This window comes from Ranitomeya variabilis, chromosome 1 (assembly GCF_051348905.1).
Source record: "Ranitomeya variabilis isolate aRanVar5 chromosome 1, aRanVar5.hap1, whole genome shotgun sequence".
Lineage (NCBI taxonomy): Eukaryota > Metazoa > Chordata > Amphibia > Anura > Dendrobatidae > Ranitomeya > Ranitomeya variabilis.
This window is the reverse complement of record NC_135232.1, coordinates 761,324,164-761,468,342: the sequence shown is the minus strand read 5'-3', so window position 1 is coordinate 761,468,342 and position 144,179 is coordinate 761,324,164. Positions and strand designations below refer to the sequence as shown.

The window sequence follows — 144,179 nt, the reverse complement described above, 5'->3', positions numbered from 1 at the left end:
ATCTCCCACTGTTTGAATTTTTTTTTTTTTTTTCAGGGAGACTTTAGAAACTAAATAATAATAATAAAAAAGGCTTTCTATGGCCCACTGAGTGAGAGATGGCACACACAGGAGTCAGGAGTGGCACACAAGCCCTGAGGCCAATATTTTTCTCCCACTGATTGATGTAGTGATTTTATTTCAGGTAGATTTTAGAACCCAAATCAAGCAAAAAAATTAATAGGCTTTCTATGGCCCACTGAGTGAGAGATGGCACACACAGGAGTCAGGAGTGGCACACAAGCCCTGAGGCCAATATTTTTCTCCCACTGATTGATGTAGTGATTTTTTTTTCAGGTAGATTTTAGTACCCAAATCAAGCAAAAAAATTAATAGGCTTTCTACGGCCCACTGAGTGAGAGATGGCACACACAGGGATGGCACTCTAGCAGAAATGCCAATCTTAATCTCCCACAAAAAAAAAAACAAAACAGGGACTGTCCTACAATTACTATCTCCCTGCAGTAATCTCAGCCAGGTATGGCAGGCAGCAATAAGGAGTGGACTGATGCACAAATTAAATAAAAAGTGTGGACAAACAAAAAAGATAGCTGTGCAGAAAGGAAGGAACAAGAGGATTTGTGCTTTGAAAAAAGCAGTTGGTTTGCACAGCGTCGTACACACACAGGCACAGCAACGCAGCTATCAGGGTCAGGGAGCCTTCTAGGGCAGCCCAATGAGCGACAGCGCTGAGGAAAAAAAAATGTAGCTTCCACTGTCCATGCAAACAAAAGGTGGTGTTGGACAGTGGAAATCGCTACAGCACAAGCGGTTTGCAGCTTTATGTACCCTGCCTATCACTATCCCTGCTTCTGAAGAAGCGGCAGCAACCTCTCCCTACGCTCAGATCAGCAGCAGTAAGATGGCGGTCGGCGGGAACGCCCCTTTATAGCCCCTGTGACGCTGCAGAAAGCAAGCCAATCACTGCAATGCCCTTCTCTAAGATGGTGGGGACCAGGACCTATGTCATCACGCTGCCCACACTCTGCGTTCACCTTCATTGGCTGAGAAATGGCGTTTTTCGCGTCATTGAAACGCGACTTTGGCGCGAAAGTCGCGTACCGCATGGCCGACCCCGCACAGGGGTCGGATCGGGTTTCATGAAACCCAACTTTGCCAAAAGTCGGCGACTTTTGAAAATGAACGACCCGTTTCGCTCAACCCTACTAGTAGCATCTGTTCTTTGCAGGATATCATTCCAGAAGGTGGTGTTAATACCAATTTCAAGCTGATTCATTTGTCTTAACAGTCCTTCTGCTTCACATCGTACACAGCTTTTTTCTTCAAAGTCATCAGCAATCTGTTTAAGTACATCTTTAATCTTCTGATAGTCATGCTTAATGGCCTTAGTAGCGTCAGCTCTGCAGGACCAATGCGTTGTTGTGACATTTTTGAGAGTCAATGCTGTTGCTGAGTCAATATTTTTCAAAGTCTCAGTCAGGAGCTGATGCCGATGCGTTGAAACTGAAGAAGAAGAACAGCTTTTCAAGCAAGTAAAAAAAATGTACAGCACTCAAGCAGCTTTCTACAGCATTTTTAGCAACCAGATTTAAAGAGTGTGCTGTGCAAGGAGTCCAGGATGCAAGATTGTTCTTCTCTCTCACTTTGGCTTGCAGGCCGTTGTATTTGCCACTCATTGCAGACACATTGTCATAACTTTGACCTCGGCAATTTCCAAGGTCTAGGTCATGTCTCTTCAAAAATTCCAACAAGGCATTGAACATGTCTTGAGCGCCATGGCCTTTGTTTGCCATGAATGTTACAAAGACGTGTATTTTAAATGTTTTGGGATATTTATCCCTATATTGGTGGGAGGCCCCCGCTTGGTGGGTGGCCCAGGACCCGGGCCCCTTGGGCCCCCCTAAATCCGGGCCTGCCCAGGGGTCAAGCCTGGGGCTTCAGGGGCTTTGTGATACAAGGAATGGAAGGCTGGATTCTTCTGTGTCGGAAACCAGGTAGGAATGGGCAACTACTGGCAACCTGACAGGTCTGTAGTAGTGGTGCAACTCCATGGCTCTCTATCCTTTCACAAAGAGCTGCAGAACTTGTCCTGGATCATCACTGTCTCTCTCCAGCAATGGTCAACCACCTCCATGTTCTCCAATGGTTAGCTCCACCCTTCTTCCCCAGTCAATCCATCCTCTTCTCTGCTGTTGCTACTCCTCTCCCAGATTCCAGAGAGATGGGAATTCTTTGATTTCTAGTCCAAGGCAATGCAGCAAAAGAGGGATGCCTGTTACTGTGAAACACTATCTACACCAGTCTCTGAACACCATGCTCCCCGTACAGGTGTACACTTGTAGTGTAGTAGTAGTGCTGCCTCTTCCATATACATACCACAGTTTTGGTAAATGATCATACAATGGTCTGAGTGGAGGCATTTAGAGGTTTACTAGAGAGCAATGAAGTGAGCAGCCTCCAGCTTGTTTACTGTGCTAAGTGATGCATGAAGGACATAAGAATAACTATGACCAGCCACTGACAAAAGAAAGATGGCTGCCAACCTGTCTTAGGATTCACGGAGGGATAGGGCCTAGAGCAATATGCCTATTAGTAGTGAGTTCACCACCAAATAATAGTGACAGTCACAGGGACTTTAAGACTGTTGTGGCCAGATAACTACAGATAAGATGTGATATTTCTAATAACTAGTAATGCTGCCCATCAAGATGTAATTAAGGTGGGAAGACATGGGTGCGTGTAGATGGGACATTTACTGATGGATAAAAGAAAGCATGCCGCACATCCTATGCTGTGTATTTGTGAATCGACTGCAATGTCCAAGAAATAGCTGACTCGTCTCTAGCATAGAACCATTCAGGTATCCATGCTGGAGCTTGTCAACGTAACAGCAGCTTGACTGACAAACATTAGTTGTTTTTTGTGGGAATGCATTCTGACACATTTTGCAAAACCTTTAAAACTGTTATTGCCCATCTGCTTCCTTAGATAGAAAAAATATCTCGTGTGCTTCTCTGCCTGTTAATTTCCCGTTCACAGATAAGAGGGAAGGTATCTTTGGAGGAGAGCTGAATGCGTCATATACTGGTTTCCATAGAAACCATTTCATCCCTTACAATAGTTGGAGCTCAATGATGCTCAGTATAAGCATTGCGTGTGACATCAGACTTCTGGGTCTGGTACATATTTATCACCTTCGGTGTTCAAAGCGAATACCAATGTGTGCACAAAATCAACATCTTTTTTTTTTCCTTGAGATTAATATTCCTCACCTTATTATCAGGTTTAAGTAGTGATGAGCGCCATTGCTCCTAATTTGAGTTTGCCTATGGTGCACAGGTATGCACTGAATATCGCGGGTGCTCAAGTGACATGTTCAAGTCCCTATGGCCACATGTTTCACAGCTGTTAGCAAAACTCGAGTAACGGGCAATGGCGCTCCTCACTAATGATAAGTAATAAGTGATAACATCTCATCACCATTTATTACATATGAATAGGTTATCTACTTTAAAAACTGCCCTAGAGCTGAAGGTTGAGTTGTTACAGATCAGGTAGTGCATGGCTACATCTAAATCCATCGTTCCTACATTCTGCAGTAGAAAATGTGAAAAACAGAACAGATGCTTTGTTCTATATTTGTGTTCAACATGCATTTGGGTTTGAAACATATTTTTGGTGGGCAATGAAAGGTTCATTAGAGAGTTCATAATAGTAGTGCTGGGCTCTGTTCACATTGCAGTTGGAACATCCATACCTCAGGTGAGTAAAACTCAGAGGTATGTCCATACAAATGCATATATCTGCTAGTGACCATTGTAAAAAAAAGTATAGTATTAGTATATAATTTTTCCAGTAAAATATTTTACGGGAAACAGATTTCTCATTTTTATAAGGAGTAATAGGAGAAAAAGGGGCCGTACAAATTTCTAAACACAATTTCTTCTGAATACAATCAAGCTACATATGCGGTCAAAAACTAATGTTTGGGAGCATAGCAGGGCTTGGAAATGAAAGAGCTCGATTTGAGTTTTGGAGCTCAAATTTAGATGTAATAGATTGCAGACGCCATAGCTGTATGATGTGCCAAATATCAGTAACCCTCCAACAAACTGACCCCATTTTGGAAACTAAACCCCTCAAGTAATTCATCTTTGGGTTTGGCAATCATTTTTAATTCAAAGGTTCTTCAGATTTATAAGATTGGGCTTGAAAAATCTAAATTTGCTTTTTTCCTTTACCTTGGACTCAAATTTATCATTCTCTCAAGGAGTAATAGTGGAAAATGTACTCCACAACTTGTGCAATTTCTACCACACACAGCAGTAGTCCATATGTGATTGTAAACTACTCTTTGAGCACACGGCAGGTCGCAGAAGGGACTTTCACTGATGCCTGCTGGCACTCATTATTATACAGCTCTCCAACCCGTCGACAAACAAATTATTTACTGTTACTGCCATATATTTGAAATTTCCACTCATCAGTACAAAGCCTCTGGTGCCATTTTTCAGCACCTGGTTCCTATTTTTTTTGTGCACAGTTGAGTCACTTTGCCTTATTTCTATGTCGAATGAATGGTACTTTTACAAAAGAGCTTCAGCGGCATATCTTGAAACCCCAGCTTGCCTTAAAATTTTTGCCTAGGAGAGACCTTGCTGATACAGTAAAACTACCCTGTGTCTTTTTGCTATAATATTGCCATGGTGTATGACCCGAAACAGTCTTGGACAGCCTCACATTTGAAACAGAGTTTGTCTATTCCTCACATAGTTCTAGGCCTCCTATACAGCTGCTTCTGTTTCAGTTAATGACTGTGTATCAACCTACACATGAAAATGATAATTACTTGCTGGTAAATTGGATTTTCCAGACCCATGACAGCACCATGGAGGGAGAGGATCCACTTCCAAGGACAGAAAACCTACAGCTTTAAAAGGTGGAGCCTCTCTGTATACTTCAGTGGTTTACAGAGAATGTGAGGAACTCCGTTTGATTATCTTAGCATGCAGTACACTGTACATATACACTGTGTGCAGAATTATTAGGAAAGTTGTATTTTAGAGGATTATTTTTATTATTGATCAACAACTATGTTCTCAATCAACCCAAATGACTCATAAATATCAAAGCTTAATATTTTTGGAAGTTGGAGTGTTTTTTTTTTTTTTTAGATTTGGCTATCTTAGGAGGATATCTGTTTGTGCAGGTAACTATTACTGTGCAGAATTATTAGGCAAGTTAATAAAAACCAAATATATTCCCATCTCACTTGTTTATTTTCACCAGGTAAACCAATATAACTGCACAAAATTTAGAAATAAACATTTCTGACATACAAATACAAACCCCCAAAACATTAGTGACCAATATAGCCACCTTTCTTTATGATGACTCTCAACAGCCTTCCATCCATAGATTCTGTCAGTTGCTTGATCTGTTTACGATCAACATTGCGTGCAGCAGCCACCACAGCCTCCCAGACACTGTTCCGAGAGGTGTACTGTTTTCCCTCCCTGTAGATCTCACATTTTATGAGGGACCACAGGTTCTCTATGGGGTTCAGATCAGGTGAACAAGGGGGCCATGTCATTATTTTTCTTCTTTGAGACGTTTACTGGCCAGCCACGCTGTGGAGTAGTTGGAGGCATGTGATGGAGCATTGTCCTGCATGAAAATCATGTTTTTCTTGAACGACACCGACTTCTTCCTGTACCACTGCTTGAAGAAGTTGTCTTCCAGAAACTGGCAGTAGGTCTGAGAGTTGAGCTTCACTCCATCCTCAACCTGAAAAGGTCCCACAAGTTCATCTTTAATGATACCAGCCCATACCAGTACCCCACCTCCACCTTGCTGGCGTCTGAGTCGGAGTGGAGCTCTCTGCCCTTTACTGATCCAGCCTCTGGCCCATCCATCTGGCCCATCAACAGTCACTCTCATTTCATCAGTCCATAAAACCTTTGAAAAGTCAGTCTGAAGATATTTCTTGGCCCAGATGAAGTGGGCGAGGGGAAGGCCGCCCATGCATATCCATGATCTGGCTCAGCAAAACTTCCACACCCAGATTTCATTTTAACAAACGTATCTTTACTGTTATACATTTTTCCTTAATACAGCGGAACACAATAATAAACAACACAAAATATGCCTATCCACAGAAATAACGTGTAATACAAACTTTCCCTCACTGTCCCTATCCACACGTTACCAGTTCCTTTACTCCAGGAGGCTATCTTCCCACGTCGCAGGCCTGTCTGTCACTGCAGGGAGACGCTCCAGCCAAAGAGGAAAACAACAGGGAGTAAACAAAACTCTGTCTCTCAGGTCCAGACTGTAATCCCTGGGGGTTCAGCAGGTAAAGGTGGGGTGTTCGGCCTCTCAGCAGAGGACCCGCTTACAGTTCGTGGGTTCAGGATCTGTGGAGATGTCACCGCTGAGTGCTCTGCAGTGTGGGAGCTGGGAACAATCTGGAAGTCAGCTTTCAAGGGAGGGGAATCATCCAGGCAATCTCCTATGTTGCATATATGGGAGGACACCAGATCACACACTGATCTCTCTCTGCACAGACAGACTTCCCGGGCTTTTTCTTCCTCTCCTTCCTGATCACATGACACAGCAGGGGGGGAGTTTTGCAAATACAGTTTGTTTCCCTGTAATCACATTCGACATAGGTACAACTTCTGGCCACACGGGGGCAGTGTCTGTCACAGATTCTATGTCAATGATCACAGAACAGTCAGAGCCGGCCAGCTCATTACACACCCCCCCACTTGAAGGTTGGCAGTCCCTGTCAACGACTGACTCCAGGGCGGCGATGGCTGTGGAGGTTGTAGGACCCGGCTGTGAAGAGGGCCACACATATTGGTCTCTGTAGGACTGTCCCGGGGGCACTCCTGCGTTGGTCCTAGCTGTCCGCCTAACGGGTGCTAATCTCTCTCCCCGATCAGTCACTCCACTCTCCGCCCCAGTCGGTAAGTCAGTCGAGGAGGTAAGGGGTTCAGACGTGTCAGTCAGGCGAGCCGGGGTAGGTATGTCTTCTACCTCTACATCCCCGGTGTCGGTGTCTCCCACAGTATTAGTGATATCCATCTCTCTAGGTATCACAGGAGAGGAGTCAGGCTGAGAACGGCAGGGGCGCAACATGTTACGGTGCAGGGTGCGGAGGCTGCCGCTGTCTTCGCCTTGTACTTGATAGACGGGGCTATCAGGGTACGGGTGTCCAATTATTCGATAGACTTCGGTCTCCCACTTGGGCCGGAGTTTTCCTTGTGGTTTCTTTATACGAACTAGGACTAGTTGACCCACACTCAGTAGGTCTTCTTGTACTGGAAGTGGATCAGCGTGGACCCGGTCCTGGATCTGCTGTTCCACCAGCCGGTAGACAGTTTCCATCCTTTGACGGTGTGCTTGTAGCCAGGAAGGATAGGTACCACAGGTGTCTTCATCAGAGTTAGACAAGTGTAGCTCATGGATGCTTTTGCCTTGGCGGCCAAACAGGAGGGTGTAAGGCGTGTATCCGGTGACAGAATGGACTTGATTGTTATAGGCCCACAGCAGTTCTGGGAGGAATCGAGGCCAGTCGGGCTTTTTGTCTTCTGCTAAGGTTCGGATCAGTTGTAAGAGGGTCCGGTTGAAACGTTCACAGGCGCCATTCCCTTGTGGATGATATGGGGTGGTCCTGGACTTCTTGATTCCATACATCTGCTGAAGTTCTTCAATGACTCGCCCTTCGAAACACGCCCCCTGATCCGAGTGCAGCTGCTCCGGACACCCGTAGACTCGAACGAAGTTTTGACAGATGGCCTGTGCAGCTGATTCGGCAGTCTGATCTTTGGTAGCAACAGCGACGGCGAATTTCGTGAAGTGGTCCACCATCACCAGACAGTACTGGTAGCCACTATTCGCCGTTCCGATCAACAGATAGTCCACCATCAACAACTCGAGGGGCCTGGATGTGCTAATTGTCTGGACGGGTGCACGCTGCTCAGTAGACTTGTGGAGTTCACATGTACGACAGCTTAGGCAGACGTTTTCAACCAGCTTACGGAGTCCTGGGCAAAAAATGAATTGCTGGGTCCACCGGAGGGTCTTGTCTATGCCGAAGTGGTCGTTCCTTCTGTGGGCTTCAGCCACCATCTCATGGGCTAGCTGCACCGGGACGACAATCTGCAAACATTCTTCCAGCATATGGGATAAAAGGACCCTACGATACAAGACTCCATCCTTCACGACCAGCCGATCCCATTGGGCAAGTAGGGCAGAGGCCCTGGTTGATAGTCGGGCTCTTACTTCGGAGGGTGGTTTCTCTTGTGTCTTCACATACTGTTTCAGTAAGACGTGTTCAGGGTCTCGATCTTGAAGCTTGGCCCATTCTTGTTGGGACAGGGGGGACCCCACTACGGCTTCAATCCCGCCTACAGCATACTGGCGGCTATCTTCTATTTGTTTAGCTAGCCGGGCAAAGTTGGGCAGTTCATCTTCCTCCAACTCTTCATCCCGGTTCCCCACTGGCGGGGATGAGGTCACTCTGGAAAGGCTGTCAGCATTCTGATTCTCCTTCCCCGCTCTGTATTTAATTTTGTATTGGAATCTAGAGAGCCTTGCCATCCTGTGCTGTTCCATTGCCCCTAGTTTGGCATTTTCTAGGTGGGCAAGAGGATTGTTGTCTGTCACGACCAGCACCTCCGCCCCTGTCAGGTAGCCAGCAAATTTCTCTGTCATAGCCCAGGTCAGGGCCAGGAGTTCCAGGAGGAAAGAGCTGTAGTTGACGGGGTTCTTTTCGGTGTCACGGAGGGATCTACTGGCATAGGCTATTACGCGTTCCTTGTTATCTTGGACTTGGGAGAGGACCGCCCCGAGACCTTGAAGGCTGGCGTCGGTGTATAACTGGAACGGCAAGGTGTAGTCTGCAAATGCCAGAATAGGGGGTGATGTCAGAGCAGCTTGAAGCGCCCGGAAGGATTTTTCTTGGTCGGGCCCCCAGCTGATGCGTTGTCCTCTGGGACTGTTCGCGGTTCCTCGGAGGGTCTCATGCAGTGGTTCCGCAAGCTGGGCAAAGTTCTTGACAAATCGGCGGTAATAGCCCGCTAGCCCCAGGAAAGCCTGGACCTCTTTGATGGTAGTTGGTTGTGGCCACTCTCGGACAGCTGCTATCTTCTCTGGAGAGGGTTGGACACCTTCGGCCGAGATCCGGTGTCCCAGGTAATCGATCTCCTGCTGGAATAGACGGCACTTGCTGGGCTTCAACTTCAAGCCGTGTTTCTTCAAGCGCTGGAACACTTTGCCAAGCTTGTGAAGATGATCCTCGAAGGTGGCGGAGTATACCACGATGTCATCAAGGTATATCAGCGTGAATTCGAAGTTGAAATCTCCCAGACAGCGTTCCATCAGTCTCTGAAAGGTCCCTGGTGCGTTACTCAAGCCGAATGGCATCCGGTCAAACTCGTACAGGCCCATGGGAAGGATGAAGGCGGTCTTTTCTCTGTCCTTCTCACTCATGGGGACCTGCCAATATCCACTGGCCAAGTCTAGAGACGAAAAATATTTGGCCTTTTTCAGGGCGGTCAGTGACTCTTCGATCCGGGGGAGTGGATAGGAGTCCCGAATCGTGCAAGCGTTCAGCCGACGGTAGTCTACGCAAAACCTCAGGGATCCATCTTTCTTTTTGACTATCACCACGGGTGCAGCCCATGGGCTCTGGCTTTCCCGCACCACTCCGGCGTGTAGCATAGATTCTAAGAGGCTTTTCACCTCCTGGTATTGTTGAGGTGGTATTTGTCGGTACCTCTCGCGAATAGGGGCAGTATCGCCCGTGGGAATCTCGTGTTGGATACTGGTGGTGTATCCGAAGTCGGTGTCATGCTTTGCAAAGGAGTCTTGGTGTTCTCGCAGTAGTTTCTCCATTTGAGACACTTCCTGTTTGGTGTACTGGGACGGGTCCAGTTGTACTTTTTCCAGTAGTTTTCGCCCAATGTCTTCATCATCTGCTTGAACATTTATGGCTGAGACAGTTACCGTCCGGCCATCTTCTGTAGACGGGGTGAATTGTAAGGGTCCCATGGGGTTCACTTCTGTGGGTAGAGCATATACTCTGGCAAGTTGCGTGCCAGCCTCGAGAGCTACACCTACGTCTGCAGTGTTGTTTAGCCTGACAGGGACTCTTCCGTTCCTCACGACGGCTAGGGTGCGGGCGACTAGTGGGTTTAGCTTACCCCCACTTGGAGCCCTCGGTTCGATTAACACTTCAACTCCTTCAAGTTGTCGGTTGGTGTTAAGAGGCAGGGAAATGACTGTCTCTTTTTCAGCGGGCAAAGTAATCCGGGTACAGCGCGGCACTTTAATGGCTGCTAGGGGTAGTTGTTCCTTTTCCATCTGTTGAAGTCCAACGGTCCGGATTACGCGCTGGAACGCCAGACGAGTCGGTTTATGTTTGGTAACTTTCTGCCAGTACTTGGGCCCTTTTCTTGTCAACAGCATAAGATCCAGGTCTTTCAAGATATTCATTCCTATTATTACTGGGGTCTCGGAGCCGAAGCCTTCCTTGACAATGACGATTCCTCGTTTCCCTAGGTCTTGTCCACAGGCCTTCGTATCCATCCAGGCGACTCCGGTTACTGGAATGGGTAGGTTATTAGCCGCAATTATCTTAATGGTGGTATCTGGATCACAAGCAGTTCTTGGTTTGAGGTACTTTTCATAAAACTGTTCAGAGATCGTGGTCACCTGCGACCCAGTGTCCATCAATCCTTGCACCGCAACTCCCTCCAGAATAACTTCAAGTATAGGACTACTCGAGGCAAGAGTACTCCGTTGCTGGTTCTGTTTTTCTACACCCCGTTCTCTGTCCCCCCCTGCTGCTCGAACCTCAGCTGCAGGGGTGACTAGTTTAACGGCGGCCATTTTGGTGAGACCTGGCGTGGTGGCTCTGCTTGTGGATGTAGCCGATATTCTGTTCGTCGTGGTAACTGATGGTTTGTTCGTTGAGGACAACGATTCGCCCTGTGGCGAGGGTCACCACATGACCAACACGGTCCCGCGGGACAGCTAGGTCGTATCCGCTGATCTCTCTGTCGTTCTAGTGTTAACTGTGACACCTGTTGCTGTAAATCTGCTACCATCTGTTTCAGTTCCTTGGTGTCACTGTTGGGCTGTTTACTGTTTAATATGGATCTGCACGCAGTGCTCTGAGTCCCCACATCCATGACGGGTCCCCTAGAACGTTCTATGGCTTCCTGCTTGACTTCAGCGAAGGTGAGAGTCGGCGTCATCCGAATCAAGTCCTGTAGCGTACGGTTAAGATACTGGTCTCTCACCCCTATAACGAATTGGTCTCTCAGTACCAGGTCACGAGGAGCCATAGTAGCCAGTTGTTCCCCTTTTGCACAGACTTGTTCAAGGAGTACCTGAAGGGCATTTGCATATTGGGGAATGTCTTCACATTCAAGCTGTGTCCGTCTGAAGAACAAGTATCGCAGTGTTCCCTGGTACGTAGTAGGTCCATAGGTCTTTTCCAGCACCTGCACCAAATCTTCCAACACACGCTGCCCCCTGACCGTCTCCAGTCTGACTGTCGTCCATGCCTCCCCCTCTAGCGTCAGTACCGCCATTTCCGCCAAGGTCTTAGGGTCAGTATTATACATTTCTCCCAGTATCCGCACTTGTTCCGCCCACTCTAGTACGGGGTAGTTTCGCCCGCCAAATTTCCTGACCTGGTTTACAATGGACACCGGCGGCGGTTTCTGACTGTATACTGGGCCTGGGTGGGAATCCTGCTGGGCACAGATCCTGCCGACTACGCCAGATGAAGTGGGCGAGGGGAAGGCCGCCCATGCATATCCATGATCTGGCTCAGCAAAACTTCCACACCCAGATTCCATTTTAACAAACGTATCTTTACTGTTATACATTTTTCCTTAACACAGCGGAACACAATAATAAACAACACAAAATATGCCTATCCACAGAAATAACGTGTAATACAAACTTTCCCTCACTGTCCCTATCCACACGTTACCAGTTCCTTTACTCCAGGAGGCTATCTTCCCACGTCGCAGGCCTGTCTGTCACTGCAGGGAGACGCTCCAGCCAAAGAGGAAAACAACAGGGAGTAAACAAAACTCTGTCTCTCAGGTCCAGACTGTAATCCCTGGGGGTTCAGCAGGTAAAGGTGGGGTGTTCGGCCTCTCAGCAGAGGACCCGCTTACAGTTCGTGGGTTCAGGATCTGTGGAGATGTCACCGCTGAGTGCTCTGCAGTGTGGGAGCTGGGAACAATCTGGAAGTCAGCTTTCAAGGGAGGGGAATCATCCAGGCAATCTCCTATGTCGCATATATGGGAGGACACCAGATCACACACTGATCTCTCTCTGCACAGACAGACTTCCCGGGCTTTTTCTTCCTCTCCTTCCTGATCACATGACACAGCAGGGGGGGAGTTTTGCAAATACAGTTTGTTTCCCTGTAATCACATTCGACATAGGTACAACTTCTGGCCACACGGGGGCAGTGTCTGTCACAGATTCTATGTCAATGATCACAGAACAGTCAGAGCCGGCCAGCTCATTACACAGTCTTGACGTTTTATCTTATGTTTCTTGTTCAAAGGTGGTCGTTTTTCAGCCTTCCTTACCTTGGCCATGTCCCTGAGTATCGCACATCTTGTGCTTTTTGTTACTCCAGTAACATTGCAGCTCTGAAATATGGCAAAACTGATGGCAAATGGCATCTGGGCAGCTTCACGCTTGATTTTCCTCAATTCATGGGCAGTTATTTTGCGCCTTTTTTGCCCAACACGCTGCTTGCGACCCTGTTGGCTATTTGCCATGAAACGCTTGATTGTTCGGTGATCACGCTTCAAAAGTTTGGCAATTTCAAAACTGCTGCATCCCTCTGCAAGACATCTCACAATTTTGGACTTTTCAGAACCCGTCAAATCTCTCTTCTGACCCATTTTGCCAAAGGAAAGGAAGTTGCCTAATAATTAAGCACACCTTATGTAGGGTTTTGATGTCATTAGACAACACCCCCTCCTCATTACAGAGATGCACATCACTTGATTTACTTAATTGGTAGTTGGCTCTCAAGCCTGAACAGCTTACAGTAGGACAACATGTATAAAAAGTATCATGTGATCAAAATACAACTTGCCTAATAATTCTGCACACAGTGTATATTATATATATATATATATATATATATATATATATATATATATATATATATATAATATATAAAAAGACACATATGCATGTTTTTCTCAATATCTGACATGAAATCAGAATAAGCCTTTCCCCTTTTTAGGTCAATTAGGATTACTATAATTATTAACATTTGCCAAATATCAGAATAATGAGAGAGAGAATGTTTTAAGGCATTTTTATTACTTACTGCAAAGTCAAAAGTTTACATACACTAAGATTACTATGCCTTTAAACAATTCTGGACTGCCCATATGATGATGTAATGTGTTTGGAAGCTTCCAATAGGTCTTTTGACAGCATATCAGTTAATTAGAGACACAACTGTGGATGTATTTTAATGCACACCTGAAATACACTGCTTCTTTGTGCAGCATCATGGGAAATTCTGCACAGACAGACTTCCCGGGCTTTTTCTTCCTCTCCTTCCTGATCACATGACACAGCAGGGGGGGAGTTTTGCAAATACAGTTTGTTTCCCTGTAATCACATTCGACATAGGTACAACTTCTGGCCACACGGGGGCAGTGTCTGTCACAGATTCTATGTCAATGATCACAGAACAGTCAGAGCCGGCCAGCTCATTACACGCCCCCCCACTTGAAGGTTGGCAGTCCCTGTCAACGACTGACTCCAGGGCGGCGATGGCTGTGGAGGTTGTAGGACCCGGCTGTGAAGAGGGCCACACATATTGGTCTCTGTAGGACTGTCCCAGGGGCACTCCTGCGTTGGTCCTAGAATGTTTTAAGGCATTTTTATTACTTACTGCAAAGTCAAAAGTTTACATACACTAAGATTACTATGCCTTTAAACAATTCTGGACTGCCCATATGATGATGTAATGTGTTTGGAAGCTTCCAATAGGTCTTTTGACAGCATATCAGTTAATTAGAGACACAACTGTGGATGTATTTTAATGCACACCTGAAATACACTGCTTCTTTGTGCAGCATCATGGGAAATTCTAAATAAACTAGCCAAGATATCATGAAGAGACTTGTGGACTTGCATAAGTCTGGCTCATCCTTGGGTACAATGTCAAGATAAACGAAGGTGCCTCATTCATCTGTACAAACAATTATATGCAAGTACAAAAAAGATGGGAATGTCCTGCCATCATACCGCTCAGGAAGGAGACAGGTTCTGTGTCCCAGAGATGAGCGTGCTTTTGTCCGACTTGTCCATATTAACCTAAGGACAAAAGCAAAAGACCTTGTGAAGATGATGGTGGAAACTGGTAAGATTGTGTCAATATCCACAGTGAAACAAGTACTGTATCAACATGGGCTGAAAGGCCACTCTGCCAGGAAGAAGCCATTACTCCAAAAGAAACATAAAAAAAGTCAGATTAATGTTTGTAGATGCATGCAGTAACAAACACCTTAATTTTTGGAGACATGTCCTGTGGTCTAATGAATCTGAAATTTAACTTTTTGGGCATATTGACCATTGTTATGTTTGGAGGAAAAGGGGAGAAGCTTGGAAGCCTAAAAACACCATCTCAACTGTGAAACACGGGGGTGACAGCATCTTGTTGTGGGGTTGTTTGGCTGCAGGAGGGACTGGTGCACTTCACAAAATAGATGGCATCATGAGAAAAGAAGATTATGTGGCAATACTGAAGCAACATCTCAAGACAACAGCCAGGAAGTTAAAGCTTGGGTGGAAATGGGTCTTCCAAATGGACAATGACCCGAAGCATACAGCCAAAATGGTAGCAAAGTGGCTTAAGGATAACAAAGTTAATGTTTTGGAGTGGCCATCACAAAGCCATGATCTCAATCCTATTGAAAATTTATGGGCAAAGCTGAAAAGGCAGGTGCAAGTAAATGGTACACTGGTGTAACCAAACCTGGATTGGTTACACCAGTTTTATCAGGAGTAGTGATGAGCGAGTGTACTCGTTGCTCGGGTTTTCCCGAGCACGCTCGGGTGATCTCCGAGTATTTATTAGTGTTCGCAGATTAAGTTTTCATCGCCTCAGCTGAATGATTTACAGCTATTAGCCAGGCTGAGTACATGTGGGGGTTGCCTGGTTGCTAGGGAATCCTCACATGTAATCAAGCAGGCTAGTAGCTGTAAATCATTCAGCTGTGGTGATGAAAACTTAATCTCCGAACACTAAGAAATACTCAGAGATTAGCCGAGTGTGCTTGGGAAACCAGAGCAACGAGTACACTCGCTCATCAATAGTCAGGAGGAATAGGCCCAAATTCTGACCAACTATCATGAGAAGCTTGTGGAAGGATTTCCCAAACGTTTGACCCAAGCCATTCAGTTTAAGGGCAATGGTACAAAATACTGATGAAATGTAAGTAAACTTTTGACTTTGCAGTAAGTAATAAAAATGCCTTAAAACATTCTCTCATTATTCTGGCATTTGGCAAATATTAATAATTATGGTAATCCTAATTGACCTAAAATGGGAAAGGTTTATTCTGATTTCATGTCAGATATTGAGAAAAACATGCATATGTGTCTTTTTATATAGTGTATGTAAACTTCTAGTTTCATCTGTACATTTGGTATTTACCACCACTGCTTCCATATATATATATTTATAGTACCCCTTTTCTTCTCTTTTTTGCGCACCCTGTGAGTCAAACTTGTAACACACCACTACAGAAAAAAGGAAGAATATAAAGGGAGGGAAAAATAAAGGGTGCTGTTATGGGTCTGGAAACTCCAATTACTGGTAAGACAGCACCATGGAGAGATTACAGAGGAATCCGTCAGGAAGGCACCACCGCTTGCAGGACTTTCCTTCCAAAAGAAAGATCATTAGAACCCAAATCCAACCTAAAGTGCCTAAAAAAGGTGGAAATGAGAAAACCACATAGCTGTCCTGCAAATCTGCTTGAAAGAAACGTAAGTCTGTGTGCAAACAGTGCATTTTTTATGCGTTTTTGTGGCATTTTTTCAACTCGGAAATTGGCCAAAAATGCTATGGAATCCTTATGCAAGCTAATTCAATGACAATCCTGAAGTGTTGTGCACATGATCAGTAATTTTCCTTGAGTATTTTTTTCTGCAGCATGTCAATTTTTTTTGCATTTCTGCAGTGTTTCTGCACCCATTGATTTTAACTGAGTCAGTCAAATCCGCAGCAAAAATGCAGGTATAAAAATGTTTGTGGAATTGCTGCGGATTTGCTAAGTTTTTGTTTGCGTTTTGCCAGCTTCCTATGGTGTTTCTAGCACAGTCATCTGTGTGACAGCGTGGGATACACCAGTGCGATGGGTCTTGTCACGATATGGTATGAAATATCATAAGTTAGTTTTCTTGCTAGCATGCGGGGGCTAACCCCCCCCTCTCTCTGGTTCTCTTTCCTTCCCTGTGGTTCTAACTGTCTGTGTAGAAGAGCTTGCCTTGTGGGGGAGTTTTATTGACGGAAGGTATTTACGACGGTCATAGCTGCAAGGGAAATTTGTGTTAGCAGGAACTGTTAGAGAAACTTCTAGAATCATGAAAGTCTTTTGTTCCATTTTTGTAAGATATTACGCAAACCGTTTACGTTAAAAACACGAAAATAGATGTTCTTATTCTCTCTCGGTGGATCTATCAATGACTCTAATCACAGGCTTCTAACTCCATCGGGGAAAGAAGTAGGGATTGCTCTGTAAATAATAGGACATATTTGATCTCATAAGAAAGCTCGTGTTAATACAAGCTGAATGCTGGGTGTGATATGATTCTGATATGTACTGGAACGGAGTTATAAGCATTAGACCAATTTGTATTCAAAGTACTCAGACTGAAAGGTAGGAGGATCTGGAAAAGCCCGCCCTTTCTGTGATGTCACTAGCTGTAGGTCTTAAGTTTGTGGCCAGATCCCCAGCTCCTTCTTCTTGTCTTTTCCTGTGAGGCCTGAGCAGCACGACAAATGAGCTGGGATGTCTGGTTGCCTGCAATGCAATGATCTGAGAATATGTGAGTGTTATCTTTTCTTCATTTAATCCTTTTATTTTCATAATTACCTTGTACATATTTGCAATTGTCTCATTTGTAACATCTTTGTAAAATATTTTATAAACACTGCCTAAAAATCATTTATGGGGTATACTCTTTAATACTAGTTCGTTCTTCCTGCCCTAAACCGTACCCTGTCTCTGAAGGGAATTACGCTACTATTTTGGGGGTTAGCAGCCGAACCCGTTTAATTGGAGCTGGTGGCAGCGACCGTGTGCCGGCTTTTGGGGGTCCCTGTAGCGACTGCGGCTTGATAATTATTGTTCCTGCCTGAGTGGGAGTAGTTATCGCGTCGCTGCAGTGCGCCCAATAGCCAGTACATAGCAGGCAGCGTTTCTGGCGACTAATCACCCTAGGTGCAGTACCTAATCTGACCTGAGAGAAAGGGGGGCGCCAGAGAGCTGCAAGGTTTAAGTGGAACTGCAAGCGGGATATACACAAATCCCTGCAGTTCATGGTATACTGAAGAGCAGCGGGATACCTAAAATAAGCCCCTGCTGTAAACAAGAGGTCAATAGCCTCGTGTGTGTTTTTTTCATCACATTGTGGCAGTGGAGGGATAACTAGGATAAGCCCCCTGCACATGTGACAGCCGGCTGCTGGTCTAAAGTCACCCCGATCCGTGACATATTGTGGGCAGCGGCTAAGGGATCTTGACAGTCACGGTGTGAATCGTGACAAATTGGTGGCAGCGGTGGGATAACTAGGATAAGCCCCCTGCACATGTGACAGCCGGCTGCTGGTCTAAAGTCACCCCGATCCGTGACATATTGTGGGCAGCGGCTAAGGGATCTTGACAGTCACGGTGTGAATCGTGACAAATTGGTGGCAGCGGTGGGATATTAGAGCATTAGTGATTTGGTTTGAGCAATCATTCCTCTCACTAAAAACTTGCAGAAAGTTCTTGCGAGAACTCTGCGCAAATAAGTTTGGAGAACGAACTCAGTGTTTATTAGTTGTGAGACAATTGTGTACTGGTAATTATCCCTTCCCTTTTTCTTCGTTTTTCTATCCTATCTTTTATTTGGCAACCATGGTTGTGCTGGGAGAAACCTTTTATGAGCAGCAGACCAAAGACACCCTTGTGGCCTTGTGCAAGTCACAGCACATTGACTATGCAAACAAAAACAAAAGCCAACTGGTCGCAGTCCTGATGCAATGGGAAGCCGCTCTAGACCACTCACAGAGCCCAGAAGCCGCAGATGCCAGCACCAGCGAACATGGTGCTGCAGCAGAGGTCCAACCACTGAATGCTCGCCCCGTTAGCAATCCGGGCGAATTGGACCCCCACCTGCAGGCAGCCTTGAAAGAATTCCCCACTGACGACCATGAGGGACGTCGGCAGCTGATTCAGCAATACCGGCAGGAGGCTGAGGCCCGAGCCGAGCGAGAGGCCCAGCGAGAGGCCGAGAGAGCTGAGCGAGAGGCCCAGCGAGCCGAGCGAGAGGCCCAAGCGGAGCGGGAGTACCAGCTGCAGATGGCCCAACTGCAAATGCAGGGGTCGTCCCAGTCCAGCCGTGAGCCCAGCAGCGCTCAGACGCCAAAGCCCCGGCCCGACCACTTTCCTGTTATGGAAAAGGATGGGGACTTGGACACTTTTCTGCGGGCCTTTGAGAAAGCCTGCAGGCAGTACCAGCTGCCTACACAAGAATGGGCACGGTACCTGACACCAGGGCTGAGAGGAAAAGCTCTGGAAGCGTTTGCTGCACTCCCTCAAGAACAAGATGGTGACTATGAGGCCATCAAGCAGGCTCTGATAGCCAAGTACCAGCTTACACCCGAGGTGTACCGTAAAAAGTTCCGGACCCTCCAACGTGGCCCACACGACAGTTACAGTGATGTGGTGCATGGACTGGGGACCCACTTTGACCAGTGGACCCAAGGACTGTCAGTGACCACCTTTGTACAGCTGCGAGACCTGATGATCAAAGACCAGTTCTTCCGTCTTTGCCCAACTGAGGTGCGACAGTTTGTGATGGACAGAGAACCCAAAGACGTGACGAAAGCAGCGCAGATTGCCGATGCCTATGAGGCCAACCGTAGATCGGAAGTGCGGAAGCCAGTCACCACCAGCTGGAGAGGGGGTAAGCCTGCAGCCAACGCCAGTACCCCTGCCAGCCAACACACCAGAGGTCCTGTCCCCGTGGCCAACAGCACCAGACCTACCACCGAACGTCGCCAGTGTTACCACTGCAGGCAGACTGGACACCTCAGTCACCAATGTCCAGCCAAGCAGAAGAACCCCTCATCCCAGGCCCCAGGGCCTAATGCAGCTGTTCTTTTGGTGGGTGGTGTGGTTGGGAGGGTGTGTGACAACGTACAGCCCGTCACTGTGGGAGGTCGTGTTGCTACAGGCCTCAAGGACACCGGGGCTGAACGAACCCTCATCCGACCCGAACTGGCGGCCCCTGAAGAAATCATTCCGGGGAAAACCCTAACTGTCACTGGGATTGGGGGCATCAGCTGTCCCTTACCGATGGCCCGGGTTTTTATTGATTGGGGTGCTGGGAGCGGGGTGAAGGAAGTGGGGCTGTCTGATAATTTGCCCACTGATGTTTTGTTGGGGACTGATTTGGGGAGGTTGGTTGCATACTTCGTGGATGACCCTCCTCCCCAATCTACTAATGAGGGTAAAGTTAACCCTGATGATGATGATGATGATGATGATGGGAAATCGCACGTGTTACCTGACCATGCTTTATCTTGTAGTGATGCATCTGTTAACCATTTTTTCCCTAGGATTGATGGTGAAAATGTTGTACCTGTGCCAACTGTATCTGATAATAATGTTTCTGTGAAAGTTGATGTGTCCATAGGTACAGGAGTGCTCAGCCACGTCGCTCTGCGGAGTGAGACGGCTGAGGAACCCCTAGCAGGGGCAAGTGTCGGTGCTACAAGAAATGGGGAGATACATGGGAACCGTGAGCAAGGTGATGCCATGCAATTGACCAGTGCCACCGAGGAAGGTAACTGGCCCATAAGTAGCAATGCTCCTGAGGTAATGGGGGTGGATGGGGAGGTAGAGCCCATAGCAGCATCGGCTGTTGGGTCTGTAGAAATCCCCGGGGAGACAGCCTACGTAGCTGCTGTCACCCGCAGTCAGAGTGCCCGGAACGCAGATACCTGTCTGCCTTCCGGACCCTCCTCAGTCATCAGTGTGACTGAACCAGAGGTGGACCCAGTGCAGGTCCCAGAGGGCTCCCGTGGGGAAGGGACCCTGACATCGCTTTTGGCTTCCCCTAGCCAGGAGTTTCAGGCCGCTCTGCACACAGATGCGAGCCTAGAGAGTTTGAGACAACTCGCCGGGACGCGCTTCTCCGAGACTGATAAGGAGAAGGTGTTCTGGGAAGGAGGAAGGTTGTACCGGGAGACAGTACCCGGAGAATCACAAAAGGAGTGGTTGAGGGAAAGACAGCTGGTCGTCCCACAGCAATTCCGGGGTGAGTTGTTGCGGATTGCCCATGAGATCCCGCTAGCTGGACACTTGGGGATCAGCAAAACTAAGGCCCGGCTGTCTCAACACTTCTATTGGCCTAAGATGGGGACAGATGTGTCAAACTACTGCCGCTCCTGTGTCACCTGTCAAAGAGTGGGGAAGGCGGGGCCTGCTCTTAAGGCTCCCCTGATCCCTTTGCCAGTGATAGAGGAGCCTTTCCAGAGGATTGCGGTGGACATTGTGGGCCCGCTGGCCGTCTCCAGCAGCTCTGGAAAGCGATTTATTCTTACTGTGGTAGACTACGCTACCCGGTACCCAGAGGCAGTAGCTCTGTCGTCAACTAGGGCAGATAAGGTGGCGGATGCCCTGTTGGCCATCTTTTCACGGGTAGGATTTCCCAGGGAAATGCTTACTGATCGAGGGACCCAATTTATGTCTCACCTAATGGAGGCTCTCTGTAAGAAAATGCAGGTGAAGCACCTGGTATCGAGTGCGTATCACCCACAGACCAATGGCTTGTGTGAACGTTTCAATGGTACCCTCAAACAGATGCTACGCATGCTGGTTGAGACTCAAGGGCGCGACTGGGAGCGGTACCTCCCACACCTGCTATTCGCTTACCGAGAGGTTCCGCAGGCCTCGACGGGGTTCTCCCCCTTCGAGCTCCTATACGGCAGGCGAGTCCGGGGACCCCTTGGGTTGGTAAGAGAATCCTGGGAAGAGGAGCCGAACCCTTCTGAAGTGTCCATCGTGGAGTATGTCATGCGCTTCCGTGACAAGATGCAGACCTTGACGCAGTTGGTGCATGACAACATGACGCAGGCTCAGGCTGATCAGAAGCACTGGTACGACCAAAACGCCCGGGAGCGGACCTACCACGTGGGTCAAAAGGTGTGGGTGCTGGTTCCTGTACCAACGGATAAGCTTCAGGCAGCCTGGGAGGGCCCGTATGTCGTCCACCAACAGCTCAACCCGGTCACCTACGTGGTCACGCTTGACCACGCTCGGGGTAGGCGAAAGGCCTTTCACGTCAACATGATGAAGGCTCATCACGAACGTGAACCTTTCGTCCTACCGGTCTGCAGCTTACCCGAAGACGGGGAGGAAGACACCCTCCTGGACATGCTGGCCCAAGCCAAGGCCCGTGGGTCCATTGAGGACGTGGAGGTGAGCGCCTCGCTAGATGAACCACAGCGGTTGCAGTTGCAAACCACACTGGAACCCTTCCGGGTCGTGTTCTCCAACCGGCCTGGAAGGACTGAGTTAGCCATCCACGAGGTGGACACCGGGAATCACGCCCCACTACGGCGAACACCCTATCGAATCTCTGACCAGGTGCAGCAGATTATGCGCCAGGAGATCGATGAGATGTTACAGCTGGGGGTGATTCGACGGTCAAAGAGCGCGTGGGCCTCACCTGTAGTTCTCGTGCCAAAGAAGGACCGGACCACCCGGTTCTGCGTGGACTACAGGGGGCTCAACGCCATTACAGCCTCTGACGCGCACCCAATGCCGCGCATCGAGGAACTGCTTGAGAAGTTAGCTGGCGCAGAATACCTGACAATAATGGATCTGAGTCGCGGATACTGGCAGATTCCCCTGAGCCCCGAGGCGCAGGAGAAGTCCGCCTTTATCACACCCTTTGGACTGTACGAGTCCACGGTCATGCCCTTCGGCATGAAGAATGCCCCTGCCACTTTCCAGCGGATGGTCAATCTCCTGCTTCAGGGACTGGAGAAGTACGCTGTGGCGTACTTAGATGACATTGCCATCTTCAGTCCCTCCTGGGATGAACACCTGCAGCATCTCGAAGAGGTGCTCGGGCGAATTCACCGAGCAGGACTGACTATCAAGCCGGGAAAGTGCCAGATGGGCATGAGGGAGGTTCACTACCTGGGGCACCGGGTAGGTGGAAACACCCTAAAACCGGAGCCTGACAAAGTGGGCATGATCGTGAACTGGCCCACTCCCAGGAACAAGAAACAGGTGATGTCCTTCCTGGGCACTGCAGGGTACTATAGGCGCTTCGTGCAGCACTATAGTAGCCTGGCAAAACCTTTGACGGACCTCACCAGGAAGAAGCTACCCCACATCGTCAACTGGACAGATGGCTGTGAGGGGGCCTTCCAGGCGTTGAAAACCGCACTGTGCAACGCCCCTGTGTTGAAAGCAGTCGACAGCAGTCGACCATTCTTGGTACAGACTGACGCCAGCGAGTTTGGCCTTGGTGCTGTGCTCAGCCAGGTGGACTCGGAGGACCAAGAGCACCCCGTGTTGTACCTGAGCCGGAAACTTTTGCCGAGGGAAGTGGCCTACTCCACCATTGAGAAGGAGTGCCTGGCCATAGTCTGGGCCCTGCAGCGCTTGCAGCCCTACTTGTACGGGCGCACCTTCACTGTGGTGACCGACCACGACCCTCTGCGCTGGCTAAGCACCATGTGTGGAACCAATGGCAGGTTGCTACGCTGGAGCCTTGCCCTTCAGCAATTTGACTTCACCATTAAACACAAAGCGGGCAAAGAGCATGGTAATGCAGATGGACTCTCCCGCCAGGGTGAACCCACGGAGGTGCGCATGGAGGCATACCGAGAGGTCCTGCCGCCGTAGCGCACGCCAAAAGGGGGAGGTGTCACGATATGGTATGAAATATCATAAGTTAGTTTTCTTGCTAGCATGCGGGGGCTAAACCCCCCCTCTCTCTGGTTCTCTTTCCTTCCCTGTGGTTCTAACTGTCTGTGTAGAAGAGCTTGCCTTGTGGGGGAGTTTTATTGACGGAAGGTATTTACGACGGTCATAGCTGCAAGGGAAATTTGTGTTAGCAGGAACTGTTAGAGAAACTTCTAGAATCATGAAAGTCTTTTGTTCCATTTTTGTAAGATATTACGCAAACCGTTTACGTTAAAAACACGAAAATAGATGTTCTTATTCTCTCTCGGTGGATCTATCAATGACTCTAATCACAGGCTTCTAACTCCATCGGGGAAAGAAGTAGGGATTGCTCTGTAAATAATAGGACATATTTGATCTCATAAGAAAGCTCGTGTTAATACAAGCTGAATGCTGGGTGTGATATGATTCTGATATGTACTGGAACGGAGTTATAAGCATTAGACCAATTTGTATTCAAAGTACTCAGACTGAAAGGTAGGAGGATCTGGAAAAGCCCGCCCTTTCTGTGATGTCACTAGCTGTAGGTCTTAAGTTTGTGGCCAGATCCCCAGCTCCTTCTTCTTGTCTTTTCCTGTGAGGCCTGAGCAGCACGACAAATGAGCTGGGATGTCTGGTTGCCTGCAATGCAATGATCTGAGAATATGTGAGTGTTATCTTTTCTTCATTTAATCCTTTTATTTTCATAATTACCTTGTACATATTTGCAATTGTCTCATTTGTAACATCTTTGTAAAATATTTTATAAACACTGCCTAAAAATCATTTATGGGGTATACTCTTTAATACTAGTTCGTTCTTCCTGCCCTAAACCGTACCCTGTCTATGAAGGGAATTACGCTACTATTTTGGGGGTTAGCAGCCGAACCCGTTTAATCGGCGCTGGTGGCAGCTTACCGTGTGCCGGCTGTTGGGGGGTCACTGTAGCGACTGCGGCTTGATAATTATTGTTCCTGCCTGAGTGGCAGTAGTTATCGCGTTGCTGTAGTGCGCCCAATAGCCAGTACATAGCAGGCAGCCTTTCTGGCGACTAATTACCCCAGGTGCAGTACCTAATCTGACCTGAGAGTAAGGGGGGCGCCAGAGAGCTGCAAGTGTTAAGTGGAACTGTAAGCGGGATAGACACAAATCCCTGCAGTTCATGGTATATTGAAGAGCAGTGGGATACCTAAAATAAGCCCCTGCTGTAAACAAGAGGTCAATAGCCTCGTGTGTGTTTTTTTCATCACATTGTGGCAGTGGAGGGATAACTAGGATAAGCCCCCCTGCACATGTGATAGCCGTCTGCTGGTCTAAAGTCACCCCAATCCGTGACATATTGTGGGCAGCGGCTAAGGGATCTTGACAGTCACGGTGTGAATCGTGACAGGTCTTATCAGCGGTAATGCTACCGCCGGTAAGACTGTCAGTCAGAGCGCTGAGGGATCATGCTGTCAGATGTCAGCGTGACCCCGCAGCTGTAACTGTGGCCTGTGGTAAGGCTACCACCAGTAAGACCATTGGTCAGAGCGCTGCGGCGTCATGCTGCCAGAAGTCAGCATGTGACTGTGACCCACGGTAACCTACTGCAGACTGTTAGTCAGAGCGCTGCGGGGTAACGCTGTCAGATGTCAGCCTGACCCCACAGTTGTGACTTTCACTTGCAGGTCAGCAGGTGTGGGCTGATGAGACTACTGCTCCCATCAAGCAATGTCTGTTGTCACTGATAACAGTGTTGTAGCTGTTTGCATTCTGACCCAATGTCAGATATGCCAGATCACCAGTGAGGCCAAATCAGGAGGTTACGCCCTTCATTGACAAGCGCGCTTGAAGAAAAAGGAAACCGCACACGGATTGTGAGCAAGTCACTTTATCTGATATACTCAAACACAAGGCAATATTTTATACCATTTACAACAAATGTAACTCAATGTAACTCATGTAGCCCCCACCGTTACCCAGGGTCAAACTTTATTTCCCATGTACCCAGAACATGTTGTTGCTGACTATTGAAAACATACAGTATATGATAAATATAGTATCCTTGAAGAGGAGACTATCAGACTGCTTGCACGACTAAACACATTCTAGCAATTAAAGGCAAAATGCAAATTAAAGGCAAAACATTAACCCTTCTATATCAATTTCCCTCTTTTGTAAATGGTATAACCTCTGCCACAGGGTCAGCTGATGTCCACAAAGGAGCTACAGTTTCATGAGTCTAGTACCCATAAGGGGGCTTTCTACCTGCTTCCCCCATCCACCCTCAGTGTGGACATTCACTTCCCCCATCAGCAGTGGTCAACCAGGGTCTATGATACACTACGAAAGGTTCAGGCTTAGACTTTTTTTTCCCTTATACATACACTATTCAATAGCTTATGTAATGCATATATTAGCGCTTTTACAGTTACATAAAGCAATAAACAAAACAATAATATTTGCATGCAAGTCTGTAAAATACCAAAAAATCCATCCCTCTAGGCCACTAAACCAATTGGCTGGATTTAAAAAGAAGTCTCTGTATTGTATTAGTCTCATTAAGAACCTCAAGGAACCTAACCTAGAAAATCTGAGTCCAAGTCTCATTGTGAATGCAGTGTGGTGTTAATACCTTCCTTGCCTCCAGGGGTAAGGCTAAGTACAGCATAGTCCTTGCATATACTGGGCTGTGTGTACAGATCCAACAGTCTTTTGGTTTTTGTCCTTCCACGTCCTTTATAGAAGAGCATGATGTTGAATAAGTGTGTTGTCCCTGTCAACATTTAAAAGTTTATCCAGTGTCTCTGTAGAGTGCAATAATCCTGCCACTGCCAGCAAGGTGATTAGAAGATCAGTCATTCTGCTAGTGAAAAGATCTTTTTGCAGTGACTGGCATGGATCCAGGTGGGCTTTCCCTCATTACACTGAGGTGAATGTCGTCAGCTGGACTTTAAAACAGGCCGTCAAACCGTGGATCTAGGCTCCTTCTCACGTGTTTGTGTATGACCACCCAATCACCTGGATTCAGCTGATTCACATCTGCACTGCCATTAGGATCTGGAATGGATGAAAACACATGTTTATGCACCACGTTAAGTCTTTTCTGCAAGGCCTGGACAAAGGCTGTCATAGCACTGTATTGCATTTGTAGCACCTGTGGGAAGTACAGACCAGTCTTTGGCGCACTACCAAATAGTACTTCAAAAGGGGACAAGCCTGTCTTTCTATTTGGAGTGTGTCTGGAGTGTGTCTGACTGAAAAGAGAGCAAGAGGCAAGCACTCTACCCAGCTCTTTCCTTAGTCTGCCATGGCCTTTTGAATTTTCAGTTTAAGTGTCCCATTTAGTCTTCCCACTTTCCCACTACTGTACTTTGTGGTCTATATGGTATATGAAATGCTTGCTGTATTCCCAGGGCCTGCATAACTTCCCTCATTATTTCTCATTATTTCTCATTAAGTGTATACCCCTATCGCTTTCTATGGTTTCTGGGACACCACACCTGCATATCAGTTCTTTCATCTGTTTGTCTGCAGTCGTTTTACCGGATAGGTTTCCGGCCAACCAGAGAAGAGATCTACACATACTTGGACATTTTCATACACTCCTACCTTGGGTAGCTGTATGTAGTCAATCTGCAGTCTCTGAAATGGGTAGAGAGGCCTGGGTGTCGATTTCTTAGGGACTTTTACTGTTTTACCTGGGTTGTGCTGTGCACAGATGAGGCATGACTGCACAAGTTTTGCGGCTGCGTAACTTAAACCAGGAGCGATCCAGAAGGCTTTTACCATGGCACACATGTGTCTTTTTGAGGTGTGAGTGGGGCTATGTGTTGCTTGCGCCGTGACTGGGAACAGGGACCTTGGTAGGTACAATTTATCCTTATTCTCCCATACTCCATTTGAGTTCAGCTCAGTTCCCATTCTCTCCCAGTGTTCCTTCTCTGTTTGAGCAGCTGGAGGGATTATAGGACATCTAGTCTCAGTGCGGCTGGAATACGCTGACTCCCCGCCACCACCCTCTGCTCCCTAGGCCGCCTTGCTGCTACTTTAGCAGCCTCATCTGCCCTTCTGTTGCCCTCTACCTCCATGGAGTCACCTTTTGTGTGTGCTTTCACCTTGATTATGCCAACCTGGACTGGTAACATCAATGCCACCATTAATTGTTTCACCAGCTCTGCATTTTTAATGGGCTTACCGGCTGATGTAAGAAACGCTCTGATTCTCCAGAGACAGCAGGTGCAGCTAATGGGAAAGGTAGTCTCATCTGCTGGTGCCTGTGCTCATAGTTACCCCCTTACTGACATCGGGCGTAATACTACGCCCATGTCGGTATCCATCCTGTTATGACCCCAATGGCAGAGGGTCTCAGAAATAATTACTAAGTCTGCAAACACAAAAAAACAGCTCATAGGGCAGTGGTAACTGAGCTGACCATATATCTAATCCTAGCACCACAAATAGCAGCAGCCGGGGAACGTGCCTACGTTGGTTCTAGACATCTCGCGGCAGCCAGACAACTAACTAACCCTAGAAGAGAAAAGAAAGACCTTTCTTGCCTCCAGAGAAAAGACCCCAAAAGTTGGATACAAGCCCCCAACAAATAATAACGGTGAGGTAAGAGGAAAAGACAAACGTAAGAATGAGCTAGGTATTTAGCAAAGAGAGGCCCACTAGCTAATAGCAGAATATAGTAAGATGACTTATATGGTCAGCAAAAAACCCTATCAAAATATCCACGCTGGATATTCAAGAACCCCCGAACCGTCTAACGGCCCGGGGGGAGAACACCAGCCCCCTAGAGCTTCCAGCAAGGTCAGGAATCCCATATAGTACAAGCTGGACAAAAATGAGAGCAAGCGAATAACCAAAAAACAAAGAAGCAGGACTTAGCTTAATTTTGCACGAACCCGGACCAGCAGACAGGAGCAAACAGAAAGGATCTGATTACAACAATGCCAGGCACAGGACTAAGGATCCAGGAAGCTTATATAGCAACTCCCCTGGACTAACGACCCAGGTGGGTGCCAAACTGAGGAAAGACAATCCCAGAGTCATATCACTAGTAACCACAAGAGGGAGCCAAAAAGTCTAATTCACAACAGTACCCCCCCCCTTAAGGAGGGGTCACCGAACCCTCACCAAGACCACCAGGGCGATCAGGATGAGCAGCGTGAAAGGCACGAACTAAATCGGCCGCATGCACATCAGAGGCAACCACCCAGGAATTATCCTCCTGACCATAGCCCTTCCACTTGACCAGATACTGAAGCCTCCGTCTGGAGAGACGAGAATCCAAGATCTTCTCCACCACGTACTCCAACTCGCCCTCAACCAACACCGGAGCAGGAGGCTCAACAGAAGGAACCACAGGTACAACGTACCGCCGCAACAAAGACCTATGGAACACGTTGTGAATGGCAAACGACACCGGAAGATCCAAGCGAAAGGACACAGGATTAAGGATTTCCAATATCTTGTAAGGACCGATGAAGCGAGGCTTAAATTTAGGAGAGGAGACCTTCATCGGAACAAATCGAGAAGACAGCCATACCAAATCCCCAACACGAAGTCGGGGACTGTTATGACCCCAATGGCGAGGGTCTCAGAGGAACAAGTAAGTCTGCGAAGTACAAAAATCCAGCTCATAGGGCAGTGGTAACTGGGTTGACCATATATCTACTCCTAACGCCAACACTAGAAGTAGCCGGGGAACATGCCTACGTTGGTCGCTAGATGTCTCGCGCCAGCCGGAGGACTAACTACCCCTAGAAGAGGAAAACAAAGACCTCTCTTGCCTCCAGAGAATAGACCCCAAAAGTTGGATACAAGCCCCCCACAAATAATAACGGTGAGGTAAGAGGAAATGACAAACACAGAGATGAACTAGGTTTAGCAAAGAGAGGCCCACTTACTAATAGCAGAATGTAGTAAGATAACTTATATGGTCAACAAAAACCCTATCAAAAATCCACACTGGAAATTCAAGAACCCCCGAACCGTCTAACGGCCCGGGGGGAGAACTCCAGCCTCCCCAGAGCTTCCAGCAAGGTCAGGATACAGATTATGCACAAGCTGGACAAAAATGCAAACAAAAACAAATAGCAAAAAGCAAGAAAGCAGACTTAGCTTAATCTAGCAGGAACCAGGATCAGTAGACAAGAGCACAACAGATTAGCTCTGATTACAACGTTGCCAGGCATTGAACTGAAGGTCCAGGGAGCTTATGTAGCAACACCCCTGACCTAACGACCCAGGTGAGCATACAAGGGATGGCAGACATTCCCAGAGTCAAATCACTAGTAACCACTAGAGGGAGCCAAAAATATAAATTCACAACAGTACCCCCCCCTTAGTGAGGGGTCACCGAACCCTCACCAAGACCACCAGGGCGATCAGGATGAGCGGTGTGAAAGGCACGAACCAAATCGGCCGCATGCACATCAGAGGCGACCACCCAGGAATTATCCTCCTGACCATAGCCCTTCCACTTGACCAGGTACTGAAGCCTCCGCCTGGAGAGACGAGAATCTAAGATCTTCTCCACCACGTACTCCAACTCGCCCTCAACCAACACCGGAGCAGGAGGCTCAGCAGAAGGGACCACAGGCACAACGTACCGCCGCAACAAGGACCTATGAAATACGTTGTGAATGGCAAACGACACCGGAAGATCCAGGCGAAAGGATACAGGATTAAGGATTTCCAATATCTTGTAAGGACCAATGAAGCGAGGCTTAAATTTGGGAGAGGAGACCTTCATAGGAACAAATCGAGAAGACAGCCATACCAAATCCCCAACGCGAAGTCGGGGACCCACACCGCGGCGGCGGTTGGCAAAACGCTGAGCCTTCTCCTGTGACAACTTCAAGTTGTCCACCACATGACTCCAGATCCGCTGCAACCTATCCACCACAGAATCCACCCCAGGACAGTCAGAAGGCTCCACATGTCCCGAGGAAAAACGAGGATGGAAACCAGAGTTGCAGAAAAATGGCGAAACCAAGGTGGCGGAACTAGCCCGATTATTAAGGGCAAATTCAGCCAACGGCAAGAAGGTCACCCAATCATCCTGATCAGAAGAGACAAAACACCTCAAATAAGCCTCCAGAGTCTGATTAGTTCGCTCCGTTTGTCCGTTAGTCTGGGGATGAAAAGCGGACGAAAACGACAAATCAATGCCCATCCTACCACAAAAGGATCGCCAGAACCTGGAAACAAACTGGGATCCTCTGTCCGACACAATATTCTCAGGAATGCCGTGCAAACGAACCACGTTCTGGAAGAACACAGGAACCAGATCAGAAGAGGAGGGCAGCTTAGGCAAAGGAACCAAATGGACCATCTTGGAGAAACGATCACATATCACCCAGATGACAGACATGCCCTGAGACACCGGAAGATCAGAAATGAAATCCATAGAGATGTGTGTCCAAGGTCTCTTCGGGACAGGCAAGGGCAAGAGCAACCCGCTGGCACGAGAACAGCAAGGCTTAGCTCGAGCACAAGTTCCACAGGACTGCACAAATGACCGCACATCCCTTGACAAGGAAGGCCACCAAAAGGACCTGGCCACCAGATCTCTGGTGCCAAAAATTCCCGGGTGCCCTGCCAACACTGAGGAATGAACCTCGGAAATGACTCTGCTGGTCCATTTAGCAGGCACAAACAATCTGTCAGATGGACAAGAGTCAGGCCTACCAGCCTGAAATCTCTGCAACACACGCCGCAGATCAGGAGAAATAGCTGACAAGATAACTCCTTCCTTAAGAATACCCACAGGTTCAGCGACTCCAGGAGCATCAGGCACAAAGCTCCTAGACAGAGCATCGGCCTTCACATTCTTAGAACCTGGTAAATACGAGACCACAAAGTCAAAACGGGAGAAAAACAATGACCAGCGGGCCTGTCTAGGATTCAGGCGTTTAGCAGACTCGAGATACATCAGATTTTTGTGATCAGTCAAGACCACCACACGATGCTTAGCACCCTCGAGCCAATGACGCCACTCCTCAAATGCCCACTTCATGGCCAACAACTCCCGATTGCCCACATCATAATTTCGCTCTGCCGGCGAAAACTTCCCGGAGAAAAAGGCACAAGGTCTCATAGTAGAGCAACCAGGGCCTCTCTGCGACAAAACGGCCCCTGCCCCAATCTCCGAAGCATCCACCTCCACCTGAAAGGGAAGTGAGGTGTCAGGTTGGCACAAAACAGGCGCCGAAGTAAACCGGCGTTTCAACTCCTGGAAAGCCTCCACGGCAGCAGGAGCCCAGTTAGCTACATCAGAGCCTTTCTTGGTCATATCCGTCAATGGTTTAACAACGCTAGAAAAATTTGCGATAAAACGACGGTAGAAGTTAGCAAAACCCAAGAACTTCTGAAGACTCTTAACTGACGAGGGTTGAGTCCAATGATGAATAGCTCGGACCTTGACTGGGTCCATCTCCACAGCAGAAGGGGAAAAAATGAACCCCAAAAAGGGAACCCTCTGTACACCAAAGAGACACTTTGAGCCTTTAACAAACAAAGAATTTTCACGCAAAATCTTAAAAACCATCCTGACCTGCTCCACATGCGAGTCCCAATCATCAGAAAAAAACAGAATATCATCCAGATAAACTATCAAAAATTTATCCAGATACTTCCGGAAAATGTCATGCATGAAGGACTGAAAAACTGAAGGTGCATTAGAGAGCCCAAATGGCATCACCAAGTACTCAAAATGACCTTCGGGCGTATTGAATGCGGTTTTCCATTCATCGCCTTGCTTAATGCGCACAAGGTTGTACGCACCACGAAGGTCTATCTTGGTGAACCACTTGGCACCTTTAATCCGGGCAAACAAGTCTAACAACAGCGGCAAAGGATACTGAAATTTGACAGTGATCTTGTTTAAAAGCCGATAGTCAATACAAGGCCTCAAAGATCCGTCCTTTTTGGCCACAAAAAAGAATCCCGCACCAAGAGGGGAAGAAGAAGGACGGATATGCCCCTTCTCAAGAGACTCCTTGATATATGAACGCATCGCGGTATGTTCAGGTACCGACAAATTAAACAGTCTCCCCTTAGGAAACTTACTGCCAGGAATCAAATCTATTGCACAGTCACATTCCCTATGAGGAGGCAGTGCACTGGACTTAGACTCGCTGAAGACATCCTGATAATCAGACAAATACGCCGGAACTTCCGAAGGCGTAGAAGAAGCAATAGACAAGGGCAGGGAATCTCCATGAATTCCATGGCAGCCCCAACTTGACACCGACATTGCCTTCCAGTCCAAGACTGGATTATGGGTCTGTAACCATGGCAAACCCAAAACAACCAAATCATGCATCTTATGCAGAACAAGAAAACGTATCACCTCCCGATGTTCGGGAGTCATGCACATGGTAACCTGTGTCCAAAACTGCGGTTTATTTTTTGCCAAAGGCGTAGCATCAATACCCCTAAGAGGGATAGGATTTTCTAATGGCTCCAGAACAAAACCGCAGCGCTTGGCAAATGACAGATCCATCAGACTCAGGGCAGCACCTGAGTCTACAAACGCCATGACAGGATACGATGACAGTGAGCAAATCAAAGTTACAGATAGAATAAATTTAGGTTGCAAATTACCAATGGCGACAGGACTAACAACCCTAGTAAGACGTTTAGAGCATGCTGAGATAACATGTGTAGAATCACCACAGTAGTAACACAAGCCATTCTGGCGTCTATGAATTTTCCGCTCATTTCTAGTCAGGATTCTATCACATTGCATTAAATCAGGTGCCTGTTCAGACAACACCATGAGGGAATTTGCGGTTTTGCGCTCCCGCAACCGCCGGTCGATTTGAATTGCCAGGGCCATGGAATCATTCAGACCTGTGGGAATGGGAAAACCCACCATCACATTCTTAATGGCTTCAGAAAGGCCATTTCTGAAATTTGCAGCCAATGCACACTCGTTCCACTGGGTCAGCACGGACCATTTCCGAAATTTTTGGCAATACACTTCAGCCTCGTCCTGGCCCTGAGACATAGCCAGCAAGGCTTTTTCTGCCTGAATCTCAAGATTGGGTTCCTCATAAAGCAAACCGAGCGCCAGAAAAAACGCATCAATATCAGCCAATGCCGGATCTCCTGGCGCCAGCGAGAAGGCCCAATCCTGAGGGTCGCCCCGTAAAAAAGAAATAACAATTTTCACTTGCTGAGCGGAGTCTCCAGATGAACAGGGTCTCAGGGACAAAAACAATTTACAATTATTCCTGAAATTTCTAAATTTAAATCGGTCTCCGGAAAACAGTTCAGGAATCGGTATCTTAGGTTCTGACATAGGATTTCTGATAACATAATCTTGTATGCCCTGCACACGAGCAGTAAGCTGGTCCACACCTGTAATCAAGGTCTGGACATTCATGTCTGCAGCAAACACAAGCCACTCAGAGGTAAAGGGGAAAAGAAAAAAAAAAATGAGAAAGAGAAAAAAAAAAACTCAGAATTTTCTTTCTTATAATCCCGCTTCTGCAATGCATTTAACATTTAATACAGGCCTGGCAAACTGTTATGACCCCAATGGCGAGGGTCTCAGAGGAACAAGTAAGTCTGCGAAGTACAAAAATCCAGCTCATAGGGCAGTGGTAACTGGGTTGACCATATATCTACTCCTAACGCCAACACTAGAAGTAGCCGGGGAACATGCCTACATTGGTCGCTAGATGTCTCGCGCCAGCCGGAGGACTAACTACCCCTAGAAGAGGAAAACAAAGACCTCTCTTGCCTCCAGAGAATAGACCCCAAAAGTTGGATACAAGCCCCCCACAAATAATAACGGTGAGGTAAGAGGAAATGACAAACACAGAGATGAACTAGGTTTAGCAAAGAGAGGCCCACTTACTAATAGCAGAATGTAGTAAGATAACTTATATGGTCAACAAAAACCCTATCAAAAATCCACACTGGAAATTCAAGAACCCCCGAACCGTCTAACGGCCCGGGGGGAGAACTCCAGCCTCCCCAGAGCTTCCAGCAAGGTCAGGATACAGATTATGCACAAGCTGGACAAAAATGCAAACAAAAACAAATAGCAAAAAGCAAGAAAGCAGACTTAGCTTAATCTAGCAGGAACCAGGATCAGTAGACAAGAGCACAACAGATTAGCTCTGATTACAACGTTGCCAGGCATTGAACTGAAGGTCCAGTGAGCTTATATAGCAACAACCCTGACCTAACGACCCAGGTGAGCATACAAGGGATGGCAGACATTCCCAGAGTCAAATCACTAGTAACCACTAGAGGGAGCCAAAAAGGTAAATTCACAACAGGGGACCCACACCGCGGCGGCGGTTGGCAAAACGCTGAGCCTTCTCCTGTGACAACTTTAAGTTGTCCACCACATGATTCCAGATCTGCTGCAACCTATCCACCACAGAATCTACCCCAGGACAGTCAGAAGGCTCCACATGTCCCGAGAAAAAACGAGGGTGGAAACCAGAGTTGCAGAAAAATGGCGAAACCAAAGTAGCGGAACTAGCCCGATTATTAAGGGCAAACTCAGCCAACGGCAAGAAGGTCACCCAATCATCCTGATCTGCCGAAACAAAACACCTCAAATAAGCCTCCAGAGTCTGATTAGTTCGCTCCGTTTGTACATTAGTCTGAGGATGAAAGGCAGACGAAAACGACAAATCAATGCCCATCCTAGCACAAAAGGATCGCCAGAACCTGGAAACAAACTGGGATCCTCTGTCAGACACAATATTCTCAGGAATGCCATGTAAACGAACCACATTCTGAAAGAACACAGGAACCAGATCGGAAGAGGAAGGCAGCTTAGGCAAAGGCACCAAATGGACCATTTTAGAAAAGCGATCACACACCACCCAGATGACAGACATGCCCTGAGACACCGGGAGATCTGAAATGAAATCCATGGAAATGTGTGTCCAAGGCCTCTTCGGGACAGGCAAGGGCAAGAGCAACCCGCTGGCACGAGAACAGCAAGGCTTAGCTCGAGCACAAGTCCCACAGGACTGCACAAATGACCGCACATCCCGTGACAAGGAAGGCCACCAAAAGGACCTAGCCACCAGATCTCTGGTGCCAAAAATTCCCGGATGCCCTGCCAACACCGAGGAATGAACCTCGGAAATGACTCTGCTGGTCCACTTATCAGGAACAAACAGTCTGTCAGGTGGACAAGAGTCAGGTCTACCAGCCTGAAATCTCTGCAACACACGTTGCAAATCGGGAGAAATGGCCGACAAGATAACTCCCTCTTTAAGAATACCAACTGGTTCTGCGACTCCAGGAGAGTCAGGCACAAAGCTCCTTGAAAGAGCATCAGCCTTCACATTCTTTGAACCTGGTAAATACGAGACCACAAAGTCAAAACGGGAGAAAAACAATGACCAGCGGGCCTGTCTAGGATTCAGGCGTTTAGCAGACTCGAGATACATCAAATTTTTGTGATCAGTCAAGACCACCACATGATGCTTAGCACCCTTGAGCCAATGACGCCACTCCTCAAATGCCCACTTCATGGCCAGCAACTCCCGATTGCCAACATCATAATTCCGCTCAGCAGGCGAAAACTTCCTAGAGAAGAAAGCACATGGTCTCATTACCGAGCAACCAGGGCCTCTCTGCGACAAAACGGCCCCTGCCCCAATCTCAGAAGCATCCACTTCGACCTGAAAGGGAAGTGAGACATCAGGCTGGCACAAAACAGGCGCCGAAGTAAACCGGCGCTTCAACTCTTGGAACGCCTCCACGGCTGCAGGAGCCCAGTTAGCAACATCAGAACCTTTCTTGGTCATATCCGTCAAAGGTTTAACAACGCTAGAAAAATTAGCGATAAAACGACGGTAGAAGTTAGCAAAACCCAAGAACTTCTGAAGACTCTTAACTGATGTGGGTTGAGTCCAATCATGAATAGCTCGGACCTTGACTGGGTCCATCTCCACAGCAGAAGGGGAAAAAATAAACCCCAAAAAGGGAACCTTCTGTACTCCAAAGAGACACTTTGAGCCCTTAACAAACAAAGCATTCTCACGCAAAACCTGAAACACCATCCTGACCTGCTCCACATGTGAGTCCCAATCTTCAGAGAAAACCAGAATATCATCCAGATAAACAATCATAAATTTATCCAGATACTTCCAGAAAATATCATGCATAAAGGACTGAAACACTGAGGGAGCATTAGAGAGCCCAAAAGGCATCCCCAAGTACTCAAAATGACCTTCGGGCGTATTAAATGCTGTCTTCCATTCATCTCCTTGCTTAATGCGCACAAGGTTGTACGCACCACGAAGATCTATCTTGGTGAACCACTTGGCACCTTTAATCCGGGCAAACAAGTCCGACAACAGAGGCAAAGGATACTGAAATTTAACAGTGATTTTATTCAGAAGCCGATAATCAATACAAGGTCTCAAAGATCCATCCTTCTTGGCCACAAAAAAGAATCCCGCACCAAGAGGGGAAGAGGATGGACGGATATGCCCCTTCTCCAGAGACTCCTTGATATACGAACGCATTGCGGCATGCTCTGGTACAGACAGATTAAATAGTCTTCCCTTAGGAAATTTACTACCTGGAATCAAATTTATGGCGCAGTCACAGTCCCTATGAGGAGGCAGAGCACTGGACCTGGACTCGCTGAATACATCCTGATAATCAGACAAATACTCAGGAACTTCCGAAGGAGTAGAGGAAGCAATAGACACTGGCGGGGAATCAGCATGAATTCCCTGACAGCCCCAACTTGACACAGACATTGCCTTCCAATCCAAGACTGGATTGTGGGTCTGTAACCATGGCAGACCCAAAACGACCAAATCATGCATTTTATGCAGAACAAGAAAACGAATCACCTCCCGATGTTCAGGAGTCATGCACATGGTTACCTGCGTCCAAAACTGCGGTTTATTTTCCGCCAATGGCGTAGCATCAATACCTCTAAGAGGAATAGGATTTACCAACGGTTCAAGAACAAAACCACATCGCTTGGCAAATGACAGATCCATAAGACTCAGGGCAGCACCTGAATCCACAAACGCCATAACAGGGTAAGAAGACAATGAGCAAATTAAAGTCACAGACAAAATAAATTTAGGTTGCAAATTACCAATGGCGACAGGACTAACAACCCTTGTAAGGCGTTTAGAGCATGCTGATATAACATGTGTAGAATCACCACAGTAAAAACACAACCCATTCTGACGTCTATGATTTTTCCGCTCATTTCTAGTCTGAATTCTATCACATTGCATTAAATCAGGTGTTTGTTCAGACAACACCACCAGAGGATTAGCGGTTTTGCGCTCCCGCAAACGCCGGTCAATTTGAATAGCCAGCGCCATGGAATCATTCAGACTTGTAGGAATGGGGAAACCCACCATCACATTCTTAATGGCTTCAGAAAGGCCATTTCTGAAATTTGCGGCCAGAGCACACTCATTCCACTGAGTAAGCACGGACCATTTCCGAAATTTTTGGCAATATACTTCAGCTTCATCCTGGCCCTGAGAAATAGCCAGCAAGGCTTTTTCTGCCTGAACTTCAAGATTGGGTTCCTCGTAAAGCAATCCGAGCGCCAGAAAAAACGCATCAATATTTGCCAATGCCGGATCTCCTGGCGCTAGCAAGAAAGCCCAATCCTGAGGGTCGCCCCGTAAAAAAGAGATAACAATTTTAACTTGCTGAGCTGAATCTCCAGATGAACGGGGTCTCAGAGATAGAAACAATTTACAATTATTCCTGAAATTCTTAAACTTAAATCGGTCTCCAGAAAACAGTTCAGGAATAGGTATTTTAGGTTCAGACATTGGACTACTGGTAACAAAATCTTGTATGCCCTGCACACGAGCAGCAAGCTGGTCTACACTTGTAATCAAGGTATGGACATTCATGTCTGCAGCAAAGCACAAGCCACTCAGAGGTAAAGGGGAGGAAGAGAGGAAAAAAAAAAAAAAAAAACTCAGAATTTCCTTTCTTATAATCCCACTTCAGCAATGCATAAACATTCAATGTTGGCCTGGCATACTGTTATGACCCCAATGGCAGAGGGTCTCAGAAATAATTACTAAGTCTGCAAACACAAAAAAAACAGCTCATAGGGCAGTGGTAACTGAGCTGACCATATATCTAATCCTAGCACCACAAATAGCAGCAGCCGGGGAACGTGCCTACGTTGGTTCTAGACGTCTCGCGCCAGCCGGAGAACTAACTAACCCTAGAAGGGAAAAGAAAGACCTTTCTTGCCTCCAGAGAAAAGACCCCAAAAGTTGGATACAAGCCCCCAACAAATAATAACGGTGAGGTAAGAGGAAAAGACAAACGTAAGAATGAGCTAGGTATTTAGCAAAGAGAGGCCCACTAGCTAATAGCAGAATATAGTAAGATGACTTATATGGTCAGCAAAAAACCCTATCAAAATATCCACGCTGGATATTCAAGAACCCCCGAACCGTCTAACGGCCCGGGGGGAGAACACCAGCCCCCTAGAGCTTCCAGCAAGGTCAGGAATCCCATATAGTACAAGCTGGACAAAAATGAGAGCAAGCGAATAACCAAAAAACAAAGAAGCAGGACTTAGCTTAATTTTGCACGAACCCGGACCAGCAGACAGGAGCAAACAGAAAGGATCTGATTACAACAATGCCAGGCACAGGACTAAGGATCCAGGAAGCTTATATAGCAACTCCCCTGGACTAACGACCCAGGTGGGTGCCAAACTGAGGAAAGACAATCCCAGAGTCATATCACTAGTAATCACAAGAGGGAGCCAAAAAGTCTAATTCACAACACCATCCCTTTGATATGGGCTCCGGCGGTGAGCTAACATCTCTCCAGGGACATGTCAGCTGTTTTGAACAGCTGATGTGTACCCACAATAGCCGCGGGTGGAATCACGATCCACCCGCGGCTATTAACTAGTTAAATGCCCCTGTCAAATGCTGACAGCAGCATTTAAATGGTGTTTCCAGCCATCGGGCCGGAAATACGCACACCAGTGACCTGCGTCACGTGATCGCAGGTCACCGGTGTGTCAGCATGACAACCCGAGGTCTCCTGGAGACCTTTATGGTTGTCACTGCCAGATTGCTGTGAGCGCAACCCAGTGGTCGCTGCTGATAGCAACTCAGCAATCCTACTACATAGAGGCGATCTGACCATTGCTTCTATGTAGCAGAGCTGATTGAGTTGTGCCAGCTTCTAGTCTCTTATGGAGACTATTGAAGCATGGCAAAAGTTAAAAAAAGTGTTTAAAAATATAAAAAAAAATATATATATATAAATGTTCAAATCACCCCCCTTTCGCCCCATTCAAAATAAAACAATAAAAATAAAATCAAACCTACACAAATTTGATATAGCCGCATTCAGAATCACCTGATCTATCAATAAAAAAAGGATTAACCTGATCGCTAAACGGCATAGCGAGAAAAAAGTCAAAACGCCAAAATTACGTTTTTTTGGCCGCCGCAACATTGCATTAAAATGCAAACACAGGAGCTCAAAAGATCATATTGGCATCAAAATGGTATCATTTAAAACATCAGCTCCGCACACAAAAATAAGCCCTCACGTAACCCGATATCACGGAAAATGGCGCAATTTTTTTTTTTTTTTTAGCAAAGTTTGGAATTTTTTTTCACCATTTAGATAAAAAAAGAACCTAGACATGTTTGGTGTCTATGAACTTGTAATGACAGGGAGAATCATAATGGCAGGTCAGTTTTAGCATTTAGAGAACTTAAAACACCGAATAATATCCCTAACAGGGTCATGAAGGAAACCATATTAAAAAATACTGAAAAGACACCTTCACACTAAGACCAAAAAAGTCCCTGGACGAAGCATTTCAGTGTGAAATGCACGTCGGGTGTGGTGGGTCCCCGGGTTCTTCCTCCTGGTAACTATATTTATACTGAATTTCTTTGCAGTATCCATATATGGCTTAGCTTACTTTATAGTTTGTATGGGTGCGCTGTGGAGATTTGTATAGACATATATATGTTATGATCTACACTAGTATTTACTTTACTTTGTTATATGCTCCATATGCATTTTTTGCACCTTACTTATATTCATGTTATACTAAGCTGGTGTGATGCAGTGACCCCTGTAACAGGTAGGGGGCGCTGCATGGTCTCTCCAGTATACGCACGGAGGCATATTGAGGCCATGGATATGCATGGATGTGGTAGTGAGACAGTGTCCGGCATTATGGTTAATAGGAGGTATGTGTCACAGGGATGGATGCTCCCTGCGATGCAACCCTGTGTATCTTGTCATTAGAGCACGTAAGCACTGAAGATGTCATTTAGTGCACCTGGGTCCGGGTTGCGGGTAGCTATGAGAGATGGGAGGGTCTGGCTACCCACATACCTCACCACTGGGTGAGGGCACTCACTGTACCTTTTTCCCTGCAGGAGTATGAGGACCTGCAGTGATGTCATGATCACGTGATCAGCCAATGTGATGTACCTCACCTATGGGGTGTGGTTACAAGGTACATAATGTGACCAGGGTGTGGGTCACGTGGCCCCTGTGTATGTTCCTGTGTTGGAAGACCTGGGAGGAGGCTTCCTGGAAAGCACATGCTGGTGTTGGGAGGTCCTGGGAGCAGGACCGGATCCCTGAGCAGCGCACAGCTACTGTGTGGGGAAGCTACGGTCCTCTGGAGGGTCTGGACTGACTAAGATATGCCGCCCAGGCAAGTTGGTGATCCCCGTGAGGCAGCTTACCCGGAAAAGACGACTGACAAGGAGTCAGCAGGTGGAGCAGGAGCTCCCGTAAGGTACCTCCATAAACTGTTGGTGCTTGCATCATGAACTGTGTGGTAACCCACGGCAACTGGTCAGTGAGGTCCAGCGTGTTTAGTTACCACAGACTAAGGATCTGAAACTTGATGTGATGTCCTGGTTCAGTGTGTGTAAATGGACTGCTCATGATATGGTTTATGAGGCTTAATAAACCGTATGGACTGCTTTGTTTGAAGAAACCGTGCCCGTGTGTGTCATATCGCTGCCAAGCGAGTGTCCCCCAATACACTCAGTAAGAGCAATCTTACACTGGATACTATCCTTCTGTTACTGCTGTATATACCTGCCCTGTTTTTATGTTTTTGTATGTTTGTCTTAATAAAAATTACATATCTTCATTACTTTTTTGGTCTTAGTGTGAAGGTGTCTTTTCGGTATTTTTTCATTTAGAGAACTTAGCAAAAAAGCCAAACAAAAAACAAGTGTGGGATTGCACTTTTTTTGCAATTTCACCGCACTTGGAATTTGTTTCCCGACACAGCGGTGGACACCGCGATATCAGCCTTCTACAAGGCTGCATGCAGGCTTTCTTTCTCGTCACAGGAATTAGCGTTGTTCTCTGGACATCATTGACAGCGTATATAGCCACTTGCACCCATCTTCTATCCCAATATATGTTACTGACGAAGGTCCTTTGTGTGACCGAAACGTTTTTCTTGGTTTCTTGGGATACAAAAAATTATCCATTTTCTTCTCACCACAAAGTTAAGTGCTGGGTTTTGTATTTACTTGATATAACGGTTTGGGAACCTACCCATGCACCCTCTTAGGTTGTGCATCACCACATGACAAAAAAAGGTGACATCAACCCCACAAATATGAACCCCGTTTGCCACCACTACAGGGCAAGTGGGAAGAGCGAGGCTAAGCGCCAGATTTGGCGCATCTTATAGATGCCCTTTTTTCTGGGGCGGATGAGAGCTGATGTTTTTAGTCTGGGAGGGGCCAATATCCATGGCTCCTTCCTAGGCTATTAATATCAGCCCGCAACTGTCTGCCTAGCGTTTGCTGGTTAGATTTTATAGTGGGACCTTATGTCAATTTTTCTCTGGGGTACCCCTGTAAACTAGCCAGTAAAGGCTAAACAAACAGATATTAATAGCCTGGGAACCTTTATGGCTATTGGCTCCTTCCCAGAATATTAAGATCAGCCCTCAGCAGTAGGCTTTCCTATTGCTGGTTATTAAAATGACACAGGAACCCACGCAATTTTTTTTTTCCATTTTTCTTTTTTAAAAATAACACTTGCTGTCTGGTTACAGCCTATGCATGTTCATTCTGTTAACGCTCCTACATAGGCTGATGACAATGTGTGTGTGTTTGTGTTTACTGATCGGCTTAGTAATGAGGGTGTCGAGCTGACACCTTTTTATTACTAAACCTAGGGCTAGGTGTCAATGACAGCTGCTGACACCAAGCCTTATTCCCATTACCCTGATGCCACTGTATCAGCATGAAAAAGGTGGTGTTGAACCGAGAAATTACATCACAAAACTTTTTTTAAAATATCTTTATTTAGCTAAAAAAAAGTCTGCATTGCTGTACAAAAACGCATATAAAAAGGAGGCAAAAACGCAGCAAACGCGCGTTTTTTGCCGCAGCGTTTTTCCTACCAAGAGATGCAGAAACCTTGCAGAAATTTCTGCAAGCAAATACTCAACGTGTGCACATAGCCTTAGCCTTCTCTGCCCTAGATATTGATACAGTCCTGGTGGAGTGTGCTTTTAAATTTGCAGATCCCCCAATGTTTATGCCAGTGAAATCCCCGTTTTGACCCATCTGGCTTCTCCTGAAGCCCTGAAAGAGAATAGAAAGGGAGGTAAATTTATGGAACCTCCTCGTTGATTCTATGTATTGTATAAGGCACCTCCCAACATCTAGGGGGTGATATTCCCTTTCCTTCTGAATCAATACTATAGAAGAAAGAATCCTGCACTGCTGCAACACCTGAGCCCAAATATCTACTGTGTGTCATTACCACGTCAAATACACCGCCCTTTCGGATTCACGGGTGCCAAACCCTGTAAAGAATTGCATTAATCCATATACTGAAGAGAAAATAGGGTGGCACTCACCGTTTCTAAAATCCAATCTTTAATGTGACGATGTAAAACATCTTCAGTGGGGGGGTGTAGAACGGGAGTGCGAAACGGCTGTCGTTCGATTTTTTTCTTACCATTCTACACCCCCCCCCCCCGCTGAAGATGTTTTAAATCGTCACAATAAAGATTGGATTTTAGAAACGGTGAGTGCCACCCTTTTTTCTCTTCAGTATATGGATTCCTTTTCCTTCTCATTCTTGGGGTTATTGCTGAATTCTGTTAGTACTATTTCTTGGGACCTATGGAATACTGAGGCAACATTTGGTAAAAAGGCTAGGTCAAGCCTAAGTATGACTATCTGCAAAGAACCTTATAAAAAGTTTGTTTACTGATAGAGCCTGCAATTCTCCTTTCCTGCCAGCTGATGTAATGGCTACTAAATGGGCAGTCTTAATGGTTAGTGTTCTAACTGAATATTCTGATAAAGGTTCAAATCGGGTTTGTTGAGTAAGTATTTCAGGACTATCTTGAAATCCCACAGGAGAAATTGTGGTTGAGGCAGTGCACTAGCCCGACTCACTCCTTTAACAAATCTGATTATAAGAGGATGATCTGCTATTTTATGATTGAGGAGAACTCACAGTGCAGAAATCTAGACTTTAAGGGTATTTAACTTAAAACACTTCTCTAGCCCCTTTTGTAGTAATTCCAGAATGACTGACCAAGAAACAGTGTTATTTTTTTAAAACATCTAACCATGAGAAATGTAGGAATTTCCTCCAATCTCTAGCATAAATATTAGTAGTGATCTTTTTCCTAGAGTTCATTAGAGTAGAAATTTGGTTTTCTGACAATCCCCTGGCCCTTAACAGTTGCCACTTAAACACTATTCCAGCAGATGTAGGTTCTTCACACTGGAATGCAACACTGGTCCTTGAGAAACCTACAACCTATGTATACAGTGCATAGTATACAGTGCATAGTACAATCCTGCTTTATAGCCCCATAAAATATCCTATCTCCCAAGCGCCCCAACGAGCATTTCATCCCTTCGTTCGCCTCCTAACGAAGGGACGACACGCGCATTGGGGCGCTTGGGGAAGACCACACGCAGCAGACCACCCCTAATGTAAGTGCTATGTCAGTAACTTTTATTTAATTATGGCCTCAGGAGGATACAGCTGGTACCGGAGATAGGATATTTTATGGGGCTATAAAGCAGGATTGTACTATGCACTGTATACTTAGGATGTAGGTTGGGCTTATGGTGATATAACTCCCCATTATGGTTAAGTAGTGACCTTAATTCTTTATGTGGAATTATTTTGTATCATTTATGCATGAACTTTGATGAGTCTATTTAATAAAGGTTGTACATTTTAATTATGGCACATTATACTGGATTTTCTCTTGTGTGTCTATGAATATTTTGCATGTCTGGAGTTTTCTGTTAACCCTTTTCTATGTTGCCCTGTTTGTTGGGTTGGTGTACTGCGGTGCAAAGTAGTCATTTCTTAAATACACTTCAAACTGAGGAAAGAGCAACTTGAAAATGCTTTGCTGTTTTCTTATAGCCTTTTCCTGCTTTTTGGGCTTCCACCATTTTTATTTTCAGAATGCTAGGCAGTTGTTTAGAAGAACCTACGGCTGCAGTTTTTTGACACAATGTCTTTCCTAACGATGATAGTGAAGTCATAACCCTAAAAGGCTAATTAACCCCTTAGTGACAGAGCCAATTTGGTACTTAATGACCAAGTACATTTTTACAATTTTGACCACTGTCCATTTTTGAGGTTATAACTCTGGAACACTTTAACGGATCCCACTGATTCTGAGAATGTTTTTTAATGACATATTGTACTTTATGTTAGTGGTAACATTTCATCGATATTACTTAAGTTTATTTATGAAAAAAATGGAAATATGACGAAAAATGTTAAAATTTTGCAATTTTCAAACTTTGAATTTTTATGCCCTTAAATCAGAGAGATATTTCACAAAAAATTGTTAATAAGTAACATTTCCCACATGTCAACTTTACATCAGCACAATTTTGGAAACTAAATTTTTTTTTGTTAGGAACTTATAAGCGTTAAAAGTTGACCAGCGATTTCTCATTTTGACAACAAAATTTACAAAACCATTTTTTTAGGGACCATCTCACATTTAAAGTCACTTTGAGGGTTGTACATGACAGAAAATACCCAAAAGTGACACCATTCTAAAAACTGCACCCCTCAAGGTGCTCAAAACCACATTCAAGAAGTTTATGAACCCCTTTACGTGCTTCACAGGAACTGAAACAATGTGGAAGGAAAAAATTTACATTTAACTTTTTTTTTACAAACATTTTACTTCAGAACCATTTTTTTTTATATTCACAAGTGTAAAAAGAGAAAATGAACCACAAAATTTGTTGTGCAATTTGTCCTGAGTATGCCGATACCCCATATGTGGGGGTAAACCACTGTTTGGGCGCACAGCAGAGCTTGGAAGAGAAGGAGTTCCGTTTTACTTTTTCAATGCAGAATTGGCAGGAATTGAGATGGGACGCCATGTCGTGTTTGGAGAACCCCTGATGTGCCTAAACAGTGGAAACCCCCCACAAGTGACACCATTTTGGAAACTAAACCCATTAAGGAACTTATCTAGATGTGTGGTGTGCACTTTGAAACCCCAAGTGTTTCACAGAAATTTATAATGTAGAGCCGTGAAAATTAATAATCATTTTTTTTCCTCAAAAATTGTTTTTTTAGCCCGCAATTTTTTATTTTCACAAGGGTAACAGGAGAAATTGAACACCAAAATTTGTTGTCCAGTTTGTCCTGAGTACACTGATACCCCAGATGAGGGGGGGACCACTGTTTGGGCACACATCGGGGCTCAGAAGGGAAGTAGTGACGTTTTAAAATGCAGACTTTGATGGAATGGTCTGAGGGCGTCATGTTGCATTTGCAGAGCCCCTGATGTACCCAAACAGTAGAAACCCCCTACAAGTGACCCAAGTTTGGTAACTAGACCCCCCAAAGGAGCTTATCTAGATGTGTGGTGAGCACTATGAACCCCCAAGTGCTTCACAGAAATTTATAACTTAGAGCCATGAAAATAAAAAATCATATTTTTTCCGCAAAAATGATCTTTTCACCCCCAAATTTTTACTTTCACAAGGGTAACAGGAGAAATTGGACACCCAAAATGTATTGTGTAATTTATCCTGAGTACACTGATACCCCATATGTTGGGGAGGACCGCTGTTTGGGCGCATGGCAGGGCGGAAGGGAAGTAGTGACGTTTTAAAATGCAAGAAAAAATGCAATGTTCCAGCTCAATAAAATATAAACAGTTTATTGGAAAAAAAAATTTAAGTTAAAATGCAAATTGCAAAAGAAATTATACAAAAAGTGCTCCTAATAAATCAGCATAGCCCCAGTGGGTAAAGCATCGCGTTTCGACCGTACCGCGGTCTTTGTCAAAGCTTAACTACCCAGAATACAAAGAAAATATATAAAGGAACCTAAGACCAATCAAATTAAAGAACATAATCACATGATCGAAGGTCCTATTCATGAAAAGAGTATATAACAGAAAAAAAAATGTACAAAAACAAATAAGAAAAGGGAAAAACCATAATGCACAAACAAAGAAATTAATTAAGAAATGACAAAATCTTAAAATAAATCAATAATGAAACATGATTTCGCTTCTTTTGTTGAGGCCGTCTGGAAACCTGGTTCCAAGATTGAATATCCAGTAAGCCTCTCTGGTAAGCAGAGTCCTGCCGATGTCACCACCGCGAGAAGGTTTTCTGATTTTTTCTATACCTGTAATTTTCAAAGAACTAATATTACGTGCATGATGTTCAATAAAATGTTTGGACAAAGAAGAAATGCTGCGGGTATTATTACTGATATTATGAATATCGTATAAATGCTCAGAGATACGAGTTTTTAATTTACGGGTAGTGCACCCCACATAAGATTTGCGGCATATAACACAATCTATTTTATACACAACATATCGAGTGTTACAATTGATATATTGTTGAATATTAAAAGTTAAAGTATTATTATGATTGGTAAATGTTTTTGTGATAATCATTTGTTTGCTTGTGGAACAATTGGTAGTGCCACATTTGTAATTGCCTTTGCAATCAAGCCAGGTACCCATTTTATTATCAGTAGATATAAACAGGTGAAAGAATGTTGCCTAATGAGGGTGCCCTTCGTGCACCAATATTACATCCACCTTGTAAAATCTTGGCTAGGACTGGATCTTCGTATAAAAGGGGAATGTACTTGTTAATAATGTTTTTGATGTCCTGAAATTGTGGACTATATTGAAGATACACAAATGGTCTGTTAGAAAATTGGTTAGTCCGTTCAATATTGTTATTATTGTTTGAAAAAATTAAATCATGTTGTTTTTTATTCTGTACAATATGGTGCGCTCTATTTAACATCCAATTGGGATATCCTCTTTTATGAAATTTATTTCTAGAATTGACCAAGTCATTTTTTAGTTCATTACTGTTATTACAAATGCGTTTGAGCATTATAAATTCCCCCACAGGAATAGATTTCACTGTGTGCCTAGGATGACTACTATGAGCATGTAAAATAGAGTTACCTGATGCTGGTTTGAAATATGTTTTAGTAAAGATATATTGGTTAGGAATGCCCATTAATTGCAAATCTAAAAATGAAATATTAGTTTTGTCATGAACATAAGTAAACTTGATATTATAATCATTACTATTAATGTAACTAACAAAGGAATGTATGGCAGATACATCGCCGTCCCATATAATCAATGTATCGTCGATGTATCTGCCATACCAAAAAATGTGAGAAGAAAACTGATTATCAGATGTGAACAAAAAATCATATTCCCACTTGGCCATAACTAAATTTGCAAGAGACCGTGAAAACTTGGCACCCATTGCCACACCAGTGTATTGCAAATAATAATCACCATCAAAGGAAAAAAAATTATGAGTCAAAAGAAAAGAGGTAACCTGTAAAATATTATTAACAAGATCCTGGGAATATGTACTGAACCGATCTAAGTGAAACTGTAAAGCCATTAAAGCAACATTGTGGGGTATACAAGTATATAAAGAAATCACATCACAGCTCAGCCAGCTGAAATTCGATGACCATTTTTTACATGTAAGGCTAGTTTCACACTAGTGTTTACCTGATCTGCGGTGGGCTGCGGACTTCCTCCGTGAACCCCCGTGCCCTGCCGCACCTCCGCCACTAGCTCCGCCTACTTCTGCATGTGGCCTGCGTACCTATATTTGACATTAGATACGCAGGTCCTGCCGCAGTATGCGGATGGTGCCGCATGCGGCGTTTTGACGCTGCAGATAAAAAAAAAAATGCTACAGGCTGCGTCCTACGCTGGTAGCTGCAGCGTCAAAACGCCGCATGCGGCAGCCTCCGCATACAGCCGCACGACCTGCGTACCTAATGTTAAATATAGGTACACAGGCCGCATGCCGGCCGCATGCAGAAGTAGGCGGAGCTAGCGGCGGAGGGCGGGGCTTCACGGAGGAAGTCCACAGCCCTCCGCAGCTGCTCCATACGCAAGTGTGAAACCGGCCTAAGAATACCCAGCACATCCTTAGTGTCTTTGATATAACCAGGAATTCTGAGAACAAGTGGTTGCAATAATGAGTCTAACCACTGACCCATACACAGTTCACATTATGCATTTCATAATGCAAACACGTCGCAAGAAATTTTTTCTCAAATAGATACTGACAATGTTTTGAACCTATCATCCAAGGTTTTTTCCCAAGAACAGTTGGAAGTGCTTTCTTATGGACTAAATTTTGTTCCAGATAGGGATTTTAATTTATTTTCTACGATCTTGGACATCAATAAGTTTGTGCGTAATTTAACTATCAAAAAACATTTCTGGAACAATAATGTCTCTTCTGAACGTAGTCATAATGTGAACTGTGTCAATGAATTTCATACACTAAATTTTCAGGAGCAAGTTTCCCTTGTGACTTTACAAGAACTACGAGAGGTTAATGTAACTCCAGATAATCTGGTTAATCAATCTGACAGTTTCAAGGCCAAGAATCCGTTCTTTTATCCCATACGTACGAGGCCTGAATGTATGAATAGATTCCAGGAAACTATAGAACGGGAACTTAAGAATTTAAAACATGAGAACCATATTTCCCATAGAACGGGTAAGCTTCCCTATAAGAACAGGAAAGCTATCCAAGTCATTAAAAGCATGATGGATATTACAATCAAGATGAGTGATAAAGGTGGATTAATTGTTGTCATGGACTCCACGGATTATAGGGAGGGTATTTTGCAATTATTATCTGATTCATCTACCTACAAAAAACTCAGTACGGATCCTACTGTTGCATTTAAAGCCGATATGGACAATATGATCAAAGATGGAGTAGCCTTGAGCGCAGTTACAGACAAACAAGCAGAATTTTTGGAGGTATCTCATCCCATTATGCCCATATTACATGGGTTACCCAAAACTCACAAGAGCCAAGATTTTCCACCTATGAGACCCATAGTTTCCAGTATTGGTTCTTTAAACGAACGTATGGGTCAGTGGTTAGACTCATAATTGCAACCACTTGTTCTCAGAATTCCTGGTTATATCAAAGACACTAAGGATGTGCTGGGTATTCTTACATGTAAAAGATGGTCATCGAATTTCAGCTGGCTGAGCTGTGATGTGATTTCTTTATATACTTGTATACCCCACAATGTTGCTTTAATGGCTTTACAGTTTCACTTAGATCGGTTCAGTACATATTCCCAGGATCTTGTTAATAATATTTTACAGGATACCTCTTTTCTTTTGACTCATAATTTTTTTTCCTTTGATGGTGATTATTATTTGCAATACACTGGTGTGGCAATGGGTGCCAAGTTTTCACGGTCTCTTGCAAATTTAGTTATGGCCAAGTGGGAATATGATTTTTTGTTCACATCTGATAATCAGTTTTCTTCTCACATTTTTTGGTATGGCAGATACATCGACGATACATTGATTATATGGGACGGCGATGTATCTGCCATACATTCCTTTGTTGGTTACATTAATAGTAATGATTATAATATCAAGTTTACTTATGTTCATGACAAAACTAATATTTCATTTTTAGATTTGCAATTAATGGGCATTCCTAACCAATATATCTCTACTAAAACATATTTCAAACCAGCATCAGGTAACTCTATTTTACATGCTCATAGTAGTCATCCTAGGCACACAGTGAAATCTATTCCTGTGGGGGAATTTATAAGGCTCAAACGCATTTGTAATAACAATAATGAACTCAAAAATGACTTGGTCAATTCTAGAAATAAATTTCATAAAAGAGGATATCCCAATTGGATGTTAAATAGAGCGCACCATATTGTACAGAATAAAAAACAACATGATTTAATTTTTTCAAACAATAATAACAATATTGAACGGACTAACCAATTTTCTAACAGACCATTTGTGTGTCTTCAATATAGTCCACAATTTCAGGACATCAAAAACATTATTAACAAGTACATTCCCCTTTTATACGAAGATCCAGTCCTAGCCAAGATTTTACAAGGTGGATGTAATATTGGTGCACGAAGGGCACCCTCATTAGGCAACATTCTTTCACCTGTTTATATCTACTGATAAGAAAATGGGTACCTGGCTTGATTGCAAAGGCAATTACAAATGTGGCACTACCAATTGTTCCACAAGCAAACCAATGATTATCACAAAAACATTTACCAATCATAATAATACTTTAACTTTTAATATTCAACAATATATCAATTGTAACACTCGATATGTTGTGTATAAAATAGATTGTGTTATGTGCCGCAAATCTTATGTGGGGTGCACTACCCGTAAATTAAAAACTCGTATCTCTGAGCATTTATACGATATTCATAATATCAGTAATAATACCCGCAGCATTTCTTCTTTGTCCAAACATTTTATTGAACATCATGCATGTAATATTAGTTCTTTGAAAATTACAGGTATAGAAAAAATCAGAAAACCTTCTCGCGGCGGTGACATCGGCAGGACTCTGCTTACCAGAGAGGCTTACTGGATATTCAATCTTGGAACCAGGTTTCCAGACAGCCTCAACAAAAGAAACAAAATCATGTTTCATTATTGATTTATTTTAATATTTTGTCATTTCTTAATTAATTTCTTTGTTTATGCATTATGGTTTTTCCCTTTTCTTTGTTTTTGTACATTTTGTTTTTCTGTTATATACTCTTTTCATGAATAGGACCTTCGATCATGTGATTATGTTCTTTAATTTGATTGGTCTTAGGTTCCTTTACATATTTTCTTTGTATTCTGGGTAGTTAGGCTTTGACAAAGACCGCGGTACGGTCGAAACGCGTTGCTTTACCCACTGGGGCTATGGTGATGTATTAGGAGCACTTTTTGTATAATTTCTTTTGCAATTTGCATTTTAACTTAAATTTTTTTTTTCCAATAAACTGTTTATATTTTATTGAGCTGGAACATAGAAAAAATGCAATCTTCCAAAGTCTTGTCAGGATCTGGTTCCGTGCTCTCTACAAAAACGGTGAGCTGGCTTTGTTTTTTCTTTCACGTTTTAAAATGCAGTCTATGATGGAATGGTCTGCGGGCGTCATGTTGTATTTGCAGAGCCCCGATGTACCTAAACAGTATAAACCCCCACAAGTGACCCCATTTTGGAAACTAGACCCCCCAAGGAACTTATCTAGATGTGTAGTGAGCATTTTGAATGCCCAAGTGCTTCACAGAAGTTTAGTGCAGAGCTGTGAAAATAAAAATGATTTTTTAGCCCAAATTTTTTTTACTTTCGCAAGGGTAACAGGAGAAACTGGACCGCAAAAGGTGTTGTCCAATTTGTCCTGAGTACGCTGATGCCCCATATGTGGGGGAAAAGCACTGTTTGGGCGCATGGCAGAGCTCAGAAGGGAGGGAGCACCATTTGACTTTTTGAGCGCAAAATTGGCTGGAATCAATGGTGGAGCCATGTCGCGTTTGGAGACCCCCTGATGTACACAACCAGTGGAAACCCTCAATTCTAACTCAAACCCTAACCCCAACACACCCCTAACCCTAATCCCAACCCAATCCATAATCCTAATCACAACCCTAACCTCAACATACCCCTAATCCCAGTCCTAACCATAACCCTAATCACAACTCTAACCCCAACACACCCCTAACCCTAATCCCAACCCTAACCATAACCCTAATCAAAACCCTAAGCCCAACACACCCCTAACCCTTATCTTAACCCTAGCTCTAACCTCAAACCTAACCCTAATCCCAACCCTAACCTCAAAGCTAACCCTAATCCCAACCCTAACCCTAACCTCAAACCTAACCCTAATCCCAACCCTAATCCCAATACACCCCGAACCCTAATCCCAACCCAAACCATAACCCTAATCCCAAACCTAACCCTAATCCCAAACCTAACCCTAATGCCAGCCCTAACCCTAATCCCAACCCTAATCTCAACCCTAACCCTAATCTCAAACCTAATCCTAATCCAAACCCTAACCCTAATCCCAACTCTAACCCTAACTTTAGCCCCAACCCTAGCCTTAACCCTAACTTTAGCTCCAACCCTAACCCTAACTTTAGCCCCAACCCTAACCCTAACTTTAGTCAAAGTCACTTTAGCCCAACTGTAACCCTAATTGGAAAATCGAAATAAATATATTTTTTTAATTTTATTATTTTTCCTAGCTAAGGGGGTGATAAAGGGGGGGATTATTTACTATTTTTTTTTATTTTGATCACTGTGATAGGGTCTATCATAATGACCAAAATGAAACAAGAGGAGAAATCTCCCTCTAGCTGCCGGCCAGCAGATCACAGAGGGGGGGGCCTGTGAGGGGAAGCAGGAGGACTCAGGGACACCGGGAGACACTGGTAAGTATCAGGGACCCTATTTCTCTGTCCTCTGATGTGCGATCACATCAAAGGACAGAGACATTGAATGGCACATCGCACTTTTTTTTTTGCGGTCGCCGGTTAATACCTGCGATCGCAAAACAGTGGTCGGTAAAAAATGACCCGGATCATGTTCTTTGGGGTCTTGGCTACCGCCGGCAGCCGAGACCCCAATATCTGCTGGGTGCCGGCTCGCGGGCGCACTGTGCATGCGCCTGCCATTTTCTTACCGGAAGAAGATGGCGGCGCCCATGGGAGGGAATCACGAGGGCCCAGGAGCACCGGGAGGTACCGGGGGGATCAGGGACCCTATTTCTCTGTCCTCTGATGTGCGATCACATCGGAGGACAGAGAAATTAAATGGCAAATCTCATTTTTTTTGCGGTCGCCAGTAAATGGTTAATTGCAGACGATCGCAACGAATCATGTTCTCTGGGGTCTCGGCTACCCCTGGCAACCGAGACCCCAGAGAAAATCCGACTGGGGGGCGCTATACACTTTTTCCACAGCACCGTTAATTAACGGCGCTGTGGTTTAAGTACCCTTAACTACCGCTGTATCGGCGGTCGTTAAGGGGTTAAAGGCTGAAACCTTGGTCAAAGTTATCTGAGCGCGCAAGTCTGCAGGGGGTGACCACAGACCATTTCTCTGTTTTCATCCTTTTTGCCTGTTGTTTTGGCCAATTTTGCATTTTGTCCTTGCACTCACGCCTAGAGGAACTGTACAGTAGCATGAGGCGGTGTCCACAAACCACAGAAGTTGGTCAGATAGTGCAGCTCATCCACGATGGCACATGAATGCGAGCTGTGGCAAGAAGGTTAGCTTTGTCAGGCTGCACAGTGTCCAGAGCATGGAGCAGATACTAGAAGACAGGACAGTACACCAGGAGACATGGAGTTCAGTATAGAGAGTGGCAGGACTTTATGTCCCTCTATCTAGCACTTAGGCACTTTATCCCCCCATACAAGCAAGTCCCCTGATGACTTAGCTTGGAAGAAACGCGTTGGGACGATCCGTAAGGGAGAGTGCAGGGCATGTTTAATGCAGGGGTAGATGTGGACTGCCCTTGTAAGGGCGGGAGTTCTGGGGATAGTTTATTGTTAGGCCACGTTCACACTTTGCGGCCTGCTCTGCGGGTTAATCCCGCGGCGGAATTGATAAATCTGCAGGGCAAAACCGCTGCGGTTATCCCTGCAGATTTATCGCGGTTTGTTCCGCGGTTTCCGCTGCGGGTTTCCGCCTATACTATTGATGCTGCATATGCAGCAATATGCAGCATCAATAGTAATGTAAAAAATAATAAAAATTGGTTATACTCACCCTCCGATGTCCGGATCTCCTCGGTGCTGCAGGCGGCTGTGCCGACAAGGACCTTCGTGACGTCACGGTCATGTGACCGCGGCGTCATCACGGTCATGTGACCGCGACGTCACCATAGGTCCTGCTCGCACAGCAACTGAGACCGGACGCCGCGGGCAGCGCTGAGAGGTGAGTATAGCATAATTTTTTATTTTAATTATTTTTTTTACACCAAAATATGGTTCCCAGGGCCTGGAGGAGAGTCTCCTCTCCTCCACCCCGGGTACCATCTGCACATTATCCACTTAACTTCCCGCAACGTGGGCACAGCCCCATGCGGAAAGTGAGTGGATCAATGCATTTCTATGGGTGCAGAATCGCTGCGATTCTGCACCAAGAAGTGACATGCTCCTTCTTTTTTTCTGCAGAAAAGCCGCGCGGCTTTTTCCGCGGAAATCCGCAGCGTGGGCACAGCGGGTTTTGTTTTCCATAGGGTAACATTGTACTTTACCCTGCATGGAAAACTGCTGCGGATCCGCAGTGTCAAATCCGCTGCGGATTCACGGCAAAACCCGCAAAGTGTGAACGTAGCCTTAGCCTTATAGGAATTGACAGGGTATTGTCATCCCCACGCACTATCCTATGGATTATCCTCTGGCCTAGGAGTATCCATTCCTCCCGTGACTGCTTCTTGGAATTGGTGAAACTGCTACTTTTTCATGCTCTATATTAATTCTTATTGATTGCATATTTTGTGTCATGTGATTTTTTCTGACATTTATGTGATAATTATCTATTTATGCAACCAAGGGTATAGGAACTTTTCCTGCTACCTGTATGAGTGATCTGCATGTGCAGTTAATGCACATCATATCTGGTTTATAGTGATTTCGCTAGAGCCACTGCAAAGGAAATCTTTGAATCCTAAAGGGGTTTATGTCTCTATATTTATGGTGTTATACGGTTGAGACCTTACCCCTGATATTATTTCACTTTGGGTGACTTTGTGTTTTGACACTCTTTTAATTGTTTATATATATTAAAAGTTATGTTTTATATTTCCACTTGTGCTGTATTATATATATTGTTTGGTGGGATCATTTAACCATTTGTAGTTGTACTACAGGAATTGCTTTTTTCATGGCCATAGAAGGGCATCAATCCAGTAGCAGAACCACTACCTCCTCCTTTATGTAAGGAGGAAGAGGAGGAACGATGCGAGAGCCCTGTAAAATGACCTTGAGCCGGCCACTAACATCCATGTGTCTGCTCAAACTGCCAGAAGCAGACTCCATGAGGGTGGTATGAGGGTCTGACGTCCACAAGCAAGTATGGGCTTACAGCCCAACACCTTGCAGCAGGGGCAGACATACCGCTGATGCAGCCAATGCAGTTGTACCAGGGCACGGAGGTGCAGGGGGGCCCATGCAAGGTGGCTAACACTGAGGGCAATCTGGCCTGCTTCTCGGAGCCCGAGGCTCCGGGAGCCCTTGGCCAGGTTGACCTCATGTGCTGCGGGCAGGGAGAAAATGACAGCAGAGTGGAGCTATAGTGATCCATCCTCTGCTACCTGCCTGACACAGGAGCACATGGATGGATGAATTCAGCAAGCAGCAGCGCGCACCTGTGTGCAGGGCCGTATTTAGAGTTTCTGCTGCCCTAGGCACTTTTAGTGCTACCTCCCCCTTTGGTGAGTATGACACTATTGGCAGTGACTTTTGGCAAGAATTGCTGATGTGAAAGTAGCCTTTTGCAGGAGATCGGGCAGTTTTTCTGCATCTGCTGCGTAACAGATCACTTACAGCAACACTGCGTTCGGCCTCATTCATTCCCTATAGGATTTGCGGCACTTGCCATGATCTGGCAAATGCGGTACCATACCTCCCAACTTTTGAAGAAGGGAAGGAGGTATAAAGTTTGCGGCGCGCGTAGTGCGCCGTGGCAAATTTTAGGCCACGCCTCTGACCACACCCATTTCACAACTAGTCACACCCATATCCACGTCCCAACCATAGCCATTTAGCACTGCTGATCACACTGTTTTATACAATAATTATAAACAAAAAAAAATATGGCCACACAGTGCTCCATACTGTATAATGGCCACACATGATGCTCCATACTGTATAATGGCCACACATGATGCTCAATACTGTATAACGGCCACCACACATGATGCTCCATACTGTATAATGGCCACACACAGTTCTCCATACTGTATAATGGCCACACATGATGCTAAATACTGTATAATGGCCACACATGATGCTCCATAGTGTATAATGGCCACACATGATGCTCCATAATGTATAATGGCCACACAGTGCTCCATACTGTATAATGGCCACACACAGTCCTCCATACTGTATAATGATCCCACATGATGCTCAATACTGTATAACGGCCACACATGATGCTCCATACTGCATAACGGCCACACATGATGCTCCATACTGTATAACGGCCACACATGATGCTCAATACTGTATAATGGCCACACACAGTTCTCCATACTGTATAATGATCCCACATGATGCTTAAAACTGTATAATGACCCCCCCTCCTGTATGCATGGCTCATCTCCCTCCCATCCCATATGCATGGCTCATATCCCCCCCTCCTGTATGCATGGCTCATATTCCCCCTCCTGTATGCATGGCTCATATTCCCTGTTGTGATTCGGTTCGTGGGCTCCCCCGGTGGTCTCTTGTGGTACTGGTGTCCTGCAAGCTTTGCCTTCTCAGTTCACCTGTTCCTATCAGGATGTGGGAGTATCCTATTTAACCTTGCTCCTCAGTCATTCTAATGCTGGCCATCAATGTATCCAGAGTGATTCTGTTGCATGTTCCTGCTCCCAGTTTTCTGCTCAGCTAAGTTGGACACTTTAGTCCTTAAGTCTATTTTTGTATGTTTTGTCCAGTTTGCACTTATGTGAATCTCTGCAGCTGGAAGCTCTTGTTGGGCTGAAATTACCACTCCAGTGGCATGAGTTGTCACATGAGTTAAGGTAATTTCAGGATGGTGTTTTGAAGGGTTTTGCAGCTGACCACGAAGTCCTCTGTTGTATCTTTCTGCTATTTAGTTAGCGGGCCTCTCTGTGCTAAATCTGCTTTCATACTACGTGTGTCTTTTCATCTGCTCTCACCGTTATTATATGTGGGGGGCTGCTATCTCCTGTGGGGACATTCTCTGGAGGCAAGCCAGGACTGTGTTTTCTTCTACCAGGGGTAGTTAGTTCTCCGGCTGTCGCGCGGCATCTAGAGACAACGCAGGAATGCCCCCTGGCTACTTCTAGTGTGGTGTGTAGGTTTAGCATCGCGGTCAGCTCTAGTTTCCATCACCCGAGAGCTTGTCCGTTTATTCTATGCTTCTGATGTTTCCTTGCCATTGGAAACCATAACAATTCCCCCCCTGTATGCATGACTCATATTCCCCCCCCTGTATGCATGGCTCATATCCCCCCCATAAAAATGGCTCATATTCCCCCTCCTGTATGCATGGCTCATATTCCCCCCTGTATGCATGGCTCATATTCCCCCCCTGTACGCATGGCTCATATTCCCCCCTGTATGCATGGCTCATATTCCCCCCCCGTATGCATGGCTCATATTCCCCCCCCGTATGCATGGCTCATATTCCCCCCTATATGCATGGCTCATAATCCCCCCCTGTATGCATGGCTCATATTCCCCCTCCTGTATGCATGGCTCATATTCCCCCTCCTGTATGCATGGCTCATATTCCCCCCATGTATGCATGGCTCATATTCCCTCCTCTATGCATGGCTCATATTCCCCCCCCCCCCGTATGCATGGCTCATATTCCCCCCCTGTATGCATGGCTCATATTCCCTCCTCTATGCATGGCTCATATTCCCCCCCTGTACGCATGGCTCATATTCCCCCCTGTATGCATGGCTCATCTTCCCCCCCCCTGTATGCATGGCTCATCTCTCCACCCCCCCCCCGCATGGCGTGGCTTACTGTCCTCCTTCATCCCCCCTCCCCCGTCCCTCATACTCACCTGTCCCACCTGTTGGCCGCGCCAACATCCCTCTGGCTCTGTCCCGACTCCCGGCGCAGCACCTTCTTCCTGCGTGAGCGGTCACGTGGTACTGCTCATTAAGGTCATGAATATGCGCATATTCATGACCTTAATGAGCGGTACCACGTGACCGCTCATTCAGGAAGAGCTGCGTGCAATGCAGACGCCGAGACCAGGCATCGCTGGAGCAGGGTGAGTATCGTCTTCAAGGAGGGTTGGGTGGGAAGCGGGTGGAGCTGGCGGCCGGGAGGGGGGCGCGGGGGGCGGCCGGTCAGGAGGTGACCCAGGACTTATTAAAAAACAAACAAACCTTGCTCAGGTGCCGCCCCTGCATTGTCCCCACCCTAGGCACGTGCCCTCAAGTGCCTAGTGGCAAATACGGCCCTGCCTGTGTGAGATAAAGATGCTGCAGGGGAATGGACGGAGAGGTGAATGGTGGTGTATGTTTTTTTTTTAAACAATACATTGGGTAGAGGTCCAGGACAATCAGGGGTGGTGGGGGAGAAGAGAACAATGATGTGAATGTTGGAGAGGGCAATGATGGAGGTGGTGGAGAAGGCAATGATGGAGGTGTGGGAGAGGACAATTATGGAGGGGGGGGGAGAGGACTATGATGGAGGTGGGGGAGAGAACAATGATGGGATGCGGGGGAGAGGACAATGATGGAGGTGGGGGAGAGGGTCATGATGGAGGTGGGGGAGAGGGCAATGATGGGATATAGGAGAGAAGACAATGAGAGATGTGGGGGAGAGGACAATGATGGGATGCGGGGGAGAGAACAATGAGGGGGTGGGTGATTGGGATGGGAGGAAGGGGGTAATTATAATGGACTTATGAACAGAGGGAGGAGAAGGAGGATGTTAGATATGGATTTAAAATGAATTGGGTGGTGAAAAGGGTGTTAGCATGCTCCCCCATCTCACAATCCATTGTGATGCTCTCAGGGACTTAAAATTTATTGGGTAGTGGGAGAGGAGAGGATAAGGTGCATAGGACACTTTATAATGAATTGAAAGATGGGAAGGGGCACTATCAGGGACTTGTAATGAATTGGGAGGTGGCTGAGGATGCTCAGTGCCTGATGTTTTCTCTGTAACCCAAATTTATTATGATGCTATCAAGTACTCATAATGAAGTGGGGGCACAAGACAGGGACTATGGCTACGTGCACACGTTCAGAATTTGCAGGAGAAAATTGTGCTGTAAATCCTAATGTGATGTGTTAGCAGGAAGAACGCTGTGTAAAATTCATTTTTTTCCCACTTTTTTGCCATTCTTTTGCTATGTATTTCCCCCCACTTACTAGTATGGGTAAAATACGCTGCAAGAATTGACATTATACAAATTTTAATCTTCAAATTTAAATCTGCAAGGAAAAAATAAGCAACACAAGCACACTGCACACGAATACAGGAATGTAGCCTTATATATGTATAACACAGTCCCTTAGTATATAGTGTACTCACTTATTATGTATAGAAGAGTCCCTTAGTATATATTGTACTCACTTATTATGTATAATGCTGTCCTTAATTACATAGTTTCCTGTTATTACATTTACCTATCTATTTCCCAGCTAAACTGGAGATTGCCTTGTTGCGGCTTCTGGGCATGTGTGAGGGAGCCCCAGGGCCCTAGTCGTGGCTGAGATTAACATGTCTTCCTTGCCCTGGTCTCCCATCACATGCAGATAACGTCCCATGATCAATGTACTTGCCTCTCTATCCTTTGCACCATCAAGGCCTTCTCTCCGTTGCCTAAGGTCCCCTCCGGTCGTTGTCGTACAAACAGAGACACAGTCCAGTTGCAACTTTAAACATAAATCTTTACTTCCTTCTTTGCACAGCACATCCTTAACAGACACAGCATTTGTATAGGGTTTCCTACAGCTCACACTTTCCCTGCACTCTTCCCTCAGTACGTCCCTGGGTCGTACCGCTTCTTGCGGTAGCATAGCATCCTCCCTGCCCAGATTCACTGCGCTTGGGGGTTCTCTCGTCCGTTTGTCACCGAATCTGAGGGCGTCAGCCCATGCGATGTGTAACGCCGGTGGGTTTATACATTTATACTTCGGCGTTACTCTGCATGTCTCTGCTTTAACCCTTTCTCCTCTCCCCCTAATATGCAGGGATACTGTTGTCTGTTACCTGTATGGATGCTGCTCAGTTCCCTGTGCCGCTGCGTAGCTGTACATGTGCTGCAATGTCTTTGCTTGCTGCATGACCACCCGCATGTGCGGTCCCTGGCTGCCGCTGTGGAAGCTATCTGCGGGTTGAGAGGTCCTCTGCAGCTGATGCATGACTTTCCACGTGTGTTCAGGCTAGCAGTCGCTGCCAGGTGCCCAAAGCCTCAGTTCCTGTGCTGTCTGTGCTGTAATGGTTTCTGTTTGTGCTTAGGGTGCGCGCGGCCACACCTACCCTGCTTTTATTAGGGTTTGAGTGTGCACCTGTGTTGCTCCCTCAGCCTATTGCTGAGGGGCAGCTCCTACATAAACTCCCTCTTTCCTGTTGGGCGTGGCCAGAGCATTGCAATGTGTTTCTGTGTCTTGCCTTGTGAGTTAGGTATCCCGCTCCCGTTCTGTCTGCAGTCTTTTCTGGGAGAGTGGATACCTGTCTTCCGCCTGTTCTGGGGGCAGAGTACCCAGATCCCGCCTACTCTGGGGGCAGAATACCCAGATCCGTTTGTATCTTGTTTTTTCTGCCTGTTCTGGGGGCAGAGTACCCAGACCCGCCTATCCTGGATGCTGCATATCCAGTCCGTTTGTGTTTTCCGCCTGTTCTGGGGGCAGAGTACCCAGATTCGCCTGTCCTGGAAGCTGCATATCCAGTATCTGATCCTGTCTGAACTGTGTCCTTTGTGTTATGTTCCTGACGTCATTTTGTGTCTGACACCCCGTACCCAGTGACTGTACTTCTGGGGCTCATCTTTAAAGATGGAGTCAGGAGTTCTTGCTGAGCTCTTAATATGCTGTGCTCAGCCTGCTATGCAGTGCTAACCCCGTCTGGCCCAGGTCCAGTACGGCGGTGCTTGCACCATCACGCCTGAGTTCCTTCCTAGGTCCGATGCCCGGAGCCTGACGGCCGTAGCTAGGAACCTGATGACCACTGCTACCTGGTCCTGTGCCATCTGAGTCCCAGCCTGTGTCCGATGCCCCGCCTATGTCCTGATGTCCCTCCTGTGTCCGATGTCCTGATGCCCTGGGCTGCCACGCTAGTGTCCCAGATGATGACCTGGGCTGCCACACCAGTGTCCAGATGTCTATCTTGTGTCTGATGAAATAATTTATAATTGGCACACTCCAGAAATGTGGTGCAAAGGGGAATATTTAATGTACATTCAGTAGTCACAAACGTTTTGGTCCGCGTGGACCTTCATCAGTGTGCTAGATGTATAGCTGAGGTGATGTGAACCATATAGTGGGCCCCAAAAAAGTTAGCTTGCATCAACTGGAGAATGTTGAGGAGAACACTAAATGATGTGGCAGTCCAGCCGTTGAAGGAGAAAGCTCGCAAAGGCGGGTGCAGCTACGCGGTATCCACCGCAAGTAGACTGTGCCCTGTCTACTTGCGGTGGATACTGCGTAGCTGCACCAGTCCTTTGCGCGCTTTCTCCTTCAACGGCTGGACTGCCACATCATTTAGTGTTCTCCTCAACACTCTCCACTTGATGCAAGCTAACTTTTTTGGGGCCCACTATATGGTTCACATCACCTCAGCTATACATCTAGCACACTGATGAATGTCCACGCGGACCGAAACGTTTGTGACTACTGTATGTACATTAAATATTCCCCTTTGCATCACATTTCTGGAGTGTGTCAATTATAAATTATTTCACGTATCAAGGATTGGGAACCTATATTTGTGCTCCTCCCTAGCAGGCTGTGCTGAAACATTTACTATACTATCTGGTGTCTGATGACCTGATGTCCTGCTTATGTCCTGATGTCCTCCCTGTGTCTGATGTCCTGGGCTGCCACGCCAGTGTCCCAGCCGATGACCTGGGCTGCCGCGCCAGTGTCCCAGATGTCTATCCAGTGTCCGATGACCTGATGTCCTGCTTGTGTCCTGATGTCCAACCTGTGTCCTGATGTCCTGCCTGTGTCCGATGTCCTGATGTCCAGCCTGTATTCGATGTCCTGATATCTTGCCTGTGACCCGATGTTCTACCGGTTCTCCGGGGTCCATCCTGTGATGACGTCCTTCCGGAATCGGTGTCTGATGTTCTCCTGCTGAGCCTGTGCTACGCCTGAGGCCTCAGAGAGGCCGTCCTAGCATGCCCGTGCCAGATGACCCTGGACTACATCAACCCGTGATGACTCCTGCCATCATCTGACGTCTGTCCAAGGTGTCCTACCTGTGTCCTGATGTCCTGCCTGTGTCCTGATGTCCTGCTTGTGCCTGATGTGCTGCCAGTGTCCTGATGTCTAGCCTGTGACCCGATGTTCCACCGGTTCCCCGGGGTCCACCCAGTGACGACGTCCTTCCGGGATCGGTGTCTGATGTTCTCCTGCTGAGCCTGTGCTGCGCCTGAGAGAGAGGCCATCCTAGTATGCCCGTGCCAGATAACCCGCGACTGCATCAACCCGTGATGTCCTCCTGCCTTCGTCTATTATCCTGAGACATGTACCCTTCCTAGACGTGTGGAATCGGGATCCTGACATTATTATGTTTTGTTATATACTGTGCTTTCATTTAAGTAAACTTTGTTTCTTCATACCTGAAGTTGTGCGGTGTAATCTAGTTCTGCATATCGACATCTAGTTCACATGCTCAGCTGCCACAGACCATGCTCGCTGCCCTTCCCTAGTCTGGGTAGGTCCAGGTTACTCTATGTGGTCCAGTGGGTCCACATTGCGTTCCTTCTTGGGACGCTCACCCACGTCGTCATGGTCAGGCCAGATCCTCAGACACATTGTGACACCATATGCAGGTGCAGTGGGCCCTCGGTTACTTCTGATGCAGGACAATGCCAGACCTCACGTGGCTGAAGTGTATCAGCAGTTCCTGTCTGATGAATGATGATGCATTGATGCTATGGACTGGCCTGTCCATTCCCCAGACCTGAATCCAATCGAGCACATCTGGGACATCATGTCTTGTTCTACCCACCAACATATTTAGACAACCATGTATAATTTCCCTTATGCTTCACTTATACTTGCTACTTTATGTTGATATATCACAAAATCCCAATCACACACATTTAAGTTTGTGGGTGTAACGTGAAAGAAATGTGGAAAAGTTCACAGGGTATGAATATTTTTCCAAGGCACTGCATATATATACAGTCATGGTTGAAAGTGCTGGCACCTTTGTTCCAGAAAATGAGGTATATCTCCCAGAAAATTATTTCAATTACACGTTTGTTGTACACGTTTATTTCCTTTGTGTGTGTTGGAACAACACAAGAAAATGAGAAAAAAAACAAATTGGACATAATTTCTTAAAAAAACAAACAAAAATGGTCCAGACAAATTGTTGCCACCCTCAACTTATTATATGGTTGTGCACCCTTTGGAATAAATAACTGCAGTCAATGGCTTCCTATCACCATCAACAATCTTCTTACACCTCTGAACTGGAATTCTGGACCATTCTTCTTTTGCAAACTGCTCTCATATTTGAAAGGTGCCTTCTCCCAACAGCAATTTTAAGATCTCTCCAAAGGTGTTCAATGAGATTTAGGACTCATTGCTGGCCACCTCAGAACTCATCAGGGCTTTGTTTCCATCCATTTCTGGGTGCTTCTTGAAATATATTATCTACTAGATGGCAGCCCGATTCTAAAGAATCGGGAGTCTAGAATCCATATATACTTTATTTATTCAAATGTAAGAATAATACAATTAATAAATAATAGTAAGAAAGAACAAAAAATGGCTGCACTCACCAGCTCTTGACAATTCTTGACAGTACGGCACATTTCTGATTGGTCGCTCGCGGCAGGCGGCAACCAATCAGAAAAGTGCCGCGCACCACGAAGGCATATATCTTTGTCCACCCTGAGCGGGTGTAGGACGCTGGTGACGTCACTTATCTCCGGACATTATCTCCGGACAAAGCCACGGAAGTTGGCACAAATTGCCGGAAGTAGTATTCTAGGCAATTATATATTAGATTTTAATGTTATCAGTGTTTACCTTTGAACGTTTATATTGTATTGTCCTGTCACCAGCCATGTGTACGATTATCGGCCGAAAGCCTCTCTGGAACCAATAATCACCCCATGTAAATGTATCTTTATAAGTTAAAGATTCAGAATACTATGACTTTTATCATATCCTGAACAGTCAAGTTTTTTATGAACCGTTAAGGTTTTCTGGTTGAAGTAAAAAAAACTCTGAGTGTTTACAGTTTGAAACCATAAAATGTTGAAAAATTATGTCATTCTTGAGTATATCACTCAATGGTGCTCATAAACGTGTCAAATTTGATCTATAATATACTTTAATATACGTTACTTTAATCTTTAATATACTTAAGAACAGGGCCCCAGACATCACACAGGGGGTCTGAAACACCGCACAGTGGTCCAAAATATCGCTGTGCTCTGCCTGGGGCCCCATATGCTGCCTGGGGCCCCTGTGCTCTGCCTGGGGCCCCATATGCTGCCTGGGGCCCCTGTGCTCTGCCTGGGGCCCCATGTTCTGCCTGGGGCCCCTGTGCTCTGCCTGGGTCCCCTGTGCTCTGCCTGGGGCCCCTGTGCTCTGCCTGGGGCCCCATATGCTGCCTGGGGCCCCTGTGCTCTGCCTGGGGCCCCATAGGCTGCCTGGGGCCCCTGTGCTCTACCTGGGACCACTGTGCTCTGCCTGGGGCCCCATATGCTGCCTGGGGCCCCTGTGCTCTGCCTGGGGCCCCTGTGCTCTGCCTGGGGCCCCATGTTCTGCCTGGGGCCACTGTGCTCTGCCTGGGGCCCCATAGGCTGCCTGGGGCCCCTGTGCTCTGCCTGGGGCCCCATATGCTGCCTGGGGCCCCTGTGCTCTGCCTGGGGCCACTGTGCTCTGCCTGGGGCCCCATATGCTGCCTGGGGCCCCTGTGCTCTGCCTGGGGCCCCATATGCTGCCTGGGGCCCCTGTGCTCTGCCTGGGGCCCCTGTGCTCTGCCTGGGGCCCCATGTTCTGCCTGGGGCCCTTGTGCTCTGCCTGGGGCCACTGTGCTCTGCCTGGGGCCCCATGTTCTCCCTGGGGCCACTGTGCTCTGCCTGGGGCCCCATAAGCTGCCTGGGGCCCCTGTGCTCTGCCTGGGACCACTGTGCTCTGCCTGGGGCCCCATATGCTGCCTGGGGCCCCTGTGCTCTGCCTGGGGCCACTGTGCTCTGCCTGGGGCCCCATATGCTGCCTGGGGCCACTGTGCTCTGCCTGGGGCCCCATATGCTGCCTGGGGCCCCTGTGCTCTGCCTGGGGCCCCATATGCTGCCTGGGGCCACTGTGCTCTGCCTGGGGCCCCATGTTCTGCCTGGGGCCCCTGTGCTCTGCCTGGGGCCACTGTGCTCTGCCTGGGGCCCCATATGCTGCCTGGGGCCCCTGTGCTCTGCCTGGGGCCCCATATGCTGCCTGGGGCCCCTGTGCTCTGCCTGCGGCCCCTGTGCTCTGCCTGGGGCCCCATGTTCTGCCTGGGGCCCCTGTGCTCTGCCTGGGGCCACTGTGCTCTGCCTGGGGCAGCATATGCTGCCTGGGGCCCCTGTGCTCTGCCTGGGGCCCCATATGCTGCCTGGGGCCACTGTGCTCTGCCTGGGGCCCCATAGGCTGCCTGGGGCACCTGTGCTCTGCCTGGGACCACTGTGCTCTGCCTGGGGCCCCATATGCTGCCTGGGGCCCCTGTGCTCTGCCTGGGGCCACTGTGCTCTGCCTGGGGCCCCATATGCTGCCTGGGGCCCCTGTGCTCTGCCTGGGGCCCCATATGCTGCCTGGGGCCCCTGTGCTCTGCCTGGGGCCCCTGTGCTCTGCCTGGGGCCACTGTGCTCTGCCTGGGGCAGCATATGCTGCCTGGGGCCCCTGTGCTCTGCCTGGGGCCCCATATGCTGCCTGGGGCCACTGTGCTCTGCCTGGGGCCCCATAGGCTGCCTGGGGCACCTGTGCTCTGCCTGGGACCACTGTGCTCTGCCTGGGGCCCCATATGCTGCCTGGGGCCCCTGTGCTCTGCCTGGGGCCACTGTGCTCTGCCTGGGGCCCCATATGCTGCCTGGGGCCCCTGTGCTCTGCCTGGGTGTAGGACACTGGTGACGTCACTTATCTCCGGACATTAGCTCCGGACATTAGCTCCGGACATTAGCTCCGGACATTAGCTCCGGACAAAGCCACGGAAGTTGGCACAAATTGCAGGAAGTAGTATTCTAGGCAATTATATATTAGATGGGCATTTCCTGAAGGAAATACATGGTGCTTGAACAGCGCTACCAGCTTTACAGCAGCACTTTTCACACACGGGACTGGGGGGCGCGCTTACTTTTGCACCCGGGGCCGGGGGCGCGCTTACTTTTGCACCCGGGGGCGCACTTACTTTTGCACCCGGAGGCGCACTTACTTTTGCACCCGGGGGCGCACTTACTTTTGCACCCGGGGGCGCACTTACTTTTGCACCCGGGGGCGCACTTACTTTTGCACCCGGGGGCGCACTTACTTTTGCACCCGGGGGCGCACTTACTTTTGCACCCGGGGGCGCACTTACTTTTGCACCCGGGGGCGCACTTACTTTTGGGGCCGCACTTACTTTTGGTGGGCGGGGCTCCTCGGCCTCCGATTTGGTTGGTGGGGCCCCTCGTCCTCCGATTTGGTGGGCGGGGACCCTCGGCCTCCGATTTGGTGGGCGGGGACCGGCCTCCGATTTGGTGGGCAGGGACCCTCGGCCTCCGATTTGGTGGGCGGGGACCCTCGACCTCCGATTTGGTGGGCGGGGACCCTCGGCCTCCGCTTTGGTGGGCGGGGCTCCTCGGCCTCCGATTTGGTGGGCGGGGTCCCTCTGCCTCCGATTTGGTGGGCGGGGACCCTCGGCCTCCGATTTGGTTGGCAGGGACCCTCGGCCTCCGATTTGGTGGGCGGGGACCCTCGGCCTCCGATTTGGTGGGCGGGGCCACTCGGCCTCCGATTTGGTTGGCGGGGCCCCTCGGCCTCCGATTTGGTGGGCAGGGACCCTCGGCCTCCGATTTGGTGGGCGGGGCCCCTCGGCCTCCGATTTGGTTGGTGGGGCCCCTCGGCCTCCGATTTGGTGGGCGGGGACCCTCGGCCTCCGATTTGGTGGGCGGGGACCCTCGGCCTCCGATTTGGTGGGCGGGGACCCTCGGCCTCTGATTTGGTGGGCGGGGACCCTCGGCCTCCGATTTGGTGGGTGGGGACCCTCGGCCTCCGATTTGGTGGGCGGGGCCCCTCGGCCTCCGATGTGGTGGGCGGGGCCCCTCGGCCTCCGCTTTGGTGGGCGGGGACGCTCGGCCTTCGATTTGGTGGGCGGGGCTCCTCGGCCTCCGATTTGGTGGGCGGGGCCCCTCGGCCTCCGATGTGGTGGTCGGGGCCCCTCGGCCTCCGCTTTGGTAGGCGGGGCCGGGCCCCTCGGCCACCGCTTTGGTGGGCGGGGCCGCTCGGCCTTCGATTTGGTGGGCGGGGCTCCTCGGCCTCCGATTTGGTTGGCGGGGCCCCTCGGCCTCCGATTTGGTTGGCGGGGTCCCTCGGCCTCCGATTTGGTGTGTGCTCTGCCTGGGGCCACTGTGCTCTGCCTGGGGCCCCATATGCTGCCTGGGGCCCCTGTGCTCTGCCTGGGGCCCCTGTGCTCTGCCTGGGGCCCCATTTTCTGCCTGGGGCCCCTGTGCTCTGCCTGGGGCCACTGTGCTCTGCCTGGGTGTAGGACACTGGTGACGTCACTTATCTCCGGACATTAGCTCCGGACATTAGCTCCGGACATTAGCTCCGGACAAAGCCACGGAAGTTGGCACAAATTGCAGGAAGTAGTATTCTAGGCAATTATATATTAGATATTTTCATGACACTGGGCATTACATTGTGACCCAAAATCCTTTGGTTATCTTCAGATTTTATCATGCTTTGCACACAGCAAGGCACCTGTCATGCTGTGACTGTTCATGATTCAAGAAAGGGGCCATGAACCATCCCTAGGATTGGGGCCCTAAATATCCCTGCTCCCAAAGGTGACTTTCATACATGTAACTTGCAGTCGTTTGCCACAGACAAGGATCTTGATGAAGAAAATCTTGGTTTATTTCCAGCGCGACAAAAGTTTTTTTTGTGTTGGACAACATGAAGTGACGGCATGAAGTGATGAAGCTTCTTGTGTGACACAAGGTCGTCAGCAAGCTTCACACGAGTTGAGACATGGTTGTCTTGCTTCTGCAGAGCTAGTACCATCTCAACCTTTTCTGTGACTGGAACCTCATTGTTTAAAAGCCAGACCCACCATAATCTCACTGAGGTACCACAGGTGTCTGTTGAAAGTTTTTATTGCTGCCTCAACAACAGGCGCGTTGATTCCTTTGTATGCTAAGAGTTCTTGCAGTGTTGTCAAGTCATTTTGCAGCGATTTAGCTGGGATCTGACAGAGGGACCAAGCCTTCAAGTATAAGCGGACAGTAAAAGTGAAAAATTGGCAAAGATTTTTTATCTCTAAAACATATATATGTAAACACATATATAAAAATTTGCGCTGATTATAACCACTGTAATAAAGGATGGTAATAGTTAACACCAGAGAAGTGATGGAATAATCAGTATGGGATGACTGCTGGAGAAGCCACCTGATTAAATGTGAATACAAGTGGTTAATCCCATATGATTCTGCAATTATTGCTGGGCAAATGGAACCCTATATGACAGTCCACGAAAATTAAAGTCATACAGTGCTTACCCCAGTCCAGAAATCATAGAGATGGATAATCCGCACTGGTAGAAATTAAAGTAAAAAGAATGGTTCAAGTAGTATCAAATAGCTGCCCCGGCCGGTGGCAGCAAAGCCCTCCAAGGCTTGCAGCGTGCGAGATCCAAACAGACGAGCGTCTCGCAGTGTGCGAGCGGTGAGAGCGCCGCGTCTGAAGGACCTGCGTGACGTAGTGAGTAACGTGATGGCACACGTGACTGGAGGGGAAGTACGGACAGCGGTAAGGACCATAAACCGACGCGTTTCGGAGACGTCTGTCTCCTTCCTCAGGGATCCCTGAGGACGCGTTTCGGAGACGTCTGTCTCCTGCAAGATGCTCGTCTGCGCTTCCCATGCTGTCTGAAGTGGGAGCGCTCAGCTGTGATTGGAGGTATAAACTTCACCTCCAATCACTGGTGTCAGCTGATGGGACTACTGAACCCATCATCCGACACCTGCTAACGCTAATTACAGTGACAGCAGGAGCGGCGGATGGGAGTTTTTATCTGCCGCTGCTGCGCTATAAATAAATTGAATTAAAAAAAAACGGCATGGGTTCCCCCCTGTTTTTGATAACCAGCCAGACAAAACTCACAGCCGGGGGCTGCAACCCCCAGCTGTCCGCAAGGCTAGTTATCAAGAACAGAGCAGTCCTCACACTTTTTAAAAAAATTATTTAAATAATTTAAAAAAACAGTGTGGGGTCCCCCCATTTTTGTCAACCAGCTCGCAGCTGGGGGCTGGTATTCTCAGGTTGGTAAGGGGCCATTGACATAGGCCACCCCAGCCTAAAAAGAGCAGCCCACAGCTGCCCAGAAAAGGCGCATCTATTAGATGCGCCAATTCTGGCACTTTGCCTGGCTCTTCCCACTTGCCCTGTAGCGATGGCAAGCGGGGAAATGAGGGGTTAATGTCACCTTCCTATTGAAAGGTGACATTAAGTCAGCTTAGTAATGGAGAGGCATCAATAGGACACCTATCCATTACTAATCCTATAGTAATTAAAGGGTTAAATAAACACACACATGCAGAATAAAGTATTTTAATGAAATAAAACACCACACAGTTTAGCCATCTTTTTATTGTTCTGCCATTCCAAAGCAAAGCCATCGATCATCTGTAATAAAAATAAAAAACCAAGAGTATACTTCCTGATCGTCGTAGTCCAATATATCAAGTGTCCCACGCAGTATCTGGGGGAGATAAAGCTTACAACCGGGAGTGCTGCTAATGCGACCGCTCCCGGCTGTAAGCGACTGGGGAATGGATGAGACGGAGTGGGCGCAGGCTAAGTAATGAGCGGTGACGTCACCGAGCCTGAGCTCCCTCACAGCCTGATCTGAGGTAACATGCCAGGGAAGAGGTTACCGATAGTGATGAACGAACATACTCGTTACTTGAGATTTCTCGAGCATGCTCGGGGGTCCTCCGAGTATTTTTTAGTGCTCGGAGATTTAGTTTTTCTTGCCGTAGCTGAATGATTTACATCTGTTAGCCAGCATAAGTACATGTGGGGGTTGCCTGGTTGCTAGGGATTCCCCACATGTACTTATGCTGGCTAACAGATGTAAATCATTCAGCTACGGCAAGAAAAACTAAATCTCCGAGCACTAAAAAATACTCGGAGGACCCCCGAGCATTCTCGAGTAACGAGTATATTCGCTCATCACTAGTTACTGCAGGTAATGTATCTATTCTATTCATTTTATCAATCTATCTATTCATTCTATCAATCTATCCATTCTATCAATCTATTCATCAATCTATTTCAAAATTTTCGCGAATTTTTTTTTTTTCACAAATAAACACGTCATATCAAAGCAATGTTACCACTATCATAAAGTACAATATGTCACGAGAAAATAGTCTCAGAATCAGTGGGATCCGTTGAAGCGTTCCAGAGTTATGACCTCATAAAGTGATAGTGGTCAGAATTGTAAAAATTGGCTTGGTCAGGAAGGTGCAAACAGGCTTAGGCTTTGGGGTGAAACAACAACCACAAGACGGATTTCATCACCAAGGTATCATATTAATCAGTATAACGGCACCAACCTCACAATCCTGCTGACAGGTTCCCTTTAATAGCCTGTAAAGGCTGAGCAGATATTAATAGCCTGGGAAGCTCCATGGACATTACCCTTTCCCAGGCTATAAACACCAGCCCTCAGCTTGTTAAGAATACTATGGGGGACCCTATGCCTTTTTTTCTTTTATTCTATCTTTAGTGTATGCTGACAGTTTGGGTGTGACGTTACCGTACTCGGCTGATGAAATATCAGGTTTCCTATGAGGGCGAGTATAAATCCCTCAGCACTCGCACGTCCGTGTGATTTTTCTCGCACCCGGTGACTAGCATTGGTGAGTCTCGGCCGTATGAGGAAAACTCCCGGATGAGCGCGGCCTCACGGACTGTGGCGAGTGCAGAGCGCGGTTTCCTCACATCACACTCGCCGACTTTAGACGCTGATGTGAGAGCAGCCTGATACAGATACTGTAGTCTACGTTCACATTAGCGTTCGGCGCCGCAGCGTCGCCGCATGCGTCATGCACCCCTATATTTAACATGGGGGCGCATGGACATGCGTTGTGCTGCGTTTTGCGACACATGGCCGCAAGCGTTGGGCGCAGAGAACGCAACAAGTTGCATTTTTTTTGCGTCCAACTTTCGGCCAAAAAGGACGCATGCGTCGCAAAACGCAGCGTTTTAGCGTGCGTTTCGTTGCGGTTTTGTTTGCGTTGCGTCGCCGACGCTGCGGCACACAACGCAAATGTGAACGTAGCCTTACACAGAGGATCACTGCAGTCACCATGCGGCCCGAGCACTGGGAGAACCCTCTGCGCACACAGTGCATCGTGCAGCACTACCGTGACAGCACTGTACTCTGCCACGTCCTCCTAAGGAACCCCCCTCGGTATAACTGCCGCGCGCTCGCGCACGTATCCCCGGGCATGCGCAGTGCCCTCACATCGCGCGTTCACGGCCCCGCCTCTTGCGCTCATCGCGGATAGAAGAGGCGGCTGATGCTGCGCCCGGAGCCCGCGGGTGAGAGGTCATGTGACTGGGAAGGAGGGTGGAGGGGACCCGGAATTGCTCACCCTGTGCCTAGCATTGCACGGTGAGCCAGGTGCCGCAGTTTGGTGCCCGTGTGCACGGGAGAGCTGTGGGGCCTTGCTGTGCCCGTGAGTGGCGGAAGGTGCTGCTTCGCCCTCACCGGTGTGGCAGCCATACAGCCTTCTCGGTGTCTGTCAGAGCGGGGCCACCGCTAGGCCCCTGAGGGCTGTGTATGGGGGCACTGTAGGCTGCAGGACGTCCTATGGCGCCACCCTACGGCAAGCAGCTGGCAGCGAGTCCTCCCCTGTATGTGCACCCTCGGCTCTGCTGAGCGTGCATGTGCTCTAGGGGACGGTGGGAGGAACCCGGGCCAGACCCCTATAAACACGAGCAAGCAGGAGGGCTGCCACTTATCGGTGGGCTCTGCACAGAAATGCCACGTATGGATTAACCCCCCTGAGTCTGGCTGATAGACACATCCATGGCTGAAGTCTGCCCTGGGTCTCTGACACCGCTGATATATTTCCCCCAGTTAGGAATAATGTGGACTAGAAGGTCTGAAGATGCACCAAAAGGATTGTCAGACTCTAAGCCCTGTAACTGGAGCCCAGTGAATCCTATGGACTTTCCGTCCGATGTCCGTGTACTGACTGTGATGTACTGACTGTGATGTGATGTACTGACCGTGATGTACGGACCGTGATGTACGGACCGTGATGTACGGACCGTGATGTACGGACCGTGATGTACGGACCGTGATGTACGGACCGTGATGTACGGACCGTGATGTACGGACCGTGATGTACGGACCGTGATGTACGGACCGTGATGTACGGACCGTGATGTACGGACCGTGATGTACGGACCGGCTGCGGATCTCCTGACCCCGGCAGCCTCTGTTACACATATGCTTGTGAATCTGAATATACAAGGCGTTCAGGAGACCCCCGGCCAAGTGAGTTTGTAAAATACATTACATATAGGGCTGTCATAGTTGGGTCTGGAGACCACGCCATCCATCACGGGCTGTATACACTTTAAACCCCAAACTATTAATATGTGCATGTAGTTTTATGTAAATGAAGTATATTGGAAGCCTCTGTCACTCCAGCTCTATTCCCTGCTCAGTGTTTCGCAGTTAGCTGGGTGTACATGGGCTGGCTTCATTGGCGCACTGCTCGTACCCAGGGAAGCAGTAGAGACATAAGACTCAGCCAGGCGTTACTGCTCCACAACCTAAGTGAAAAACTGCTTCAAATACTGAGTTTCCTGTTAAGTGTTCCTTGTATGAAGAACCTGAAAAACATGCATGTAGTTGCGTTTTCATGCACAATCTGTGTCTTTTTTCACACTTGCGTCGGTACGCGGCCGTCGCTAAGCACCGACAGACTTTGTGCAAATTTGGTACAACGTGGGCAGTGGATGCAGTTTTTCAACGCATCCGCTGCCCATTGTAAAGTCCCGGGGAGGAGGGGGCGGAGTTCCGGCCATGCATGCGCAGTAGAAAATGGCGGATCCGATGTACGAAAAAAAGTTACATTGAACTTTTTTTCGTGACGACGGTCCACCAAAACACGACGCATCCAGTGCAGGACGGATGCGACGTATGGCCATATGTCGCGATCTGTCGGCAATACAAGTCTATGGGAAAAAACGGATCCTGCGGGCACATTTGCAGGATGCATTTTTTTTCCCAAAACGACGCATTGCGACAGATCTAAAACGACGCAAGTGTGAAAGATGCCTGAGGGCTTGTTCACACTGTGCTTTTTTTGCTGTGGATTTGTAAAACCCGCAGGGCAAAACGGCGGTGGTTTTCCCTGCGGTTTTTTGTGCGTTTTCTACTGCGGATTCCACTGCGGGTTTCCAACTGCACTTTCCTATTGGTGCAGGTGGAAAACCGCTGCGGATTCCGCAGAAAGAATTGACATGCTATTTCTTTTTTTCCGCAGAAAATCAGCACGGATTTTCAAGCGGAAAAACGCAAAGTGGGCACAGCGGTTTTTGTTTTCCATAGGGTAACATTGTACTGTACCCTGCATGGAAAACTGCTGCGGATCCGCAGCAAAAACCGCAAAGTGTGAACATAGCCTTAGTGTTCTCTGCAGTATGTGTATTATACATTAGCTTTATGGCATGTACACTTTCTGCAGCCCATATGTTAGTGCTGGCACAGTAAATTCACACTAAGTATGGTTTCACACTTGCATTTGCTGGTCTGCGTATGGCTGCGTACATCCTCCGTTAAGCAAAAAGTTGCGTTCCCATGCGGTTGGCGAGCACGTCAAAACGCCGCATACGGACGCGTCCGCATACAAGGCATATCCGTGCGTCAATGTTAAAGATAGGTACGCAGGCAAACGCAGGACGTAGGCGGAGCTTAACGGAGGATGTACGCAGACCAGCCAAACACAAGTGTTAAACCAGCCTTAGCTCTGTAGTATATACATACACGGCTCTGCCCCCACAACATTTATCTTACATCTTGCTTCCAGCCTCAACTAGAAAATGCGTACATTAAAGGGAACCTGTCACCCCCCTCAGGCGTTTGTAACTAAAAGAGCCACAATGTGCAGCACTAATGCTGCATTCTGACAAGGTGGCTCTTTTAGTTATGCTCCCTGCACACGCTGAAATAAACACTTATAAAATGGGCCCCCTCAATACTGTGAAATCGTCCCGGGGCGGGTCTTTCCCCCCTAATCGGAGCACAGCCGTCACTCTGGGCGCTGCCTCCTCTTGCTTCATCAGCGTCCCTGGCGCCTGCGCTGTAAGTTCAAAGGGCAGCGCAGCTGCGCATGCCCGGAAAAAAATACAGCACAGGCGCCGGGAACGCTAATGAAGCAAGAGGAGGCAGCGCCCAGAGTGACGGCTGTGCTCTGATTAGGGGGGAAAGACCCGCCCCAGGGACAATATCACGGTATGACGGGGCACATTTTACAAGTGTTTATTTCAGCGTGTGCAGGCGTTAGTAACTAAAAAGCCACCTTGTCAGAATGCAGCATTAGTGCTGCACAAGGTGGCTCTTTTAGTTACAAACTCCTGAGGGGGATGACAGGTTCCCTTTAAATACAGCCGAAAGTGATCTACAACAAAGCAGACATGGCCCCATCCGTGCTTACACCTGAATCAATTTTTGCAAGGGCTCAAATTAAAAGCCCCAATGGATTCACTGAATGTAGAGTCAAACATGATGTGAATTTTGTCTTTTCAGTAAGGCTACGTTCACATTTGCGTTGTTGTGTGTTGCGTCGTCGACGCATCGGCGACGCAACGCACAATGCATGCAAAACGCATTGTTCTGTGACGCATGCGTCCTTTTTTTGCATGATTTTGGACGCAAAAAAAATGCAACTTGCTGCGTCCTCTGCGCCCTGACGCGTGCGCCCAAAAAGACGCATGCGTCACAAAATGCAACACAACGCATGTCCATGCGCCCCCATGTTAAATATAGGGGCGCATGACGCATGCGGCGACGCTGCAGCGCACAACGCAAATGTGAACGTAGCCTAATGGAGGGGTGCTGTGTCCGCCCTCTTGAGCACAGCAAGCTTCCCTTGGCCTATAAGGGTATGTTCCCACGATTAGTTTGAGTTTTTGATGCTGCAGAATTTATGCACCCATTCCACACTTTAGTTTACTTAAGATTTTTCTTTGTATTTTTGCATGCCTTTTGGTCTCAAAGTTGGTTGAAACACAGGCAACAGAGCAAACCGGAAACTGGCCAAAGCAGAGTTCAACAGTTACAGCTCATACCCATCACCATTAAACCCCCCCCAAAAAAAAACATTGGTCTGCAAAAGTGGGATAAGGGTCATGTGATTTTTTTCATTTGAGTACAATGCGATTTTTGTCACCCAGCATACGAATGACATCCGATTGCAATGCGATCATTAACATAGAAAATTGCTCTGTCCTTTACTTACAGTTTTCCAAATATTCTTCGAGATATATATATATATTTATTAGTCCCATGATCCGAAAAGGAGGGGTTTAAAATAGGCAGCGCTTTAGCACTTCAATTATTACTGCTGACAAAAATTACCTAACAAGGTATGAAGTGACACATTAGTGAATAAAAGTAAAAATATCTTTATTGACATATTATTTTAAAAATTACAAATCTTTAAAAGACAGGATGATGGAAGAAATAGGACCTCCAAAACAGAAACAGGGGGTGACCCACAAACCCAGATGGCAATGTGTTTTTTATATATAAATATGCATGTATCTAATGTTGCTGAACTTAAATTAGTATCCCTATAAGGCCGGCGTCACACTAGCGAGTTTTACGGACGTAAGAGCGCAGAAAATACGTCTGTAAAACTCGCCAAACAAATGGCACAATTATTCTCAATGGGGCTGCTCCTATTAGCCGTATATTACGGTTCAGTATTATACGGCTTTCTACGGCCGTAGAAAATCGCAGCATGCTGCGTTTGTCAGCGTATTGCACAAATAATACGCCAATGAAAGTCTATGGGGGCGAGAAAGATACGGATTCCACACGGACCAGCAGTGTGACTTGCGAGAAATACGCAGCGGTGTTATTGAAAAGCCGGTAATTCAATTGCCGGCTTTTCATTTCCCCTGCCTAAACCCGACATGATATGAGACATGGTTTACATACAGTAAACCATCTCATATCCCCATTTGTTTTGCATATTCCACACTACTAATGTTAGTAGTGTGTATGTGCAAAATTTGGGCGCTATAGCTGCTAAAATAAAGGGTTAAATCGCGGAAAAAATTGGCGTGGGCTCCCGCGCAATTTTCTCCGCCAGAGTGGTAAAGCCAGTGACTGAGGGCAGATATTAATAGCCAGGAGAGGGTCCATGGTTATTGGCCCCCCCTGGCTACAAACATCTGCCCCCAGCCACCCCAGAAAAGGCACATCTGGAAGATGCGCCTATTCTGCCACTTGGCCACTCTCTTCCCACTCCCGTGTAGCGGTGGGCTATGGGGTAATGAAGGGTTAATGTCACCTTGCTTTTGTAAGGTGACATTAAGCCAGATTAATAATGGAGAGGCGTCAGTTATGTCACCTATCCATTATTAATCCAATTGTCTGAAAGGGTTAAAAAACACACACATTATTAAAAAGTATTTTAACGAAATAAACACACAGGTTGTTTTAGTATTTTATTGTTCTCTCAATCCATCCGGAACACCCTCGCGTGGCAAAATAATAAACCCACAATATACATACCCTCTCTGATGAACTGTCAGGTCCCACGAGGTAATCCATCTGAAGGGGTTAATTATTTTACAGGCAGGAGCTGCGCTAAAGCACTCGCTCGTGTCTGTAATCCCCGGGTGCTGAAAGGAAAGCAGAGTGATCTGTATTACATTGAGTTGCGGTGAGGCGCCCTCTGGTGGATGTTCTCATGAACTGGAGCCTTGGAAAAGTTCCCACGCTCGAGTTCATATGAGTTCATCCACCAGAGGGCGCCTCACCGCAACTCAATGTAATACAGATCACTCTGCTTTCCTTTCAGCACCCGGGGATTACAGACACGAGCGAGTGCTTTAGCGCAGCTCCTGCCTGTAAAATAATTAACCCCTTCAGATGGATTACCTCGTGGGACCTGACAGTTCCTCAGAGGGTATGTATATTGTGGGTTTATTATTTTGCCAAGCGAGGGTGTTCCGGATGGATTGAGAGAACAATAAAATACTAAAACAACCTGTGTGTTTATTTCATTAAAATACTTTTTAATAATGTGTGTGTTTTTTAACCCTTTCAAACAATTGGATTAATAATGGATAGGTGTCATAATTGACGCCTCTCCATTATTAATCTGGCTTAATGTCACCTTACAATAGCAAGGTGACATTAACCCTTCATTACCCCATATCCCACCGCTACACAGGAGTGGGAAGAGAGTGGCCAAGTGCCAGAATAGGCACATCTTCCAGATGTGCCTTTTCTGGGGTGGCTGGGGGCAGATGTTTGTAGCCAGGGGGGGCCAATAACCATGGACCCTCTCTAGGCTATTAACCCCTTCACCCCCGGAGCTTTTTCCGTTTTTCCATTTTCGTTTTTCGCTACCCTCCTTCCCAGAGCCATAACTTTTTTATTTTTCCGTCAATTTGGCCATGTGAGGGCTTATTTTTTGCGGGACGAGTTGTACTTTTGAACGACATCATTGGTTTTAGCATGTCGTGTACTAGAAAACGGGAAAAAAATTCCAAGTGCAGTGAAATTGCAAAAAAAGTGCAATCCCACACTTGTTTTTTGCTTGCCTATTTTGCTAGGTTCACTAAATGCTAAAACTGACCTGCCATTATGATTCTCCAGGTCACTACGAGTTTATAGACACCTAACATGACTAGGTTATTTTTCACCTAAGTGGTGAAAAAAAATTCCAAACTTTGCAAAAAACAAAACAAAACAAAATTGCGCCATTTTCCGATACTCGTAGCGTCTCCATTTTTCGTGATCTGGGGTCAGGTGAGGGCTTATTTTTTGCGTGCCGAGCTGGCGTTTTTAATGATAGCATTTTGGTGTAGATACGTTCTTTTGATCGCCCGTTATTGCATTTTAATGCAATGTCGTGGCGACCAAAAAAACGTAAATCTGGCGTTTCAAATTTTTTTCTCATTACGCCATTTAGCGATCAGGTTAATGCTTTTTTTTTATTGATAGATCGGGCGATTCTGAACGCGGCGATACCAAATATGTGTAGGTTGGGTTTTTTTTTTATTGATTTATTTTGATTGGGGCGAAAGGGGGGTGATTTAAACTTTTATATTTTTTTTATTTTTTTCACATTTTTAAAAACTTTTTTTTTTTACTTTTGCCATGCTTCAATAGCCTCCATGGGAGGCTAGAAGCAGGCACAGCCCGATCGGCTCTGCTATGCAGCAGTGATCATAAGATCGCTGCTACACAGCAGATTTGCAGGTGTGCTGTGAGCGCCGACCACAGGGTGGCGCTCACAGCCACCGGCAATCAGTAACCATAGAGGTCTCAAGGACCTCTGTGGTTACCTTCCTGACACATCGCCGACCCCCGATCATGTGACGGGGGTCGGCGATGCGCTCATATCCGGCCGCACGGCCGGATGCGGTAGTTAAATGCCGCTGTCTGCGCTTGACAGCGGCATTTAACTAGTTAATAGCGGCGGGTGATCGCGATTTCACCCGCCGCTATTGCGCGCACATGTCAGCTGTAAAAAACAGCTGACATGTCGCGACTTTGATGTGCGCTCACCGCCGGAGCGCACATCAAAGCGGGGGTCCTGACATGTGACGTACTATACCGTCACATGTCGGGAAGGGGTTAATATCTGCCCTCAGTCACTGGCTTTACCACTCTGGCGGAGAAAATTGCGCGGGAGCCCACGCCAATTTTTTCCGCGATTTAACCCTTTATTTTACAAGCTACAGCGCCCAAATTTTGCACATACACACTACTAACAGTAGTGTGGAATATGCAAAAAAAAAGGGGGATATGACATGGTTTACTGTATGTAAACCATGTCTCATATCATGTCGGGTTTTTGTGAAGGAGAAATGAAAAGCCGGCAATTGAATTACCGGCTTTTCACAGATATCGCGCTGAATTAAATATAAATACAGAATATATATGTGTCTCAATGATACATATATATATATATATATATATATATATATATATATATATATATATATATATATATATATATATATATATATATATATATATATATATATATATATATATATATATATTTTCCCGAACATTTGAGCACATAAATCCATTCGATGTCGGTTTTGCAAGCCTGCGAGAAAATATCGCAGTACGGATGCCATACGAACTACATACGGAGGATGCCATGCGCAAAATACGCTGACACACCCTGCCTACGGATGACATACGGACCACTATTTTGGGAACATTTCTCCGTATTACGTCCGTAAAAAACGGACCGTATTGTCTTACGCTGAGTGTGACGCCGGCCTAAGAAGCAGGAAAGAGAAGACTGACAATGTGGATGGACGGCAAACGTCTCTTTGGAAGAACCGCATGGCAGTCTTATATCTGATTGAAGGGTATAACTAAAAATAGGCAATCAGAGGTATAAATATATACATGGCAATGCCCTCACATCAAAAATGGCTTTGGTGATAGTGTTGATAGATTCTATAATGGCACAAAGGTGGAAATAATAATTTCTGCTAAGCAGGAGAGAGACAGTAAAGTACTGTAGTTAAAGAGATGGCCACTAGATGGCAGTGTGATACCACGGAAGGAAACTTAAATTCCTAAGGCAGACTGCACATGAAAAAGACCGAAAAACATTGATCACAAAGCCATGAGGTATTTACCTGAAGATGAGTGGGGACGGGTGGAGATGAACGTGGGAAGGCTGTCTCTCTCCTGCTTAGCAGCAATTATTATTTCCACCTTTGTGCCATTATAGAATCTATCAACACTATCACCAAAGCCATTTTTGATGTGAGGGCATTGCCATGTATATATTTATACCTCTGATTGCCTATTTTTAGTTATACCCTTCAATCAGATATAAGACTGCCATGCGATTCTTCCAAAGAGACGTTTGCCGTCCATCCACATTGTCAGTCTTCTCTTTCCTGCTTCCTATAGGGATACTAATTTAAGTTCAGCAACATTAGATACATGTATATTTATATATAAAAAACACATTGCCATCTGGGTTTGTGGGTCACCCCCTGTTTCTGTTTTGGAGGTCCTATTTCTTCCATCATCCTGTCTTTTAAAGATTTGTAATTTTTAAAATAATATGTCAATAAAGATATTTTTACTTTTATTCACTAATGTGTCACTTCATACCTTGTTAGGTAATTTTTGTCAGCATATATATATTTATATATGAAATTGGATATATAGATAGATACAGAAAGATGGATATAAATGTGAAAGTACTTTGTGTGTGTAGTTTACTGTACATGTTATTTATTACTAAAAAAAAAAAAGACATATGGTCCCCCTATAATTAATAACCAGCAACGGCTAGGCAGACAGCTACGGCTCATATTAATAGCATAGGAAAGGGCCAAGGATATTGGCCCCCTCCCTAACTAAAAATATCATCTCTCAGCCGCCCCAGAAATGGCACATCCATAAGATGCGCCAATTCTTCCACCTAGCCTCGCTCTTCCCACTTGCCCTGGTGTGGTAGCAAGTGGTGTGATTAAGCCAAGAGGTTATTAACTGAGATGCGACTATAAGATGCCCCCATTACTAATTCTGTAGTCAAATTGACAAAAAAAAAGTTACATCCAGAATAAAGTCCATTTGAAATGACGCAGACTCCATTTAATGAACCTAAATGTACCAAAAACGCGTATACTCGCCTCACCGCCCAGTCCACTGAAGCCAATGTCCCATGTTAAAGAATTAAAACAATAAACAACCATATTCCTCACCTGCCCGTTGAGAAGATAGATGTCTCTCCATTATTAACCTCATGGTCCAAGTGCCGTGCGGGGCTTTTTTTTAATCACACCTATTGACTTGCATTGCACAGCCTGATTTAAAGGGAACTTGTCACCCCCAAAATCGAAGGTGAACTAAGCCCACCGGCATCAGGGGCTTATCTACAGCATTCTGTAATGCTGTAGATAAGCCCCCGATGTAACCTGAAAGATGAGAAAAATAGGTTAGATCATACTCGCCCAGGGGCGTTCCCGCTGTGGTCCGGTCCGATGGGTGTCGCGGTACGATCTGAGGCCTCCCATCTTCTTATGATGACGTCCTTTTCTTGTCTTCACGCTCCGGCGCAGGTGTACTTTATCTGTTCTGTTGAGGGCAGAGCAAAGTACTGCAGTGCGCAGGCGTCGGGAAAGGTCAGAGAGTCCCGGCGCCTGCACACTGTAGTACTTTGCTCTGGCCTCAACAGACGCTATGGGTATCGGAAAATTGCATGATTTTTTTAATTATTTATTTTTTTTTAGCAGATTTTGGAATTTTTTTCCATAATGACCTGGAGAATCATACTGGCAGGTCAGTTTTAACATTTAGTGAACGTAGCAAAAAGCCAAACAAAAAACAAGTGTGGGATTGCACTTTTTTTGCAGTTTCATCGCACTTGGAATTGTTTTCCTGTTTTCTGTTGCACGAAATGGTAAAACCAATGATATTGTCCAGCAAAAAATTAGCCCTTACATGGCCATATTGACAGAAAAATAAAAAAGTTATGACTCTGGAAAGAAGGGGAGAGAAAAACAAAAAAACGAAAAAAGCTCCGGGGGTTAAGGGGTAAAGTAGCATAAAAAAAAAAGCACAGTGGGCCTGAGACTTCTGTTAATCCCATCCACTTTTGCTTGTACTGTAAAATGCAGCGTTTTGGATTCAGCGAAAATGCGCTGCGACCAGAACTCTAGTAACACTGATCGTACACACTATTTAGCAGGGTTTTTTTCCATTCTAAAAAGTTTGTCTTTATAGTTCAAATAATCTGGTAAATAATGATTTGTATGACCTCATTTACTCCTGGCTGTTCTATCATTCCATCCCCAGCGTTTTGTTTACATTGCCTGCAGACATCTCTGCCTGTATATGAAAAAAACGCAGCATGTTCATTAATTTTGTGGATTTTTTGCGGATTTCCCACTATATTTTTGCATTGGGAACCTCTGGAAAAAGATTCATGCGGATTTCTTGCAGGAAGTGTCTGGTTTTGTTCAGGAAATTTCTGTAAGGAATCCTGACGTGTGCACATAACCTTAGGGTATGTGCACAGAAAATTCCACAGTCAAATCCGCAACGTGTGCATAGAGCCTTAGGGTACTGTCACACTTTGATCGCTACGACGGTACGATCCGTGACGTTCCAGCGATATCCATATGATATCGCTGTGTCTGACACGCAGCAGCGATCAGGGATCCTGCTGAGAATCGTACGTCGTAGCAGATCGTATGGAACTTTCTTTCGTCGCTTGATCACCCGCTGACATCGCTGGATCGTTGTGTGTGACAGCGATCCAGCGATGTGTTCGCTTGTAACCAGGGTAAACATCGGGTTACTAAGCGCAGGGCCGCGCTTAGTAACCCGATGTTTACCGTGGTTACCAGCGTAAAAGTAAAAAAAAACAAACAGTACATACTCACATTCCGGTGTCTGTCCTCCGGCGTCTCAGCTTCTCTGCACTGTGAGCGCCGGCTAGCCAGAAAGCGAGCACAGCGGTGACGTCTGACGTCACCGCTCTGCTTTCCGGCTATGGTGCTTACACAGTGGAGAGAAGCAGAACGCCGGGGGACAGACACCGGAATGTAAGTATGTACTGTTTGTTTTTTTTACGTTTACGCTGGTAACCAGGGTAAACATCGGGTTACTAAGCGCGGCCCTGCGCTTAGTAACCCGATGTTTACCCTGGTTACCCGGGGACTTCGGCATCGCTCCAGCGCCGTGATTGCAACGTGTGACCGCAGTCTACGACGCTGGAGCGATACTCATACGACGCTGCGACGTCACGGATCGTGCCGTCGTAGCGTCCAAAGTGTGACTGTGTGACAGTACCCTTATGGAAAAACAGGAAGTCTCTTTTCCCTGCATGAGTCATGAGTTACTGCAAAAGTCAATAGCTGGGGGAGGGAGCAGCTGGGTCAGGAGTTGAAGTGAGGAATGATAAATACAGGGAAATGAAACTTCCTAATTCTACATAGAATAGAGAAGAATTAGCTGGGTAGAAAGGCAAAATGCACAATTGTAAGTACACAGTGCTGTATAATATGATGGTTGCGATATATTAAGATAAAAGCTTTGATTGGAGTGTTTCTTTCAGTGGTAAATAGTGGCATAAAAAATGCACTTGTGGAAACTTGCATTTTTTACCCACATGTACATGTCTATGTTCAGGGATCAGTACCAGTTCCCTGTGCAAATGTTAGATGTGCCATCTGTAAGTTCCTGGACAGGTCATAAAAAATTGGCACTTTTTTCCCCACTATTTAACCCCTTTGTGACATGTGCTGTATATGTACAGTGTCATGTCTCTCTCCCTTTGATGTGGACTCCGGTACTGAACCCACATCTTTCCAGGCACATGTCAGCTGTTTTGAACAGCTGACGTGTGCCCCTAACAGCTGCAGGTGAAATTGCGATTTCACTAGCAGCTGTTATCCTGTTAAATGCCGCTGTCAATCTCTGACAGCGGCATTTAATGTGATTGCGCCGGAAGCGCGTCACTAATCCCGCCCATCAGTGACCCAGTCGCATAGCTGGTCACCGATGTGTTGACATGACAGCCAGAGGTCTCCAGCAGACCTCTATGGTTGTCATAGCCAAATTGCTATGAGTGCCGCCTTGTGGTCAGCGCTTATAGCAAGTGAGCATTTCTACTGCACACAGGCGATCTGATCATTGCCTGTGTGTACCAGAGGTGATCGGATTATCGCAGCTTCTAGTCTTCCATGGAAACTATTGAGGCAAGTAAAAAGTAAAAGAAAAAAAATTTCAAGTCACCCCCAATTCGCCCCATTCAAAATAAAACAAAAAAAATACATATTTGGTATTGCTGCATTCAGAATCGCCTGATCTATCAAGCTATAAAAAGAATTAATCGGATCGATAAACGACGTACCGAAAAAGTCAAAACGGCAGAATTAAGTTTTTTGGTCTCCGCAACATTGCATTAACATGCAAATATTGGCAATCAAAAGATCATATCCACACCAAAATCATATAATTAAAAACATCAGCTCAGCATGCAAAAAATATGCCCCCACCCAATCACGAAAAATGGGGACACTATGGGCTCAGAAAATGACTGAATTTATTTTTTTAATACATTTTTTTTTTCACCATTTAAATAAAAAATAACCTAGACATGTTGGTGTCTATGAACTCGTAATGACCTGGAAAATCGTAATGGCAGGTCAATTTTAGCATTTAGTGAACACTGTAAAAAACAAACAAACTGGAATTGCACTTTTTTGCAATTTCAGCACACTTGGAATTTATTTTCCGTTTTTGAGTACATGTCATGGTAAAACCAGTGGTGGTGTTCAAAAGTACAACTCATCCCGCAAAAAACGAGCCCTCACATGGCCATATTGACGGAAAAATAAAAAAGTTATTAGTGATGAGCGAATATACTCGTTACTCGAGATTTGACCTCGGGTGACCTCCGAGTATTTGTAAGTGCTCGGAGATTTAGTTTTTCTTGCCGCAGCTGAATGATTTACATCTGTTAGCCAGCATAAGTACATGTGGGGGTTGCCTGGTTGCTAGGGAATCCCCACATGTAATCAAGCTGGCTAACAGATGTAAATCATTCAGCTGCAGCTCTGAAAAATAAATCTCTGAGTACTTACAAATACTCGGAGGACACCCGAGCGTGCTCGGGAAATCTCGAGTAATGAGTATATTCGCTCATCACTAATAGTTATGGATCTGGAAAGAAAGAGCGAAAAACATCGGTGACCCGCGATCACGTGATGGGGTCACCGATGGGCTGGATTTCCCAAAGATTGGCAGCGGCATTTAACAGGTTAACAGCTGCAGGTGGATTGCGATTCCACCCACGGCTGTTAGAGGCACATGTCAGCAGTTCAAAACAGCTGAAATGTGCCGGGAAAGATGTGGGCTCAGCGCCGGATCCCACATCAAAAGGAGGGATTAATTTATTTTATATTTTGATTGGACTTTTATCAATGCAGCAATACCATGTATTTTTTAATAATATAGATGCATCTCTATTACAAAGCCGCGGGCTTGATGTCACCTGACGATACAAAGGTGACATCAACCCCACTAATATGAACCCCACTTGCCACCGCTACAGGGCAAGTGGGAAGAGCCGGGCAAAGCGCCTTTTCTGGGCATCTGCGGGCTGACATTTTTCAGTTGGGGGGCCTATATCAATGGCCCCTTACCAGCCTGAGAATACCAGCCCCAGCTGTGAGCTTTAGCAAGGCTGGTTGTCAAAAATGGGAGGGGACCCCATGCCCTTTTTTATTATTATTATTATTATTATTATTATTATTATTATTATTATATTTTAAAAAACAGCATGGGGACCCCTCTATTCTTGATAACCAGCGTTGCTGAAGCTGACAGCTGAGGGTTGCAGTCCCCTGCTGTGAGTTTTGCATGGTTGGTTATAGAAAATAGGGGTAACCCACGCTGGGTTTTTCATTCATTTATTTAGTTATATCTCAGGCGGCAGGTTAGGAATACCCCCATCCTCCGCTCCTGCTGTCACTTTTCTTAGTGGCAGCAAGTGTAGGTTGATGGGAGTAATAGTCCCAAAAGCCCCCACCTGCTCATCATTCTTCTCTGCTGGCGCTGATCGCTGGCAGAGCAGGGGAGAATGATGAGAGCCATCTTCAGCACCTGCCGCCAAGTAACATCGCATACTGTAGCGCTTCTTCCCCGGTGCCGACGTGTGTCACACAGATGACATCAATATGTGTTCTCCGTGTGCGGGACGTTTTGCAGCCCGTGCTGATGGTAAAAAGCAGACAGGTCTACATGTGGGGCACATGGTCCATGGAAACACTGACGTGCACAGACCCATTCAATTGAATGGTTTTACGTGTATACGTGTCTCCGGTACGTGTGAAAGCTGTAACCGCACGTACCGGAGACAGATGTGTGAAAAAGGCCTAAAAAAGTAAGTTTTGTAAATTTCCTTGAAAAAATGAAAAATTGCTGCTACAGTTTTAAACCTTCTAGCATCCTAACAAAATAAAAGGATATTTTAAAAATGGTGCTGATGTAAAGCAATCATGAGCGAAATGTTATTTAATGACTATTTTATTCAGTGTGACTGTCTGGACTAAAGGGATAATCATTCAAAGTTTGAAAATTGCTAATTTTTAGAATTATTTTACACATTTCTGATATTTTTATAAATGCACTTTATTGACAAATTTACTATTCACGTACAGTACAATGTGTCACGAAAAAACAGTCTCAAAATCAAAGACAACTGTTAAAGCGTTCTGGAGTTATTACCGTATAAAGTGACACTGGTCAGATTAAAAAAAATTTGGCCCGATCACTAAGGAGTTAATCTAATGCCTGTCTATGGGGAAATTGTGCACACAAAACTGTACTTGCAAGAGAAATTGACATGCTGCGGATTTGAGAAGCTCACCGCAGGTGACTTTACATAGCGTAAAAGCACAGTGGGCAGGAGGAGATTTCTGTATCTCCCATCCACTTTGTTGGTTCGTTAAAATGCTGTGTTTTAGTATCAGCAAAAATATGCATAGTCACAAACACGATAAAAGCTCAGGTTCTGTCAGTGAAAAACAATTGTGTATCAGCAATTCACCTTTGACTAATATTGTTCAGAGTGCTTTCCGATTAAAAAAAATCGGATAGCATTCGTCTGATGTATATGCTGGTGTCAGCATTTACAGCGTTACCAGTGAAATGAATTATCCCTACATTATTGATTGGTGGGTGTCAGCCCCACGGGGGATAAATGGAGCGGTGTTTGAGCGTGAGCACTCCATTCTGCTGAGGATAAAAGTTTCCCATTTTGCTGATGAGGACGCAGGCAGATAACTGTTCAGCACTGACAATCAGGGTATGTGCACACGTCAGGATTTCTTGCAGAAATTTCCTGAAGAAAACCTGAAATTTTCTGCAAGAAATCCGCATATTTTTTTTTTGCGTTTTTTCCCCGTTTTTTTCAGCATTTTGCAAGAGTAATTAGCTTGCAGAATGCTAAAGTTTTCCAAGCGATCTGTAGCATCGCTTGGAAAACTGATTGACAGGTTGGTCACACTTGTCAAACATAGTGTTTGACAAGTGTGACCAACTTTTTACTATAGATGCAGCCTATGCAGCATCAATAGTAAAAGATAGAATGTTTAAAAATAATAAAAAAATGGTTATACTCACCTGCAGACAGCCGATCTCCTCAGCGGCTTCGGTTCCTATAGATGGTGTGTGTGTGCAGGACCTTCGATGACGTCGCGGTCACGTGACCGCGACGTCATCGCAGGTCCTTCACACACACACCATCTATAGGAACGGAAGCGGCAGCATGCACCGATGAGAGGCGGGAAGACTCCGGGGGCCATCGAAGGTGAGTATATGACTATTTTTTAATTTAATTCTTTTTTTTTTACCAATTATATGGTGCCCAGTCCGTGGAGGAGAGTCTCCTCTCCTCCACCCTGGGTACCAACCGCACATGATCTGCTTACTTCCCGCATGGTGGGCACAGCCCCATGCGGAAAGTAAGCAGATCAATGCATTCCTAGGTGTGCGGAATCCCCGCAATTCCGCAAATTTAATGAACATGTTGCTTTTTTATCCGCGATGCGATTTTTTTCGCGGAAAAAAAATGCAACATTTGCACAAGAAATGCGGAATACAATGAAAATAATGGGAGGCATATGTAAGCGGTTTTGCGTTTTTTTCGCGTTTTTATAGCGAAAAAACGCAAAAAAACCTGCGAAAAATACTGAACGTGTGCACATGGCCTCACATTGCAGTGCATGGACTGTCTGGCCGCTCTCCTGGCCTCTCCATTGAAATGCATGCAGTCATTCTCGAGACAGGAGAGTCTGGCTGGTCTGAGCATTGCAATGTGATCGTTATCTGTATTATATGGTCTCTGACTTCCCTCTCACTGTGGGTCTCTGTGATTAGACCCCCACCGATTGATAAGTTACTTGTGAATCACAACTGCAGGTGACTGTCTAGAGAGCTAGCCTTATACACTAATGCTCACCATTATTGGCACCCCTTAATTTTTTTCATAGACTCCACAATATCTTTAGAAATACAGTATTTTTCGGACTATAAGACGCACCGGACCATAAGACGCGCCCCAAATTTTCGGGTGGAAAATACCAGAAAAAAGATTTTTATAAGATGAGGGTATGTCTTTCTGTCCGAATTTAAGGTATCTTACCTGAGAGCTGGCGGTGGTACAGCGGGGTCACAGAAGTCAGGGACCCTTCCTCAGTAAGCCGGCGGTGGTTAAAAGTGGGGCAATGCTGTAGTCCCGGGGTGCGATAATTCGTGTCGGCGGTGAGGCAGAGCTAGAGCAGGATCCCATCCTCAGGATGCCAGCGGCGGCAGAAGTGGGGCAATGCTGCAGTCCCGGGGTGCGATGGTTCGTGTCGGCGGTGAGGCAGAGCTAGAGCAGGATCCCATTCTCAGGATGCCGGTGGCAGCAGAAGTGGGGCAATGCTGCAGTCCCGGGGTGCGATGATTCGTGTCGGCGGTGAGGCAGAGCTAGAGCAGGATCCCATCCTCAGGATGCCGGCGGCGGCAGAAGTGGGGCAATGCTGCAGTCCTGGGGTGCGATGGTTCGTGTCGGCGGTGAGGCAGAGCTAGAGCAGGATCCCATACTCAGGATGCCGGTGGCACCAGAAGTGGGGCAATGCTGCAGTCTCGGGGTGCGATCCTGTGGATCATGGAGCAAGGTCTCTTCTTCAGGATAGCAGTGGCAGAAATGTGGTGACACTGCGGCCCAGTGTCCATGGTGTGCAGAGCCGAGTGCATCACCGGTGGTTTCCTTACGGCCATCTTCCTGAAGCCGTGGGCTGCTGGAGGCCGCGCGTGCACAGATTGAGATCTTGGTGGCCATTTTCCTGAAGCCGAGTGCCGCCGAGATTTTAATCTGTGCACGCGTGGCATCTGGTGGCCATTTTCCTGAAGCCTCTGGCGGCCCACGGCTTCAGGAAGATGGCCGCAGGGAAACCGGTGATGCACTCTGCTCACCTTGGACATCGGGCCGCAGCACCGCCACATTTCTGCCGCTGGCATCCTGAAGAAGCCCCCCCATTTTCCTCCCAAATTTTTTTTGGGGAAAGTGCGTCTTATAGTCCGAAATATATGGTAAATAGAAATGTACCAAAGTTATATCCTCAGAATTATTCAATTAGTAGTCCAAAGTTTGTTGCTCAAGTACTAAAAGCACAACGTATAAATAAGCTCCATGCAAAGATTAGCCTGTCTGCTTGTACTTTTGTAAGGCAGAATTCTGGTGCACACACATGTGAATCTGATTTAAAGGGAACTTGTCATCTGATTTATGGTTCCTGAACCATGGGCAGGTGGAGTCAGAGGCTGGCTACTAATGCACCTTGGGCTACTTTCACACTAGCGTCGTACGACGCAATGCGTCGTGCCGACGTACCGACGCATGCTGTGAAAAAAAAAAAAAAAAGCACAACGAGGCAGCGGATGCAGTTTTACAACGCATCTGCTGCCCCATTGTAATGTCCGGGGAGGAGGGGGCGGAGTTCCGGCAGCGCATGCGCGGTCGGAAATGGCGGACACGACGCACAAAAAAAGTTACATGTAACGTTTTTTTGTGCCGACGGTCTGCCTAAACACGACGCATCTGTCGCATGTGGCCATACGTCGCTAATGTAAGCCTATGGAGAAAAAACGCATCCTGCGGGCAACTTTGCAGGATGCGGTTTTTTTCTCAAAAATGACGCATTGCGACGTGCGCCGTACGACGCTAGTCTGAAAGCACCCTTCGTGTTCTGCTGTAACAATAGAGCATATGCACATAGAGCAATCCTATTGTTTATACCGTCAGGCTTTACTGTAACTTGGGGCTATTCACACAGCTCTTTTCTGATACTGTATTTAAACTGACTTGAAACGGTACAAATTCCAGAAATTAACATAATTAACAAGAAAGGAATGAATGTTGTATGTACTCTACTACGCCATGGCATGTAACGGTGCCGCCGGCCCCATGTAGAGCCAGTGTCAGTCAGTGCCGGGGTCGCGGCTACAGCTGCCACACTGTATACTCAGAGCAATGACTGAACCAGGACCGCCCCTGTTACTGAAGCTGAATGCTGGCGGGGGGAATAAGGATCATTTTCTCCCCACTGCATGCAGACACTGGGCACCATAATAACGCTGTTAACCTGCAGATTAACCCCATATCTACAGGTTAACAGCATTATCTCTGACAGGCTCCCTTTAACATGCCCATTGTGCCCAGTGTACACCTGGCATGATCAGTGACAAATCAGTCACTGGTTGAACACATCTTTGATGACACAAAGCATTATTTGTCATCAGCACATCCCCTCCTATACAATTGTTATGGAAACTCGGGGAGGAATATGCCCATGAATGATCATTTGTACAAAGCTGCCCAGGATTCTTGAAATCTGTAGATGCGAATAAATGAACACACACTGACTTACTATATCGTCAGTCTCTTCTGATTACAGGCAATTTATTTGCGTGTTTGTAATTTTTTGTGATAAAGAGAACCTGTCACCTGATTCATGCTCCCAAACCATTGGTAGAATGAAGCAGACAATGGCCGTGTGATTGCACCCGTGGATATTTTCCTCTGAAATTTTAGAAAAAAACAAATTTAAAGGGAATCTGTCATGTGAAAAAAAAAAAGCGATTAACCTGCAGATACAGTGTTAATGTGCAGATTAATAGTGTTCTGAAGGTGCACTGAGATCCCCGCTGCTGGAAGGAAATGAGCTCTATTTCTCACCGCAGCCTTCGGCTTCCAGTCATAGGGGTGGTGCTGGTGTGGTATTAGTGACCGCTCAGTAAGCACCACAAGTCCTGGATGCAGGTCCTGGGCAGTTTCTCCACAGCCAGATCCCTTTGACTTGTGCTCACAAATAGCGAGAGCCCTTACACTCAAGGGGAGAATCTGCTGGGAACTGCCTCAGACTAGTCATCCAAGACACATGGTCCCTGGCCGGCTTTTCAAGGTAAAATGTACACAGCCACAATACCACAAGCAGTGTTTGATTTGTGCTGCCAGTGGTGGAGAAAACATGAATCAGAGGACAGGCTTAGGTTACGTGGCCACGATCAGGAATAGTGACATTTTTTACTCTTATTTTCACTGCGTCCAAAAAGCTGCTCTCTAATTGTCGCACTTGTTTGTCAGTAGATGCGGATTTACTGCATGCACTGACATTCTATTCTTCAGAATGCGCAGAAATTGACATGTTGCGGCTCGGAGACCCGCACCGCGGGTGAGTTTACGCAGTGTTAAGTAGAAGCGCTGTGGATGGGATTTCCATAAATGCCATCCACTGTGCTTGTAATGTAGAAGGCAGCGTCCTGGACACAGCAAAATTATACTGCGTCCAAAATGCTTCTATTCCTCAGCATGAGCACACAGCCTAATGAATGTATTTCTAATTGTAATTGATAGAGATGGATTCGTACTGCATAAAACTAGCACATTCTGTGACTAATATTCCCTATATAGCTCAGTACCATACATGGTATTAAGGCTGGTGTGGCCACTAGGGGGCAACAGTAACTAAGGTTAGATGTGTTCTGCTGCAGCGCTTCCTGGAGATGTGTGAATGATGTGACGTTAGGAGCAGGGCACACTGATTTGCTGATTTATATACTGAACATTTATCTTAGAGAAAATATTTTTTCAGCTGCTTATATGTAGTGTAAATTTCTAGAAGTCACAAACAAATTGTGGTGCCCTTGTGTCCTTATTTTTATGCCAAGGATATTATATAGAATACCATAGCATGGCAATGAATAAGAGTGTAGAGCTTGAATTTGTGAAGAACAAACTAAAATTGGCCACATTTTAATTTTTACAGCAAAGTGCATGGGCCTGAGCTGCGGCACTACTAAAGGTAAGGTGCTGTGCCAGGTAGTGTATTGCTCGCTGAGCGGATTCCCTGAGGTGCCTGGCGTTATGGCCTGTCCTGAACATAGTCCATTTCAGCAGTTCTTCCCTTTCAATTAAACTTCTGCCAACAGCGCAGCAGCCATTCAGTGAGCTCAGCAACTCTGCCAGTGTTAACAGAACTCCTCAGAGCTGCCCAACTCACTAGTTGCTTTAACCACTTCAAGACCAGGCACATTTTGACATTTTGGGGGTTTTCATAGATGTGGTTTAAAGAGCTGTAAAAAAAAAAACTCGTTCAGATATTCAAATCATTTTTGGATCTTTTTTTTGTGATACGTGGGCCTAATTTTTGTTTATACTGTTGTGTTTCCCCCCTCTGATATCTGACAACAGCTATAGGAAATTAAAGGAAACTTTTGTCTTTTATTCAATATTTTTTCTTTATGACCTCAAAAGACAACTAAAATACATTATTTAAAATCTGTTTCCCCACTTTTGTAACACAATTATATATTGTACATGTTTTTGTAACAACGATTGAATTTTCCATGCTTTGTGTCCCACATAATCTCATAGATCATCTTGTGGGAGCATTTCAACATTCTTTATATATACAGGGGTTGGACAAAATAATGGAAACATCAACAAACGTTAGCTTAATATGGTGTAGTTCCACCTTTTGCGGCGATTACAGCCTCAATTCACCGAGGTATGGATTCATACAAGGTGTGAATTGTTTCTAAAGGAATTTTAGCCCATTCTGCAGTTAAAACACCCTCCAGTTCTTTGAGCGACGATGGCGTCGGAAATCGACGTCTAACTTGAATCTCTAAAATCGACCATAAATGCTCAATAATGTTGAGGTCTGGGGATTGTGGGGGCCAGATGAGATGCTCAACTTCATTAGAATGTTCCTCGTGCCATGCTATAACGATTCTAGCTGTATGAATTGGTGCATTATCATCCTGAAAGATGGCGTTCCCCTCCAGGAACAGTGTTTGAACCATTGGATGCAATTGGTCACCCAAAATGCCTAAATAATCTCTGCTGTTAATTCTTCCATGAAGGGATATCATTAGTCCGGCGGATCTCCATGAAATAGCACCCCAAATCATCACAGAACCTCCACCATGATTTATGGTTGGGAGAAGGCAGTCTGGATGGAATGTTTCTTTCGGCTGTCTCCAAACGTACACTCGGCCGGAGGTCGGAAATAGGGTAAACGATGATTCGTCTGAGAATATCACATGTTTCCACTGCTCGAGGGACCAATTCTGGAGGTTTCTACACCACTCTAAACGCTTGGAAACATTTGTTATTGAGAGCAGCAATTTTCTAATTGCAGCTCTTCCGTGGAATCCAGATTTGTGCAGCTCTCGACGAACAGTTTTCGTGGAAACTGGGTTCTGTAGGTGTTCATTGAGCTCAGCAGTGATTTTCGGAGCCATGGTCTTGCGATCCTCTCTCACAATTCGCTTTAGAGTCCGATGGTCTCTCTGTCAACTTTGACTTTCGGCCGGACCTGTGCTTTGCTGCGGACGTTTTTCCTTCTCTTTCAAACGCAGTCATTACTTTGGAGACAATACCTCTTGACACGCCAAGCATTCAGGCACTTTCTGTTACACTAGCGCCTGCCATACCAGCACCAACAATTTGGCCTCTTTGAAAATCCGAGGGGTCTGCCATTGGTATCAGGTTCTCATCAGTGTTCTTACAGTTATGCAAAACAAACAGTTAATTTACATACACATATCACATAACACAAATAATCAACTGCAAAACATTACCATATGTCACGGTTTGCATGTTTATTACATGTTAGAAGATTATGATGCCAAAACGTTAGGTGTTTCCATTATTTTGTCCAACCCCTGTATATATTTTTTTTGTCTGATTTCCCATCTAACCATTTCCTTGGGGGTAGGTATATTGGCATCAGCTACAGGGGAAAATCGGCCTTCTTAAAAAAGGGGATAAAATTAAGCACACCAGTAGCGCTTCAGAAACTGTGAATCCTGCAGCGGATACAAATACAGTGCCACCCTTCTGTATTAGTAGCTATAAACAGGTATATATATAAAAATAATCCGCGCTGGGTTCTCCAGTTTTGTGACCACTAAATACCTCCAAAAAACAATAAATATTTGCACCTTTTATATGACTTTAAAAAACTATTAAAAAATAAGTTTGTGCTGTGTTTTAAAATAGCTCCACCGTGGAGCACGACATTACCATAAGGAAATTCTGAGCGAGATAATAAATTGATTTTTTTACCTGGTGCGGTATAGTCGATAATGTCCACAGTTCCCTTTAGTCGGTCTTTGTAAAAGTCCAAATGTGGAAAAATGCGGCTTCGGTGGAGTTTTTTTTCCTCTTTTGCTTTCACGTGAGCGGGCTCCAGGCAGTGCCCCGGCCGGCGGCAAACAGCCCTATGCTCGCTCACTGCTAGTAGCGACTATGCGCTGTTGTGCAGCTCTCGGTTCTCTGCCTCTGCAGGACCTTGCGTGACGTCACTGTCATGTGATTGCTCACGTGACTTGCTACAGATATCTGTAGCAAGTCACGTGAGCAATCACATGACCGTGACGTCACGCAAGGTCCTGCACTGTAGCAAGTCACGTGAGCCGTGAGCAATCACATGACAGTGACGTCACGCAAGGTCCTGCAGAGGCAGAGAACCGAGAGCTGCACAACAGCGCATAGTCGCTACTAGCAGTGAGCGAGCATAGGGCTGTTTGCCGCCGGCCGGGGCACTGCCTGGAGCCCGCTCACGTGAAAGCAAAAGAGGAAAAAAAACCACCGAAGCCGCATTTTTCCACATTTGGACTTTTACAAAGACCGACTAAAGGGAACTGTGGACATTATCGACTATACCGCACCAGGTAAAAAAATAAATTTATTATCTCGCTCAGAATTTCCTTATGGTAATGTCGTGCTCCACGGTGGAGCTATTTTAAAACACAGCACAAACTTATTTTTTAATAGTTTTTTAAAGTCATATAAAAGGTGCAAATATTTACTGTTTTTTGGAGGTATTTAGTGGTCACAAAACTGGAGAACCCAGCGCGGATAATTTTTATATATATACCCGAAAATCGGCCTTCTGTCTGGCTGCATAGCAGAGCTGACTGGGTTTCCTAGACCCCTGCCGCTCCTGCGGCGATCACATGACCATAGTTTCTTTTAAGTAACGAGTCTTCTGCCTTTTCTATTGGGAGTGCAGCTATGTCTTACAGCTGATATACTAGGCAGTGATGTTTTAGAATGTCACTGCGGTGTAGAACTCGAACTGTCCTGCCATTTACAGCCTGTGGGCGCTCCAGAAGTAGGTAATGAACGTAACCGCAGTTCTTATGCCTTCCTCATTCTTGGAGAGGGAATCTACCACTCCAGACCCCTTTAATAAGCAAGGCAAAATCGGCAGTTTGCAGGAGCGCAGAGGAGTAGCTGCAGCGGGTTATTTTATCAACTTCACTTGGCATGTGAGTTGGGTCAGCAGAGCCATTAATAATTATGATGAAGGGAACTGACGTACAAAATATGGACAGTTATTATGCACTGCTGTAGGATTGCCATCAATGAATGCCAAAATTAAGATCAATTTCACACAAAAAAATGTTTTATACACTGCTCAAAAAAATAAAGGGAACACTAAAATACCACATCTTAGATATCATTGAATGAATTATTTCAGTTGTAAATCTTTATTCATTACATAGTGGAATGTGTTGAGAACAATAAAACCTAAAAATGATCAATGTAAATTAAAATGAATATCCCATGGAGGTCTGGATTTGGAATGATACTCAAAATCAAAGTGGAAAATCAAAAAAGTCAAAATTACAGGCTGATAAAACTTCAGTGGAAATGCCTCAAGACAAGGAAATGATGCTCAGTAGTGTATGTGGTCTCCACGTGCCTGTATGACCTCCCTACAATGCCTGGGCATGCTCCTTATGAGGCGGCGGATGGTCTCCTGAGGGATCTCCTCCCAGACCTGGACTAAAGCATCACTAACTCCTGGACAGTCTGTGGTGCAACGTGACGTTGGTGGATGGTGCGAGACATTATGTGCAAGATGTGTTCAATCGGATTCAGGTCTGTACGGTGTTGGGCTGTGAGCACCACCCCCATCTGTAGACATCGTGCACTCAGACAATCCTCATGGAGTCGGTTTCTAACCATTTGTGCAGACACATGCACATTTGTGGCCTGCTGGAGGTCTTTTTGCAGGGCTCTGCCAGTGCTCCTCCTGTTCCTACTTCCACAAAGGCTGAGGTAGCGGTCCTGCTGCTGGGTTGTTACCCTCCTACGGCCCCCTCCACATCTCCTGGTGTACTGGCCTGTCTCCTGGTAGCGCCTCCAGCCTCTGGACACTACGCTGACACACAGTAAACCTTTTTTGCCACAGCTCACATGTATGTGCCATCCTGGATGAGCTGCACTACCTGAGCAACTTGTGTGGGTTGTAGAGTCCGTCTCATGCTACCACGAGTGTGAAAGCACAACCATCATTCAAAAGTGATCAGCCAGAAAGTATTGGTACTGAGATGTGGTCTGTGGTCCCCACCTGCAGAACCACACCTTTATTGAGTGTGTCTTGTTAATTGCCAATAATTTCCATCTGTTGTCTATTCCATTTGCACAACAGCATGTGAAATTGATTGTCAAACAGTGTTTCTTCCTAAGTGGACAGTTTCACAGAAGTTTGATTTACTTGGAGTTATATTCTGTTTAAGTGTTCCCTTTATTTTTTTGAGCAGTGTACTTGCTTTGCACAACTGTGTAGGTCAGGGGTCTCAAACTCATCCAAGTAAATGGATGACAGACAGAAAAGCATTGAGTATGATGAGCAGCTCATGAACCATATACATGAATACCGTATATACTCGAGTATAAGCTAACCCGAGTATAAGCCGACCCCCCCCTAATTTTGCCACAAAAAACTGGGAAAACTTATTGACTCGAGTATAAGCCTAGGGTGGGAAATGCAGCAGCTACCGGTTAATGTCAAAAATAAAAATAGATACCAATAAAAGTAAAATTAATGGAGACATCAGTAGGTTGTGTTTTTGAATATCCATATTGAATCAGGAGCCCCATATAATGCTCCATACAGTTCATGATGGGCCCCATAAGATGCTCTATATTAAAATATACCCCATATAATGCTGCACAAAGGTTAATAATGGCCCCATAAGATGCTCCATAGAAACATTTGCCCCATACAATGCTGCATAAAGGTTGATGGCCCCATAAGATGCTCCACACATTGTGGCCCCATGAGATGCTCCATACATTATGGCCCCATGAGATGCTCCACACATTATGGCCCCATGAGATGCTCCACACATTATGGCCCCATGAGATGCTCCACACATTATGGCCCCATGAGATGCTCCACACATTATGGCCCCATGAGATGCTCCACACATTATGGCCCCATGAGATGCTCCACACATTATGGCCCCATGAGATGCTCCACACATTATGGCCCCATACGATGCTCCATACATTGTGGCCCCATGAGATGCTCCATACATTGTGGCCCCATGAGATGCTCCACACATTAGGGGCCCCATGAGATGCTCCACACATTAGGGGCCCCATGAGATGCTCCACACATTAGGGGCCCCATGAGATGCTCCACACATTAGGGGCCCCATGAGATGCTCCACACATTATGCCCCATGAGATGCTCCATACTTTATGGCCCCATGAGATGCTCCACACATTAGGGGCCCCATGAGATGCTCCACACATTAGGGGCCCCATGAGATGCTCCACACATTAGGGGCCCCATGAGATGCTCCACACATTAGGGGCCCCATGAGATGCTCCACACATTATGCCCCATAAGATGCTCCATACATTTGCCCCATTTGCTGTTGCTGCAATTAAAATAAAAAAATCACATACTCACCTCTCTTCGCTCAGGCCCCTGGCACTTGCGATAGTCACCTTCCACGTTCCATCGCTGCGCGCTTCTCTGTCTTCCATCCTCTGCACTGACTGTTCAGGCAGAGGGCGGCGCACACACTAATCGCGTCATCGTGCCCTCTGACCTGTACAGTCACAGCCAGAGGACGGAAGACAGAGCAGCGCGCAGCGGTGGAACGAGGAAGGTGACTATCGCGCAATGCTCCCCCTCCCCTGATATACTCACCTGCTCCCGGCGCGGTCCCCTAGTAGCGTCTCACTGTCAGATGGTCTCCGGGAGCAGGCGGCATCTTCCTGTGTTCAGCGGTCACGTACTGCTCATTACAGTAATGAATATGCGTGCATATTCATTACTGTAATGAGCGGTACCACGTGACCGCTGAACACAGGAAGAGCTGCCCGGAGACCATCGGACATGCAGGGACAGCGCCAGGAGCAGGTAAGTATGTCACAGCCGCCGCTCCCTCACCTGCCGACCCCACACTGACACTGACTCGAGTATAAGCCGAGAGGGTCACTTTCAGCCCAAAAAAAGTGGGCTGAAAATCTCGGCTTATACTCGAGTATATACGGTACATATATTCCGACCTGCAACATACTTGGTTTAATTAATAATCCCTGTTCCAAATATAAGAAGAAAGGTTGGAAGTAGTGATGAGCGAATATACTCGTTACTCGAGATTTCTGGAGCACGCTCGGGTGACCTCCGAGTATTTTTTAGTGTTCGGAGATTTAGTTTTCCTTGCAGCAGCTGAATGATTTACATTTGTTAGCCAGCATAAGTACATGTGGGGGTTGCCTGGTTGCTAGGGAATCCCCACATGTACTTATGCTGGCTAACAGATGTAAATCATTCTGCTGCGGTGCTGAAAACTAAATCTCTGAGTACTTACAAGTACTCGGAGGACCCCCGAGCATGCTCGGGAAATCTCGAGTACCGAGAATATTCGCTCATCACTAGTTGGAAGGATGCAATCCATATTTTATTGTATAATGCTATGTGCCCATGTTGCGGATTCGTGTGCTGATTTTTCTGCACCGTTTTTGCAAAATCCGCATGTAAAACACACTTTGTTTTTCCTGCAGATTTCCTGCGGTTTTTGTGTGGATTCCACCTTCGGTTTTACACCTGCTTATTCCTAATGAAGAGCAGGTGTAAAACGCTGCAGAATCCGCACAAAGTATTGACATACTGCGGAAAATACAACGCAGCGATTCCCTGGGTATTTTCTGCACCATGGACACAGCGGATTTGGTTTTCCATAGGTTTACATGGTACTGTAAACCGCATGGAAAACTGCTGCGGATCTGCAGTGGCCAATCCGCTGCGGATCCGCAGCTAAATCCGCAACTTGTGCACATAGCCTAAAAAGAAAATGAAAAATGGTTACATAGTGAGAGGAGAAACGGACGAGACAAGGAAGAAGTGGGAAAATGAGGTGGTGGATGCTTTTTTTTTTTTTTTTTCCTTTTTTTTTTTCATACTTAATATATAATATAGGCTGAACTGGATGGACAAATGTCTTTTTTCGGCCTTACTAACTATGTTACTTTATTTAGATTTTGTTTTGTTTTTTCTAAATGTTTGTGCCCCAGCTGGCTTCATGTAGTAATATTGTTTTACAATTGGCCCTATTTTGTAACTAAGTATAAATCCTTTAATAATGTCCCCCACAAGGATGCCATCTGTGTGCTGTACTCGTTTTTCACTTCTTAATAGACATGTATTGGCCTTGTTTTCTGTGCTGTCGGAAAAACGGACATGTGCATAGCAGCATTGGTTGTAACAGATACGTGTGTTCGTGTAGGAAAAAATACCACAGGTACTGGAAATACGGCCGTGTGAAGGACCATGTTCACACGCTCAGTATTTGGTCAGTATTTTCCCTCAGTATGTGGGTGACAAATGCAGAAGTGGTGACGTGTTTCTGTTATACTTTCCTCTGATTGGTCGGGTATGTGCCCACAATCAGGAACTGCTGCATGTATTTATGCAGCGTCAAACCCACAGCGTCCAGCTGTGACAGCGTAGATGGGATTTCTAGAAATCCCTTGTCCACTACGTGTGTATGTGCACCTGCGGGTCACCCGTGGACACTAACATGTGGCACATCTCTCAGGGGCGCAGCATGCCAATCTCTTACAGAGACTCCAGTCTCCACAACAGAAATGTAATCAATAGAATATATTAAACTCTGTAAATCCACACGGTTCAGTGACCACATGCGGCTTTACCTGCTGCGTTCAATAGACTGCAGAGTTTTAGGTGCATAAAACATGCTCTGCTACTTCTGGATCGTGGGCACGTACCCTTCCACTCCTGATTTTGACTTCCAAATACTGAACGTGTGAACGTGGCCTTAGATTCTGGAACACCTACTTCCCGGACAGTGTTCTCCACTTGGGTGGCTGTTGTGGAGGAGTTTTTCTTCGCCATGGAAAGGATTTTGCCATCATCCACCACTGTTGTCTTTCGTGCATGTCCAGGCCTTTTTGAGCTCCCAGGACAGATTTATTGAAAAAGCCCACCATGAAAAGCTGCTGTGAAAGAAGCCTGATATTGCAATCATAGTTTTTTCCTACTTCCTTCTGAGGTCCATTGACCATAGTGCAACTTTATAACCAACATCTAATTGGAAACATTTATTTATTTTGATATTTAGAGAAATTCTTTCTTCAATGGAAATGAGTGTGTGCATAATTATCATTGACAAAACATACCTGACTGGCTTTTTTGCCAACTTGTGCATTAGACGTTAGCACACTTAGCTCAGTGTGAGGGCAGCATTCCTTTGTGATGTGACCTGTTTTTAATTTGCTTGTATTGGGCACGTGTATGGCTGGCAGGCTGGGTGTCATCAAGTACCGGCAGGTCATATAAACAAAGCCTCAAATTCCACTCTTAAGTAATGGCAGGCCGCCTCTACTATGCCTCTGTCCTGTGTGTTCCTCAATAGAATGCACCAGGTCACCATTGATATTAATGAATCTAATACATGATTACATCTGCTCGATAAAATGGACTGCAGAAAATGGCTAAAGTGTGTGTGGATATAGAGCTTGCATGATAATTCGGTTATATATAATAGTTTAGTTATAGCTCATTAGGAGGCATGTTAAGAAAAAAGAAAAAAAAAAAAAGACATTTTCTGCAATGGTAAAAAAACAAAATGTTTAAAAATAACAGCCATTAGTCAATATTGCTATGGATACAGATTATAAGTCTAGAAAAAAACACTGAGGCTGATCTATCCGTGTTTGATGTTTTCACACCAGTGTCACACAGCTCTGCCAGGAATTAGGGTATGTGCACACGTATAATGGTCCACTGCGGATTTTTCCTCAGCGGATTTGATAAATCTGCAGGGCAAAAACGCTGCGTTTTTGCTGCAGATTTATTGCGGATTTACCACGGTTTTTCTGCGGATTTCACTGCAGTTTTACAACTGCGGTTTTCTATAGGAGCAGCTGTAAAACCGCTGCAGAATCCGCAGAAAGAAGTGACATGCTGCGGAATGTAAACTACTGCGTTTCTGCGCGGTTTTTTTCGCAGCATGGACACAGCGTTTTTTGTTTCCCGTAGGTTTACATTGTAATGTAAACTCATGGGAAACTGCTGCGGAACCGATGCGGATCCGCAGCGTTTTCCGCATCATGTGCACATACCCCTAGAGTAGGCAGGTCGGGGGTTGGCTATGCCTGCCATCAAATTCATGGATAGTGTGGGCGTTTCTTGCACCAGTAATGTTACTCCAGTCCCTGCAGTATGGTTTCTGGCGAGGCTCATGGAGGTGCACGCCACTGATAGATGCGCCAAATTAATAAGCGATGTGCACATCCTAATGAATTCAGCACCTCTTATTCCTGCATGCTCCTCATTAAGACTGGTGTGCAAAACAACAGTTGTAAAGAATCCGAGCCTGTGTTGTCAGATCTGTATTGGGAATCATTCAGACATCCATGAATCATGTACATGTTCTGTCCAGACGATCGCAGCTTCAAATCCCTTATTGGGACTATTAAATACAGTAAAAATAGTTTAAAAAAAAAAAAAAAAAAAAAAAAAGTCACATTACACCCCCCCCTTGCTCTAAAATAAGACCATTAAATAAATAAAAAAAGTCAAAACGCCAGAATTACATTTTTTTTGCCACCTAACATTGCAATGAAATGTAATAAGAGGTAATCAAAACATATCTGCCTCAAGATGCTATCTGTAAGATCATCTGCTCATGGTACAATAAGGAAGCGTTCACACAGCCCCATATCTCGAAGAAAGAAAACGTTATGGGTCTCTGTAACAAAATAATGTGGCTTTTGTCGCCATTTTTTGTCCACATTTTTTTTTACGCCACAAATAATAATAAAAATACTACACATGTTTGGTACCAGCGTACTCTTATCCTGGAGAATCGTATTGCCGGGTCAGTTTTACCATATAATGAACGTGGAAAAAAAATAAAAGCAAAAACCGTTGTGAAATTGCACTTTTTTTTGCAATTTCAATTCACTTGGAATTTTTTTAACCACTTTTCTGTGCATCACATGCTATAATGAATGGTGTCATTCAAATGTACAACTCGTCCCGCAAAAAACAATCCCTCCTACATAGCTGTGGGGACGGAAAAATAAAGTTATGGCTCTTGGAAGAGCAGGAGGAAAAGATGGAAAATGGCCACGCCGTGAAGGGGTTAAAGGGAATCTGTCCCCAGGATTGTGCTACGCTATCTGAGAGCATCATAATGTAGGAGCGTAGACCCTGACTCCAGCGATGTATCACTTACTTTACTGGATGTTGCAGTTTTGATTAAAAATGTTTTTATCTGTTAGGCCTCTTTCACATTTCCGTCGGGAGTGTCACGTCCTAATGCGTCGACGTGACATTCTGATGGATGTTAGAAAATATTGGTAAAACGTATGCAACGTTTCCAGTATTTTGACGGAGGCGTCTCCAGAATTTGCATAGTAGAGAAGTAGGATTTTCTATGAGAGAGAGACTTTTCCCCGGGTTGGAATGTGCTTCCAGGCATGCTCAGATGTAAAAACTGCATCCGTCACTGGATTCCTGCGTTTCAGTGTGTGCAGGATCCAGTGTCCATAGGCTCCCATTCTGTGGAACGACGTATGCCGCAGGAGGCGTCAGGGGACGTTTTTCCACTGCAGACAAAAAACGTTTCGTGGAACGTTTTTTGGGAAAAGACGGGCCGTCAAATTCCGCAGGATCCAGTGCACGACGGATGAAACGTGTGGCCATCCGTTGCGATACGTTGCTAATACAAGTCTATGAGAAAATGCAGGATCCTGCAAATTTTTTTTTGCAGGATCCTGTTTTCTCAAAAAGTGACGTATCTCGACGGGACTACAAAGACGGAATTGTGAAAGAGGCCTTACAGATCAACCAGTTCCCTGAGTGCTGAGCTCTGTGTAACCCTGCCCACACCACTGATTGGCTACAAGCTGCCAATCGGCATTGGGGGCATGATTGGACTAAATGACAGCAGGTTTACTACTTCTGCTGAAAACAGTGATTTTATATAAATTACACTAAGCAGCCCAGTAAGTAATGCAGTGAGGTCCAGAAATATTTGGACAGTGACAAGTTTTGTCATTTTAGACATTTACCAAAACATATTCAAGATAGTTATATAATCAATATGGGCTTATGGTGCAGACTCGCAGCTTTAATTTCATAAAATCCTAGAATGGTAGAGTTGGAAGGGACCTCCTGGGTCACCTGGTCCAACCCCCTGCTCAAAGCAGGATTCACTAAATCATCCCAGACAGATGTCTGTCCAGCATCTGAAGACTTCCATTGAAGGAGAACTCACCACCTCTCATGGATGCCTGTTCCACTCATTGATCACTTTAACAGTCAAAATGTTTTTTCTAATATCTAATCTGTGTCTCCTCCCATTCAGTTTCATCCCATTGCTTCTAGTATTTCCTTGTGCAAATGAGAATAAAGATGATCCTTCTACAATTGACAGCCCTTGAGATATTTGTAGACAGCTATTAAGTCTCCTCTCAGTCTTCTTTTTTGCAAGCTAAACATTCCCAAATCCTGTAACTGTTCCTCATAGGACATGGTTTGCTGACCGGTCACCATTCTGGTCGCTCTTCTCTGAACTTGCTCCAGTTGATGCATTTTTTAAAATGTGGTGCCCATAACTGGACACAGTATTCCAGATGAGGTCTGACCAAAGAGGAGTAGAAGGCAATAATGACTTCACGTGATCTAGACTGTATGCTTCTGTTAATACATCCCAGATTTGCATTTGCCTTTTTTGCTGCTGCATCACACTGTTGACTCATGTTCAGTCAGTGATCTATTAGTATACACAAGTATTTTTCGTATGTGCTGTTGCTTAGCCCTATTCCTCCCATTCTGTAATTGAGGGTATTCACATCCTAATTGGACTAAGGGTTTAGGAATTGCAGCTCTTTAATGTGACAGCCTCTTTTTAACCACTTAACGACCACCGATGCTTAATAAAACGTTGGCTATTAAGGGGCCTTATTTCCCCATTGCCGTTTTAAAATGGCGAGCGGCCCCCAGAGTCTGAAAATCTCTGGGGACCCTGAAGAACATGATCAGACCCAGATTTTCCGGTCCCCGATCACGTGATTACCGTTAATTCAGTGAAAGAAAAACAAAACTGCCCACTGTTACAATGATTTCTTTTTCTTCTGACATGATATACATTTCAGAGGAGAGAGAAATGATGTCCCTCTACCCCCACCACCACCCCGGTCCCTAAGCCATCCCCTGGTCCCTCCTGCTCCGTCTCCCAGCCCTCCGTGTCATCTTCATGGGAAAAAAAAACTGGAGGTAGCCAGCAACAATAGGGAATTTTTCCTGTTTGTTCCTTTTTTCCACTGTGATAGACCCATCACAGTGACAAAAAGAAAAAAAAAATAGGATTTGTCAGTAAGGCAAGAATGGCCCTTTTTTTTCCTTATTTTATTCCCACTGTACCACTGAGTATTCTGCATTGTTCCTAAATCCTCCACACTGTTCTAGAGGTATGGGCCTGTCTATTTGTGGCTAATGTTTTTGGGCTTTTTAGAGGGGGGCATTGCTCACAGGGTAGTAATACAAACCAGCCTGCAGACATCCCCCCCTTTCCCAGAGTCCTGTGATCTGTGCCCTTTTGTGAAGCTCTTAATATAAGCACTGAAGAAAAGGGCCCGTATTTCTGGAACTGTATGGTGGATTTTAAAGAAGAGAAAAAGCATAATACTCAGGATTGGCAGGAATAAAAATTAAATGAAACAAACTGGGCACTTTTGAATTAGTGAAAGGTCAGCTCTAACATTAGTATTAATATTTGAAATATTGAAAAGTACATACTCCTCCTTGGCTAAAAATACTCCTTAAAATGCTAAGAGGAGCATTGCCGTACAGTACTGTAAAATATGTACTTCTCGCTGCCTTATAGAAGCCACAAATACTGCTCTACTGTGTGAGGCTCAGGTGTTGTACAGACTCTGCTCTTTATTCGGCCTGGCTTGCATCATTGCACTGCTCTACTTATTGATTGTCTTTTGGCAAGCAAAACAATGAATTCCGAGGATGAACCTGTTTGGAATTTAGCACCTCGCCCACATAATAGCTGGCACTGAAGTACTTGTATAACATTCCTTGCTCTAGATATAGTAGCCCCTAGATGTCAGTAAATGGGATCAACCATGGGCACAGGGTTTTATCATAAATGTTTGATTTTTGCATGCTTTATCTTGCTAGCTTCTGAAATAGACTTGTAAGCTGCAAATTCCTCTGATAATAGCGATTTGTCCGCTGCTGATTGGGCAAAAACTGCTTTGTAATAACTTCTTCCATCCTTTGTCTACATTTCTGCCTTCATTGGAAGCAGATCCAGCAATGTCCTGCTGCCTTATTTGTCATTCCTAGGTTCTGTAGTCCAGCGAGTTTCTATACATAACCTAAAACAGTTTATGGGACACACAGCGAAGATAACAGATAATCATTTTTGTTTCTGTGCAAAAATAATTAGCATTGTAGAAATGCCCAAGTATTACTGGGTCCAAGTATTACTGCTTTTAAACAAGTTACCTATAAAATCCGAATTTTAAGGTTTTAATTAGATGATATTCTCTTCATAAAAATACATTTGTGAATGACCCACTTACCAAATAAAGTCAAAAAGATAACTAATAGAACACCAGATTCTGATTTTTAGCAAATCTTACCCGTATGCTGCAGAATAAAATCTGCACTGCAAATTGGCTGAAGCGTAGATTAACGCTGTTTTGCACACGTTCTGGATTTTTTTTGCGGTTTTTTTCGCTATAAAACCGCGAAAAAAGCGCTCACAGGCCCCTGGGCACCATATCACTTAAAAAAAAAAAAAAAAAGAATTAAAATAAAAAATAGTGATATTCTCCCCTTCCGATGGCCCCCGGAGTCCTCCCGCCTCTCAGCGGTGCATGCGGCGGCTTCCGTTACCAGGGATGCATTGCGCAAAGGACCTGGGGTGACGTCGCGGTCACGTGACCGCGATGTCATCCCAGGTCCTTCGCACAAAGCATCCCTGGAACGGAAGCCGCTGCATGCACCGCTGAGGAGATCGGGGGCCCGTCGGAAGGTGAGAATAACCATTTTTTTAATTTTTATTATTTTTTGCATAGGCAGCATCAATAGTAAAAAGTTGGTCATACTTGTCAAACACCATGTTAGACAAGTGTGACCAGCCTGTCAATCAGTTTTCTAAGCGATGCTACAGATTGCTTGGAAAACGCTAGCATTCTGCAAGCTAATTACGCTTGTAAAACGCTAGTGTTTAGCGGGAAAACGCATGCCAATTCCGCATGCAATATACCCGCAGCAGGAGTTGCAGAATTACCGCGGAAATTTCCAGTGAAAAAAACACCCAGCGACTGATCCGGCGAAAAACGGATGAAACTGACATGTGAAATGATGAATCCGGCCTCCGAATACATTTTTCCAAGCACTCTCCATACAATCATGCACAATTTCTGTTTCGGGGGTGTCTCTTTCTCTCGTTCTCGTTAACTAAAAAAAACGGACAAAGCAAAAAAAAAAAAAACTATCAGTTTTTCACAATTTGCAACGGATCCGTTTTTTTTTTTTTTTTAACATATTTGCCGTTTCCTACCTGATGTGTGAAAGTAGCCTAAGACTAGTGGTCTCAAATTGTCAGCCATTCACTTATGTTGGATTAAAGAAGCTCTCATCAAAATTTTTATGTTAATATATTTCAATCATATACATTTATATATATTTTTGGCTGCACACAAAAGGCCTTTTTTCTCTCAAATATTGTTGTCAAATGTGTCTAAATCTCTGTTAGGCCTGTCCCACACGTCCAGATAATTCCGGTACCGGAAAAATCGGTACCGGAGTTATCCGTGTCCGTGAGCTCTCGTAGGCCATCCGTGTGGCACACGTGCGGCACACATGCGGCAGCCGTGTGCCGCCCGGGTACCACACGGATCGTGCAGGAGAGACAGCGCTGCAGTAAGCGCTGTCCCCCCTGTGTGGTGCTGAAGGCTGCATTCATCTCTTCTCCCCCGCAGCGTTCGCTGGAGAGAAGAGATGAAAGACCAATTTTTGTCTAATTTTTTGTTAAAAATAAACTTTGCTGGTGTCCTCCCATCCCCAGTGCGCCGCCCGGCCCCTTGCAGATGCTGAGAAATACTCACCTAGTTCCCGCGATGTCTCCTCTCCGTGCCGCAGCTTCTTCCTGTATGAGCGGTCACGTGGTGCCGCTCATTACAGTTGATGAATATGCGGCTCCACCCCTATGGGAGGTGGAGCCGCATATTCATCACTGTAATGGGCGGCACCACGTGACCGCTCATACAGGAGAAGCAGCGGCGCAGAGCGGAGACATCGCGGGAACTAGGTGAGTATTTCTCAGCATCTGCAAGGGGCCGGGCGGCGCACTGGGGATGGGAGGACACCGCAAAGTTTATTTTTAACAAAAAATTAGACAAAAATTGGTCTTTCATCTCCTCTCTCCAGCGAACGCTGCGGGGGAGAAGAGATGAATTAAGCCTTCAGCACCACGCTGGGGGGACAGCGCTTTCTGTAAGCACTGTCTCCAGCACGGCACACGGACAACATCCATGTGCGGTACGTGTTTTACACGGACCCATTGACTTTAATGGGTCCGTGTAATCCGTGCGCTCCCACGAACACTGACATGTCTCCGTGTTTTCCAAACGGACACACGGTCCGCGAAAACACGCTGACATGTGCAGAGACACATTGATTTTAATGTGTCTACGTGAGTCAGTGTCTCCGGTACGTGAGGAAACTGTCACCTCACGTACCGGAGCCAATGACGTGTGAAACCGGCCTTAGTGAGCCCTTCTCTTTTGCCGAGAGAATCCATCCACCCGACAGGTTTTGCATATCCAGATGGTGATTAGACAGCATGATTATTACACACGGTGTGCCTTCGTAGGGGAAACTAAGTCAGTATCTTGTGTGACCACCATTTGCCTCACGCACTGCAGCACGTCTCCTTTGCGTAGAGTTGATGAGGTTGGTGATTGTGGCTTGTGGAATGTTGGTCCACTTCTTCAATGGCTGTGCAAAGTTTCTGGATGTTGGCAGGAACTTGAATATGCTGTCATATATGCCGGTCTGTAATGGAGATAGCAGCTTCATCAGCCCCATTAACTCCCTCCAAGGCTGAGCTCACATCTTTTCCGGCACATGTCAGTTGTTTTCAACGGCTGACATGTTCCTCTAACAGCCATGGGTGGAATCGCGATCCACCCGCAGCTTTTAACTAGTTATATGCCTCTGTGAAACTCTTGACAGCGGCATTTAACACGGGCTTCCGGCAAGCGCAGCAGAAATCCCGTCCATCGGCGCCCGTGTCACATGACTGCGGGTCGCCGATGGGTTGGCATGACATCCAGAGGTCTTGAGCAGATTGCTATGAGCGCCACCCGGTGGTCGACACTCATAGCAAGTGAGCAATTCTGCCACATACAGGCGATCTGATCATCGCCTGTATGTAGCAGAGCCGATCAGATTATGGCAGCTTTTAGTCTCCATGGAGACTATTGAAGCATGTAAAAAAAAGTTTTTAAAAATATTTAAAAAAAAAGTAAAGTTCAAATCACCCCTCCTTCGTCCAATTCAAAATAAAACAATAAAAAAAATCAACCAAGCACATATTTGGTATCGCCGCATTCAGAATCGCCCGATCTATCGGCGTAACTAGAAAAAAAAGTAAAACCGCCAGAATTATGTTTTTTGGTCACCACAACATTGCTCGGCACGCACAAGATTAGCCCTCACCCAACGCGAGATCACTTAAAATTGAGACGCTACGGGTATCGGAAAATGCCACAATTTTTTTATTTATTTATTTTTAAACAAACTTGGAATTTTTTTTCACCACTTAGATAAAAAAGACCCTAGACATGTTAGGTGTCTATGAACTTGTAATGACCTGGGGAATCATAATGGCAGGTCAGTTTTAGCATTTAGTGAACCTAGCAAAACAAAAAACTATTGTAGAATTGCACTTTTTTGCAATTTCACCACACTTGGAATTTTTGTTCCTGTTTTCCACTACACGACATGGTAAAACCAATGGTGTCGTTCAAAAGAACAACTCGTCTCAGAAAAAACAAGCTTTCACATGACCAAACTGACTGAAAAATAAAAAAGTTATGGCTCTGGGAGGAAGAGGAGCGAAAAATAAAAATGCAAAACCAAAAATACCTCTAGTCGTTAAGGGGTTAAAGAGAATGAAGTGGGGGCTCATGTATGCATACCATCTCACCATTTACACGGGGAACTTTGATTCCCTTTTTCTCGGGATTGGTGGGGATCCTAACAGTTAAGCCCCAAGCAATCATAACTTTAGTTAAAAGTTCGAAGGGTTGAGAGTTGACCAGCGATTTTTTTTTTTTTTTTTTCTTTTCTCCAAACAAAATTTACAAAACCATTTTGTTTAGCGACCACATCACATTTGTAGTGACTTTGAAGGGTTCATATGACAGAAAATACCCACCAGTGACACCCCTCAAGGTGCTTAAAACCACATTCAAGAAGTTTATTAACCCTTCAGGTGCTTCACAGGAATTAATGCAATGTGGAAGGAAAAAATTAACACTCTTTTCACAAACATTTACTTTAGACCCAAATTTCTTTATTTTCACAAGGGTAACAGGAGAAAATGGCCCCTAAAATTTGTTATGCAACTTCTCCTGAGCATGCCGATACCCCATATTTGGGGGGAAAACTACTGTTTGTGCACAAGGCAGGGCTTGGAAGGGAAGGAGCGCCATTTTACTTTTTAAATGCAAAACTTGCTGGAAACATTAGAATCATAGTATGTTAGAATTGGAAGGGATCTCCAGGGTCATTGTGTCCAACCCACTGCTGAATGCAGGATTCACTAAACTATCTCAGACAGATGTCTGTCCAGCCTCTGTTTGGAGACTTCCATTGATGGAGAACTCACCACCTCTCAGGGCAGCCTGTTCCACTCATTGAGCACCCTCACTGTCAAAAAGTTTTTTCTAATATCTAATCTGTATTTTCTCCCTTTCAGTTTCATTCCATTGCTTCTCCTGTTTCCATGTGCAAATGAGAATAAGGATGATTCCCCTACACTGTGACATCCTTTCAGATATTTGTAGACAGCTATTAAGTCTCCTCTTAGCCTTCATTTTTACAGGCTAAACATTCCCAGATCCTGTAACCGTTCCTCATAGGACATACTTTGCAGTTCCCTCACCATCCTGGTCGCTATTCTCTGAACTTGCTCCAGTTTTTCAATGTCTTTTTAAAATATGGTGCCCTGAACTGAACACAGTATTCTAGATGAGGCCTGACCATGGCGGAGTAGAGGAGGATAATTACTTCACATGGTCTAGACGCTATGCTTCCCTTAATACATCTCAGAACTGTGTTTGCCTTTTTTGCTGCTGCATCACACTGTTGACTCGTGCAGCCTGTGATCTACTAGTATACACAAGTCTTTTTCACACTTGCTTAGTTCTATTCTTCCCATTCTGTAGATGTAATGTTCGTTTTTCTTGCCCAGATGTAGAATCCTGGATTTCTCCCCGTTAGTTGCTGCACATTGTTCAAGCTTATCTAGATCCTTCTGAATCCTTTCTCTTCTCTAGTGTTAGCTTTCCCTCTTGGGGTATGTGCACACGTTCAGGTTTTTTCACGTTTTTTCGCTATAAAAACTCTATAAAAACTAATTAAAAACGCATGCATTATGCATTCTATCATTTAGAATGCATTCTGCATGTTTTGTGCACATGGTGCGTTTTTTTCCACGAAAAAAACGCATCGCGTTAAAAAAAGCAGCATCTTCATTAATTTTGCGGATTTTCCGCGTTTTTCCCGCAATTCTATGAATTTGGAAAAAACGCATGAAAAAACTCACAAAAAACGCGAAAAAGACGCATGCGGATTTTTGGCAGAAATGTCCGTTTTTTGTCAGGAAAATCAATATTTTGTGGAATAACCATGATTTTTAATCACAGCTTTCATGCGTCTTGGCATGCTTTCCCACCAGTCTTTCACACTGCTTTTAGGTGCCTTTATGCCACTCCTGGTACAAAAATTTAAGCAAGTCTTCTTTGTTTGGTGGCTTGTGACTATCCATCTTCCTCTTGATTACATTACAGAGGTTTTCAATGGGGTTCAGGTCTGGAGATTGGGCTGGCTATGACAGGGATTTGATTGACCTCGCTGTGTGGCATGGCGCATTGTCCTGCTGGAAAAACCAGTCCTCAGATTTGGGGAACATTTCCTGAGCAAAAGGAAGCTACTGTTTTTCCAGGATAACCTTGTATGCGGCTTGATTCATACGTCCTTTGCAAAGAACAACCTGCCCAATTCCAGCCTTGCTGAAGCATCCCCAGATAAACACCTGGTCGTCTGATGGCTAGACGGAGACCTGGAGAGGCGTACAAGCCACTGTGAAATTTGGTGGAGGATCGGTGATGACCTGGGGATGCTTCAGCAAGGCTGCATTTATTTAGTGTGAGGTAGATGTCGCAGAGCTAAGTCATTTGACCCGTGTATAACCCCACCCACACCCCTGACTGGCAGGTTCCTGTGTGCACCCTACTTGTGAGCAAGCTGTTTATCATTGGTGGGGGCAGTTCCACAGCTGGTCTGCTCTGCACATGAGATGTAGCCTGGCAGTGATAATCTCCTGCTGATAAAGTACATGATTGTATTGAAACTACAATGCACAGCCCAATAAGTGACCCATCCCTCCAATCAGGCTCTCATTCCCTGTATTATGATGCTCTCCGATTTAAATAGCAAAAACCTGCTGACAGATTCCCTTTAAGAGTCAGAGAAAGCTAGTGTAGTGACCATATTCTCACTTCATAATATAGTTATATAAAAGCTACATGGATGTGCCAGGAAGGAAGGATGACCATTACTGTAAAGGGCTGAAGATCACTGATTCCCTCCACCCACTCATGTGCTGACGCTCCGCGCTCCAGTCCAAGTCTCGGCTCACTAATTACCAGCAAACAAGTCCTGAACAATGGTGACTCTATTTGGCCGGACGCTAGTCCACTAAGGGGTTCTCGCTCGCTACACAAACTCACATGACTATGATGTCACGAGAACAGGCTCAAATCCGGGAAGCCAGTCTTCTCTACTGTTTGCTGCCTGTGGCTGAAATGTGGGCAAATGTGAGAGACAAACATACTGTAACACAAGGTCAGTCCTTTGTCTCCTAATTTCTTCTGTGGGGTACTGCAGAGCCTAATATAGGGATGTTTCAGCCTATTTATAGTTACCATATTAATAGTTTACATGAATGATTCATGGTGCAGTGACCATGACCGGAGGATGATTATTCCTGCCCTGGAGATAAAGGCCAGTGTATTCTGGAGTCACAGCACGGGGCGTATGAGTGCTAGAGGTGTGCAGTCATGTCATTGCATCAATCACTTGTGCTTTCCGGAAAGCTGACTTTTCAGCTATTTAGCAACAAATAGGCTTTTACATAGTTGCAGAATGGAAGCTCAAATTCGATTTGTCCAAAAGTCCTCTAAAGCAAGACTTATGTTACCCAACGAGTGACTGGAGCAGTGTTAATGGTGAACCCATGGCTCATTGAACTACTTTTCTTCCAAAGAGTTCATATAAGGCCACGGTCAGTATTTGATTAGTATTTTACATCAGTATTTGTAACGCGTCACCACTTCTGTATTTATCACCTACACCTGGTTTTCGCTTATAAATACCGATGTAAAAAACTGACCATATACTCAACGTGTGCACACGGCCTTACTGCTTAAAGGGAACCTGTCACCCCCAAAATCGAAGGTGAGCTAAGCCCACCAGCATCAGGGGCTTATCTACAGCATTCCAGAATGCTGTAGATAAGCCCCCGATGTATCCTAAAAGATGAGAAAAAGAGGTTAGATTATACTCACCCAGGGGCGGTCCCGCTGCGGTCCGGTCCGATAGGCGTCGTGGTCCGGGGCCTCACATCTTCTTACAATGACGTCCTCTTCTTGTCTTCACGCTGTGGCTCCGGCACAGGCGTACTTTGTCTGTCCTGTTGAGGGCAGAGCAAAGTACTGCAGTGCGCAGGCACCGGGAAAGGTCAGAGAGGCCCGGCCCCTGCGCACTGCAGTATTGTGCTCTGTCCTCAACAGGGCAGAGAAAGTACGCCTGTGCCGGAGCCGCAGCGTGAAGACAAGAAGAAAACGTCATCGTAAGAAGATGGGGGGCCCCGGACCGGACCGCGACGCCCATCGTACCGGGACCGCCCCTGGGTGAGTATAATCTAACCTCTTTTTCTTATCTTTTAGGATACATCGGGGGGCTTATCTACAGCATTCCAGAATGCTGTAGATAAGCCCCTGATGCTGGTGGGCTTAGCTCACCTTCGATTTTGGGGGTGACAGGTTCCCTTTAACTACCAGCCAGGAAAAAGACTGCGGTGTCATTTTCATGACCTAATAGGCTAGTAAATGGCCTATTAAAATTGGCTTCTTGAGCCAACACCAGTGATTTAATGTTATTTGTAATGCAAAAAAAAATAATGTTAGAAGATAATGAGCAGGGTTTTAAAGGGGTATTCCAGTTATTACAAGTTATCACTAGGTGGTGATTGCTAGATCAATGGGAGTCCAAATGTTGAAACGCCAATATTTCCAGAGCGGTCAACTTGTATCCCCCATATCACTGTTACTGCAGTTGTGTGAGTGCAGCTGCTATATCTAAAGTCTCTGAGACTGATGGTGAAAGCGAAGTCCATCTCATTGCTACCTCCTGCAGTCCCTCAGAGATGGAATAGTTGCCTCAGGCGTATACAACTCCAGCATGTCTATTTATGCTGGAGATTTTCACTGCAGTTCTCACCCTTTGCAGTGAATAATGTGAAATCCATGACAAATGTGCTATAAATTCCTCATAGGTTATGCTGACATTGCTGAGAACTTCTCATGGATTTTTCCCACTGAAAATACAATCTTTGTGGATGTATCCTTGTTGTGCAGTTCAGTTCAGATGCACCAGAACTTTGTGCATGAGCAGTCCTAAGATCTGGCGTTTTAGTTTCTCTAAATCATATGACTCATTTTAAAAGCACTGCTGCAGTTTACAAAAGTACTATTTAAAGGGATATTCCCATCTCCAAGAAACTATTCCAATATGTAGTAGGTGTAATAATAGTATTATTAGCAAATACCTTCAGTTAGAAATGTAGTATAGTTCTTCTGAATAGCTACAGTGAGGAAAATAAGTATTTAACCCCTTCATGACCTTGGGATTTTCCGTTTTTCCGTGTTCGTTTTTCACTCCCCTCCTTCCCAGAGCCATAACTTTTTTATTTTTCTGTCAATTTGGCCATGTGAGGGCTTATTTTTTGCGGGACGAGTTGTACTTTTGAACGACATCATTGGTTTTAGCATGTCGTGTACTAGAAAACAGGAAAAAAATTCCAAGTGCAGTGAAATTGCAAAAAAAGTGCAGTCCCACACTTGTTTTTTGCTTGGCTTCTTTGCTAGGTTCACTAAATGCTAAAACTGACCTGCCATTATGATTCTCCAGGTCAGTACGAGTTCATAGACACATAACATGAATAGGTTATTTTTTACCTAAGTGGTGAAAACAAATTCCAAAGTTTGCTTAAAAAAAAATAAATCGCGCCATTTTCCGATACCCGTAGCGTCTCCATTTTTCATGATCTGGGGTCGGTTGAGGGCTTATTTTTTGTGCGCCATGCTGATGTTTTTAACCCCTTCCCGACATGTGACAGAATAGTACGTCACATGTCGGGACCCCCGCTTTGATGTGCGCGCAATAGCGGCGGGTGAAATCGCGATCACCCGCCGCTATTAACTAGTTAAATGCCGCTGTCAAACGCAGACAGCAGCATTTAACTACCGCATCCGGCCGTGCGGCCGGATATGAGCGCATCGCTGACCCCCGTCACATGATCGGGGGTCGGCGATGCTCCTCCATTGTAACCATAGAGGTCCTTGAGACCTCTATGGTTACTGATCGCCGGTGGCTGTGAGCGCCACCCTGTGGTCGGCGCTCACAGCACACCTGCAATTCTCCTACATAACAGCGATCTGATGATCGCTGTTATGTAGCAGAGCCGATCGGGCTGTGCCTGCTTCTAGCCTCCCATGGAGGCTATAGAAGCATGGCAAAAGTAAAAAAAAAAAGTTTTTAAAAATGTGAAAAAAATAAAAAAAATATAAAAGTTTAAATCACCCCCCTTTCGCCCCAATCAAAATAAATCAATAAAAAAAAACCCCAACCTACACATATTTGGTATCGCCGCGTTCAGAATCGCCCGATCTATCAATAAAAAAAAAGCATTAACCTGATCGCTAAATGGCGTAATGAGAAAAAAATTCGAAACGCCAGATTTACGTTTTTTTGGTCGCCACGACATTGCATTAAAATGCAATAACGGGCGATCAAAAGAACGTATCTACACCAAAATGCTATTATTAAAAACGCCAGCTCGGCACGCAAAAAATAAGCCCTCACCTGACCCCAGATCACGAAAAATGGAGACGCTACGAGTATCGGAAAATGGCGCAATTTTGTTTTGTTTTGTTTTTTGCAAAGTTTGGAATTTTTTTTCACCACTTAGGTGAAAAATAACCTAGTCATGTTAGGTGTCTATGAACTCGTAGTGACCTGGAGAATCATAATGGCAGGTCAGTTTTAGCATTTAGTGAACCTAGCAAAATAGGCAAGCAAAAAACAAGTGTGGGATTGCACTTTTTTTGCAATTTCACTGCACTTGGAATTTTTTTCCCGTTTTCTAGTACACGACATGGTAAAACCAATGATGTCGTTCAAAAGTACAACTCGTCCCGCAAAAAATAAGCCCTCACATGGCCAAATTGACGGAAAAATAAAAAAGTTATGGCTCTGGGAAGGAGGGGAGCGAAAAACGAAAACGGAAAAACGGAAAAAGCTCCGGGGGTGAAGGGGTTAATGATAGCATTTTGGTGCAGATACGTTCTTTTGATCGCCCGTTATTGCATTTTAATGCAATGTCGCGGCGACCAAAAAAACGTAATTCTGGCGTTTTGAATATTTTTTTCTCGCTACGCCGTTTAGCGATCAGATTAATGCTTTTTTTTATTGATAGATCGGGCAATTCTGAACGCGGCGATACCAAATATGTGTAGGTTTGATTTTTTTTCATTTATTGATTTATTTTGATTGGGGCGAAAGGGGGGTGATTTAAACTTTTATATTTTTTTTTTTATTTTTTTCACATTTTTTTTTACTTTTTTTTTTTTTTTTACTTTTGCCATGCTTCAATAGCCTCCATGGGAGGCTAGAAGCAGGCACAGCGCGATCGCCTCTGCTACATAGCAGCGATCTGCTGTTCGCTGCTATGTAGCAGAAAATCAGGTGTGCTGTGAGCGCTGACCACAGGGTGGCGCTCACAGCTACCGGCGATCAGTAACCATAGAGGTCTCAAGGACTGTCTGCGTTTGACAGCGGCATTTAACTAGTTAATAGGCGCGGGCAGATCGCGATTCTGCCCGCGCCTATTACGGGCACATGTCAGCTGTTCAAAACAGCTGACATGTCCCGGCTTTGATGCGGGCTCACCGCCGGGGCCCGCATCAAAGCTGGGCTTCTGACCTTGGACGTACTATCCCGCCCGAGGTCAGAAAGGGGTTAATACACTGCCGATTTTGCAAGTTTTCTGACTTACATAGAATGGAGAGGGCTGTAATTTTTATCGTAGGTACACTTCAACTGTGAGAGACAGACCCAGCCATGACCCATCTTCAATGCGCTTTCTGAGGTAATTAGGTTGTTGGCTAAAATCTCGCAATACATGACCCCATCCATCCTCCCTTCAATACGGTGCAGTTGTTCTGTCCCCTTGCAGAAAAGCACCCCAAATTATGATATTTCCCCCACCATGCTTCACCATTAAGATGGTGTTCTTTGGGTTGTGAAAAAAAGAAAAAAGAATTAACCAGCTCACCCACAGCATCATATGGCTTGCTGAAGCACGGAACTCGTGCGGTCACACGTGTAGTACTGATGAGAAAAAGGAGATGTGTTCCAGCTTCTTTGAATCCCAAAAAATTATTAGATAATGATTAGTGATGAGCGAATATACTCATTACTCGAGATTTCTCGAGCACGCTCGGGTGACCTCCGAGTATGTTTTAGTGCTCGGAGGTTTAGTTTTCCTCACCTCAGCTGAATGATTTTCATCTGCTAGCCAGCTTGATTACATGTGGGGATTCCCTAGCAACCAGGCAACCCCCACATGTACTTGTGCTAGATAGATGTAAATCATTCACATGCGGCGATGAAAACTAAATCTCCGAGCAGTCATAAATACTCTGAGGCCACCCGAGCGTGCTCGGGAAATCTCGAGTAACGAGTATATTCGCTCATCACTAATAATGATTCTTAAAAAACCATGGCAATGGCAAAGTGGCAGCATTTTCTTATAAATTTTTGGATTCAAAGAAGCTGGAACACATCTCCTTTTTCTTTGGTTTGTACTCGTCCTCCTTCCTCCCAAACACGGCGAGTAGAGTTGATACCAAAGTTTTATTTTGATCTCGTCTGATCACATGACTTCCCATGCTTCCTCTAAATCATGCAGATGGTCATTGGCAAACATCAAACTGGCCTGGATATGTGTTGGGGTGAGTAGGGGGACCTTGCGTGTCAAGCAAGATTGTAATCCATGACGTCATAGTGTGTTACTGTTTGAGACTGTGTCCCAGCTCTCTTCAGGTCATTGACCCGGTCCTCCAGTGTAGTTCTAGGCTGATTCCTGCCCTTTCTCAGAATCATCCTTACCACACGAGGCGAGATCTTTCATGGAGACCCAGACTGAGGAAGGTTGACAGTCATCTTGTGTTTCTTCCATTTTCTAGCAATTGTGCCACCAGTTGTTGGCTTCTCACCAAGTTACTTGCCTGTTGTCATGTAGCCCATCCCAACCTACCTTGTGCAGGTCTACAATTTTGTCCCTGGTGTCCCTAGAGAGCTGCCGACCATCAGGCAGCGCTCATAGCAATCTGGCAGTGACAACCATAGAGGTCTGCTGGAGACCTCTGGTTGTAATGCCAACCCATCGGTGACTCACGATCACGTGACAGGGTCACTGATGGGCGGGATTTCCGGCGCCCTTCCGGTAAGCGCGTTTTAAATGCCGCTGTCAGAAATTGAGAGCAGCATTTAACTAGTTAACAGCCGCGGGTGAATAACAATTCCACCCACAACTGTTGCTGGCACATGCCAGCTGTATATATCAGCTGACATGTGCCTGGAAAGGTGCGGGCTCAGCACAGGAACCCGCACCAAACATTTAAGAATCCGAGATAGGCATACTATTGCGCCTAATGTCGGAAAGGGGTTAATTATATATAAATATTATACAATGTGATTTTCTGTTTTTTTTATTGTTTGATTCTCTCACAGTTGAAGTGTACCTACCTTTAAAAAGTACAGACCTCTTCATTCTTTGTAGGTGGGAAAACTTGCAAAATCGGCAGTGTATCAAATACTTATTTTCCCAACTGTAAGTCGTTTACAGCATGTGCAGGGAATTGCAGTAGCGTATATATACATGGTTACGGCCACTCACATAGTGACAGTTAGCTATTAGTGGCCGTAACCATGGAAACCGAAGCAACTGTAATGCTTTGCACATATGGGACAAGCGACAAAGCTAATTGGCAGAACTATACTACATTTCTAATTGGAGGTATTTACTATTATTATTATTACACCTACTACACATTGGGATAGGATCTTGAAAATGGGAATATCTCTTTAGCTAGTTGCTAGTGGTCGTAACCATGGATGCCTAAGCTACTGCAATGCATTGGACATGGCATAAGCAACATAGCGAATCAGAAGAACTATAGTACATTTCTAATTGGAGATATTTGCTAAAGTATTATTATTATTATTACACCTGCTATATATTGGGATAGAATCTTGGAGATGGGAATGCCCCTTTAAATAAATGCTGTGTAATGTGCTTATATGTGCTCTATTATTAGAGGTAAAAGATATTTTATTACCCATTTAAAGTAATAGTGAATTCTTCCCATGGTAATATTTGGTTGTAATTATTGCTTCCAGGTGAAACTGCTGAGAGAGGCTGTACATACCGCTGACCTGACTCATCTATTGCAATGTGTTGGAATTAGAAACAGACATCAAGTGACTACTAATAACCTCTCCATGTGAAATGAGTGTCTGTCTTGTGTGAATATGGAACCTATAGATTGGGATACATGTGAGCGTTCATTAATGCTCTATATGGGAGCCAGAAATGTTTTATAATGTAAGGTTATGCCGCTTTGTTCTGATGCTCCATAGACTTCCATTGTAAAAGCCACTTTTGGGTTATGCAGAACACAGTGTGACAGGAGAGTCTGCAGTGCGGTTACGGGACTGAGAAAATGAAGATAGGAATACCCCTTTCCGACATCGGGCGTAATAATACACCGATGTTGGACACCACCCTCCCTTTGATGTGGGCTCTAGCGCTGAGCCCACATCTTTACTGGCACATGTCAGCTGTTTTGAAAAGCTGACATGTGCCGCTAACAGCCGCTGGTGGAATCGCGATCCTCCCGCTGCTGTTAACCTGTTAAATGCCGCTGTCAAACTTTGACAGCAGCATTTAACACGCGCTTCTGGAAAGTGCAAGAGAAATACCGCCTATCGGCACCCGTGTTTCATGACCGCGGGTCGCCAATGGGTTGGCATGACAACCAGAGGTCTCCAGCAGATCTCTATGGTTGTCACTGCCCGATGGTTGGCGCTCATAGCAAGTCAGCAATTCTGCTACATACAGGCGATCTGATCATCACTAAATGCTAAAACTGACCTGCCATTATGATTCTCCAGGTCATTATGAGTTTGTAGACACCAAACATGTCTATTTTTTTTTTCATATTTAAGCGGTAAAAAAAATCCAAAGTTTGTAAAAAAAATAAAATAAAATAAAAAGAATTGGCACCATCTTCCGAGTCCCTTATTGTCTCCGTTTTTCGGGATTTGACTCTGGCTAAGGACGAGCTGACGTTTTTATTGATACCATTTTGGCGTAGATGCAATGTTTTGATCTCTTGTTATTGCAATTTTGCGGCAACCAAAAATGGAATTCTGGCATTTTTATTTATTTATTTTTTTCCTCGTTACATTGTTTACCAATCGGATTAATTATTTTTATATTTTGATTGATCAGGCATTTTTGACCTTGGCGATAGCAAATATTTTTTTGTTTTATTTTGAAAGGGGGGCGATTTGAATATTTATATTTTTTAATATTTTTTTAAAAAAACGTTTTTCTTTTACTGGCTTTAATAGTCTCCTTAGGAGACTTGAGGGTGCGATCATCTGATCGCTTGTGCTACACATAGCAGCGCAAACGCTATTATCCTGTAAATATGGAGTTAATCTGCAGGATAGTAGCGTTCTAAAGCTGCCCAGCCGCCGCGCTGAAGGCCTGGCTACCGGGAGGAAATAAACTTCATTCTTCCGTCTTTCAGTCATAGAGGCGCGTCTTCAGTCACTGCTCAGTATACAGTGAGCGACTGCTGTAATCACTCCCCAGCACCCAATGGCTCAGCACTCCTACACTGTTGGCCAGCTGTCAGTCAGTGCTGGGGCACTATGACTGAAAGCCGGAGGCTGCTGAGAGGAATACAGGTCATCTGGGGCGAGTTTTGTGACCTCTTCATTATTTACATTGGGTTTAAATTAGCCCATGTTGCACATAGCAAGGATGTATGATTCTGCAGCTGTCTCCCTTTCAAGTTAAAGAGAACCTGTCATGTACGCAAGCACTATTAACCTGCGGATATGGGGTTAATCTGCAGGTTGATGGTGTTCCAAAGCTGCCCGGCGCCCGCACTAAAATCCTTCTACCGGGATATGAATTAATTTCCGAAACACGTCGTGTTCATCTGTTTCAACGGTGTCTAAGCACATAAATAAAGAATTGTTTCCAGGAGGACATAGTGCAGACAATTATAACTTTTAGGCCACGTTCACATGTAGCGTAAAGACTGCGTTTGTTTTTTTTCTGCTGCATCCTTTTAAAGGGGTTGTCCAGTCTAAAACAACAGAGTGACTGCAGACTTGTGAATACTCACACTCCCGGCCACAGTCCGACTAGACTGTTTCCGGGGCACTCAGTGCATGTGTCTTGCGCAAGGCCAGGAGTACGCATATCACATACTTGTGGTCACATAACAGCCGTTCCCGGCGCTGACACCGGACAGTCTTCACTGAATCTCACCCTATAGCTCCTGCCAGTGTACGATGCAGATAAATTCCATAGCATGTGCATGAGACGTCTTACTAACTACCGTACTATGCTGGCTGTGTAAGATACTGCACACTATCGGCAAGAGAAAAATCTGCAGGATTCGCCTTATGTTTGTATTCCTCACTTTTATTAACAACTTAGCTTCCTGATAGGCTACATCCCCATGATCATGGTATAGCATGGTATTGTGGCTGCATGCAGAACGCCGCGTTCTAATCACGCGGGTAAATTCGCATGTGTTCATTGTACCATGCGGATTTACTGCATCTAATGTAAACCCGTGCCATAGGTGAGTTTACACAGTGTCAAACAGAAGCACAGTGGGCATGGGAGTTCTAGAAATCCACTGTGCTTGTATCCCGGAACGCAGCAAACTGATTCCTGTTCTCAGCCCAGAAGTGGTTGAATTGTCCAGTCTGGACAATGGATCAGCTGCACAAATGTCTCAGTCTCAGCCTAAAGGCCTTCATACTTGTCATCCTAATGTCGTTCCAACTCCGATATCGACTGGACCTGCCGATGGTCTCATGTGTATGGGGGCACCGACAAACTGATTGTGAGAGCGATGTCAATTGGACACGCCGGAAACAATCTAGCCGGATTGTAGGTAGTGTACGTGATGTAAGGATTCGCTAGTCTGCAGTCAAGCAGACTTTTTTTGTTTTAGACCGGACAACCCCTTTAACGGTCCAAGCAAAGTGTTCGGGGTTTCATGAAAACTCCGGTCCACTGTGCGTGTACAATGTTGAGCTGTACATTTTTCATTCTAGGAAAAAAACGCATGAGAAAATGCATTTACAAAAACTCAGTCGCATTTTTAATTATAGAAAGAAAAGATAATCTGTCCAAAAAAATGCATTAGAAACACTTATTGAAATCTGCACCAGAAAGGCCTCAAATAAAGGGGAAAAGCAGCAAAAGCCCAATCAGAGCAGATTGTTATTGCGTATAAAGGTGCGGACACCTGCAGAAAAAAAGAAACATTTCCACTGTGTGATCATACCCTTATACCCTTTGGTACTGCTAGATGCTGGCCACACGCAGCAGGTCAGTGGGTCCATACATGTGGCAATTGGTGACCGCAGCAGCGTGGCCTGGACCCACCCTATGCCAATAGCTGGCCAACAAGAGATGTGCTCTGTTACCATTACTGACCTTCGCTGTCTGGTAAATAGAAGCCACAATATCCAACGACACGTTGGGATAGGCCATCAATATGTTATGCACTAGATAACCCATTTAAGATGCCTATGTGTTATTCTGTTGTCCGTGCACATGTACAATATAAATATCGCCTCACGTGTAGCTGCAAGACATTCATTTGTTTATCTGATAATTGAGGTGCATAGCATGGAGAACTATGAGTGGAATTCAGCCCGAGCGCGTCTTGAGAATAGTTCCTTCCTGTCATTATTAGGAAAGAGAAAGCACACAAGGCGGCATTATACCATGCCGTATGTGTGTGAGCGGCTTCATTATTTCTGGGTGGTGTTGTCGCCCCAGCATGTCTCGGGGAGTTCTTTCATCATTAAATAGGAATCTGTCCGTAGGAATGTCCCGCCTAAGCTGTCTATATGGGCACGCAGGTAAAAGGCAGGCTAATAAAGTGATATCTGCCATCTGATGTCTTAATCCAGAGCGCCACATTTTCTTATATAAATGAGCTGTTCCAGGCTGTGGGCCGGACACCGATCTGCAGGAGACCCTGCCTCAGAGATTATTGGAAATGAATGTGTGACTGATACAGAACAGTACAACTCAACTTTCTCTCATAACAAACACATTTCACAAACTATTTACAGAATTTTTCTGTTTTATAGAAAATGGTACACAACGCTTGATAAATTTGACAAATTCAAAGATGCAATTTACTTGCAATTTTACATTTTTTTTTTTTAATTGCGTCAAAATGTTGCATGATTTTTTCAATAAGCTTTAAAATGCCACACTAGTTTTCAACTAGGCAAAAAAATAAAAAAAAGTAGACATCTTTGATATTCCACTAGGTTTTTGGGGTACCATTGAGATATTTCAAAAAATCACACACGATTTAGCCAAAAACAATGGACAACGTGGGCATGATTTTCATTATTCAATCGAAGACAAAAAAATGATGAGGATTGAAAAAGCTGGCACAAAATCCATAACAAATTTGGAACAAAAAAATAAAGAATGCCTAAAATCCTAACATTTATGTTGGAAAAGGCTCTAAAAGAATATTATTATTATTATTATTATTTATTGTTATAGCGCCATTTATTCCATGGCATTGAAACGATACCAAGGTGTTCAATTATTTTAAGACAAGTTGTCCTCTCCTTCTCTGGTCTTTTCCTGTTATTTGGGCCGGCAGCAGCACCACACCATCATGTATCTCCTTCTTACCAGAGTTTATTTTACATTTAGTACTCCGCAGATACTCCATGTTGGAGCCCCAACTGAGAGACGCCAGCAGCCCTGATGAATGATCTTCCCCGATTGTCACAGGAAAGAATAGAACGGCACATGCTCCTCTTTGATAGAGAAGCAGCGTAGGGAGAATTCATTAATATTAGATCAATGTGCAATGCCCAGACTGCAGATAGTAGAAAAGCAGCAATTGTGCATGCCTGTCCCCAGCTGTACATGGTATAAGGACATGACATCCATTTATGAACTAAAGCATAATAGTTATCAAGTACCATCTTCAGAAAAATCCTTACACTTATAACGTGGGCCATCAGGAAGAATTTTATGAGCACATTGAGAAAGAACCTGGAAACATAAAACGTTCTCAGTCTGATGCTCCTTTACTATAGAGAAAATTCATTGAATTAAAATTGAGAACTACGGTACATGCACAGTAGAACGAAACAGTTGTAGACACCCAAAAAGGGATATATTACAAGTGCATATATTTGGCTTCTTATGATTCATTCTCATCTGAATTTTACAGAACTCAACCTTATCGGCACTATTGAATACCTTTCTTGCTGTGCAATCAAAATATTTGCATGTAATCTACATAAAACATGTTCAATAGAAAAAACAGAACTAAAGGAAATGTTATTTTAAATAATTTTCTAAATACATTTAATCAACAAATCACAAAACTTTTATGTAGTATTAAAATGACTGCTGCATTAATACACTGCCACAAACCAGTCCAATAATGTTAGGATAGGTCCTGTGAGCTGTGCAGTAGGAAGCTCCATTACTCTGCCTTGGAGATATCTATATATACCATGTAATTCAGAAAGCCAGGAGGGACAACAGTATGGGCGGCTCCTTCTTCCCACAGAACTCAGTCTTTATATCTCTAGTATTAGATCAGACATACAGGGTGGACAGCAGTGTGAGAGGTCTTCTTTTTTTAATTCAGCACCCCTATATATCCATTTTTAGATCAGAAAGACAGAGTGTACAGCTGGTGAGCATTCTCTTACCATAATAATGCTGGTATCTCCAGTATTGGGTAAGAAATATAGGACGGACAGCAGTGTATGTGGTCTCTTATTATCTGATCCGCCCTGGTATCTCAAGTATTAGATGGGAGGACAACAGTGTGAGCAGCCTCTTACCTTAGTAACCCTGTTATTCCCAGTATTAAATTATAAAGACTATGGACAGCAGTGTGAGCAGCCTCTTCTTACCTTAGTACCTCTGATTTCTCCAGTATTAGGATGGAAAAACAGGATGGACAGTAGTGTGAGCAGCCTCTTATTACCTCAACACCACTGGTATCTCCAGTATTAGATAAGAAAGACAGGATGGACAGCAGTGTTAGTGGTCTGTTATTACCTCATCAGCCCTGGTATCTCAAGTATTAGATGAGAAAGATGGGGCGGACAGCAGTGTGAGCAGCCTCTTATTGCCTCTACACCACTGGTATCTCCAGTATTCGATAAGAAAGACAGGATGGACAGCAGTGTGAGCAGCCTCTTATCGAATACTGGAGATACCAGTGGTGTAGAGGCAATAAGAGGCTGCTCACACTGCTGTCCATCCTGTCTTTCTTATCGAATACTGGAGATACCAGTGGTGTAGAGGCAATAAGAAAGACAGGATGGACAGCAGTGTGAGCAGCCTCTTATTGCCTCTACACCACTGGTATCTCCAGTATTAGATAAGAAAGACAGGATGGACAGCAGTGTGAGCAGCCGCTTATTGCCTCTACACCACTGGTATCTCCAGTATTCGATAAGAAAGACAGGATGGACAGCAGTGTGAGCAGCCTCTTATTTTCTCTACACCACTGGTATCTCCAGTATTAGATAAGAAAGACAGGATGGACAGCAGTGTGAGCAGCCTCTTATTGCCTCTACACCACTGGTATCTCCAGTATTAGATAAGAAAGACAGGATGGACAGCAGTGTGAGCAGCCTCTTATTGCCTCTACACCACTGGTATCTCCAGTATTCGATAAGAAAGACAGGATGGACAGCAGTGTTAGTGGTCCCTTATTACCTCATCAGCCCTGGTATCTCCAGTATTGCATGAGAAAGACGGTGCGGACAGCAGTGTGAGCAGCCTCTTGCCATAGCACCCCTGGTATTTCTAGTATTACGGTATATCAGTAAAATAGTGGACAGCAGTGTGAGCAGTCTCTTCTTACCTGCAAATGGATATGTACCACCTTATCTTCAGTATTAGATCAGAATATCCACTGGAAGCCCAGCTTCCTGCTGCACATGCTCACAGGCACCTTACCTACCGCCATTCTAGGACTGGTTTCTGGCAGTGTTACAGGACAGTGACCATTTTAATTCTGTGTTGTTTCCCTCAGTAAACAAAACCAATTGTGATTTGCTATTTAAACATATTTAGGAATTAATAATGAAATTTACTTTAGTTTTTTTCTGTTTTGGAGAGCCCCTTTAAGTTTCTTGACTCTGGTGTTTGAAGCATTATCAATATTTCATTAATTTTTCAGACATTTCTTCAAATTGTGGATAAAGATCTGATGGCAGATAATGTCAACCTCTAACAACATAGCGCAAGCTCGAAAGCTGGTGGAGCAACTCCGTATCGAGGCCGGTATCGAAAGAATTAAGGTATACTTAACACGTTCATTATCTTTTTGTTCAGTCTGAATGTTATCTGAGCTGATTCCACTGGGATAAGCCTGATTACTGGAAGGTTAAGGGATTTTACTAGTTTTAATCATATTTGATCTGAACTGATTAGCTAGCCATCTGGGCAACGATACACTGCTCTTCTATACAGATCAGTAGTCCTTTGCGCACGGTAACCTCTATTGGATTGTTATACGACAAGAATTCCAGTGATTACACAAGGAGCAATGTTCCTTTTACAAAGCACTAGTACATTTCCTTGTGCAGCAACTGTACAGTGAGGTCTGTGTGTGTCACTGTGTGCTTCTGTATGTACACTATTGTAGATGAGTAATGGACAGACTGTACAGAAAAGGGACACTGGCTACTGGAAGACGATCTGAAGACTTATGCCATTGTCATCCTCATAGCAGTGTTGCCATGAAAGTACACATGTGGTGTTCTGCATTGTGAGCGTATGTAGATGGCGCTGGACAAATGACAGCTTCAATATACACTCAAATTACCAACCTGTCCCCACAGCACTTGCCAGCTTACTTATGTGTATAGGGATTCAGTAGAAACTTATTTCTAGTGCTGAAATTCCATTTATTTTCGCAATATGTGAAAATAGCAGGTAACAAAATAAATAAAGCTAGTGCCAATCCAAATGATTGCTACTATCATTGCCCCTGTCAAAAAACATGCATCTGATATCTAAAAATAATTTTTCGTGTTTTTTTTTTTCGCTATAAAAACGCATACATAAGCATCCCATCATTTAGAATGCATTCTGCAATTTTTGTGCACATGATGCGTTTTTTTCCGCAAAAAAATGCAGCATGTTCATTAATTTTGCAGAATTTTTGCGGATTTCCCACTATATTATTGCATTGGGAAATCTCTGGGAAAAAACGCAAAAAATCCGCAAAAAAACGCGAGAAAAACGTGAAAAAAAACTCATGCAGATTTCTTGCAGAAAATGTCCGGTTTTGCTCAGGAAATTTCTGCCAGAAATCCTGACGTGTGCACATACCCTGAATAGACTGTTAGGCTATGTGCACACGTCAGGTTTTTGTCAGGATTTTTCCTCAGGATTTGTAGCCAAAACCAGGAGTGGAACAATTAGAGGAAAAGTATAATAGAAACATATGCACCACTTCTGCATTTATCACCCACTCCTGGTTTTGGCTACAAAACCTGATGAAAAAGCCTGACAAAATCCTGACGTGTGCACATAGCCTAACAGGTGCTGTAATGTGAAACGCATATTGTACTCTGCTTCAGGACAGATTTTCCTGCGTGTTTGATACATGTTTCATTCTTCATCACATTATATAACATATGGTGTATTCTTTCCGTAACTGTTTAGGTCTCGAAAGCAGCGGCAGATCTTATGAACTACTGCGAGCAGCATGCCAAAAATGATCCGCTGCTGGTTGGAGTGCCAACGTCAGAGAATCCATTCAAGGACAAAAAGCCATGTTCTATCCTATAATTTTCCTCTTCCAAGCGTTACAGCAGTTTCTTGACCAGCTGATGGCATCTGAGACGGATTCCAGATAACAATGGTCTGCAGATAACTCAGATAGCTCAACATTTTGCCAGTTGCAAAATTAAAGAACACCGTCTTGCATATTATATGAGAGACACTTAGAGTTCAAATGTAACGTTGACACATTCAGATGACTGCAATGGTAGGTTTTCTTATTTTTGTGTGTGTGTATTGGGGAGAAACATTTGTGCCAGTAGTACCTTCAGAGAGGATTTGCTGTACATATAAGTGTCAGGTCTTTGCTGTACAGCTGTAGTTTGTGTTCCAGATTGAGCCATCCTCAGACACCCTCCCTCCATCACTCGTCAGCCATCCTTCTCTGTATAGCGAATGCATGGAACAGGCCACAATTTCTCTTTCAGTTGGCAGTGGAAGGTTGCAGGTATGATCTATCCAAACGGTCATTATGGGTTTAGGCTGCAGCAACACACAATGCAATCTGAGCCCCTATTTACACCGCATGATCAACTTATGGAGAAAAACAGATATATTCTACAACCATCTATGAATGACGGTCTAATGGCTCATTTTCATTTCCATCCTCCATGTAGTTACAAATCTCCATTCCATCTGGATGTCTGAAAATAACATGAAAACCCTAGCTATCCCGTTACATTTCAGGGTTGAATCCAAAATGTCCATTGTGAGCAGGTCAATGGGCTTTCTATGAAGGTACAGTATGCCATGTGGTAGATCACATTCCAGCATGTTACGGCAGCAACATGGGGTGAGGATGGTCTTTTCTAATACAGTTTTAGAGCTCCATGACTTTCCTTGCGTGTTTTGTATTGGTTATACATCATTCCTAATGGCTATTCCTGTTGCATGGTGCCATGATCGATATTAGCTTTAAGACACAAAATGTTTTGTTTTCTTATGATCCCTTTATAGACGCTGATTTGTTTTGTACAACGCCCGTTGGTATTTGAAGTGCCACAAACGTACAGATTGTGGCATCACAGATAAAAAATAATGTGCCATCATAGAAATGATACTTCTAATGTACGGTAAGGATAAAACCAGCAGCTGCCATGTCTCCTGCTAGTAGGGCACTAGCTGGATCGCAGCAAATGATGTCTTTACTGACACACTATAACTGATTCTAGCCAACCACATATACCCAGCATCAGTAGCGGTGTACTCCGGCACCGCCCTAACATAGATAAAGCGTAAGTTCACCTGGCAATACAATATGTAGCGATAAAAGACAGCATTTACCAGCTAAAAATCTCTCCAGAGAAGCAAATGGGCAGTCCTCATCCCAAATTATTAGGCACCCAGCTCAAGTGCTGGTTCACTTCTGTACGTTAGGAAAATGCATAAATAGTAATTGCATAATGTATACTTTTTATTGGCGCTGGCTTCCTAATTGGCATATTAGGAATACGTCCTTCCATCAGCAGCTTGCCCATCTTATCTGTTACTTGCTATTAAGATCCAGCTGCAGTGTGGGAGCCCTGACCCCCACATTAAGCCCCCGTAACATTGGAGACTTTTCTTTGTGTTTTGTGGTGTACCCCCTGTCGGCAGTATTGTTGCCCTTTGTAATGAATGGTATACATTGTAGGTGTGATCTTCTCCTCTATTCTGTAATCTACTAATCCGCAGTGACCTGCCCAGTGTTTTACAGTGTTTGACCCCTTTTCCTTTTCTTGGTGTATACGATATTTTCCAAACCTTGGTGTTCTTTTGCCTGTTTGACTAACATGTTGACAACTCACTAAATATCTGTACAGTGTTTTATCTTCACATTAATCCTCGCAATTTTACTGTCAACTTTTATCATGTGCCAAATAATTTTGCACTGTAACTATATATTTTGTGGTGTAGCTGTTACAATGTTTACTGAAATAAAGATTCACTACACTTTACTTACAGCTTTTGTCATGTGTGTTTTATTAGTGATGCGTAGGTTGCATGGAACATTAGTTTTCTGCAAAGAAACAAAATCCAGCTCCACGAAAATCCCAAAACTCTTCTTTATTGGTGTGAATAGAAAACACTGCAGTCGGTGACTTAAAATGCCACGGTAGTAGATAAAATAGTTTCAGGTAGTGAAATCCTTAATCATGTTGGTAATATATCTGCAGCATAAACTGGCAGGAGCTATGCGATGAGATTCTGCGAGGACTCTCGGGTGTCAGCGCCGGGAACGGCGGTCTCATGACCGCAAGCATGTGATAGGCGTACTCCCTGCCAGAATCTTGACTAGCCTGTTTCTGGCCTCGCACAGGACACATGCATTGAGTGCAGCAGAAATAGTCTAGTCGGATTGTGGCCGGAAGTACACATATCACGTTCACAGTTTGCGGCGCTGACACCGGAGAGTCCTCACAGCGAGGAATTACAGGTCTGCAGTCGCATAGAGTGACTGCAGACTTGTCATTTTAGACTGGTTCAGACAAGTGTATTTTATGTTCATGTGACCCATCTTAATATTGGATTGTACACGGATCAGGGTAATTGAATAGGCTGTTCAGATGACCGGTCATTTACACGGACCGAGAGTCTGTGAAAGAAATTGCAGAATACTCGTCTCTTCTGTTTTTTGGTTGAGGCTCGCCCATTTACATCTATGAAAGTGCAGAAGGTTCTATAAAGGAATCATCTGTATTTTATCTGTTATTTATAGATACATTTTAATCTTCAACATAGAAAACTGCATTTGGTCTTAAATGAATTTTTTTTAATTGATATTTAAATTTAAAAAAAAAACGGATATACGGATGACACGCAAATGGAACATTGATGACAATATGGATGAAAAGAGTCCTTTTTTCTGCATGAAAAAGAGGATTTCTCATATGCACATCTTCCCAAGCCTTAGGCTGGTTTCACATTTGTGGTTGTGTCCGCAGCGTTTCTGACGCATATATCCGCATGCGTCATGATTTCCTATCTTTTACATTGTAGACACAGGTGCATGCGTTCGCCCGCGTTTGGTTACGCATGCGTCTTTTCGCGGTGTGCGGCCGGGCGCGGCTAACGCACAATGTTGCAATTTTTGAGGTGGGAAATTTCCGGCAAATATGAGCAGGCATGCCCGTGCGGATGAGTGCGTTAAGACACATTACTGTCTATGGGAACGTTCGATGCGCTTGCGAACTTCGGGCTGCGCATGTCCTGGAACTGATTTAGATACGCCCATTGAGATACGCCCTCCTGGAAATATCAAACGCATGTAAAAACACATGCAAACGCTGTTTTTTTTGTTGCCGTCATGCGTAAGCTGATGCGGATAAAAAACGCTGCGTTATTATGTGTTGGCATGCGTTGTTGCATGTGGTTGCGGACGATACGCTGCGGACTCAACTGCAAATGTGAACCTAGCCTTAAAGGGACTTTTCAGCAATCAATATTTATCACTTACCAACAGTGATTCAGGTGAGGAGTCCTTCTTTCCAAAATTCCAGAAAAATAAGTTGCAATTCTCTGCCCAGTCATGTCCTCAAATTGTAGACATGACTTAGTCTGTATGCAGCTTCTTTTGCTTGCCTGCATTGCAAAATGTATGAGACTAGTGCATTCTGTCATTCTCTCCAAATTACTTGTCTGCTAGTACATTAATCAGGTTGTCCAGCCTTGGGAAGCGAAGCACGTCTGTAGTTACTCTACTGCAGACTTGTGAATCCTTACAGCGCGCAGTGTGCGCACTTCCCAGGATTCGCCGAAGCCGGGAGTGAGTGGTCATTTGACCGCAAGTATGAAATTTGCATTCCGACTAGACGTATCCGGCCTCAATTCACTCAAATCTCAATTCACTTGTATTGCATGATGCCATGCATATCTAGTCAGAATGTGTCCAGAAGATTTCAAATCACATCCTTGCAGTCACGCACCTATCTGCTCCCAGCACCAGAGAATCCTCACAGCGAGCATACTGCGCAGTGAGGCTTCACAAGTCTGCAGTCATATAGAGTAACTGTGGGCCTGCTCCCCAAGGCTGAACAACCCCTTTAGCTTTCATGGATCAGTGTGCTCTCCATGAGATATTCGTTGAACACATCTGCCTGAACACAATTTGTATGGAGTGAGACCACTGAGATGTAATTTCACTACAGCCGGACTGAATGGTGGTGCACGTGCTTCAGGACCATTCCATACAAACTCCTCACTGTGGTCATGTTGGCAATGATGAACGTGAGATTGGGGACCCAAGTTTGCGATGTGGTGGTCACAATGGTGGAGCCCTCAGAGATGCTTAGTATTACAAATCTTTCCGTTATCTTATACATTAATTTGAATAGACATAAGTTTGAAAACTTGTAGATTAATATTTTCCATAATTGCTGAGGTCTTCTTTCTAAAATGAGTTCTAGGCACTTTTTGCTATATATAAAATGTGAAATGGCATCTTTCAGCCACTTATTTTAATGTTAAATGTAAGATGCACACTATCTTAAGGGAGTCTCCTCTTTGCAGAGAAATTCTCATTCCTTGTATTGCTGTTGTATTATCATCTGGTCATTAAGTAAATTCCTGAAGTCGCCTCCACCTTTATAGTTATGTCAGGAATGCTGTGAGTTGTTTCACGTTTGTCGTGATGTTCAACCAATTGCTTAATATGTGTGTATCACCTGTAGGAGAAACCTAGTGTGGCCCTGCTGTGCCAAGCTATGAGTAATGAGATGCTGCACAGTCACACGTTGTGGGAAACCTGATTTGTAATATGCCACCCGGAGCCCCAGGGAAAATCTTTTATGCAAGGTTTGGCCTTATTCCCTTACAGGTGAATGGAGCTGGTAGTATTTATCGTGCTGGAAAATGCAGTATTCTGTTTATCAGTAGCTTGTATAGCATGACCATATTCCGCAGCACTGGGCGCAGGTCTTCATCACTCACGTTGGACCCTTTAAAAGTGCTTCTCACAAAATTGGAATATCGTCAAAAAGTTAATTTGTCAGTTCTTCAATACAAAAAGTGAAACTCATATATTATATAGAGTCATTACAAAGTGATCTATTTCAAGTGTTTATTTCTGTTAATGTTGATGATTATGGCTTACGGCCAATGAAAACCCAAAAGTCATTATCTCAGTAAATTAGAATACTTTAAATTCCAGCTTGAAAAATTATTTTAAAATCCAAAATGTTGGCCTGCTGAAATGTATGTTCAGTAAATGCACTCAATACTTGGTCGGGGCTCCATCAATTACTGCATCAAAACCTACAAGAGAAAAAAGTAAGCAAAAACCCTGATATAACTAAGTAAAAAAGCAAAAGTGCATTTAAATAAGAGTTTTTAGTAATACTGTTTTTTGATCAAAAAATAGCACAAAAGCCATTCCACCTCGTCAAGGTAACTCTGATCGGGACAGTCCTACACTGTCTAATATTAAAACCTTACCATGTGTCAATGTTGACCTCAGTGTGAATAAGGGCAGACAAAAGGACTGGGCCCAACCAGTGAGACACTAGACTGTGGAAGCCTTATATATAATCTCAAGCTCAGAAACGGAGGCCACACCCTGGCTTGCACAGAATGCAACAATACAGAGAAAAAAAACACAAAAATTAACCCGAGCTGGTACACATGCAGAGGTTAAACGCATGTTCACATTGGCCACAAAACATTAACACATACAAGAGAAAAAAAGTAAGCAAAAACCCTGATATAACTAAGGCTACTTTCACACTAGCGTTAACTGCAATCCGTCACAATGCGTAGTTTTGCAGAAAAAACGCATCCTGCAAAAGTGCTTGCAGGATGCGTTTTTTCTCCATTGACTAACTTTAGCGACGCATTGCGACGGATTGCCACACGTCGCAACCGTCGTGAGACGGTTGCGCCGTGTTGTGGCGGTCCGCCGGGAGCAAAAAACGTTACATGTAACGTTTTTTGCTCCCGACGGTCTGCTTTTTCGGACCGCGCATGCGTGGCTGGAACTCCGCCCCCACCTCCCTGCACTTCCCCGCACCTCACAATGGGGCAGCGGATGCGCTGGAAAAATGCATCCGCTGCCCCCGCTGTGCGGCGGAGACAACACTAGCGTCGGTGACCTCGGCCCGACGTACTGCGACGGGCCGAGCCCGACGCTAGTGTGAAAGTAGCCTACGTAAAAAAGCAAAAGTGCATTTAAATAACACAGAATTTTTAGTAATACTGTTTTTTGATAAAAAAAAATAGCACAAAAGCCATCCCACCTCGTCAAGGTAACTCTGATCGGGACAGTCCTACACTGGCTTACGGCCAATGAAAACCAAAAGACATTATCTCAGTAAATTAGAATACTTTATAACTCCAGCTTGAAAAATTATTTTAAAATCCAAAATGTTGGCCTGCTGAAATGTATGTTCAGTAAATGCACTCAATACTTGGTCGGGGCTCCATCAATTACTGCATCAGTGCGGCGTGGCATAGAGGCGATCAGCCTGTGGCACTGCTGAGGTGTTATAGAAGCCCAGGTTGCTTTGATATCAGCCTTCAGCTCGTCTGCATTGTTGGGTCTGGTGTGTCTCATCTTCCACTTTACAATACCCCATAGGTTCTCTATGAGGTTAAGGTCATGCGAGTTTGCTGGCCAATCAAGCACAGTGTTACTGTTGTTTTTAAATCAAGTATTGGTACTTTTGGCAGTGTGGACAGCTGCCAAGTCCTGCTGGAGAAAGAAATTTTCATCTCCAAAAAGCTTGTCGGCAGAGGGAAGCATGAAGTGCTCTAAAATTTCCTGGTAGATGACTGCGCTGACTTTGGTCTTGATAAAACTCCAGACTCTGCGACCTTGATTTCCAAATGAAATGCAAAATTTACTTTCATCTCAAAACAACACCTTGGCCCCTGGACAAAACAGTCCAGTTCCTTTTCTCCTTGACCCAGGTAAGACACTTCTGGCATTGTCTATTGGTCATGAGTGGCTTGACACAAGGTATGCGACACTTGTAGCCCATGTCCTGGATACATCTGTGTGTGGTGGCTCTTGAAGCAATGACTCCATCTGCAGTCCACTCCTTCTAAATATCACCCAAATTTTTGAATGGCCTTTTTTTAATCCTTTCAAGGCTGCGGTTATCCCGGTTGCTTGTGCATCTTTTTCTACCACACTTTTTCCTTCCACTCAACTTTCCATTAATATGCTTGGATACAGCACTCTGTGAACAGCCAACTTCTGTAACAATGACCTTTTGTGGCTTACCCTCCTTGCGGAGTGTGTCAATGGCTGCCTTCTGGACATCTGTCAAGTCAGCAGTCTTCCCCATGATTGTGGAACCTACTGAAACAGACTAAGGGGCCTTTTTACACACTTAGGCTATGTGCACATGTCCGGAATTGCCGCGGAAATTTCCGCGGCAATTCCGCAACTGTGCCATGGGTAAAACGCATGTGGAAGTGGCATGCATTTTCCCACTAAACACTAGCGTTTTGCAAGTGTAATTAGCTTGCAGAATGCTAGCATTTTCCAAGCGATCTGTAGCATTGCTTGGAAAACTGATTGACAGGTTGGTCACACTTGTCAAACATAGTGTTTGACAAGTGTGACAACATTTTTACTATTGATGCTGCCTATGCAGCATCAATAGTAAAAAGATCTACTGTTTAAAAATAAAAAAACGTGATATTCTCACCTCCCGGCGTCCCCAGCAGCGTTTCTGCTCCTCGCGATGCTCCTGTTCCCAATAATGCCTAGCGTCAATCAATGACCTCAGATGACATAGCGGTCTCGCGAGGCCGCACGTCATTGCCGCAAAGCATCACTGGGAACGGAAGCATTGTGAGGAGCGGGAACGTGAGAATATCACGATTTATTATTTTAATAAATAAATTAATATCCACCCTGGGTACCAACCGCACATGATCCGCTTACTTCCTGCATGGTGGGCATAGCCACATGCGGAAAGTAAGCGGATCAATGCATTCCTATGTGTGCAGAATCCCCGCGATTCCGCACAAGGAATGAACAAGCTGCGTTTTTTTCCGGAATGCGATTTAGCCACAGAAAAAAAACGCAACATGTGTACAAAAATTGCGGATTGCATTCTAATAGGATGCTTAATGTATGCGTTTTTTCGCGGTTTTATTGCATTTTTATAGCAAAAAAAAAAGGCGAAAAATCCTGAACGTCTGCCTTTGCAGATGTTTTTGTTAAGTATTCTAATTACTGAGATAATGAATTTCGGGTTTTCATTGGCTGTAAGGCATAATCATCAACATTAACAAAAATAAACACTTGAAATTGATCACTCTGTTTATAATGACTATATAATATGAGTTTCACTTTTTGTATTGAAGAACTGAAATAAATTAACTTTTTGATGGTATTCTAATTTTGTGAGAAGCACCTCTACTTTCAAAAGAAGCTTTAGAAAACAAATCCCACCCAGAATAACATCTGCAAGAAGTTTGCGTCGGTGTCCTCTGGGTTCCTCCAACACTCCAAAGTCATACTGATAGGGAATGTAGATTGTGAGCCCAAATGGGGACAGCAATTTCTGTAAAGCGCTGCAGAATATGATGGCGCCATATGGGTGAATGAAATAGCCCTCTGTATACAGTGTGATCCCCCCAGATAGCCCCATGTATATGTGTGAGCAACCATAGCTTCTGTATATACAATATGACACCATATAACCCCTATATACAGTATGAGATCCCACATGGCTCTCTGTATACAGTACCAGCCCTCACATAGGATCCTATATACCTAACCTTAAAAAACAAGGACTACCTTTGAGCTACCACATGGTTCCAATAGTTGCATGTAATATCTCCTTAATCTGTTCAAAGATTTGGCCAATCCTGCTCTTAATTTAACATTAGCATCCATGAGTGATATGAACTGCACACATAATCTGGAGCAATATGTTTACTAAGAAGATTTGTTGTTCCCTCAGAACAGATGCCCTTACTAATTGATTTAGTGTTTTATAAGGATGAATGAAATCCTCAATTTTGGGATTACAAATAATTCCAAATCCCTCATAAAAATACTGTCAGAAGCCAGAATGCCAAACAGCATAGATGGCAAAAAAGAAAATGAATGTTTCTGGGGTTATCTGCAATATGATCGATCCCTAGGAACAGCTGGCATTGTAAGTTATAGATAGAGGTCACACATGGTCTCCTCAGAAGATGACTAGCTTTAAAAATCAGTCCTTTAGACACACAAATGTAGACGTTTATTCTTATTTGAAATCCAGATGAGTTGTGTATAATTGCTGCTGAACTTCTATACTATAGTTGCTATTCTTGCTGTTTTAAATGAATGAGCTGACGGACCAGCTCTTATATCAGAGTTTCAGCAAACCGATATAGTCTCACTTGGAATCCAGAGATGACTAACTTATTTATGACATTTCCTTTATTATATAATTCTCATCAGAACAAATGACTCAAGAATATATTGGGCTATACATTGTGTTCTGCTGTTTTCTTGTCAGATTACTAGTGATGGCATAGGCTAAGAAGGCATTAGACTCTATATCCTGTATATTTTTTCATTAATTATAGTGGGGAGTACAATTTTTGTTGAGTTAGATCTGACACTTGTTTTTAACTAACTTTTGGCTTCAGAATCTGAATGAGACCCCAGTCTTTCTCTATCACAACAACTTTTTAATGTACAGGATACCCTCCGTTTGTCTCCAAAACCGTATAAAATGTGCATACAATAGAAAACAATGCCAAAAATAACCTGAATGTAATGTTTATTTAAATCTGTTTTGTTCCTACAAAGGTTATATTGTTACAATTTGTAAATCAAATTGTTCGCAAGTAGTAAAGTTAGGTAGCAGTCAAGGTAAAAATGTATGCTTATAACTTTTCCTGGAGTGTTCAATCTCACCTCATGCTCCAACAATAATCAGCCATCATATGAACATGCCATCTTCCCGGATATCGGAGCCTCCAAGACCTTCAAATCTTGGTGGAATCATTCATCTTTGCTTATCACTGACTCCACCAAGGTTTTCAGAGAAGTTAAGATGGCTATGCAGAAAATGCACCTTGATGCTCATGTTGCAACCAAGCATTGTGCAGCTCTCCAAGAGTTTCTGGACAATTGCAGTGTAATTCTTTGCTCATGTATTTCCAAGAAAGTCCTCAGCAAGGTCTTTGAATAACAATCAAGTATTTTTTTGCAGTTGATATTATCCCGATGAAATGCTCATCTTTGTGGAGCTGCCGAATCTGTGGACCATCAAACAAACCGACCTTTATTTATTCAAACGACAAGCTAGGAAATGCCAAAATGAGGTACTTGAAAGTGTTCAGTTAGTAAAGCTTTAACAAATTGCTTCATGAGCCCGGTTTCTTTGGTGGAGGTGGGAATATAATGTTCTTTCTGTCAACAAGTGCCTCATGTAGAATGTTTGGATCACCAGATTTGAGGTCAGATCTTGTGGGTCAATTCCTTTCCACCCAATGCTTCTCATGAACTCTGCTCTCCCACACGCACAGAAAACAAGGATACTTGGTGTATCAGTGTTGCTGACCAAGAAGTAAGCATATCATTTTAACCTTAACAGATGGTCCAATTCTGTTCCTGATACTGCAAATCAATGACCTTTTCTGTCTCCGTATTCTTCGCACTTTAAGCTCCGCTTTGAGCTGTCAATGAACAGTAACCATTCATTTAGGTTATAGATTGGGATTCCCAATACCTCAATTTAACCATGTATGATATGGCAATACACTAAGCCACTCTGACCTCGAACGTATTGCAGAAAAGCACTTTTTCTGGATTGAAAGTAGGATACGCTGCTCCTTTTTAAAACAAGTTTGTTTCATGGCGTCTTGAAGCTAGGAGTTTTTAAGCCTTTTTTGATTGTCCCCGATATCTTGTTGAATTGTTCAACTCCTGCTGGTCAAATCCTTATGAACGGAGATATCTTCAATTTCAAAATCTTTGTTAATTCTGTCACTTTGATAAATTCTGCTAACTTGTTACATGTTCTGAAAGTCTGTATATTTCATTATATAGGGTGGCACACAACCTCTCGACAAACGGTCTCATGCTCGCCAAGGTCATCCTCCACTCCTTCCCACTCTAAGGCTGGTGTCACACGTCCTAATATTTACGGTACCAGAGATATCAGTATTCATGTGTGTAATACTTGCTGCAAGTGTGGCAACAGTGTGCCACATCAGTACCACATGTACCGGCGCCAGGGAAGCAGCGGTACAGTTAGCGCTGTTCCCTGGCGCCGGGTGCTGAAGACTGCTCTCATCATTCTCCCCTGCTCTGCCGGCGAACAGGGGAGATTGAGGAATTATATTCAACTGATAGCAGCGACAGCAGGCGGCGTCTGATGGGACTATTACTCCCAACAGCCTACACCTGCTGCCGCTAATAACAGTGAGAGCAAGCGGCAGCTGATGAGAGTAAATAAAACTGTGTGGGTCCTCCAGTATTTTTGATAACCAGCAAGGCAAAACTCAAAGCTGAGGGCTGCAACCGGCAGCAATTAGCATTAGCAAGGCTGGTTATCAAGAATAGAGAGGGTCCACATGCTGTTTGTTTTTTTAATTTAAAAAAACAGCATCGGGTCCCCCACATATTTGACAACCAGCCTTGCTAAAGCAGACAGCTGGGGGATGGTATTCTTATGCTGATAAGGGACCGTGGATATCAGCCTAAAAATAACAGACCGCAACTGCCCAGAAAAAGCGCATGTATTAGATGCACCGATTCTGATGCTTTACCCAGCTATTCCCACTTGCCCTGTAGTGGTGGCAAGAGGGGTAATATTTTTGGGGTTGATGTCACTTTTGTATTGTCTGGTGACATCAAGCCCAAGGGTAAGTAATGGAGGGGCGTCTGTAAGACACATATCCATTTCAAATCCTGTAGTTATCTGGTAAATAAAGACACAGCAAGTATAAAGTCCTTTATTTTAAATCAGAACACAGTTTTCAATTTTTATTTACAAATAACAAACACAGGTGAGTATAACGTCCATTCCATTGAAGCTAATGTCTCCTGTAATAAAAAAAAAACTAACAATATCCCTCACCTGTCTGATGTTCTGTCCTACGCCGTAATCTATGGGGATTAATAGTTCTCAACCTGGACAGTGTCAAGATGCAACTGTCCAGGCTGAGATTCACTGGTGCATGAGCTGCTCATGGTGCTGAGGTCACCACAGTTCAGTCCGGCTAGGAATGCAGCCTCAGTGCCCAGCAGTAACCTTGATTAGGTCACCGCTAATCACTGATGTTGCGCACGCAGCAGCTCATTCACCAGTGGTTCTCAGCGTGGACAGTCGCATCTTGGCAATATCCATGGCCCCTTACCAGCCTGAGAATACCAGCCTCCAGCTTTAGCAAGGCTGATGGTCAAATATAAAGAGGACCCTACACCGTTTTAATTTTAAATTAAAACAAAACAGCATGGGGTCCCCTCTATTCTTGATAATCAGCCATGCTAACGCGGACAACTGAGGGTTGCAGGCAACGGCAGTCAGTTTTGTCTGGCTTTTTTTTTTTAGCACAGGCTCATGAATACTCCCATCAGCTGCTGCCTGCTCTAACTTATTAGCGACAGCTGGTGTAGGCTGATTGGTGTAGTGGTCCCATCAGTCACTGCCTGCTCTTGCTGTTATCACTTGAAAATAACTCATCATTCTACCCTGCTCGCCGGCAGAGCAGGGAAGAATGATGAGAACGGTCTTCAGCAACCGGCGCCAGGGAACAACGCTAACTATACCGCTGCTTCTCAGGCGCCGGGATGTGTCACACAGATGACATCCCTGTGCGGGACATTTTGCGGCCCATGCTGCTGTTAGACGTGTCGGGCGTGTTTTGCCCACGGATACAAGGTCTGTGGAAACACTGACATGTGCACAGACCCATTCACTTGAAACTCTGACAGCGGCATTTAACATGCACGTGCAGGAAGCGTGAGTCACCAATGGGTTGGCATGACAACCCGGCGTCAGCAGGAGACCCCTGTGGTTGTCATAGCCGGATAGCTATGCATGATGCCCAGCAGTCAGCTCTCATAGCAAGTGAACATATATGCTACATAGAGCAGGGCTGCAGTTTTGCTCCATGTAGCACAAGCGATCGGTTGATCGCAGCTTCTAGTCTCCCGTGAGGGCAGCGTCTCACTATATTGCTCAGTATGCTCCATTCTGACTATGCATAAGTGCTTTATTTTTCTATAGCGCTCTGAAACTCATGTTTTTTGTTTATTTTTAAACCAATGAAGCCCCATCCTCAATCAACTTAGTGTCTCCAAGGAGCTGGCTCAGAGTCACCATATGGACGCTGAGGACAGAGAAGACCCCTGATCCACATAGCACAGAACGGACCAGAACTGACAAGCTCAAATGATCCAACAGCCCAAGCCTCCCATAGTTGCTGGGATTACAAGTGCGCACCACCGGTCCTTTTGTCTGCTCTGATTCACACACTGAGGTCAACTCTGACACATGGCAAGGCTTTTAATATTAGACAGAGTAGGACCATCCAGATCAGAGTCACCTTGTCGACAGTGGGATGGATTTTGCCATTTTTGATTAAAGACAGTAGTACTAAGAACCCCAAGTTATTTAAGTGCACTTTTGATTTTTACTTAGTTACAGCAGGGTTGTTGCTCATATTGTTTATGGGGTAGCAAAAATATAGGAAAATTGTTTGACTAGTCTTGTGTTTAAATGCTCTAATTTTACATACACCACTGACTTGTAGACTGCAGTTTCATTTCTAAAGGATTCAAATTCTCCATCTAAACCAGGGCTGGAGAATTTGGGGTGTTATTTCATCCAGCCCCCAAGGTGATGCGTAGCGACCGCAGTCCTCGGTCTGCGGGCCTTTTCATTTGTTGTTAGGCTGCAATCACACGCAGCTTTTACTACTGAATGATGCGGCGCATGCACAGGAGGATTAGGTTCTGATGGTGGCCAGTACCAGGCGGCTCTGTGGGCAGAATTAGGTCATTCTGCTATCCTATGAATGACGGCAGCAGCATCTTATGTGAGGTGTATTCAGCAGCCCCAACATAAACGAGTACACCACCGTTAAAAGAATATATTTTAATAAGTCATAGAACAAGAACAATTTCCAGAGTTTTGCCTGATTAAGTTTCATAGAACATTTAGCCATAGCAAAAGCTTAATAGAATTTTACAAAGTTTTTTTACTCAAATTTAATGCAAAAAAAAAAACGAAAAAAAAAACAAAACACATCCACAAGGAAAAAAACCAACCAACACAACTACATCTAGTATTTTATATGAATGCCATGATATATTTTTTTTAAAGACAATCAATTTTCTAGGTATGGAATGAACAAATTGGCTACAGCCATCTTTTTCCATTCTTCAATAACGACTTTTCTGGAGCTTGGAAAATGGATGGAGGATGATGCAGGCTTCCGCTGTCCACAGCAGCTACAAAAGATCCATATGTTTAACCCCTTGTTGATGGGAGTGCAGTAAGTAACCCCAGTCTGCATTGGTTTCTCAGCAAGTGTTGTAGTCAGTTAGCGGTGAGTTCCTATCTTAATTCACACAGCTGCCTAAAAAAGGACATGGCAGCATCAAGAGAAACTAGGAGGGAACTGTTCCAACATTCTTGATTTGATCAGAAAGTCCAGTATGGAACACATGGCAAGTTTCTGGTCAGTTCACTGCAAGCGCCAGAAGAGGGATTTCACCTGCGAGACTCGGCCGTATCTCACATATGTGTAATCCCGGCCTAATCCAGAGTTAGTCAGTTATACTGTAAGGCCGGCATCAGACGAGCGTATGGCATCGGATGCAATATGCTAATGACTCTCGGCTCCTGCTGTGCTGTGAGCAGGAGCCGAGTGTCATGAGTCTGTGCCCCGAGCCTCTCACACAGAGCGGATCGGAGCACAGCCACGGAGGAGGTGGAGAAATTAATTTCTCCATCTCCTCCATTGCCAGAGTCAGCATATATTGCACATCACTGAGATGATATCCAAGTGATGCGCGTTGTCTCACTCACACCCATAGGCTTATATGGGTGCAAGTGAGCCGAGACTCAGCTGAGTGTCGGTGACAATCACGGCATGCTGCCATTTCACTCGCACCTACA

At 45.2% G+C, this 144,179-nt stretch overlaps 1 protein-coding gene across 4 annotated transcripts; it reads left to right on the top strand.

Moving 5' to 3' along the window:
- Positions 1–71,237: 71,237 nt before the first annotated feature.
- On the top strand, positions 71,238–131,060 carry GNG7 (G protein subunit gamma 7). 4 transcript variants are annotated; one of them, XM_077271676.1, is made up of 4 exons: positions 72,205–72,287; positions 92,811–92,846; positions 127,508–127,628; positions 129,001–131,060. In XM_077271676.1, exons 3-4 carry the CDS (start codon positions 127,548–127,550, stop codon positions 129,124–129,126), a joined length of 207 nt encoding a protein of 68 aa, XP_077127791.1. In that variant the 5' UTR covers positions 72,205–72,287; positions 92,811–92,846; positions 127,508–127,547; the 3' UTR covers positions 129,127–131,060. The 4 variants fall into 4 exon arrangements, with proteins under 4 accessions (XP_077127797.1, XP_077127789.1, XP_077127791.1 ...); XM_077271682.1 differs by lacking the exons at positions 72,205–72,287; positions 92,811–92,846 and adding an exon at positions 71,238–71,265; XM_077271674.1 differs by lacking the exon at positions 92,811–92,846 and having other exon boundaries at positions 72,152–72,287.
- The last annotated feature ends 13,119 nt before the right edge of the window (positions 131,061–144,179 follow it).

Coding starts and splice junctions, on each gene's coding strand:
- GNG7 (XM_077271682.1), top strand. CDS start 127,548: ATGTCAACCTCTAACAACATAGCGCAAGCTCGAAAGCTGGTGGAGCAA. Junction 127,629..129,000: donor CCGGTATCGAAAGAATTAAG/GTATACTTAACA, acceptor GTAACTGTTTAG/GTCTCGAAAGCAGCGGCAGA.